Source organism: Daucus carota, chromosome 7, assembly GCF_001625215.2.
Source record: "Daucus carota subsp. sativus chromosome 7, DH1 v3.0, whole genome shotgun sequence".
NCBI lineage: Eukaryota > Viridiplantae > Streptophyta > Magnoliopsida > Apiales > Apiaceae > Daucus > Daucus carota.
Window position 1 is genome coordinate 13,815,290 of NC_030387.2, and position 144,179 is coordinate 13,959,468.

Consider the following 144,179-nt stretch of genomic DNA (forward strand, 5'->3'; position numbering starts at 1 on the left):
ATTTTTATGACTTAAAAATTCGCATTTCCTTGATCAATTCTTGTTTTTGTACCTTTTGTCTTAATAAATAAATTTATATTATCCATATATGCAAATATGTATTGTTCAATAGTAATACCAAGAAAATTTTGTAGTTCGGATGTGAGTATTAGTATGTGTTTTATTTTTACAATTTAGATAGTTCTGGATAGAATCATTGTTATATATAAGATTAGCTCTATATTAATTTATAAGTATTTTTTTCGATCATCTAATCGTACGGATGTCGAGAACTAACAATATTAGTCATGTATAAAAAAAATCAAAATTTTTTATGTTTATTTTGTATGTTTTTTTTAACAATACTAGTTAAACGTAAATTTTGTCTTATTATATAAAGATAAATTTTGTCCTCTAGTGTCTAACAGACAACGGTTTTTATACGCACATGTGTTGTATCATTAAAAATGACACAACCGTTACGAAAGGTATGAAAGTGTTTGTCCTAAATCCAATCATGTATGATGAGTTAGGAAATACTTTCTTGTATTCGTATTTGATTTCATTAATATTAATAAAAGACTTGTTTTGATTTTATTATGGGATTTATCTATTTAAAGTGTTTTAAATAAGATGTTCCATAGTTTGGAGTAAAGCTTCTAGAATTATAATGAGATTATAATAGTGAGATCTAGAAGATGATAACTCTGGACTTAAACAGTTCCTGATCATAGGATAACTAATCGGAAGTTCGTAAATCCGCAAAGATTGGTACATACTGTGCTTGCTCCCTTGAGGAGGATGTCTGTTCTCATAGGCATTTGTGTGGTGACACTATAGCCAGTATGTAGGTGCTTATTGGGGAATAAGTTCACTGAACATGACTCGATAAGTTGAATAACTAATGGAGATTACTCACGTGTCAATAGTTATTCACTGAGTGATAGTTGTACAAGTGTCCTAAGACTTGAGATCGTTAAAGTTATCTTATATATAAAGAACTGTGCTTTGGTTTAGTCCTTAGTCTCAAGGACAACCATTAGGACTATTCTGGGCATAGGGATTTATGTATAGAGATAGTTAACGTCAATAGAGGATCTACCCCTTCCAGTATAGGAAGAGAATATCCTATGTTATTCTTTCTATGCAAGTTCTGGAATCTCTGGCCAGAGTGTATGAAATTAGAAAGGAGTTTCTAATTTGCATTAATATGAACTTCGCATTAAGAACAAGAAATCATATGATTAAATTTGATAGGCTTGACACGAGATCCATGCCTTGTATTTAATCGGGATATTGTAAGGGTAGAAGGAATTAATTGTACGGTAACTAGTCACTGACAGGTTCTTGTTATTCTAAGCAGAGAATTCATATTATCCGGATAGTCGCGATATGTTGAGAAGCATCACTCACGATGTAGAATAAATATAATTAATCAGTTAATTATATTTAGTGAATTTTAGAATTCATATAAATAATTAATAAAAGGTTTATTATTATTTATTTCTACTACCGGCATAATATTGAACCTACAGGGTCACACCATAAAAAGATTAATTTATTGATGAAGGGATTTTTTGAGAGAGCAGGTTATTTTCTAAGGAGTTTAGAAAATAATAATAATTAAAATAGTTTTAATTATTATTTAAACATTTTATAAGATAAAGTGTGGGATTTATACATATTAATATATATTGATATAATAATTGTGTAAAACCTAGGAGGGCCCTATATAAAGAAAGAGATGAGAAGGCTTTAGATAACTGGGGTTTTGTGAAAACCTAGTAGCCTCCCTCACCTTCTTCATCTCTCTCTCTCTCTCAAAAGTAGAAGGGCTCCATCTTTATAAAAGCTTCATCGAAGGATTAATCTTGGTGGATACCGGTAGAGTGCTTCACGCATTGAGAAGCAACTGCTAGGACCTCTCTTTGTCTTCCTTGGATCGCTTTTAAGGGTTAGAATTCGATTCTAAAACTATTTCATAAATCGTATGTGTAATTTATGTGTCTTTCTATATGCGCGATTCATGATTTACGGATTTATAATTGTTATATCATGCTTCCGCTCTTCCGTAAATTCCTTCAATGGTATCAGAGCCAGGTTGTATGCATATAGATTCATGATAAAAATTTCAGATTTTTATTCATACGTATGGATTTTTAAATTGATTTTATGATTCGAGGGCTTTATTGATTTAATTATGAATTAAATCGTAAATCTTTTTGAAGGCTTGTTTCTTTTCAGATCTGGGTTCCTTGTATTTTTCTGAAAATGTCCATATTTTTTTCGAAATTTTCTGAGGTCAGAAAGTATTTTTCTTGAATTTTTTAAGTTTAATTCTGCCTGAAAATTACTTTTCTGATTTATGACATGGATCTGCCACGTGTCGCATTCTGATTGGCTGGGAGTGTTGACTGTGCAAACGAGTCAGCAGCTGACGTCAGTGCCACGTCAGCACTGACGTCAGCGCCACGTCATCAGTTGACGCGCGCGCTTGATTTCGTTTTTTGGCTTTTCCGGGTGCGTCCGAACTCCGATTGAGACGTGTAAGGTACCGTTGGATTCGTTTTTTCGAGACGCATCTGATGGAATAAAGAAACAGATTTTTTAAATTGTTTAAAAAATATTTACAGCCCTTGGAGTGTGTTGAATGCCTTGTTTGATGATATTTGTCTATTTGATGCATCCCATTATTTTTAATCTTGCTTATAATTGTGTTACATGCTATAATAAATCCATACATCATTATATCAATGTGTAACATGATTTTATTTGCATGCTTACTTGTTTATTTAATTTTATATATGAGATATATGCCTATGTTTACCATGCGATGATAGATTTAGGTGAACTTAAATCAATATAAGGCGTGCTCTAGAAAATCTAGAGTAGGAATCGTTTCTTGCCTTAATAAAAATATTATGATTACAATCATGAGATTCTTGTGTTTATGAAACACGTAATTAAATATGAATTTTCAATATTGAGAGAAAGGATGGTTCTGTCAAAAGCGGATTTCGATCTGTAAGAAAGGGGTATTAAGTGACGCCTCTTGACAATGCTCCCCCCGATCTGGGAATCATCCAATTATCGATTATTGATTTGAAATATTTAATTTAAAAGGAAGAATCTCTTTATAATATGATTATGATTGTAATATAATATAATCCCTCTAAAATTAAATAATATCAAGTAGTAATTGGCCAATGACACAACGGGCTTGTGTCGGTCATAGCCTTCCAACATGGTAGAAAGTAGTTCTTGTTTTTAAATCATTGTCGTTTCATGCTACAACCGAGGGCTTTGATTTCGAAATAAGAAATACTTGTCTATTACATAGAGATGTGTACATTGAATTAGAATCTACTGGTCGTTACGTGCTGCAGCCGTGGGCCGTTGGAAACTGATTTAATTGTACGAGATGTTGGGTTAGACTTGACTTAGAATATTGAGTTTGTCGTGCTACAGCCGTGACTCAATTATTCAAGAGGCTAAAGTTTTATTAGGGAATAACATAAGATGTAATTGACAAGAGTTGTCTGCCTATTGAACGTCGCATGACGTTTCGTGCTACAGCCGAGGTTGTGTGATGGAATGTAGGATCCCTATTCCCACTAGCATTATGAATGCTTAATTTTTCAATTAGGGGGTTGTATAAATTGGATAAACTAGTGGGAGCCACTTATGAATAAAGACCCAATTCATATAGTGTTTTTTAAATGAAATTGAATATTTGCTAAGTGTTGTTATGTGTTCATCATTTACAGATTTACTATATACATTATGTCTTCTGCACTATCACTCCGTAGCATTCTTGATGCTAACAAGTTGACTGGTCCCAATTTTGCTGATTGGCTTCATAACTTGAGAATTGTTCTCAAGTCTGAGAAGTTGGACCATGTGATTAACTCACCACTGCCTAAGGCCCCTGTTGATGATGCACCTTATGATGAGCATCAAGCTCATCGCTCGTGGATGGATGAGGCAAATGTTGCCCAGTGTATTATGTTGGCCTCCATGAACTCTGAGCTTCAGAAGCAACATGAGTACATGGATGCTTACACTATACTGATTCATCTACAAGAGTTGTATCATGTTGAGGGGAGGACAGCTCGATATGAGATATCGAAAGAGCTGTTCCGTTGTAAAATGGCAGAGGGGACATCTGTGAATGACCATGTGCTCAAGATGATCAATTTGATTGAACGTTTAGGACAACTTGGTTTTGTCATGGATGGGGAGCTAAGCCAAGACTTGGTCTTGCAATCGCTTCCAGATTCGTTCTCGCAGTTTGTTGTGAACTTTCACATGAATAAGATGGATGTTAGCTTGCCTGAACTCCATAACATGTTGAAAACTGCTGAGTCGAGTTTCCCTTCCAAGAAGAGTTCTGTTCTTCTTATTGGTGAGGGTTCTACTTCCAAGAAAAGGAAGAGGGCCCCTCCCAAGAAAAAGAAGAAAGGTGGTGAGAATAAGACTAATCCAGCGAAGGCCAAGGTTGACCCCAAAAGCACAGCTGTTTGCTTTCACTGTAACAAGTCGGGGCACTGGAAAAGAAATTGCAAGGTTTACCTTGCATAATTGAAGAAGAAGAAGGGTAGTGAGACTACCGCTTCTGCTTCAGGTATGTTCATGATTGAAGTGAATATGTCAATAAGTCAAATTTCTACTTGGGTATTAGATACCGCCTGTGGTTCTCACATTTGCAATTCGTTGCAGGGACTAAGGAGAAGTAGGACTCTTGGGGAAGAGGAGGTGATTCTACGAATGGGTAATGGAGCAAGAGTTGCTGCTGAAGCTGTAGGATCATTTCATTTATATATGCCTACGGGCAAGACTATTGTTTTGAATAATTGCTACTTTGTTCCCTCGATTATAAGGAATATTATTTCTATTCCCATGTTAGACTTGGATGGATTTTCGTTTGTTATTCAGAATAATAAATGTCTAATTCAAAGAGATAACATTCTTTATGGAAGTGGTAGTTTAAATAATGGTCTGTATATATGTGACGTAGAGCATAATTTACTACAAATTGAACGTACTAATAAAAGAAAAAGGGATGATGAAAATCTCACCTTTTTGTGGCACTGCAGACTTGGTCATATTAGTGAAAATAGACTACGGACATTGTAAAAGGAAGGGATACTTGAACCCTTTGATTTTGAATCATATCCTACATGCGAGTCTTGTCTATTGGGCAAAATGACCAGATCTCCATTTAGTGGACATGGAGAAAGGGCTGCGGATTTGCTAGGATTGGTACACACAGATGTATGTGGACCAATGTCTACGCAAGCCATGGGTGGATTTTCATACTTCATTACTTTCATAGATGACCGATCTAGATTCGGATATGTGTATTTGATGAAACACAAATCTGAAGCCTTTGAAAAGTTCAAAGAATATAAGACTGAAGTAGAGAAACAAACCAAACGTAGTATTAAAACTCTTCGATCAGATCGAGGTGGTGAATACTTGAATGGAGAGTTTCTAGATTATCTCAAAGAAAATGGTATAGTCTCTCAGTGGACTCCTCCATATACTCCACAGTTAAATGGGGTATCTGAAAGGAGAAATCGAACTTTGTTAGACATGGTTCGGTCCATGATGAGCTATGCGGATCTTCCAGTATTCCTATGGGGTTATGCATTGGAAACCTCAGCATATTTACTGAATAAGGTGCCTTCCAAATCTGTTCCTCAAACTCCATATGAGATATGGAAACAAAGGAAACCAAGTCTTAAGCACATTAAGATTTGGGGATGTCCAGCTCATGTCAAGAAAGTTGACCCTGATAAGCTGGAATCTCGATCCATAAAATGTAGCTTTGTGGGATATCCTAAAGAGACTTTAGGGTATTACTTTTACACCGATCATAGGGTGTTTGTCTCCAGACATGCTACCTTCTTGGAAAAGCAGTTTATCCTTGAAGGGAACAATGGGAGCAAAATTGAACTTGGTGAAGTTCAAGAAGCACAAACTACTACGATTCAAGAGGAAACACCTATTCAGACTGAACAGCCTTCTGTGGAACAGCCCCTTCGTAGGTCAGGGAGAGTGACTCGCCAACCTGAGAGGTATTATGGCCTTGTCATTGAGAATGACAATGAGTTGTCTTTCATTGATGATGACGACCCTATGACCTACAATGAGGCTATGAGTAGTGTTGACTCAGAGAAATGGCAAAGTGCCATGGAATCCGAAATGGAATCTATGTATACCAACCAAGTATGGACTTTGGTCGAAGCGCCTGAGGGCGTGAAGCCTATTGAGTGCAAATGGGTATACAAAAGAAAGATTGGAGCAGATGGCCAGGTGGAGACCTATAAGGCCAGGCTCGTGGCAAAAGGATTCAGACAAAGGCAAGGAATTGACTTTGATGAAACCTTTTCGCCTGTAGCCCTGTTAAAATCAATTCGGATTTTGCTTGCAATCGCTGCTTACTACGACTATGAGATCTGGCAAATGGACGTGAAAACGGCCTTCCTCAATGGGAAACTTGAAGAGGAAGTGTATATGACACAACCAGAGGGTTTTCTTTCCAAAGGAAATGAACACCTAGTGTGTAAGCTACTACGAACCATATATGGTTTGAGGCAAGCTTCTCGTAGATGGAACATCCGTTTTGATGAGACAATCAAAGAGTTTGATTTTATCAAAAACATAGATGAACCATGTGTCTACAAGAAGGTTAGTGGGAGCGCGGTAACATTTCTTGTATTGTATGTGGATGACATACTTCTTATAGGAAATGATATACCGATGCTGCAATCAGTCAAAGTGTGGCTATCAAAGAACTTCACTATGAAGGACTTGGGAGAAGCGTCCTACATTCTCGGTATGAAGATCTATAGGGATAGATCTAGAAGAATGATAGGTCTTACCCAGGGTACATACATCAAAAAGGTGCTTAAAAGGTTTAGCATGGAAAACTCCAAAAGAGGTCTCATACCGATGAGCCATGGAGTATCTCTTTCTGGAAAGATGTCTCCTAAGACACCTGAGGAAAGAGAGCGTATGAGTAAGATTCCTTATGCTTCAGCAATAGGATCTATCATGTACGCGATGTTGTGTACTAGGCCTGATGTTGCTTATTCAATTAGTGTGACGAGCAGATATCAGTCCGATCCAGGTGAAGACCACTGGAAAGCAGTGAAGAACATCCTTAAGTACTTGCGAAGGACTAAGGATATTTTTCTTGTTTTTGGTGGTGAATCTGAGTTGAAAATAGAGGGTTATACCGACTCTAGTTTTCAATCAGAAAGTGATGATAGTAAATCCATGTCAGGGAACGTGTTTACTCTAAATGGTGGTGCGATTAGTTGGAAGAGTTCCAAACAGTCTACTACAGTTGACACACATAACAACGTAGCAGACCCACTCACAAAGTCATTATCTCAGATTCACTTTGATCGTCATAAAGAGAAGATGGGTATTAGATATCAGGGAGATTGGCTTTAGTTCAAGTGGGAGATTGAAAGTGTTTGTCCTAAATCCAATCATGTATGATGAGTTAGGAAATACTTTCTTGTATTCGTATTTGATTTCATTAATATTAATAAAAGACTTGTTTTGATTTTATTATGGGATTTATCTATTTAAAGTGTTTTAAATAAGATGTTCCATAGTTTGGAGTAAAGCTTCTAGAATTATAATGAGATTATAATAGTGAGATCTAGAAGATGATAACTCTGGACTTAAACAGTTCCTGATCATAGGATAACTAATCGGAAGTTAGTAAATCCGCAAAGATTGGTACATACTGTGCTTGCTCCCTTGAGGAGGATGTCTGTTCTCATAGGCATTTGTGTGGTGACACTATAGCCAATATGTAGGTGCTTATTGGGGAATAAGTTCACTGAACATGACTCGATAAGTTGAATAACTAATGGAGATTACTCACGTGTCAATAGTTATTCACTGAGTGATAGTTGTACAAGTATCCTAAGACTTGAGATCGTTAAAGTTATCTTATATATAAAGAACTGTGCTTTGGTTTAGTCCTTAGTCTCAAGGACAACCATTAGGACTATTCTGGGCATAGGGATTTATGTATAGAGATAGTTAACGTCAATAGAGGATCTACCCCTTCCAGTATAGGAAGAGAATATCCTATGTTATTCTTTCTATGCAAGTTCTGGAATCTCTGGCCAGAGTGTATGAAATTAGAAAGGAGTTTCTAATTTGCATTAATATGAACTTCGCATTAAGAACAAGAAATCATATGATTAAATTTGATAGGCTTGACACGAGATCCATGCCTTGTATTTAATCGGGATATTGTAAGGGTAGAAGGAATTAATTGTACGGTAACTAGTCACTGACAGGTTCTTGTTATTCTAAGCAGAGAATTCATATTATCCGGATAGTCGCGATATGTTGAGAAGCATCACTCACGATGTAGAATAAATATAATTAATCAGTTAATTATATTTAGTGAATTTTAGAATTCATATAAATAATTAATAAAAGGTTTATTATTATTTATTTCTACTACCGGCATAATATTGAACCTACAGGGTCACACCATAAAAAGATTAATTTATTGATGAAGGGATTTTTTGAGAGAGCAGGTTATTTTCTAAGGAGTTTAGAAAATAATAATAATTAAAATAGTTTTAATTATTATTTAAACATTTTATAAGATAAAGTGTGGGATTTATACATATTAATATATATTGATATAATAATTGTGTAAAACCTAGGAGGGCCCTATATAAAGAAAGAGATGAGAAGGCTTTAGATAACTGGGGTTTTGTGAAAACCTAGTAGCCTCCCTCACCTTCTTCATCTCTCTCTCTCTCAAAAGTAGAAGGGCTCCATCTTTATAAAAGCTTCATCGAAGGATTAATCTTGGTGGATACCGGTAGAGTGCTTCACGCATTGAGAAGCAACTGCTAGGACCTCTCTTTGTCTTCCTTGGATCGCTTTTAAAGGTTAGAATTCGATTCTAAAACTATTTCATAAATCGTATGTGTAATTTATGTGTCTTTCTATATGCGCGATTCATGATTTACGGATTTATAATTGTTATATCATGCTTCCGCTCTTCCGTAAATTCCTTCAAGGTATACCGTTGTAAGATAATCCATTGTCTAACTTAGGCTCAAACAACGCATCAGGGAAAATCCGTTGTATAAAAGTAATGTAGACAACGGTTTATGAGAAGCAAACCGTTGTATAATATGTTTTCATTTTTATTAGTTAAAAATTCGCATTTCCTTGATCAATTCTTATTTTTGTACTATTTGTCTTAATAAAAATATTTATATTATGCATATATGAAAATATGTATTGTTCATTTGTAATGCCAAGACAATTTTGTAATACCAAGACAATTTGAAATATTGTCTGAAGTTTCTTCACACATCGGCTCTAAAAACAGTTGTCTAACGTGCATCATTACACAATACCACAATTACGATACCGTTGTTTGATTAAATTTACTAGACAACAGTTTTTTAACCGTTGTAGGTCGTAGGTGTTAGACAATAGTTTTTCGAGGATGAAAATAAAGTGTTGTGTCTTTGTTTCGGCCAACACTTTTTTCAGCGTCCGTTGTCTGACTAGTGTTGTCTGATACCAGTTTTGTTGTAGTGGAAGCACCACAGTCGTATGCGTCTGTAGCATTGTAAATTGAGCTCTTTAACATAATGTTATCGTCACTAAGCTCAATCTTGAGAATGATATCTTTCCCCTTCAATTGCTTGATATCAGCTGGGTATGATTTAGTTGTTTCAAACTGCAGAATATTCATACAGAATTGTTAGTAGCTCCCATGGATTTTGCAATGTTATACATACAAATATTAAAAGTATCGTTGTCATTCTATACATCTATTGTTTCTGCAATCAATTTGGTAGCAGTTTTGCCAATCATCTGTTTTGCAGCACGATCAAAAAGGACACAGTTAAAAGCTTCTGCCTCATCTTCAGCCAAGACTACAATCTTATACCTAAAATAAGCACATTCACGTCATTGCAAAATAATGTATAAGCTATATAATAATATAATAATATTGAAACATCTGTGCGTGCTTACCTTTTCTGTGCTATAGGATAATTTCGATTACACTTGAAGCACTTATATTTTCCCTCAATCTTTGAGACTTCCTCGTGACAGTTGTTTTTATTACAACAGAAATACCACCAGTTATCATTTTCCTCAACATTCTTGACTCTTACTTTACACAGGAAATTACTCTAAAGGAGAGAGAATATGGTTATTCATGGAAGTGAGATGATATAGACATATGGAGCTATCGACGGTAAAAGGTACATATACCTTAAGGTATTTAGTGTCTGTTTTCTCACTAAGTTGTTTTAGTGTCAAAGTTTCAATAACCATTTCTGCAGATGATTCCGTCTGTGTCGATGATGTCGATGGTTTTCCAGTTAGACTCTGGAGAGTTCACTATATTTTGCTCGAAATATGATCATGATATTAACAAATTAATTAGTGTAGAGAGAATATATATATAGAGTAAGTGAAGTACCTGCATCAACATTCATATTGTCATGGTTAACATCCTCCACCTCATTAAATGAATACATCAAATTTTTAGCACCAGAGGAGGAGCCTAACGTACACAACGATTACATTATCTATCAGACTAATGCAAGTGCCAAAATCAGACATTAAAAAGGTGTTACGCAAACATACCAATATCTTCACGGTACCACTCTGCAGAAAATATAATTACAAAGTAGTTATTGCATGTAGATGATGTTAGATTGGATTATAAATTTGCTGAAATATTTTGTCCAGATATCGGTGTAGTGCCTGACCTGGAATTTCAATCCCAAAGCTATGGACATTAGGCACCATGACAACTACATCATCTTCGTTAACATCATTAGAATTTGCTTTATTTTCCTTTTCAGTCCGTAAGCATGATCTCTGCAGTGCAGGTGAAGAAGGACAGGAAGCATAGCCTCTTCCACCTAGTTTAATATTTAATATGAATATAATTTATATATCAGAGATTGTAATATATGATGCATCTGCAGATCGCCAGAAATGTTAAGATAAGAATTCACCTATTTTTCCAGAAGCCTGAAAGAAATTTTCAGGGTAAGCTCTGGGTAAATTTTCACGTGCTGAAACACGGGAAGGTGGTAATTGGAATTTAGTTGCGCTAGTCTGTGGCTTGCAAGGTTTTTTCTGATTCATAACATGCATGAGAGGACTTTGATAGCTAATTCCTGAAACATGTGCATGAGGAATACACAACAGCTTGAGTCAGTAGCCATATATCAAAATGAGACGGTAATGAATGCAAACTTATGCACTGTGTATAGGTCCAACCATGATTAGACGATGACGGAGACAAAGGACCAAGCGGCGATCTCTTACGACCTGTGAATAAGTCATAAAAATTAAGTCATAAAAATGATGCATGTCTGTATTCATATCTTAGAATAATAATAAGAGTGAAGCTTACCTGTTTGACCCATATCCTACAAATACTCTTGAGGAACTTTACGATTTGTCCAAGCAGTAAAGAGACCTGAATGATTAGCTTTCAAAAGGGCCTGGCTTCATCGACGATGATGAAGACTACTTTCAGAAGGAAGAAGGAAGTTACAGGTTTTGAAAATATAAAATGGGTATTACGTGGCACGAATATCGGACATGACAAAAGGCATTAAAGATATAGTTGCATAGTTGCATGTGTAAATGGGTCGAATCCAAGTGCAACCCGGTTTCCGAAAGTGGCCGTAATGTAAGAAGCAAAGATCCAGTGGGTATTATTTGTTTGGAAAACAGGGCAAGAAGTGGAATGCTTCGTTAGCAGGCTTTTAGGATATATAGATATAGATATAGATATAGAATATAGATATAGATATAGATATAGATATAGATATAAATATAATGTATCCCGGTATTTGAACCCTACAAAATTAAATCATATTATATATTTTTTTACATTTATCCTTACTAATTTTCATCTTTTATTTGTTGTTTTTGAAACTAGTTTTGAATTCATTCAAAATATTAAAATAGAGTATAACTAGTTGAGAAGCCGTGCGTTGCGAAGGCCTATAAAATTTATATTAATGATTCAAAATCAATATTTATAAAATAAAAAAAATTGCGGCGGCTTATAAAAATTATATTAATGATTCAAAATTAATATTTGTAGAATAAAATAAATTTTATATTATAAACATCTCGATGCAATACCAATATTAATATATAAAATTTCAAAATCAGACTATAATTCATGAGTAAAAAATGAAAAAAATAAAAATAAAAATCTACATGTAATTAATGATTTAAAACAACTTTTCAATAACTTACTAATCTGTCACGATTCTCATGACTTACACCAAATGTTAGGGTTTGCTCCCTAGTGAGGATAATCCAACAAACTCCAAAACAAGGCCTTTTAGAAAATATTTTTGAGAAGATACTTCAAGCTCTCCGGTGAGAACAACCCACCAGAATACGAAGCAAGACCCTCTTCACAATATCCCAATACTCCTCAATGAGAGTGGCTCACCGGAATACAGAGAGCATGGTCTTCCAACTTTAGCGACATAACTCATCTATACTTAAAGACGTCCCCCTAAGCATGACTAGACTTCTCCCGCTCTTCAAATCTTTATACAAATCATTTCCATGTTAAATTGTTCAAATGTATCTTACTTGGAGGCACCAGATAAGTGGGCAATAAAAATCTTGGTGACATTAGAAATGTTTGCGAGATCTAAGTTCTTCTAACCAAATCCATCCTTCCCTGTTTTCATTATTGCACCTAGCTATATATATCATGAATTGTAGTCGTCCCTTAACTTGGTGCGCCCTAAGTTACTGACCGTTAGAATTCATTAATTGGCTGACAGCTATACATTAATATCTTATTTTACATTTACTTTTAAAGCTATTTTTTAGAAAGTACGAATAAGGTCGTTTATTCTTCATTTCCTCATTTTCTTTCCATCTTTAGCAAGCTCCCCCCCCCCCTTCTCTCTCTACGCTGCTGTCTCACTTCTTTGAGCTTTTCTAGCAACTTCAACACATTATTGTCAATTTTGCCACCGTAATTCGATTCCACTCATCTCCAGATACATTTTCATATCTTTTTTTTTGGATTTTCACCACGTAATCTGCTAGATTTAAGCACTTTCATCTTCATTTTCTTCATGTTCTTGACCTTTTAACTATATATATGTGTGTATCTATATGTTTGATCTGTTTTTCTTAGTTATCATATATTCAAATTAGTGTCTATAATGTGTGATGCATCCTAACTTGCCACGACTAGAATAGGGCGCACCAAGTTCTTGTAACTTACTCATTCCACACTATATTCTCTATTTGCCCACCCTTTGGTCTTTTACTTTTCTCTTTCGATCTTCTCATTATCTATTCTTTTTCTTAGGGCGTCCTTGTTATCGCTCTTGTTTATTTTTGTAGTTGTCTGATCAGGACGCGCCCAATCATCTTTCACGTACACCACTTCCCTTTGCGCCTTTTCGCCCCTTCGCTTTTAGCGAAGAAGTACTCCCTTCTCTTCTTGAAGGATACCATTTCCAAATCATAACAGAATTCATGATGGAAAGAAAAGCCACTTCTCCTGAACTCCACGAGACAAGTTGTTAGTCCCAAAATGACCTTGGGGGAGGGGTTGAATACATCACTGTCAAATTATCTGATTTAAATTGTTTGCGAATTAATTCGATCAGTTCGTTTAAATCGTAATCCAACTCCAACAAGTTCAAAGAATATATTTTGTATTATTTAAAACTCGAGGGTGCTACAAATCTAACACGTAAGTTAGTTGAAAGACAACAAATCACCAATCACAAGTTCGCTAAGCAATCCCCTCAATATATCACGACTATACTTTACAGAGTGTTTATGTGAGTAGTGTGCACAATACAATTGTGTGTTATTAATTTCAAATGAAACTTCTTAGCTCTTTTTATAAGCTTCCATTCCTCATCATGGTTACTTGTCACTTAGGTCCTTGATGTCCATTGTTTGTATATGTATGGTATGCACCTGGCTCATTTTGTCTCAGATATATTCCCGAATATCTCACCCGGCGCTAAACAATTCATCAGTTAATCATAGTAGCTTTCACATGGCGTCATAAAGAGTACACATCGATAGAGTGGCTACATGCCTTGTGACTTAGTGAAATTCTTAAGCTTGTAAACCCTTGACGCCACCCTTTTACACTAAAAGGCGCCAGGTCTCTCCCTTAGTCACGAAACATCACCTCACTTAGCCATACTTGTAGTTCTTTTATCACCTGGCGTTATAGAGTCCCTTGTAGCAAAGTGTGTAGCGCCAAGTCCTTGGACTTGGTGAGATTTCTATCACCTAGAGCAACAATCAACACTGATAGCATTGGTGCACATGTAGAAGCGCCATGTGACTTATCTTAGAATAAATTCCTTCACCTAGCGTGTGCACACACATATATAGCATTTCTTTATGACGCATTTTCGGATTCGTCTTTTAAATAACAATTGTCTATTCTTGTAAAATTTAGTAGGCTTGACTTCTTCAACTAATTGACTTTATCAATTCTTCGTTTAACAAATACGATGAACAATCTCGTGTGTGTTGACATTTAGTGCAATGGTAAGATTCACAAACGACTAAGAATAATACCGAACTTCGTACCGTTTTTAATAACTAATCTTGAACAGTCCATTCCGGGTTAGAATTGCTTCAGATACTGACTACGAATAATCAGTGTGAGGATACTGGAATCCGCGAGCACTTGATACTTAATGGGTAGACAACCTCTGCTTCCTAAAAAAATTTTATTTTATTTTTCACTGAGACCTGAACATATTAATGAAATTCTTTTCATTGAGCATGTTTGACCAATTTTGTAATAATATGGTGCGAAGTGACCCTGTACACATGTATATATACATACAAGCCGAGAAACGGAGAGTTTTAATTGCATCTCCAAAACGGGCTTCTGCTTAAAATCAAAAATCCTAAACTACAATGGGGAAGAGGCCCAAATCAAAGCCTAAATAGTCCCATGGTCCTTGGACTTGCAAATGGAAGGGAAAGTTTTAAATTCTGATCTTCTGGCCATTTAGTAGTTGTTTACTCCTTTTCCTCCGCTTTGTTTTTTCTTCTTCGCTACAAGCAATAGATGCCCATGTTCTCTGCCTAAAGGTAAAACTTATCAAATGAAATTATATGGCTTTAAATCTGTAAATGGTAGTAGAAAATTATTCTTTTTGAATAGGTGATGACCGATAATTCGGTATATTGTAATAATTGAGAATTATGATAACTAAACATGTATTATTTATAGTTTGATCTTATATCTTTTTCATTTTTTCTTTTCATTGCGGTTGTTAAAATTTTCCAACACTGAAATTCATATAAATATTAAAGATTCGATTCTTATCAATATTTAAATTTTTTAATATTGCTTTTAAGATATTAGTAAAAATTAATTAAACTACATTTTATATTCTACTAAAATATAAATAATAATCACAATTTGTAAAAATAAATAAATTATATAATATTGACTTGTGCTTTGCGGGAGCCCAAACTAACGGATAAATATCAAGTAGGTCACTCGTTTCATTCAAATGTATCAATTGAGTCATTGATTCTCAAATTGACTCAAATGAGACACTCATTAGAAAAATTTGTGTCAAAAATATCACTCTATTATTAGTCGAAAATTTAAAAGTATTATATATCGAATTTCGCACATTTTTATGAATGGTATTACATCCAAATGAAAGATTCTGAAGTCTACTATTTTCGCTAATATTTTTAGATTTTTAAAAATTTATCTCCTATTTATTTTTATTTAAATCAAATAAAATAACCAAAAAATTAGAAATAAATAGTTGATAAAATTTTTAAAATCTGAAAATATTAGCGAAAATAGTAGAACTCCGTATCTTTCATTTGGATGTAATACCTTTCATATAAAATGTATGAAACTCAATATATAATACTTTCAAATTTTCGACTAACGATAAAGTTATATTTTTGATACAAAATTTTCTAATGAATGTCTCATTTGAGTCAATTTGAGAATTAGTGACTCAATTGATACATTTGGACGAAACGAGTGACCTACTTGATCCCCAAACTAATATGCAGAATAATTGATCAAAATTTTAGAATTTGAACTTGCTGTCGGTTGGGTTATTTTTATACTACTGCCTTAGTTTTGTTGGAAACACTTTCAAGTTTCACCAAAATACATAAAAGGCATCAACTTTTATCTTCTAATAATTGTTGCACAACCGCTCATTTGCCTGATTCGTCGGAATATTAAAAAGGCATCACTTTTATTTTAAATTATTCGAAGAACGTTATTTTTGAACCAATCAAATTGGAACTAGTCTAGGCTTTATTTGCTTTTCCTCGTGATATTAACAGCTGCCTCTTCCAATGTTTTTGTGTTTTGTGAAAAGAAGAAAATCTTTAATACTCCCTTCGTCTCAATTTATAGATCTCTTTTGGGGAAAAAATTTGTCTCAAAATACTTGTCTCTCTCTTCTTTCAATACAAATTTATCTACATATTAATTGTGATTTTTTTGAAACTCAACATTATTATCATTTTTCAATGCACTAAATTCTTATATTTATTGCGATTTTTTTGAAATTCAACTATATTCTCACTTATCAATGCACTAATTAATTATACATGAGATAAAATTCTATCTAACCAACTTTTTTCTTAATATGCGTGTTTATTTATTCCAAAATAGACTTATAAATTGAGACGGATGGAGTATTTGCGAAGAAAAGAACACTAAATATAAGGAGCGAGAGCAAGTGTATAAAAAGTGCAGCAAGATAGCAATCTGCCACGCTTCAAGAAGAAGCTTGGGGAAGAAGCAGCACGATGCCTTCTGCGTTATTAGTTTTACGTTCAGCAGCTCGCATGTTGGAGATATAGGACAGACAGTTGCGGTGGCCGAAAAAAATGATGGTGATGGCCTCTCTTTCGGGATCAGTGTAGAATCCATGAGTCGGTTTCAGAATGAAAGGCGTTAATTCTATCTTAATTGAGAGCGTTAATTATCTCTTAATTGAGAGTTTAATGTTTTGTTAATTGTACTTTAATTGATGGCTTAATTGTCGTCCGACCTAATGGACTGTGCCCCCATTTGATAAACCTCATCTCTTTTGGATCAGCCGTATAGATAACATCGTTATCTTGTTTGAAGATTTCACCAGTCCAGAAGATGTTCACGTTTATGTAGGCTGTCATAATTTTTCTGGTGTGTGTGTTTTTGGGTGTTTGTGTGCTTCTGTATTTCCTGTATTTTCTGAAGAGTTTAAAATTGCCTTTGCTATGATGGTTGCTGTGTTGTTTAGCTGTGATTCAATATGCATGGAGAGCTGCAACATATAAAAAGATGGAATATTGAGCATAAACATGAGGAGTTATAATTGCTCTTTTGATAAAAGGGGCTGCAGCAAATCCTGCACACCCCTCCATTATCTCTTGCTGCAAAAAAAAAAGGCTGACTAGTTGAATAATTGATGCTTCACAAGTAAGTGCTTTACTTGTAACGTACGTATCCAATGCTACACACCCTTCAAAAAAAATCTAATCAACTTGTAATGCATGCATATAGGGATGGCAAAAAAAACCGATCTGAATGGATACCCGACCGTTTCGACCCGAATGGATCTTACCGAACCCGATATTTTGGATTTGGATTTGGATTTGGATTTGATTTTTAGACCCGAACGAGTTTGGATTTGGATTTGGATACTAGGTATTCCGTATCGAAACCCGACCCGAAATCCAAATCCAATCCAAACCCGATCCAAACCCGAAACCCGAAAAAAAATCCAAATATATATATATATATGTGTGTGTGTGTGTATGTGTATATGTATACTAATATACTTTTTTTCAATTTGAAATCTACTAAATTTTGTTTATATATAGAGTGTGAATATGTATATTCTTGGGTCATAGTGACTTTTTTTGTTTAACTAATGAGTTTTTTTAATATTTCATACTCCATATAGTGAAGATTTGTGTTTAGAAATTATTAAATACGGTTCAAGATATTATTAATGTATAATATTTTATTATTAAAGTAGTTTAGTTTTAAATATAATGAAATTTAAGGGCGAAAAAATCAAAAATAATATTTTCACAATACTTTATAAATTTCGGAATTTAGGTTTTGGATAAACCCGAACAAACCCGAACCCGATCCGAAACCCGTGGATTTGGATTTGGATTTGATATGTGAAACCCGATTGGATTTGGATTTGGATTTGGATTTTAAAAATAATTTGGATTTGGATTTGGATATCTCAAATATCCGAACCGATCCAACCCGTTGCCATCCCTACATGCATAGAAAAACAGTAGTTACAATTCATTATTAGGATGTGACCATACGTATCCAATGCTACACACTCTTACCCGAAAAAATTTGTTACATATTGCCTATCTAACATACTCAATTATTAGTTCAAATCAGGACATTTGTGATCAATAAAATAATCACAATTGAATATTTACGAAATAACACAATTAGTTTATAATGTTTATGATTTTTTACTAAATAAAATAATCACAATTTTTTAGATTTTTTTAAAAATCAAATGAACTCAATATTTTTTAAATTTAAAAAAAAAATATATGTGTTGTGTGCGCCCGACCAGGAGTGACATGTGGTTGTTCACCACACTGTGTCCGCCCAAGGAAGGGCGTACACGACATATATGAACTATGTTGTCCGCCCCTCACCAGGGGCGTTTTTTCTTTTATGTCCGTCCGAGGTTCCTTGATTTAGAGTGGTCAACCTTGCAAAATGAAAAAATAGATGATTAATTTTGTAAAAAAATTGTTCGAGATGTTAGTAATACGAAGGAGCCATGCACCTGCTTAGATTGACACGTTTTGTCAGACAGCAAAATTAGAAATGTCGCGATTTCTATCTTCCGGATTATAAACATACTATAGCATAAAATTAGAACCCTCTAAATATAATTTTTACAAACTAACAAAAAGTTTGAGTTTAAATTAAGGAATACCCTGACAAAAAAATTGAGATTGATACCAAAATTAGTTTTGGTATTTATAAAAACTATTTATCTCATGGAAAATTTGATATAATCATAACTTTTGCATAAAATGTTAGATATATTTATGGTATGATTATGATAGTAGCTAGTAATCTAGTATCATTATAGTTTGGGTAGATTTTTCTCCCCACAATAATTTTCTATCTTCTATTATCGAATTATTCAATTATCATCGTCATGTATTTTAGAAAAATGCTTATTTTTTCCCGAATATATAGTTTTATGTAGTCAAATACAAAATCACATGGTAATAGTTTTTCTTTCGAATAAAATAAGGGTAATAGTTAATCCACTGGTTAAAATTGACGCTAAAACCTTGCACTAAACTATAAACAATATTCATCAAAATTTTATATCGAAAATTGAGTTACATTAATAAATGGAAATCAAATTCCTATTTTGTTAATAAAATTCATGTCAGGGAAAATAAAATATCATTATAATAACGTTGGACTAAAACTGATAATACGCTCACGCAGCCCTTCTCAATTTTCTTTAACAAAGAAGCGATTCGCCTGGGTTCTGGTACTAGCAGAAGGAAGTGGATATAATAAACATTCGTGCACTTCATGTTTATTGTAAATAATTTTATAAATGTTAAAAAGAAAATGTGATTTCCTCATATCATTTTAATTTATTTGACAAGCAGGTTTCTTAAAAAATGAATGTTCATCTTTAATTTCAATCATAAAATTGAGATGATATTAAATAAGTGTGGCATATAAACAGTTTGATCATAGGAATCTTGTTTATTCATTTTTTTTAAATTTAGGCTTACACGCCTTATCACTGAATATTTGTTCTAGTACCAAGATGTTTCGGGAAAACAGAGCATAAACCAACCAGGGAGCGATATCTACGTCCTGTTAATGATAAAGTTGTAATATCACATGAAATATTTAGGCAGTCAATCTAATTTCAGAGCACTACTGCCAAGTGCCGAGTGCTAACTAGTGAATAGCAAGTGTCCAAATAAAATTGGGGAGAGTAAAATGCTAAAACAAGATTGTAGAACACACATGGGACATATACCTCTTACTTCATTTGTTTCTTTCTTGTCTACTTGTTAGTGGTGGTCCTTCACTTGTGTTGTGTGGATATTAATTTTTACCATGTGTTGGGATCTTGAGTAGTTTGTTTTTTTTAGATTTCTGCAACTTTGTCACATGGCACACAATCCTCCTGTCTGCTACAAATTCGTTATCCAATTATTATGGTTGCTACGTAGTGCTGTTTCTCTTTAGTTGTTGCTCTCTCTCTCTTGCCTCTAAAGTCTATATAATTGTTTACTTGTTGGGTATCTTCAAGTTTGCTGCATGAAATGAACATTGTGTTGTTGATCTTTGCTATTCATGATGTGTTCATGATATAATAAGATCTCCTCGCCGGGGATCAGGAGAATTGGTAACTTAACATAATTTATGACGTGTTGATGATATAATAAGATCTTTTCGTCGGGATTAGGAGAACTGGTCACTTGACACGATGGATACTGATGGCAAGACCATTGTTTGGTTCAGGAGGGATCTTCGGATCGATGACAATCCGGCCTTAGCTGCAGCTGCTAGAGATGGTTCTGTTCTGTCTGTTTTTATATGGTGTCCACAGGAAGAAGGGCAATTCTACCCGGGAAGGGTTTCAAGGTGGTGGCTCAACGCTCAAGCAATCTCTCATACATCTGCAGCAGTCACTGGAGTCTCTTGGGGCTAAACTTATTTTGATAAAAGCTCGGAGCACTTTAAAAGCTCTTCTGAAATGCATTAGTGCTGTTGGGGCAACAAAAATAGCCTATAACCATCTTTATGGTATGAACCTTATTCTTTTTCAGTTTTGTTTTCCTTCATATAAATGATCAGGAGCTTAATAATCTAGGTCAAGGGCTATCACAGATTAATAATGGCTGATCTGGTGATTAACTACTTTCTCAAATAGGATCCTGCGAAACATAGTAGAAGAAAAGTCATACCAAATTGTGATTCATGTTGATAATATATTTGCTCAATTTACCAAGTGATCAAAGAAGGACTTTAGAGAAAGCTTATCCTTGCTATATATCCATAAAATTTCGAAATGGTTTAGAAACAAAAAAATTTGGTATAGCCTCTAGTTACAGAAGTATATACTTCCCTTCTTACTGTGAAAAAAACATCTTACTCTAGTGCGATAAAAAGTTTCATGACATACTCTTAATTTAGGAGAGTTCATGTTAAGTATTGCTAACTTGTGATTAGTTGCTCTCACTATTCATCCTTCAAAACATAGAAGAAGTTGTTATAGCCAAATTTGGCTAGGTCCCTGTTGGGCCAAGTATGTACTTAGTTTAACTAAGTAAGACATGAATTGGGCTAAGAGTCCTATATAAAGGAAGGACGCGTCCTCCTGCTTATAAAGTGAGGACGCGACCGACCCTTGAAGAGACTAGTCTGAACGGAAGGGCGCAGCCCTCCGTGACGCGACTGATCCGCCGATGTTGCGTATCTTAATGAAGAGGACGCATCCTCCGCGTCGGAAGGAGGGATGTGTCCTCCAGGTCACACGTGTCCCATGAAGAGGAGGCGTCCTCCTGCTTATAAGGGGAGGATGCGATCGACCCTTGGTGTTGCGTGAAGAGGAGGCGTCCTCCTGCTTATAAAGGGAGGACGCGACCAACCCTTGGTGTTGCTTGAAAAGGACGCGTCCTCCGAGTCACAAGGAGGGACGCCTTACTTGAGAGTGTTGATGGAGAGACGCGACCGACCTCCGTCCACCCACGTCCTGTAATATGTGGAGGAGGGCACGCCCTCTTCGGAGGTGACCGAGGGGCACGTCCCTTGTAAGAAGTTGACAATGAGATGAAGACCAAGGGCGTGCCTTTAACGGGGTGTGCTCGCCTCCCCGGGGGCGCGACCTCATGTTAAAGGAGGACCTGTCTGATGTGTTGTAAGAAGGCTCTTCTTATGGGAGAGTGTACATTCGCTGAGACAACCCTTCCGAGGGAGACGAAGACCGTCCCTCCGGGGATAGGAAGACCTACCCCTCCGGGGGGATATGACGACCCCTCCGGGGGATACGACGACTCTTCCGAGGTGTTGTAGCCGTTTTTGTATATCATGTGGAGGGGAGGACGCGGCCTCCCCAGACATGGCCCGGGAGGTGCGGTCTCTTGTCCAGTAAGGAGGATTGAAGACAAGATAAGGGAAGGACGCGCCCTCCCCAGACATGGCCCGGGAGGTGCGGTCTCTTGTCCAGTAAATAGGGATGAAGACGGGAATTGGGAAGGACACGTCCTCCCTATCAGGGCGCGTCCTTTGACTCAGAAGAGGCATAGTTATGAAATACATGATGAAAGAAAGAGGATGAGTGAGTCTCCGTGACGACCCTTCCGAGGGATATGAAGACTAGTTACCAAGCTCATTTGGTAGTTGTCAGGCTCATCTGATAGTTCCCGGGCTCATCCGGGCATGATCTACAATCCTCAATCCTGCTATCTGCCGAGTTAACCCTCGTGTGGGGGCTTGAGGTGATCATGGCTCTTGAAGGCCCTCCGGGGTAACACGAAGGCCGATCATATGTCTGGATCCTGTATTCTGGTGAGTTAGCCCTCATCGGGGGATTGAGACGATCGTGTAATTTGGCTCCTTGTCTACCTTGTTTGAAGATGAAGACCTCACCGAGAGGTGAGGACGTGTCCCTGTACCTCGAGGGGTTAGTCATGGCTCCCCCAGATAACTTCTCCATAAGAGTCGTGGTAGATGCTATCTCTCGTAGTGGAGATATCGTTGAATCCGTGATCTATTTGGATTAGGAGTCTGAGGTAGTCATACTCAAGACTAATTCTAACAGGAGTAGGATTCTCCAAGATGGGCCTTCGGCCTATCTCCGACCTTATTGCCAAGAGGCCTAGTCCTGATCAAACTAGGACTCCTGGTTCCATAGAACTACGTATGGCTTGATCCCCTATAAATATAGGGGTACGTAGGCACATTGGGGGATCATGAGTTGAGAGCACGTGAGACCAACTCAAAACCCTAATCTCAGCCACCCCCTAAAACAAACAACCACCACTCTCCGGCGACCAAAACCACCGTCACGGATCTTGATTCCGGCCGTGAACCCCATCTTTGTTGATTACCAAATTCCTCTATCAACAAATTGGCGCTAGAAGGAGGGGCTATTCAAGATCTTCATCTTAGGAGGAAGAGATGTCACACGACGGAGATTCACACGTAGAGGAGGAGCGTTTTCCGGCAGGGCGATGGCTAGAGCACAAAAGAGGAGGAGACCTTCATCTACTTTTTCAGAAAAAGGACGATATCTCCATCGGGAGTTTGAAGGAGGACGATCATCAACGAAATTCTAGGAGGTAACCTAATTTGCGATCAGGGTTTTCTGGACCGGGGAGTCAGCGAAGGATGTGATTTTCGGAGACCTGACACCTACGAAGAGGGTACGCCTCCCCCAGAGAGAGTACACATCCCCCGGACAGAGTACACCTCCCCCGGATAGAATACACCTCCCCTGGACAGGGTACACCTCCCCCGGATAGAGTACACCTCCCCTGGACAGGGTACACCTCCCCCTGACAGGGTACGCCTCCAAGTGATGTGGTGCTCGACTACCACCGTGAGGAACGAATTCCCTAACACCTCCGAAGAAGGCGCACCTCCGGGTAAGATTCTCACAATGCTTTCGCATGTTATTGCTAACAAGTCTGTTGTGGTTTGAGTCTTTACGAGAAGGAGATCGCCTCCCTGGAAGCCTCAAAGGTTTTCTGAAGGGGCGCGCCCTCCCCAGAGCAAGTAATTTGAGGTTCGCGAGAGGCGCATGTTGAAGGCCTGACCACATGTGATGATATGAACGGGAAAGTTACGAAGGGCGAGCTATTGAGATGGAACCTAGCTCGAAAAGTCGAAAGGATGCGCGCCTTCCCCTGACCGGGCGCGCCCTCAGGTAAATACTAAACTCCCCCAGTATTTGGTTCCCTAAGACTACTACATGTGTAAATTCACAGGTAATATGGTGTTACCTTTAAGAGGAGTACACCTCTTCTCCGTGAGGAGTAGTCGCACTTTCCTCCAACAAGGCGCGCCCTCCTAAAGGGGTACGCCATATCCAACCAGTATTCTATCAGAGAACGAATTGCGCGCCTCCCACTGACAGGGCGCGCCCTCTGGTATGTCTGATGCATTAATTGCTTCATATGATATTTTGTGAAGACAAACATACTCAGGAAGGAGCTCACTAGTCTTGAAGAGGTCACGTCCCTCCCTGGGGCGCGCCCTCTCGGAAGTACTCATCACTTGAGGAAGCGCATGAGGGCGCGCCCCCAGGATAATAAGGTTGAGAAGGGAGATGCTTCAAAGACGCGCCTCCTCCTAGTTGGACGCACCCCGAGTTCCAAAGTCATGTTTCCAGGGTTGATAATTTGGGAGGACGCGTCTTCCCCTAACAGGGCGCGTCGTGAGGTAACACTGACCATCAGTATTAAGTCGTATACATGATAAAGTGCAGGTCAAGTCCAACATGCTAAAGGAGCTGTCCATCTTGATGAGGGCGTGCCCTCCGTTCTACAGGAACGTAGCATGATACCTGCAAGGTCTTTGATCAAGGTACACTTAAGGCCTTTCAAAGGTTACCAAATTATCCATGACCAGCTCTGGGTACTATGAATTTTATCCATCCATGATACGCTCTGGATGTCATCCACGATCTACTCTGGATGCTATGATTATTTACATATCCATGATACGCTCCGGATACTATATTTGCGCATCCATGATACGCTCTGGACATTATACTTGCGCATCCATGATACGCTCTGGATCTTACATATCCATGATATGCTCTGGATAACATTTTATACTATTCATTCCCCATTGAGCTATGAGCTCTGGGACCTGTGCGATGCACCGGAGTTATGTAAACCACGATAAGATTCGTGATGCCCCATATGGGAAGATGTATGGACTGGGGAGTGGTCCTCTTGATTTTCTTAAGCAAGTGATTCACGCGTGAAAAAGTAAAGCTGCGCCAAAGGCCGCGCCCTCTACTTAATCCTTGGAAAAGATCAAAAGAGCCCACATTACAAGTAAGGCTGCGCCCTCTGCTTATACAGTCCTTGAAAGAAAAGAAATATTGCAAGGCAGCGCCATCAGCCGCGCCCTCTGCTTAGGCAATTCTTTAACAAAAAGAATTAAAAGGGGTCATGTTATACCAAGGCAGCTCCACTCTGTAAGTCGCGCCTTATATTTACTATTCCCAGGTACCATGGACGCACTAAGGCTAAAAAAAAAAAAATAGAAAAAGCCACAAACCTTCGCACAGCGAAGGCGCGCCCTTTTTTTGTTGAAGTTCATTGGCGCGAATGTTATGGTTGAATGTGTCCTTTGGAAGGAATAAGCGAAGCTGCGCCACTGTCAACGACAGATAGGCCGCGCCCCCTGTTTTCTTTTGTCTACATAAAGATTGCTTATTATTTATGAACACATCAAGAAGACGCGACAGCCTCATGCTTAGCAACTTTGCTAAATGATCAAAGACACCGACATTATATACATGCAAGGCTTGTGCACAGCCTGCATCTTGGAATGTCGAGGAATAGAAGTGGCTTACGTCACGCCTCTATGCGCGGACGCGCTCTCGGAAGAGGATGTGTGGTATGGAGTAAAAATTTCCCTGATATCTCCAATATCAAGAAAATTTGGGGAGTACTTGTTATAGCCAAATTTGGCTAGGTCCCTGTTGGGCCAAGTATGTACTTAGTTTAACTAAGTAAGACATGAATTGGGCTAAGAGTCCTATATAAAGGAAGGACGCGTCCTCCTGCTTATAAAGTGAGGACGCGACCGACCCTTGAAGAGACTAGTCTGAACGGAAGGGCGCAGCCCTCCGTGACGCGACTGATCCGCCGATGTTGCGTATCTTAATGAAGAGGACGCATCCTCCGCGTCGGAAGGAGGGATGTGTCCTCCAGGTCACACGTGTCCCATGAAGAGGAGGCGTCCTCCTGCTTATAAGGGGAGGATGCGATCGACCCTTGGTGTTGCGTGAAGAGGAGGCGTCCTCCTGCTTATAAAGGGAGGACGCGACCAACCCTTGGTGTTGCTTGAAAAGGACGCGTCCTCCGAGTCACAAGGAGGGACGCCTTACTTGAGAGTGTTGATGGAGAGACGCGACCGACCTCCGTCCACCCACGTCCTGTAATATGTGGAGGAGGGCACGCCCTCTTCGGAGGTGACCGAGGGGCACGTCCCTTGTAAGAAGTTGACAATGAGATGAAGACCAAGGGCGTGCCTTTAACGGGGTGTGCTCGCCTCCCCGGGGGCGCGACCTCATGTTAAAGGAGGACCTGTCTGATGTGTTGTAAGAAGGCTCTTCTTATGGGAGAGTGTACATTCGCTGAGACAACCCTTCCGAGGGAGACGAAGACCGTCCCTCCGGGGATAGGAAGACCTACCCCTCCGGGGGGATATGACGACCCCTCCGGGGGATACGACGACTCTTCCGAGGTGTTGTAGCCGTTTTTGTATATCATGTGGAGGGGAGGACGCGGCCTCCCCAGACATGGCCCGGGAGGTGCGGTCTCTTGTCCAGTAAGGAGGATTGAAGACAAGATAAGGGAAGGACGCGCCCTCCCCAGACATGGCCCGGGAGGTGCGGTCTCTTGTCCAGTAAATAGGGATGAAGACGGGAATTGGGAAGGACACGTCCTCCCTATCAGGGCGCGTCCTTTGACTCAGAAGAGGCATAGTTATGAAATACATGATGAAAGAAAGAGGATGAGTGAGTCTCCGTGACGACCCTTCCGAGGGATATGAAGACTAGTTACCAAGCTCATTTGGTAGTTGTCAGGCTCATCTGATAGTTCCCGGGCTCATCCGGGCATGATCTACAATCCTCAATCCTGCTATCTGCCGAGTTAACCCTCGTGTGGGGGCTTGAGGTGATCATGGCTCTTGAAGGCCCTCCGGGGTAACACGAAGGCCGATCATATGTCTGGATCCTGTATTCTGGTGAGTTAGCCCTCATCGGGGGATTGAGACGATCGTGTAATTTGGCTCCTTGTCTACCTTGTTTGAAGATGAAGACCTCACCGAGAGGTGAGGACGTGTCCCTGTACCTCGAGGGGTTAGTCATGGCTCCCCCAGATAACTTCTCCATAAGAGTCGTGGTAGATGCTATCTCTCGTAGTGGAGATATCGTTGAATCCGTGATCTATTTGGATTAGGAGTCTGAGGTAGTCATACTCAAGACTAATTCTAACAGGAGTAGGATTCTCCAAGATGGGCCTTCGGCCTATCTCCGACCTTATTGCCAAGAGGCCTAGTCCTGATCAAACTAGGACTCCTGGTTCCATAGAACTACGTATGGCTTGATCCCCTATAAATATAGGGGTACGTAGGCACATTGGGGGATCATGAGTTGAGAGCACGTGAGACCAACTCAAAACCCTAATCTCAGCCACCCCCTAAAACAAACAACCACCACTCTCCGGCGACCAAAACCACCGTCACGGATCTTGATTCCGGCCGTGAACCTCATCTTTGTTGATTACCAAATTCCTCTATCAACAGAAGTCATGTTCGGTCAAATAATAATTGTTCAAGATACCTAATGATCAAAGGAGGTCTTTACAGAAAGCTTAACTTTAGCTTTATATTTAGTGAATTGCAAAATGTTATAAGAGAAAAAGCTCTTGGTTCAGCCTCTAGTTATAGAAGCATATACTTCCCTTCTTGCTATGGAACTTACTATAGAGCAATAAAAAGTGCGATAACATACTCTAATACTGAGCCTTGACAACAAATTGTAATTTGAGTCATATATGAGATCAAAGTCCTGAAATTTCTTTTGTGATGACTTTGTTGTTTTTGATTTTACCATATGTATAGAAAAGTTATCAGTTCATTTAGCATTTGTGTCTATATTTTGTGTTATACTGTGACCTCAACTAATAACTAGATTACATAAACTTTGTGAAATATAATGACTCCCTGACTCTACGAATCTCCTACAATGAGAAAAGTTTGATGATCCAACTAGCTAGGATCAAGAACAGAAATATTAATCGAGAAATAATGGCTTCAAGGGTTATATTCGATTAATATATCTCAGGTGTGTGTAGCTAGTACTTTGATTTGGAGCTAAGTAATTATATGCGTGGGCAGAGTTTGAGAGTGTTGGTAATGTGTTGAAGTAATCTAAGTAGGGTGATTGAATTTATTAAGAAGACCTGATAAATGTCCGATGCTTGGCATGAAAACATGATCACAGTAATCTCATAAATTAGAGAGCACAACATCTGATCGACTACTCAAAGGAGAGGGCAACAGTTGCAGGGAACACAACATCGCTCTTTTCACCATATCTTCATTTCGGGGAAATGAGTGTGAGGAGAATATTCCAATGTGTGCGCATGAAGCAATTATTGTGGGCAAAAGAAGGGAACTGTGTTGGACAAGAAAGTGTTTCACTGTTTCTTCTGGCTATTGGTTTTAGAGAATATTCTCGCTACATTTGTTTTAACTACCCATTTACTCATGAAAGATCATTGCTGAGCAACCTAAAGTATTTCCCCTGGCAAGCAGATCAGGCCCATTTTAAGGCTTGGAGACAGGGTTGTACTGGTTACCCATTAGTTGATGCAGGTATGAGAGAGCTTTGGGCAACTGGGTGGATGCACAATAGGATAAGAGTGATTGTTTCTGGGTTTTTCGTAAAGTTTTTGCTTCTACCATGGCAATGGGGAATGAAGTATTTCTGGGATACCCTTCTGGACTCAGATTTGGAAACTGATATTCTTGGCTGGCAGTACATATCAGGTAGCTTGCCAGATGGACATGAGCTTGAGCGTCTAGATAGCCCACAGGTACGCGTTACTTCCCTTCCTATACGGGCTATATGTTACAATGCTCTTATTGTGTATGTATGGAGAAATTAAGTATGCCTAATTACCACAAAGAAATATCTTATGTATAGTTTTAGTTTATGTCAGATTTCTGATTTTTTTGATTATTCAAGGGTTGTAGTGTGTGTAAGAGATGATTGTCACTTTGTTATAATAAATTCATTTTTGGAAGAACAGGCACTTATAATTTTGGAATGATTTGACAGTGTGTTGTTTTCTAATCTTTTATATTGAATTTGTATACAAGAAAATTGGCTGATCTTCTTTGACACTTCTGCCGATTGTATAGTTACATTTTTGCACTGAAAGCAAATCATTTCAAATTAAGTGTTTGCTTATTAGACGCATGCCTGAGGAGATAACTAAATGGGAGGGAAAATATATTTTTGAGTTACAGGAAGCTTGAAGCTACTATGGTGATTTCTTTCTCTTTTTTGTCATGGGGGACTACAAATAAGCTTATTGAAAATACTAATATCAAGTAGGATAGTTATAAAAATAAGTCCTTTTTGTTCTTGATGCTGTACTGAGCTATATGGCTAGTTTTACGCTGCTTTCTGTTGAGACCTCAGATCTTAATTGTTCTTCAATTACGGTTCAGGTTCAGGGATTAAATTTGATCCAGAGGGTGAATATGTGAGGCAATGACTGCCTGAACTAGCAAGGATGCCCTCCGAGTGGATTCATCATCCTTGGGATGCACCTCCTAGTGTACTCAGATCTGCCGGAGTGGAACTGGGATTAAATTACCCAGTGCCTAATGTTGATATCGATTTAGCAAGAGAACGCCTCACTGCTCGTTGTCAGCTGAGCAGCTTGATCTTTGTTGCATGTATGTTTAAGTGTGCAACTACTGTTCTTGCATATTTGATGTTTTTCCCAAATGGTTCATGTTTTCATGGTGTAAAATACTAGTATTTGCATCATACTTGTTGGCTAAATACTAGTTAAACCGGCTTTGACATATGGTAATCACATACTGGAGGATTTTTTTCTCTATGCAAAACAAAAGGTAAAGAGTCGTAGAGGAAGACATGCCATATATATATAGGCCCAATCCTCACCTCCATCAGAAAGATAGTAGTGCATGCATTCGCGAAACTACTAAAGAAGTTGGGCAACACAATGCTTACATAATTTGCAAATAATCTGCAATATTCCAGTTTTGGTTTGTATTTGTTATGACATTTTTTTCTTTTTCAACAAATGCTTGTTATCAGGTTTATGCTGTGGATGCCAGTTACATTGCTAGCCAGGTAATTTACATAATCTGCAAGTTGTTTCTTTATTTTTGTGGTCCTCTGCCTCAAGAAAATCATATTTGAGACAAGCACAGATGAAGGACCATAGATGAAGTGCAAATTACCATTGTCCACTACCAATGTGGCCTAGAAAAACATTTCATTTTCTGCAACACTTGTTTATATAAATTGGAATGCATTTGAATTTTATTGTATATACAGGTGAATCTCAGCGTTCTAGTTCTAGAAAAAGTAGCAGTACTAACCAAGCTTCGATTGTTCGCCGCCATCTGAAAGAAGGTTCTTTGTAAGTTCGTCTCTAGAGGGTTATTATTTCTCAGCTAAACAATCTGAGTTTGGCCTTTTCTTGTTTCTCAGGTTTTGTTCGTATACCCGCCAATAATCTGTAAGTATTTCATACATAAATAAGAAGTACGTAAATTCGACCAAAAAAAAAAAAAGAAGTACCTAATTATATACTAGTTGATTGTTATATAATAATTTTCTTTTAGTGTTTTCAGCTGTATTTATATAATTAGAAAAAAATTATGTACACAATTAAATAAATTAAACTAAAATTATGAAATTGAAGAAGGTGATTGTAGTACTCATGAAAGAAAAGAAAAGAAGAAATTTTGAGATTTAATTTTTGTTAGTAAAATAATTATTACAACAGGCTTGTATATAATTATAATATTATTAAATTTTAAAAATTAATAGTATGAAAAATTCTATAATATATTTTGAAATAAGATTCAATATATTGATAAAAAATAATATAAATTTATATATAATACACTATGCAATAGAAAATGCTATGAGTAAGTTATTTAATTAAATGTGAAAATTATAAAATAAATTTTATTTATTATATAAAAATATTTTTGTTATCAATTAATATTCAAATTTATATTATAATACTTAAATTCATTTTTTATTTAAGATATTTCATAATTTTTATATTTAGGAATTTGAAGTTCCTTTGTTCTATTTTAATTATATAACAACATTGTAACTAAGTAAGTAGAAAAGTAGGGTTTATTAACTTACGATGTATTAAACTAAACAAGGCTTTTGACAAGCTGCTTCTCTAATAACTATAAGTGATTTAACCATGAAAATTTTATAATATATGTATTATATGTATGTATAAATACGTGTATACAACAAAATTAGTTATTTAAGCATAACATAGTTATTCAAATATTTTATATATATATATATATATATATATATATATATATATATATTGATGATATATTTACAACAATCTATTTGTCTCTTTCATTTTGTTTAGACTTATTTTATTTGGTTACTGACTTTCGCACAAAAATCATTTTGCAGAAAATGTTGGCTATAATATTGGGCCTTGTCTTCCGGATTGTCCTACATTATTATTTGTTTAGGATCTTCTGATTTTATTGTCATGTTTTTCCTCGTCATGGTACAACCATAGATTTTTCTCATCCTCTTCCAACTATTGATTTTACTTCTCATACCCTTCCAACTATCAACTTTTCTCTTCCTACTATCGAACCTCCTCAATCAGAGGGCATACGCAAATTGACTATTACTGAAATAGTCGACAATACTCCCACGCTTGATCCTCGACTAGAGTATATTGAGGAATCGACTATTACAGAAATAGGCGAAATTCCTCTCGAACAAGATCAACCGATCATTCTAGTTGTTGATTCGAAGACTATCCCTGAACCGACTATTAACGAGGAAATAGTCGAGATATCTTCAATCGAACCACCACAAATCCTTCCAAATAATATTAGGCAAGATAATGATGTTCATAATAATAATAATAATTTTCGTAACATTATCGTCTATATTCTCGCACTATATCTTGATCGCTATGGTCATTTTATTAGATTATTTTATACTATATTAAATAATCGTAGGTTATTTGGAAAATCTTTGATTGTTTTATCCATTTTACTTTCTTTATCTACGACTGTTTATATTATAAATAGTCAATCAGACCATCATTCCACTTCACCCCAATTTCAAGTGGCAAGTGTTACACATAATAAATTTGAAATGCGCTTATCGAGACTTTCCTATAGTATCACCATCTTCCTGAATATCTCGAACCCTGAAAACAGAAATGAGTTAAACACAGACATTGATGTAAGTCTTTCTACTTTTAATATGACGATAGGGTCTCGTAACATGGATCATCTTCATCTAAATCCCGATGAGTCGCTTTCGGTGAAATTATCTTTATCTAAAGATAATTTGTATTTAGGAACAAAGTATCCATATTACATCAACAACAATCGTCTTGTATTCTTTCTTCTACATATTCAGTCCAATGTTATTCGCCACTTGACTGAGCAATCATGGAAAGTTAAGAATTACCAGCTTGAGATCCAGTGTACTTTCATGACCACTTTGCCCCTAAAAGAATTTCTAGTCTCATCTAGAAATCATGGCAAATCTGCAAATCAGATGAGACTAGAAATTCTTTTGGGGGCAAAGTGGTCATGAAAGTACACCGGGTCTCAAGCTGATAATTCTTAACTTTCCATGATTGCTCAGTCAAGTGGCGAATAGCATTGGACCGGATATGTAGAAGAAAGAATACAAGACGATTGTTGTTGATGTAATATGGATATTTTGTTCCCAAATACAAATTATCTTTAGATAAAGATAATTTCACCGAAAGCGACTCACCGGGATTTAGATGAAGATGATCGATGTTACGAGACCTCATCGTCATATTAAAAGTAGAAAGACTTACATCAATGTCTGTGTTTAACTCATTTCTGTTGTCAGGTTTCGAGATATCCCGGAAGATGGTGATACTATAGGAAAGTCTCGATAAGCGCATTTCAAAATTATTATGTGTAACACTTGCCACTTGAAATTGGGGTGAAGTGGAATGATGGTCTGATTGATTATTTATAATATAAACAGTCGTAGATACTGAAAATAAAATGGATAAAACAATCAAAGATTTTCAAGATAACCTACGATTATTTGATATAGTATAAAATAATCTAATAAAATGACCATAGCGATCAAGATATAGTGCGAGAATATAGACGATAATGTTACGAATGATATTATTATTATTATGAACACCATCATCTTGTCTAATATTATTTGGAAGAATTTGTGGTGATTCGATTGAAGATATCTCGACTATTTCCTCGTTAGTAGTCGGTTCAGGAATAGTCTGCGAATCAACAACTAGAATGATCCGTTGATCTTGTTCGAGAGGAAATTCGACTATTTCTGTAATAGTCGATTCCTCAATATACTCTAGTCGAGGATCAAGCGCGGGAGTATTGTCGACTATTTCAGTAATAGTCAATTCGCGTATGCCCTCTGATTGAGGAGGTTCGATAGCAGGAAGAGAAAAGTCGATAGTTGGAAGGGTATGAGAAGTAAAATCAATAGTTGGAAGAGGATTAGAAAAATCTATGGTTGGACCATGACGAGGAAGAACATGATGATACAGTAGTGTCACTGACTCTCGATCAAGAAAAACTGCAATGGAAATGCAGAGTGGGCTCTTAGGCTGAAGGGTTTTATAGATTATGAATATGTCAATGAAGATGTATTTAACAAGTGCTCTTTGCTTCTTAAGCTCAATCCGATTCACAAAAAAGTTCCGGTTCTTACCCAAATATATGTAGTTTTGGCAACCTTTAACATGATGTGTTTGTGATTAATTGTTTCAAGGAACATGGGTACATCAAGCTATTTCCTTGGTGAGCTGCCCACAATTAGTTTATAATGTGCATAGATTCCATGGAAAGGCCTGATTTTAAACAAGGGCATTTAAATTTCAGCAGCACGATACTTGGTTCATCTACTTCCCCTCTTACCTGATGGCTTCTTTTCAGGGGAATCCTGGAACAAAATGTACCTATTCTGTTAAGTGTGAGGGGTTGGTGCTACATCTATAACTTTACTTCCCTCAGATCAACATCGAAATAATGTGACCATCTCTGTCTGAGACTGAAAAAGTATGCCTGTGTAACAAATAACTGTAATAACATGCAATTGTTCTACAAGCTCTAAAAATCTAACACAACCAAACTCTAAATCTTGATTTCTTTAAATCTTTCATTGGGATGCCACTTCATATGATTCTGGTCGCCAATCAGATTTCTGGGCGCTGAGTATACCTTCATTGTTTTTGGAGTAGGATAAGCGAACCTCCCAACGTAGAGATTTTAATAACTTTTCTACTTCCCCAACAGCACTGGACTCGTCACGGACAATCAATTTACCTCCAGGCCTAACTATCCTATCAACCTCCACCATCACGGGTTCAAGCTTGCACCTGTAAATGCAAAAATAGATGTCACTTTTTAAATTTTCATTATCACGAATTGCGGAAGTGAAAATTCTTATTTAGCATTATTACCTTTTCTTTAGCCTGGAAAAGAGATGATCAGCATGTAGAAGATCATATGTTCTGGGATATGTGCTGAAAGATTCGCACCAGTCGTGGTATATCCCAAAAAGACCCCTTTCATAGATAATAGGAAGTGTATCCGGAGAATCTACGTTCACCACATTCAGAACCCATACTTTCAGGCCCTTGAGTGCCGCTGCAAACCTGAATTTAAATGTTTAATGTTCAGTCAAATGGTAAAATGGAAAAAAGACTTGGGGTGGAATTGTATAGAATATTGTGTTTACCCTCCATAAACAGCTCTCATGTCCATAATATTTCTCACATTGGACCAGCTGATGCCTAATCCACTGAGGTACGACTTGCTCACTTCTCTTTGCCAATGTTCATAATCTGATACAAAATCATCTGGAGCTGGTTTTCCATAGATTCCCATTTGGGATCGGTTTAACCAGTATGGAGCTGAGTTTAGACGACGAGGCCATTCCTGAGGCCAGTGTGAACCCCTTTCAGCCTCATCTACTGGCACTGTGTGCATGCATGACTGCAAGGGCACATACCTGGAAGATAGTTATTTAGAAAATAAACATCTGACAACTGTCAGCACTAGTTAGAAGATTTGATCTTCACCGCGTATATGAGTTAATGCAGTATGATTAACAAGATATCCCTACCAAGCAGCATTTGGATCATCGTCATCTTTACACATTGGAGGTTGCTTTCGTTTTCTTTCATCATAGCATACATTTGATACTGGTTTGTGGTAGATAGCTGCAGCAACCATATTTAATTTGTCCTTCTTGATGGTGATAAGCTTCCAACACATAGATACCGTCAAGGCAGACATTTCTGAGATAGAAAGAGCTTATATATATTAGTCTACTAGAGCTAAATACCAAATTAATTGACTGAGATTCGGCTTTTGTATGTTCATGTCCTATATTGCAAATTCATAGACTGTCAGATTTTATAGAATGTCTAGTAGTGAACCCAATTCTAACCAAACACAACATCAGATGTTAATGTTTACGGGTTGATCAACAACATTTTTGACATACCTTTCCATATCTGAGCATCTTCTGGCCCCTTTCGGTACACAGGAGTTGCTGACCAGACAAAATAACCCCCGGGTCTTAGCATTCGGTTCAATTCCAAAAGAAGAGCACCACCTTAAGAGGAATGGTTAAATATATTGTAAGACAGATGAATTTATTTTTGGAATTCATAAAGCATGTCAATGTAGATAGAGATGCACCTTCACGATGCCAAGGAACTCTACAACGCGCACAATGGATAAGATCAAAGACTCTTCCTGGAAATGGAAGTCTCTGAGAGCCCATCACGGCTGAAATTGCAGGTATGCCCCTTTCCAGTGCAAATTGAACTTGAGCTTCATGTTCATCTTTTGGTGCAAATGAAATAGTAAGAACATCTCTGTCAAAAAGAAAACCCCCAAAGCTAGCAACTCCACATCCAACGTCCAACACTGTTCTGGTGTGTTTACCCCATGCAATTTCTGGTGCTGCCTGTTTGTAGCCAAAAACTATGTGTTATGAAATTTATCAAGACTGATAATGGAATGAAAAATTGGTTCACCTTTTGCAAAAAGTCTATGTAGTGAAGAGCCCCGTGTATAAATTGTGTCCCGCCTCCAGGAAATGTCAGAACTTCCCCAGATAGTTTCACCCAATTCTGGTGACCCTTAAATTGTGCCAGCGATGTGTGAGGCACATTGTGGTACCATATCTGCATGCCACAACATTTATGTATGAAATTAAATTTGATGATTGTAGAAACCAACACATTCATTGATAAATATTGTTCATATACCTTGTCTCTGCTGTGAGGCCACTCAATAGGTGTCTTGTATCCCTGCGGGGTAGGTACCAAGCAGGTTGGAGGTTCCTCTGGACAATGCCTTTCCCGGTGTTCAAAGTGGCCTCGACTAGGTAATTGTCTTATTGCTTTCTCATTATCTAAACAAGGTATGTAGTCTGCGCCTGCTGTTACATTGCAGAGTTGCCATGAATATCCGTATAGGCTACCATCTTGATTTTCTGAGGGACTTTTCTTCCTCTCATTGTGGTTATCAGATTGGTCTGCTTGAGTAGACCATGTCTTTTTTGACTCTACAGATTCGTTTGGTATTCCGCCCTCCCCCGTTGCAAAAGACTGATCTTCAACAGTTGAGGGCTTGGGTTGTTTTTTCTTTCGCTTCCTTTGATGATGTTTATTGTCCTTACCCTTGTCTTCAGTAGTAACGGGCTGATCTTTCTGGGCATCTTGCTTTTGAGTTTGAACCTTCTCTTCTCTAACTGTATCCTGATTTCTCATACGGTCATCACTTGAATCAGTGGAATCAATAGTTGACTCATCATGTTCTATTTGATCCTTACTTGTTGCCCCTTCATGATCGGTAGCAATCCCATCTTGTTGCCAGTCCTGCCTTTGCTGTTGTTCCATTTGTTCATTTTCTTGTGATACTTTGTTTGTGGTGTCTTTCAAATTATCATGGCTCTCAGGCTGCATTTTCCTTTTGTTCTCTTCTAGGGTATTCTCATTATCCGCACTCTCACTATGACCGGCTCTATCATTCTTAGAACCACTTTGTTTTTCATCTTTAGTTTCCTCATTTTGACCTTCCATAGTTTCAAATGTATTCTGAATCGCCTTCCTATTGTCATCTGACTTTGCTGTAGAAATTTCTTGATCACTTTCTTGGTTATGAGTCATGGAACTCTCCTCACTCAACTGAACCTCTTGTTGATTAAGTCTCTGTTGCTCTTCTTCAGAAACTGTCCCTTTCAATCCCTCAGAGTTTCCTTCAGCATCAGCTTGTCGCTTCACATTTTCTCCAGTCGGGTGATCTTTAGTATCTAAATGCTCAATCTCTGCAGCAGCCGTCTTGACAAGATTTTCTGCATGCTCATCAGACAATTGATCTTTTTTGTCAGCCACAATCTGAGCCAGACCATCTTGCTTCTGATCATCAGCACTCGCAACTTCTAGTACTTGATCAGAAGACGAATTTTTAGCATTATCATCTTCATCAGTTTTAATTGCATCCTTAGGAAGATTCCCAGGATTGTCTTGAAATGTAGAAGTGTCTTGTTTGGAATCAGTTGTCTGGAAACTAGATTTGGACACCGACATTCGATTAGTAGTGTCTGTAGAAATCAGGGTACCAGGGGTTAGCATATAAACACCAAAAACACATAAGGCCACAAACACCACTGTGGTAGTAGTTGAGACCCAAGGTCCAGATGATCTCTTGCTACGTCCCTTCCCTAGTGCCATATTGCTTTTTCTGTCGAAAAAACTAGGGAGAAGAAAGGTGAATGTCAGGTGATCATGTAATATAGTATAAAACCAGATGAGGTGGCATGTACGTTTTAGTTTTGGTTGTGGTGAAGTGGTGATAAGTTGAAGGAGACATACTGAGGTATGTAAGAAAGAAATATTCTAACTTGGAATGTGTCTTGCCTTAAGATCCTGAAGAATAGCACTGTTCCCCTCAGAATAAAAGAAAAACATAAAATAAATAGAACTGTATTCAGCAATTTATACACGGTGAGCAAAACCGGATATCCGGTCCGGTTATGAATTATAAACCAGATATCCAGTTTTTCGGATCACTAAATATTTATTCCGGTTCCGGTTTAACCGGATATCCTCTTAAATCGGATCGGAAAACGGATTATCCGGATTCCGATTCTTTTAAAAGAATGTGTATTATTTTCTGAGCATAGTGCTGATAGGATCTTTAGCTGAGACTATCCTGCATATATAAATACAATGGACTTAAAATTCATTCTCCAAAAACAACCACAGCTGCTGCAAGAAAAAGCAGTATATAGTAGCAGGGAAAAAAGTAACAGATACAATATTGTTTATGTTCAAGAACATACCTGAAATAAGTATTTTATGATGACTGTGATTGCAGAGTAAAGAATTGCATCATTCTAGCTTCTTGGATATAAAATACATAAATTATGAACTTGAAGACTTAAGGGTAATTACTAAGCTGTAAAATCATACAGAAGCACATAACCCATCCACTCAGAAATTACTACACTACGTGATCAGTGACTCAGTTCCTAGTGGTTGTGATCAATTGAAAGCGAAAGACCAGAAGTTTAGGAGACGTAAACTAACACGGTAATTGTCAGTCTGGAAGAGACTAATGTATACTCCTTCCTTATCACAATACAAGTCTCTTTTGATAAAATTACGCATATTAAAAAAGTATTAATTAGATAATATTTTCTCACTTGTGCCCATAATAAATTCATGAACGTGGACTCTGATTCAACCCTCATTAATTGTTATACAGCTCTCAAGAAAGGTAATTTTGGAATAATGTCAATATATTTGTATTGGAAATTAATAGTGGACAAGTATTATGAGGAAAAAAAAAATCTCTTCCGAAAGTGACTTGTATTATGAAATAGAGGGAGTATTATAGTATTGAAGTTAAAACATTGAAAGTTTGGTAAGTCGGTGTAAGATTATTTAAAATTATAGGTATTAGTCTAATGTGTCATTTTTTTTTGGAACCCAAATATCATTATCGAAAAATATAATCTCAAATATCATTTTGCAATTCAAAACGATAGATGGTGTGGTGTTCAACCTTCATTTATGTTTCATTTTTAAAGTCATGTTGTCTAACATTTTGAAGTTCTAAACAATATTTCATGTAACCTTTCATGCCAAAACATGCGATCATAGTATGTTTTGTAGGATTTTTTAGATTAAACGTAACATGATATTACATTTTCTTTAAACTAAATTATTCGACATTAATAAGTCGTATGTCAGACCTTTTCTTAAAGGACAAAGTGTTATTATATAGATCTAGATAAAAGACAAAGCACTGGTCACGTTACAGCTACTGTGTTGACTGTAACTATAAAACGAGAATTCATTTAAATTAAGCTTCCACAATCGATTCGTGAGCACAGACGATTTGATAACAGAGAACAGTAATTCTTTCTTAAAAGGCTAAAAAAGAGATAGAACACTCTTTCCTACTCCAGGCAAATACGGTCCTCTTGAGTCGAAGTGAAGTGTGGTGAGCATCATAGCTATCAGAAGAAGTGCTATAAAGTACATTAGTAGAAGTTGTATCATGTTCTCTTTGCACACGTTATGTATCATAGTAGTCTGGGAAAAAAGGCTTGAGGTCCGGCTAAATTTGCACTTTTTTTTTCTTATCAATAAATAGATCTCTTTACTTGTATGACTTAGATGTCTTGTATTTCATTTAGAGCTTTTTCTCAAGTGTTATATTGAGGCTGTTTTAGTGAGTTTAAAATTATGATTTATGATTTAATGTGACTTTTTAATGTAATTTAGAGAGATTAAAATTTTGATTTATTAATAACTTATGGATTATTAAAAATGTAATGATAAAAGTAAAAATAATTTATAAATAATAATTTATAACTAATTTTCATAAAAGGATTTAAGTCACGGAAAAAAGTTACTCAAACTAATTTCTAATTTCAAAAAAACTTATAATTTTTTATTTAAAATAAAAAATTGACTTAAACTGGCTTTCTGTTACTAAAGAAACAAAAAACTTGACGCATGGGGGTCTGTGAGGAGTGACAGTCCAGTCAAAAAAGTCCAGCGAGTTTGGCAGCAGCACACGAGTGAGGTGTAGTTTTAACTTACAAACATCAAAGCTGTTGTTGTTGCGGCAATAATGGAGGAGTTGAGCAGAAGTGTGAGTGAATTGAAACAAACGTTCAACACTGGAAGAACAAGAGACGTTGAGTGGAGGAAAGCTCAGCTCAAGGGGATCATTAAGCTACTCGATGAAAACGAGCTTCAAATTTTTCAAGCTCTTGAGCGTGATCTTGGTAAACACCCTGTTGAAGCTTATCGCGATGAAGTATGTCCCTCTTCTATACCCTTTACTCTTTCTTCTTTTTTTTTCCTTATATATTCACCTTCGATATTTGTGTAATTCTTATTTTCTGTAGATTCCAATAATTATTCCGGGTCCCTGACATACGAATATCTGGCGCCATACTATATTACTATTAACGGAAAAAAAATAATTAATGAGTTGTTGATGTTGTTATGAACCGGAATTTCTTCTTATGCAATGAGTTGTTTATACTAGAAGTAGAACAAGTTCAGTTTGTTAATAGAGAATTAAATGAATTATGTCAGCCCGGTTCAGATACTTAGAGGGCTATAATTGTAATTCAAAATCTGGATACCAGCTTTGTAACACTTCCCCTCAAGCTGTGGAGCAGGGGTAAAAGAATATCTCAACTAGCCACCTTGTTTTTATAATACAAATGTGACTTTCTCTGGCGGATATGGTTAACATACTGACCAACTGCGTATTTGTCCCCCAAACTTTGTCCAGATGGCTCCTTTGATTAGTTTCAAGCATGATGTCGATCGAGTTTGATGTCGCTGTGACAAATGAACTTATTGAGAATTAGATTGTGAGGTTGTCCATCTATATACTTCTTTAAAAATTGGTATTATTTCAGGAGCACACTTGAGCCAATAGATCGCCGTATCTCTCAAGTTGCTTCATATCCTGTGGTTGAAGGTTATTATTGAGTTTAAAGCAGCGGGGTATACATTTTGTTCTCCACAGTGATTAAACCCTGGGTGGCTGCAATCAGAATTTCCTTTTGAACCTCTTTGTTAATCCCCTCTACCTGTACGACCACTTATATAACTGTTTGTCCTGACTTAATGAAGAAAAGAACGATTATTCAAATCAAACACCACGATTTCTTATCATAAGCTGGTTGAAGTACAAGCAAAATTCTTCTAAGCCGAGGCTGTGAAGAAAGAATAGTGTTGAATTAATTGTAACCGATGATCTACTACCAGCTGCTTGCAGATATAGTGACCAAAGAACTACAGAGTAGAAGAGACGGGATTGCCAAGGAAATCAACCGGTGGTCGAAGATCAATTGCACTTGTTGGATGGATAAACCTTAGGTTAGAGCAGGACCGTGCTCTAACCTTAGGTTAGTTTATCATACTGTACCATATTAGCATCACCTGTATTCCAACCCATATACAGAGGCTGACTTGTTTCTGTTACAACTAATAATTCGACTGACCTTACTAGTATGACTTCTAGACAAGTACTGAAATGTGGCTGTATAAAATCTGTAATATCTGGGAAAGCATGTAGCGCCCCAAATTTGTCCCCAGTTGTTTATATATTTGTGTGCCTTAGTATATATCATCCAGAGAAATTTCAAGCAGTCTAACACCTAGGCTAATCTTTTATTTGGTTTACATTGCTGCAGATTGGTGTAATAAAAAAATCTGCAAGGTTTACTCTGTCCTCTATCGACAAATGGGTTGCTCCGACGAAGGTATCTTATCTTCATAAAGCCCATATTTTACCTACCACGGTTCTTTCAAAAATTCACATACTTTCTTATTGCTTTTTCTCTGTAAAACACATTGTTAGAGGTTTGATTCATTTGCCAATAATGCATTTTGTGCAGAAACAAGTACCGTTGCTGTTTTATCCATCAAAAGGAGTAGTAATGCCAGAACCACTTGGGATTGTACTTATATTTTCATCCTGGAACTTCCCTTTCAGTAAGCCTGCTTGTAACCCGCCGGTTTGATGAACTTGCTAACCTGTCTTCTTTATTAGATGCTATATTGGACTTTATTAATACCAGTGTGTTCAGCCTTGGCAAAAGACAAAAGGTTTTACTAGCAATACAGGTAGATAGGTGTGTGTTGTCATGTAGTAGACTAGTAGTACATCTTCATAGCGACAATTTAGTGATATACAGTATGTGTGATTTGTGTTGCATATTGTATATTACATGGATACGTAACTGTCCAATGTTAGAGCTTGTTGGAAGTTGGAACTTATTCAGTGCTGAATTGCTGATCCAGCTTTATTTCATTGTGGCCCAGACTCCAACTTGTTCTGGTTCTAGTCTAAGTCAATTTCAACACACTTTTATTTGATTTCTGGTTCTGGTTTCAATCTCCAACTCTATTAAGCCATTGCCTATTTATATGCAGCATTGTCACTGGATCCATTGATTGGAGCAGTATCTGCAGGAAATACTGTTGTCTTAAAACCTTCAGAGCTTGCAGCAGAGTGTTCAGCGTTCCTTTCAAAGACAATCCCCCTCTACTTGGATTGCAAGGCCATCAAAATCATTGAAGGTGGAGTAGAAGTAGCTGAAAAGCTACTACAGCAGAAATGGGACAAAATATTCTATACTGGTATGTTTAATTCAATTTTATAATTCAGCTCAATTGGTCTAGACTTAATTAATAATCTTAAAGAGATCAAAAGTTTAAACCATTATATTTCTGATAATCTAGGCATCTATCTCAGTATTGTTTTTCATACAAAAAATGTTTGTTAATTATCTATCTTGTATGTGGACTTTGCCTGTTAGAACATATATCTTGAATTTTTAATATACTTTTTTTAAAATAAGACTGGAAGTTACACATGAATTTGCTTGATGGTCCAGATAATCAGATTCAGGCACAGTGGCGGAGCCAGGACTTTTAGCGAGTGGGGGCACCATATAAATTTCCAGCAACAAAATAAAATATATAAATATATAGCAAAAATATTTACAAGTTCATGTGATAATATTACAAGTTTCCACGACGAGTTTTCATGTTTTGGAATCGCTGCATGATCAGTTCATTGTCAACGCAATCAAAAATTTCCCTTTCGATATATATAACTAAACTATCATTTAACCACTGATGCGATTTCGCAGCTTTGTCTTAACAAGATGCATTCCTGAAAATACTCTTTCCACGCTTGCTGTTGCCACTGGCAAGATCAAAGACAATGTTAGTAACTTGTATACCAGAGGATACACTTTGTCCCTTCCTAGTTCAACCATTTTTTTGGCAAGAGCGGTAATCCCTTTCAAATCAGAAAATTCAATACTTGACAGCATATCGGTTATATAATTCTGAAGTTGGTCATCAAGGGCCAGGAGTTCAATCGGAGAAAAGTCTTCAGGATAACACCCACCAAGTTGAATTAACTTTTGTTTATCAAAAGCAACAAACAAATCCTCTGCTCCTGACTTCATCTTGTATATTAACATTATAATTTTCAATTGGAATCCTCAGCCCTGGATCAGACTCAAGTGTCGCTAAATTGATCACTCTGCTTTCATCTCTTATAATATTTTGAGAATTTTCAGCTACTACGGTTGGTGGCACTGGCACAGGCGGCACAACAGCTTCCGCTTCTGACTTCCTTTTATAAATCTCTCCATTTCTGTTTAATAGAAGCATGACCAAATAATTACAAGAGATTTTAAAATTCTAAGATATCTACTGACTATTCTTGAAAAATATCCTAGAAGCCCAGAATGAGAACTATAACTACACAGTAAATTTTAATACAAGAAGATCATCGCTAATTCACTCTTTAGTCTTACAACACTTAAAACTCAACATATATACAACTACAAGAATACAAAGAAAATTAATGATGATGCAGAGAAGAGAAATTACCTGATAAAGGAATTGTTGAAGAAATATGAAAAGGAATCACCCCCTTGCCCGGATAAGTGATGATGCAGGTGTTATCGTTTGATTTTGGCTTTTGGGTTGTGGTTTGTGTAAAAGGAGCCGAAGAAGCTCTAGGGATTATATGTGATCAGCTGTGAAAAGTATGTACAGGAGTATACAACTTGGTAAAGTAAGTGGGTCCTACAAAAAAAAAAATTTTTTTTTTTTTTTTTAGAAAACTCTACGGGGGCACGTGTCCCCCCGGGCCCCCACGTGCCACCGCCACTGTTCAGGCATATAACAAAGTAAGGTTGTTGCTGCACATCGACAATCTTTTTGGTTCAAAATGAACGTTTGAAACTTTTTCTGCACAATGATCCAAAGAGTTGAATTTAGAAAGTGTTTGGCTTATATGTCTGTCTACAATTAGTGTATGAGCCTATAGGCCTTAACTATAGTCATATGATTATAATGGTTTTAGTTACTATATTAAATTAGTGATCTAAAGCAGGCTTGATAATCATGATAATACTTTAGTTTTGGTCCAATATGCCAATTAGGGAATGCACGAGTGGCGCGGATTGTCATGTCTGCAGCTTCAAAGCATTTAACGCCTGTTACACTGGAGCTTGGTGGAAAATGTCCTGCTATCTTCGGCTCCCTCTCTGACGGAGATATGAAGGTACTAATCTCTTTTCTTGATATGCATGTACTTCCATATCTATAAAAAAGATGTACATACAGAACTGATAGCAGCAGGTGGATATTTCTGCCTTTTCTTATCTTGTACTAGACAATGCCTCTCCACAATTGGAAGAAAATTTCATGAGACTAAAAGATGAAACTGATCATCTTAACAAAATAATAATAAGATGGAAGTAAATGTATCTACTCAAAAAAAAAAAGATGACAAAAGTAATGTAGGTCAACTTCTCATCTAGCTTATGTTGGTTCATCATTTGTAGGTGGCTATCAAAAGAATAGCTAGTGGGAAGTGGGGGCCATGCAGTGGACAAGCTTGTGTAGGAATTGATTATATCCTTGTTGAACATCAACATGCATCAAAGCTAGTAAGAGAGAGATCAGATTCTATCCACTTTCTTCAATTGTAGAGTTACCTTTGCTTAATAAAGTTTTTTCTAAACTTTTCGAATTCTCAGATAGATTTACTGAAGAAGACTATCAAAAAATTCTATGGTGAAAATATGGGAAGCTTGAAGAATCTCTGCAAAATAGTGAACAAGCATCACTTTAATAGATTACATAATCTTCTAGAGGATCCTGCTGTTGCAGCTTCCATTGTTTATGGGGGTTCATTGGATGAACAGAACTTGTAAGTTGACAAGTTATTATATCCTTTCGTTGAATTAATGTAATTTTTTCCACCAATATACACAACAGTTGATTTTTGCAAGGAAGCTTCTTGATTTTGTATGATAAAAACCGGTAACAGATTTATCGAGCCTACGATCTTATTGGATCCGCCAGTTGATGCAGTGATAATGGTGGAAGAAATATTTGGCCCATTCCTACCGATCATTACAGTAAGGCACACGATAATGTTATTATTCATATTAACCAAGCTGAACTCTTACAAATTTTGTTGCATATAATTGGAACTGTAGCTAGATGATATTCACGAGAGCATTGAATTCATAAACTCGAGGGAAAAACCTTTGACTATCTATGCCTTTACCAAAGACGAGAGCTTCAAGAAGCAGATACTTGCAGAAACATCTTCAGGAAGTGTGACTTTCAATGACACCTTTGTTCTGGTACCCAGCTTCTAAACTTTCTCCAATATATCAGACATATATACACTTCGTGAAAATGTGTGAAGAATTTAGAGGGTATAAGAAATCAAGTATTTTAAAAAAAATTCTTACCCTTGCAGAATGCATGTGACAATTTACCATTTGGAGGTGTTGGTGAGAGCGGCTTTGGAAGATATCACGGGAAGTACTCTTTCGATACATTCAGCCATGAGAAAGCAGTTTTGGAGAGAACATTCTATTTTGAGTTAGAGGGAAGACATCCTCCATGGAATGATTTCAAGCTGCAGTTTATCAGATTGGCTTATAACTATGACTACTTTGGATTGGTGCTGCTTTTGTTGGGTTTAAAGAGAAAGTTTACCTAAAACAACTAGTATCCACACCACCATCCTTTATTCTGCATTTCAACTTTGTTTGTTGAATAAAGTTGCTTGGAAATGGAAATGGTAATTTTTTTTATCTAATCTAAGAAATATTTGAAGTTCTTTGCTGACAAAAGAGTGTGATCAAAATTTAATAATTGTAGGAGTGGAATTCATTCTAATATATGGTACACTAGTTGTGCCCACAGTTCAAATATAGTACTAGGAGTTTCCAACAATAATGTTCATCTACAGCTTGTCAGTATCCTTGCCAGAATTGGATATCTTGAGTTTTATTAGTACTAATATGAAACCAATTTTAAAGTTAATTCAGGACTCTAATTTATTGTGGTAAGATGGTATATTTGTGTCTATCTTGACATAAAAAATTACTAGACTAATTTGAATGAAGCAGATCCCGGTTGATTAATTTTCAAATAGGGTTAATGTGATGAGAACTATGGATACTTTTAAGTTTGCTCTTCTGGTCTTGCATTTAGCACAAATGATGTATGAGGATGGCAATGAGTAGAAATCAAAACCTAATGACGTGGTTGATATATAGAAGAACCCTAAGTGATCACGTGAAGGTTAGTTTTTATATGAAAAAAATAGTATATGACAACTATTCTTGCAATATTTTTCTGACTAGGGTAGAGTACCAGATTTAAGGAAAAACATACCCCTACTAATAGTATAGATAATGTTGTAAAACGATAAAAAAAAATATGATGCAACGGTAAAAAATGTTATCTAACGTTAAAGAATTACATAGTCTGAATATTGAATTTTTGTTTTCCGTGTTATCATTTTAAAATTCTAACATCCTAATCAAGTTGGACATGACAGATTCATATGTTCAAAAAAGATATAGTGGATATAACATTTAACGGAATCGGTCAGACTACCGTATACAAAAAAATCGAATAAATGAAAATCAAGCTTTGAAAATGAACTAATTTAAGTGAAAAAAAATTAATATATAAAATACGATTTTAGAATACATTTTAAGAGTTAACGTAAACCGATTGAGTACTGTTACAAAATATTATGTATGAGCCACTTGTTTTGGAGCTGGATCCGCCACGGTTGACAGCAGCTCCGGATTTTTCAGAAGCGTAAGAGAAATTGAGCCCCAATTTAAATTCTCATGGGTTTATCAGAAATTATCACTTCTTTCATAGATATTCTTGGTAAAAATTTCTGAAACAGACCTTCTCATTTCAATAATCCGAATTGATTCGAAAGAGCTTCCAACGAAATTGCGAATAGCTCTACTGTAGCCTCTTATTGCTCCATCATCGGGAACTTCAACGAACATCCTTATAGCAACTCGAATCAAATGAAAAAAAATATCTATTTTGTACTGAAAAATGAAAAAAATAAAATAACTTAAAACATATAATTTATCGGATGAATTTCACATAATAACATAAGAAACGAAAATTACTTTCACCAATGTCATGATAGCTAATTCTACCATCAACTTTCTTAATCTCCAATCCTTCACCGGAATCATCGGACAATTGAGCTTGAAGGGGTTGTCCTACTGATACAAGGCATCATTAGGGCATTGTTGGAGCAACTTTTTTTATTAAATGTTCTAAATTTTAAGGCTTATCTTGAACTTGCTCTTAGACACATAAAATAGGTAGAAAATAGCTCTCAGCATCATTATTGCATTAAAATTTGAATTTTTTTCTTCGTAGACCTGTAGTAGCAAAAATAGGAAATTTTTGTTCAATGTTTTTCAATTTGAAAAGATAGGAATCTGCATCAAACTGAATGAGATAAAGATCATCACGAGACATACTGAAATCAAAGTTTTCGATAACTTCGATTTTAACCATTTTTTTAAGCGGCTGTTTTTGCGATTTTCTAAGTTTGTAAAATTATACCATCTAAGTAAAATTGTAAATGAGCTTCAGTTCATAATTGACCGATCTTTGACTAAATATTATAAATCATTTATTCATTATTTTTAAATTTTGAAAATTGCATATTAAAATAAATTAAATATATACTTTCTAGTGATATAATTTTTATTGTAGTCAAATTATAGTTAATTTGGCTGGTTAAAATTTAAAACAACATATAAAAGAGACCGAAGGAGTAGCGGTTAGTGAAGACACTGAACCCTTTATTTTATTTTTAAAATTCGTCGGTTAACTAGTTTTGTAAGTTTCGTCCAAACCAAAACGGGTTGCCAAGTCAAGTTTCACCACATGAAAAATACCAGCAAAAAACAAGATACAAATCACAGGTCAGTAGGTCACGTACACAAATTGAAATCGTCCATGTATTAGGTACAGATAGTCAGGCATGCCTATTTTTAAAGGCATGTTAGTAAATATAATGCTGGACCGAACAAATCGCTTGTAATATATTTTATTATGAAAAATGCTTTGTGCACATAATTGTGTACAAAAACATGTACATAATGACATGTGGTGGATTCTAATTGGATGACCCCCCTGCATTTACACCAACCACCCCAATTAAAACCCACCACATCACCTGCCACGTCATTATGTACAAATTTTCTGTACACAATTATGTGCACCTAGCACTACTCTTTATTATTTGTATTTGGGGAATCCGGACCAATTACCCATTTATATAAAAAACACAGACTGCTCTAAACAACTCACAGTTATACTATAGTAGCACAAACAAATCCAATGGAAAAAGCAGCGGAACTGAAGCTCTTGGGATTCTGGGTGAGCCCTATGGTTCTTAGGGTAGAGTGGGCTTTTATGTTGAAGGGTATTACAGATTATGAATACCTAGACGAAGACCTTTTACATAACAAGAGTTCTTTGCTTCTTCAGCTCAATCCGGTTCACAAGAAAGTCCCGGTTCTTATTCACAAAGGGAAGGCCATAGCCGAGTCATTAGTCATCGTGGGGTACATTGAAGAAACTTGGAAAAATCATCCCTTGCTTCCTCAGGATCCCTATGAGAAAGCAAGAATCAAGTCCTTTGCTATGTTTGCAGAAAAGGTAACTCATATTATCCATCACTATAACTACTGTATGTTCCGGTTAGTTACAGAGACAAGGACGGAACTAGCAAGAGACATGTGTCTTCTTAAAAAAATTTAACATTTTTTCATCATGCTAAATTTAATAAATTTATAGAAATGATCTCAGAAAATTTGTAAATATATAAATATTGTTTGAAATTTTACTTGATACTGTCCAAGACTTAACTTCTAGATCCGTTCCGGGTTACATTGTCAAATCTCGAAGTGAAATGATTCCTAACTGTTTGTGTAACAGCTGATATTTGATTCATACACTGCTTCCTGGAGCCAAGGTGAAGCAAAGGAGAAGCTTGTGAACTCAACGATAGAGGCATTTGAGAAAATAGAGGAGGAAATTAAAGGAAAGAAATTTTTCGGAGGAGAATCGGTGGGGTATTTAGATATCGCATTGGGATGGATATGTCTTTGGCTCCCCGCTTGGGAAGAAGTCGGATCCATGACCATTCTCGACCCAAAAAAATTTCCTGGAATTTCTTCATGGGTGCAGAATTTTGTGAATCAGCCTGTGATAAAAGAGAAATGGCCGTCAAAGGAGAGGGTTGTTAAGTTTTACCAGGAGCGACGTATTGTGAGAATGGGTATGGTAAAACAGGCTTGAGTCATTTGCGAGTGTACTCGATGAATAGTTGGCAATTGTTGTGATGTTTAAGTTTATGTTCGCAGAAAAACATGTTTTCTATGCTTGTCTTTGTTTTTGGACGGTGGTCTTGCTAATAAATGTATGAACGTGACATGTTTGATTATGTTATGTTTGTTGGTACTTGCGTTGTTTTATTTGTTCGTACCACAAAGTTCATGATAAAATATTTTCATACGTGACTCTCTTCGTCTTATCCTTTGAAATTCACATTTTAGTTAATTTTATCCGAATTTGTATAAATTATACTTTGGTTCAATTAATTTTTTTAACTTATTGATATATAAAAAAATCTATGAGTATGTTCAACGGGATTTTAATGAATTATCATTTTATGATTTTTAATGAATTATATATCCGATTTTAATTTTACGCGGATTCTATATATAACGTTGCATAATTGATATAATTTTTTTAGAATTTAAACACAATACTTCAAAATCTTATGAATTTTGGTTGCATTTCAAAAAATTTAAGACTGCATTTGGGGATGTATGTTTCATTTCAAATTTTGAATTTTAAAATGACATGCAATTTTTTTTGAGTGAGTTTTGTTCCCAATTTATTTGGGTTTTGTTTATTATCTCTATGTGAGAGTTTGATGTGTTTTGGTGTGATTCAATATCCACGATTTTAGATCTGCCGGGTTTGATTAAGTGATTAAGATTTATATACACAATTACGGTCGATTATCGAAACTGGTTTTGACGAAGACACTACATGTACATATATCAATTTTAACAATTCGCTTGAATGTGTCTTCGTAAAGACTATATCGATATGATTTGTTTTATATTTGTTCGACTCGATCATTCTTGTAGATGTCATTTGACTTTTTATAATTGAATTAATTCTTTTTAAAAAAAGAGAAATGACATGATTTCACGTGTCATTTCAAATTGAAATTCAACTTTCTTTGTGTATCCAAACATGTCATTGGATCAAATTAATGATTTCAAATAAAAAATTTATGTGCCCAAACAAATCATGAAAAATATTTGAATAAGTTTACAAAATACATCATTTGTTGAAATCCAAAAAAATCCATCAACATTTGAATATCATCAGAATTTAATGAATTTTAAATAAGTCTAGTTAAATATTATCAGATTTTTAAAAATAACTTAAAATTCTGATTTAATTTCAACAGATTTTGTGATATAATTTGAAAACCTAATTAAAAATCGATACATATTATGTAATCGTATTAAAACATCTAAATTTCATAAATACTTTTCAAAAAAATCACAATTAAATATACCATAAATTAATCATTTCGCGAGTCTTGCTACCAGACATGACAGGAAAAAAAAATCTAAAGATTAATTAATAGTTTTATGAATATGATATTCGGGTATCGAACAGAGCCCATCGTTGTGTAATTGGGCTTGAAACAGCCCACGTCATCCTCCGCTTTACTTGCACCTCACTCTGATTTTCAATTCCTCATGTACACACAGTGTGCAGAGACCAAGACCTCTTTGGGCAACTGATAAGCCATATCATCATCATATTCATATAATCAAATCAATGGCTACTTGTGGGAGCTCCTTTGTAATTTCTGCTTCTTCACCCAAAAACACTCACACTACTCGCATTTCAAGTCTGCGCATCCTCACACGCCCATTGTATACTTCACAAAACAAGCTACGTCCGTACAATTTTAGAAAGAATAGTGTCCAGGTGAGTGCCAAATATGCTAGAAATGAGGCGTTGCAGTACAGAAAAGTCGGCGATTCTGACCTCGAAATCAGTGAAATCACACTCGGCACTGTAAGTACTTGACTCCGAATCTCCGTACGACTATTGATTAATCGCATAATAATAGTATATTCGTTTTCGGAACTTAAATTGTGGATAACAATGCGAGGTTCTAACTGATTGATTCTACGGTGTGCGTAAATAATGCATTACTGTATGATTTGTGATTCTCCGAGTTGTCGAATCTTGTTGTTTTTTATAATTTTGATGCTCAGGTAGTTAGCTCATTGTGTAAATTCGATGAGGAACTAGTCTGCAATTATTATTGAAAAGCTAGTGTCCGGTTTTTATTTAGTTGTGGTTGATGTTGAAAGATAAGTGAAGCATTTATGGCTATATGTTTCGGTCCTAGTGGCTTTAGCATTTTGGTTAGTAGTCTGCTAGCTGTTAATATGGATGCAACATTCAGATTGAGGCCTATGTGCAGTGGTTTGATCTTAAGCACTGATATCAAATCGATTGTTGATTTCATTGTTCATATGTTGAAGTACCTAAGTGTACATCGTCTAATTTCTGTGTTGATCTTTGTGGTGTGTAATTAGACATATGTGGCCATGAATTAATAATGTTATGCCCTGATGCATAACTGACTAGGGCATGAGTTGTCAGAACACGGCTATTTGTTTATTTGGTACCAGAATGGTGCATTGAGATCCACTTTTCTACCTATGCAGATTGAAGAACAAGTACAAAATGTAGTGACTTAGGTATTAGAGTATATTATGCTAAATCATTTATCATTTCAAATGTTAGATATGTCTGGGAGGGGGGTGGGAGAGGGGGGGGGGGGGGGGGGGGGGGGGGGGGGGGCTGGCTTGCTGGCTTGAAAAGGAGGGGGGTAATCTGCATAAAAAATATATTTGTTCAGTGGCTAATGCTCATGAAAGGGATGGGAATCTAGTAATATCACTTCGCCAACCCACAAAAGAGCTAATTATATTTGATTTGAAGATAGAATCCCAACCCTACTTTATCGATTAATCTCTTTGGATTATTGTTTTTTTTTTTTACCAAAACAATATTGTAATAAACTCAGTATTATGTAGGTATGTAATAATTATGTTGTCTAAATCAGTGGATAGCCCTTTAGAATATTTTGGATAAGCCACTGATTGTGTCCTGTCATGGGTGGTCGGGAGGCTATTGATTATACAGTGTTTTAAAATTCTAAAAGTTAAATTGTTTCTTTAATCATAATGCGTTTTCAATCCATGATCAGCCAGTAAATGCACCTAGTCATCTACAGTCATTTGTAGCTAATGCTCAGTTAAATTCACGAGAGAACATGGTAAATTGCTGATTTACATTTAAGTTACAGTGATTTGATCACTTTTTATTTGTTTGATGTTCCAGATGACATTTGGGGAGCAGAACACCGAGAAAGAGGCTCATGAAATGCTTTCTTACTCATTTGAGCAAGGAATCAATGCTTTGGATACTGCTGAGGCTGTGAGTTCTTATTTCTTACCAATAATTAGTTTCAATATAGTTGCTGCTGCTGTCGCTGCTTCTTCTGATTTCATATCTTTTTTCCTTTATTAGTTACATGCCTTACTCAAACAATTCCGCTATCTAATATTATTGCTTCTCTTCATTCGAAAAGTATCCAATCCCAATGAAGAAGGAGACGCAAGGACGGACAGATCTTTATATTGGTAACTGGCTGAAGTCTCAACCTCGTGACAAGGTCTGTTATGCTATGTTGTGTAATGTTTCTGCTTTTTTCTCCTGCTTTTGGCATCTTGCACATAGTAATCATGTTAAATATGAAGTGTCCTTGGATTTATTAATTTTCTTGAACTCCTGGATACAGATCATGGTGATATAAATAATTCTGATAACTGCGTTGATAGCCCATGCATTTACTATCTGTTGTTAAAGTATATTTAATGTGTACTGTAGTACAGTCAAGATTCATGCCTGTTTTTATAGTGGTGTTCTTGGATATATTATTTTTCTTGGAATACTGCATAGAGATATAATGCAGCTTGATGCTTTATGAATCTTGATTAGGTTATTTTGGCCACTAAAGTGTGTGGATATTCAGAGCGATCAAGTTACTTACGCGACAATGCCAAGGTTTTGAGGGTCGATGCTGAAAATATTAAAGAAAGCGTGGAGAAAAGTCTTAAACGTCTCAAAACTGATTACATTGATTTGTTGCAAATACATTGGTAAGTATCACTTGTAATAGTTGGTTCATGATACTTGAGTTATATATGTTAGTCGACCCACACATAATTTGTAGCTTCTGATATCATACTAGGACTCTATATTTTATGATTCGGACAATGGCAGACAAGTAAGTTTTTTGAAACTGAAGATTGTAGCTAGCAAGTGATTCTAATTTACCGGTTTGACATTGTGGAAGAAAGAAGCGATAGATAGAGAGGATGCGGCGTGATGAGTGTTTTTATGGCACAACACGTACGTATAACACACACACACACACACACGGAAAAAAACAAAAACAAAAATACACTTAATTGTGTCTGTAGATATCTTGGTTGAACAATTCCCCTAAATTTTGCAGTATCTTGCCTTGGGGTTCCTCTATCCCTAATTCATATGTTACATTTAAATCATCTCCAACCATAACACTAAAATAGTTTAAAATTACACTATTATAATGCAGAAGTTAAACTGTTCATAAAATTACCCCCAACCATTCACACTATATAATATAGTACACTAAAAAGAATCTTTTGTCTATAAGAAGACATATCTATCTAACCTTCATAAAATTAATTGTTTTGTTTGGATATAATAGGATATGGAAGGAATAAAATATGTCTTGTTCACAGATATGAGGGCATAGTAGGAATTTTGGAAGAGCCATATATGGTGTAAAAGTTACACCAAATTTGGTGCAAAGTTTACACCAACATAGTGTTGCATTGGAGTGGATTTTACACTAAAATAGTGCAAAACTTACACTATTTTGGTGTTTTAGTGTTGCATTGGAGATGCTCTTAGTTTCTGGAGAAATTATTTTGTGTATCACTGTTGTTTCTACTTCTGAGGGTTTTGGTCCCAAGGTGATTGCTTATTGATTTATTGTAGGCCAGACCGCTATGTGGCTCTGTTTGGTGAATTCTTTTATGACCCTTTGAAATGGAGGCCAAGTATTCCATTTGTTGAGCAGCTCTTGGCATTTAAAGAGCTGATTGATGAAGGGAAGGTAAACAATGCTTAAAATATCTGGTTATTGATTTCTGCCATAATATTTTTTGCAATTTCATTGTATAGCAACTACAGTGTATTCTCAATGAAGATTAAAGATTTGAGAAATTATTAATATTGATTCATATTATCATCTTTAAATAAATTCATTAATTTAATCAAATTACTGTAGATAACAATTATTCACCAAATATTAGGTATTGCAGATAATGAGATAACTCTCATGATTTTTCTTAGGTGTTTTAGTTTTAAGTATAAGAGCTTATATTATTCAAATAGGTTGTCGCTCTTTATAAGGAGATTTCCATTGTTACTTTTCAGTGAAGCCGTTACTAGAATTTATTCAATTATGTCTATCACTTTCTGTCCTTTCATGCGATTATACTGCTTTGTATCAATTTCTTAAATAAAAACATAGTAACACACATCGAATTAGATGGTAATCTGAATCGCGGTTTTTGCCCCTGGCGCTGAAACTTTCTGATGACTTTGACCTGATGTATTATGATCAATGCAAAATCTACTTGCACAAATTATTTGTAGAGCTTTCAATTGGAAAGGTGCGCTCTGTGTTCATTTTAAAGAAATGTGTATGGGAGGCGTACTTGGTGCCGTGAGCGTACTGTATAACGAAAGATGTTTGTTTGATATTTTTCAACACTAATAAAACTTCCATATGGACACAATAATCATGACATCAACTCTATAAGATTATATAGAACACATCACCCTTTTCTTTTGTCTGAATCACTTCAGTTGTTTATGTTTTCTAGTCAACTCAATAGTCAATACTTAAAATGAGATAAATAAAATAAAGCAACCCTATGTATGCTATTAAATTAGAAGAAACAGTTAAGATCATGGTAAGAAATATGTACTCTGTTAAATGAATTCTGACTAGTGGTTCTCTGTGTAATATCTACTGTGTTGACATAGCAAGTGCAACATGTTATGTAGGTGCGGTACATAGGTGTATCAAATGAAACTTCTTATGGAGTGATGGAGTTTGTACATGCTGCAAAAGTAGGACTACCAAAGATTGTCAGTATCCAAAATAGCTACAGCCTGCTAGTGAGATGTAAATTTGAAGGTATATAAATTTTTATTTAAATTTTGCATAAAGCTGGAAGTTTAGAGCAAGTCAATCAGACTCTTAGGGGCCGTTTGGTTGATTTCGGGGAAACAGAATGGAATGCAGAAAGGGAAACGTGGAGAAAGGAAAGGAATGATCCCGAATTGTTTTACATTTTTGGTTTTGATGCAGAAACGGAATGAAAAATTATATGAGAAATTTTTAATCTGATTTTTATGATATTATATAATATTAAAAGAGTCAAATATATTATGTTTATAACAATATAATTTATTTATATTTTTAAAAATTAATATATTTTTATCTAATAATTTTAATAATTTTTTAATAATAAAATATAAGAAATTATATTATATTTCTAACTTACAACAATTAAATTAACTTACATAATATTTCCACTTTTTTATTGATTTCATACATAAATTATAAATGAAAAGTAAAAACATAAGGAAAGGGAAAGCAAATACCTAGTGGGAGGTGAGGAATGGGTAAGGAGTAATGTTGGGTAAACCCAAAACTAAAAAGGGCGAAAGGGAATGACATTCTTAATGAAACAAACACTTGTAAAGGGAATCACATTAGTTGTTTCCCTTTCTCTTTCTCAATCACCCCAAACCAAACGACCCCTTAGTCCATTCTCAATCATCTTTGATTTTTTTTTTTTTATATATAAAAGTACTTTCTGCTACTAAAATACCATAAAATCTCATCAGAGACTGAGAGTGCTTTTAATAGTAAAGTTAAAAAGCTTAGGAGGAGAGAGATTTAAAGAATCACTAAAAGACTTTTGTAGCACCATTTTACACTCCTCAAATTAATACTTGGGAGCCAGTTGTTATGTGGAATGTATTTTAGAATTTGTCAAAGTGGAATTCTTCTGAGCTAAACACGTAGTACTCCCTCCGTCCCTTTTTAGTTGTCACATTTCTATTTTTGTTGGTCAAATTGACTAATTTTTGGCCAAACATTATACGTCACTCTTTCATTATTTTAAAAAATTGAAAATTACATCTTAAAGTAGATTAAAAGTTATTTCCGGTGAAATATTTTTTTTTTATTTTTTCACTTGATAAAATATTAATAAATTTCAGTCAAATTTTGGTCAATTTGACCGGCACAAACCCAAAGGTGACAACTGACAACTAAAAAGGGATGGAGGGAGTAATAAATTACTTTATCAGTTTATTCAAAACTCCTCAAACTTGCTTGTTGAACAAGGATTCTCACTTCTTGGCGTTGTCATATTTTAAAAAATTTCATATACCAGTACTAAATTATAGGTAAACTGTAGAATCCATGCTCTGGGCGGAGGGGGTTGGTAAGTGGGGCTTCCACCTCTGGCCTTTCTCTCACACTGGCAGTGCCGGCATGACATAGCTTGTACCGACAAATATATAAGAGAGGGTAGTGATATATGCACACGGGGAATTTATTTATGCACATTCTTACTTTATTTTGGAGTAAATTACCCTCTCCCATTTCCTTTATACATTAAAATTTTAAGTAATTTTAGTTATATGTTAATTTTATAATTGTACATTAGTATTCCCTTTTCATTTCAATGCAATTGTCCGGTTGGGTCCTAACATCAACAGAAAGTGCAAATAAAGAAATCAATCCTCTAAATACTATAGAAGAAGAACTAATAATATATTTAATCTAGATGACAATAAAGTGGCTGGATAATTTTTTTTCTTATGAATAATAACTAAAGATGTACGATGTCTCGATATATAATTAGGTAAAATATTAAGGTCTACTATGACTTGTAAATTTAATAAAATTAGATTAAAATGAAGCTAAACAAAATGATTTTAGAAATTAAACTAAATTTAATATTATAAGTTTGGGTATTAATAATTCAATTATCGACTCGATTTAGATGAATACGTGAATATCTTGTATCCACTATCCGGTCTAACCAACTGAAACGAAATGAAAAAGGTATACTAACATACGATTATAAATAATAAAATTGACTTATAACTGAAATTGATTATAAAGTTAGGTTCACAAGGGAATTTTTTTTTTGGGGGGGGGGGGGGGGGGGGGGGGGGTTATGATACGAACTGCTATATACTAATTAAATGGATGTAAGGAGTAGAAGACAATCGGACCTAAATGAGATTATTGACACTCTTGCCACACAACCTTAGGTGGTATTTGAGAGACTGCCCACTCCTTCCTCCCCTTCAACATACCAATGCCTTTCCTATTTATAACCCCCAACATCAAATCATAATCCCTAAATCAAAGCTGAAATAATAATATTCCGCCAACTCCCTTTCAAATCCTAGATGATGCACAACATGCTCTGTCGAACATGGACGTGATAAAGTTATTTCAGAAGATCACCAGGACGGAGTCCTTGTTTTTCTTTTTTGAGAAATGTGTGTGCTAGGAATAAAAGCCAACCAGTGAAGTTCACGTGCACTCGAAGGAAGAAGTAAAACAAACAGGGCAGTCAAAGGAAATACAGGGAAAATTATGTTTCAAATAAAGAGTTGTTGAGTCGTTTTATTAGTAAGGGTAATTTGCGTGTTGCACCTGGCAAAAAGAGAATATAGTAGAGTAACATTATTGGAATGTTTTGGTGTGTATCAAGCTAAATGAGAGACCTCAACCTCTCGAACGTTGAGGGTAGCCACTCTTAGGATTTAATACTCTATCAGTGCATTTATCTGTTCATTTATCTTTCAGTTCTATAGGACAGAGATATTGTAGTGTTACGAGAATCTATTTACCAAATATTATAAGTGAGATCTAGTAGTTTGACTTTGACCCATAATCTGTTCATATTAATTATTTATTCTGCTTCTCTAGGAATGAACATTTTGTGGACATCATAAGTTATTGATTCAATCCCTGCTAGCAGGTTATTTCATATAAATGCACATGAAGAACTCATTATAAACTCAATATAAATTACCTTGGAACCTAGAGGACCTAAAACTGATGGAGTAATTTGTAAAAATTTGGTATCTTTAGTTATATGCATAATGATTTTGTATATAATATCAAAATAATTGTTTCAATTTAAATATCAGTACTGGACGAGAACGAATAAATTCCATGTTCCAGAAAACTTGGATACAGTATATGTAGGAGTTCCTGGACCCTCCTAAAAGACAATGTACTACAGCATTTATATGACTACAAAAAGATTTATGATTCTTAATTATTGTTTGCAGCTGACCTTGTTGAGGTATGCCACCCTAACAATTGTAATGTTGGCTTACTCTGTTATTCCCCACTGGCTGGTGGAGCATTGTCTGGAAAGTATCTAGATTTGAATTCTGAAGCTTCAAAGAAAGGAAGGATGAACCTCTTTCCTGGTTACATGGAAAGATATAACAAATCCGCAGCCAAGGTATGATTTTGTGCAACTTTTATGATTGGAGGTCAAATTCATCGAATTGGGGTTCTATATTCATGTTACACTTTTAACCGTTTGAGATGTGAAATACAATCTTACGGAGTGGATTTTTTGGAATAAGGTTCTCATGGTGTTTCTTTTCTTTTCTTTTTTGAAATATGCGCTACAGAAATATAAGATTATGTCACATAGAGTTGATTATCTAATTTCCTATTATAGTTGTTGGACTTGACATGATTATGTTAAGAGCCAGTTGTATTTCGTTCTCAAAACTATAGGCCACGTTTCATATATATGGCTGAAGTTTCATATTTACATGTGTGGTCGTATTATCGTTTTAAATGGTGATGCAGTGGCTGTCGGTGTGTGTCTGAACTGAACCGATAGAAGTAAGGTTTTTTTAAGAATTAAAATACATCAACAGCTACAATTATTTGGAAGACCTAACTCTATTAGTTGGAAGAATAGGGTTCTGCAGATTTCGAAGAATAACTTAGAAATGAAGGCATGTCTTTGTGTAATGCGCTATACCTCTCAATCAGGAAAGTTATCCAATTGACCCTCATTGATATAATGTTATTACAATTGTACTAAACATTTTCCGTCAGCTCCGTTGGTGGAGAGGCATTGACAGCCACCATATTGTCGCTGTAAATGGAACTATGGAAGTCTGGTCACTGATATGCAAAAGTGGAAGTTTCTGCCATTTGTTTGGAACTTGGTTTAAAGTTTAGCCACCAAAATGCAACGGACTCTGTTGTTAATTGTTTCTTGATCTTCTTTATTGTCAATATTTTAACAAAGACATCACATTTTTAGTAGTACATTCAGTCTAAAAAAGTGTACACCAGAAAGAACAATAATCTCTTGTATCAATTAACATATACCTTTCAATAGCATGTATATGTAGGAGTAGCGTATTCTTTTCTTCTTCCTGTAGTTGCATAGTTAGAAAATTGTCATTTGTAGTATTTTATAATTTTACAGATCGTTTTAAGGAACCACATATATAGGTTACACCTCACCTTACAGCGTAATGCGTGATATAAATATAAGCAACTCACACTGTACTAAAAACTTAAGCTGACAGGTAGATATAAAAAATTCTTAATGCTTAATTATTATACATATTAATAGCCCACTTGGCCAATTAAGCTTTCTGTTTCTTTATCTGGATGCAACAAATTTCAAAATTCAATTTTGTTGTGTAAATTCATCATTAACATGATGTAAGATTGATTCTTATAGTGCATCATTCATATAAATTATTTATAATCTTTTATACAAGGTCAAATGAACTTGTACAGCAAATTGTCTGGAATGATAAGTTGCATATTTTAATTTTCAGGAAGCTACAATGAAATATATTGAAATGGCAAAGAAACACGGGCTTACTCCAGTTCAGTTAGCGCTTGGATTTGCACGTGACCGTCCATTTATGACGAGTTCAATCATAGGTGCAACCTCTCTCGACCAACTGAAGGAAGACATTGATGCTTTTTTGACGGTGGAACGGCCTCTGCCTGCCGAAGTGATGGCAGATATTGAGGATATCTTCAAGAGATACAAGGATCCAGCGATCCTGTAGAGAGGACCGGTTCCGGTTCACATGACTCAACTTGTAATTATATGATATATCACTTTTGGTAGCTAAACTTGTAGTTACATGATATTTAATCATCTCACCCATGCAGAAACTAAAGAAGATTTTCATTTTTTTTGTTTAACACTCCAACTTGCCTTTCGGTGGCCAACAGGCCAACTTGTATTTCGGTGGTGTATCCAGAATTTTGAATTACTGTGATCAGATACTTATGTAATGGTCAAGATGTTCAACATATTTTATATACACGTTAAAATTTTAGAATAAAATAAACTATATGCACAATTTTAAATTATGATGGAGTGAATTGCACCATATACCAATACATTGCTTCCACCCTGTTATCCTATTTCTAAGAATTTCTGAAGTACCAAGGTAGAGTCCTTTAACTTTTTGAGATATGCTCGACCTAGAATTTGTTCATATAGATCAGTTATATTCTGCTTCTCAAGGATGTTTTGCATACATCATAAGTTATTGATTCAGTCTCTGCTTGAAGGTTATTTGGTATGAATGTACATGAAGACCCGATCATAAGTTGTTTTGATAATGATTGCTTGCAGCTGACCTCGTTGAAATGTCCCACCCTAACGATTGTAATGTTGGCTTGCTCTGTTATTCCCCACTGGCTGCTGGTGCATTGTCTGACAAGTGTTTAGATTTGAATTCTGAAGCTTCAAAGAGAGGGAGGATGATCTTTCCTGGTTACATGGACAAATGTATCAAATCCTTGGCTGAGGTATGATTTTGTGCAAGTGTCATTGGTTGGAGGTCAATTCATTGAACTCCTGGGGATGTATGTTCAAGTCAAACTAGTAGAAGTTTGAGATGTCAAATGCAATTACAGAGCTAGCTTGTCAGAATATGGATTTCATGGTCCGATTATATTTGAGCTATGTGCAGGTGAAATTTCGCCTATTTGATTCACAATTATAGTTGTCGGACCTGACATAAGTATGCTAAGAACCAGTTGCATTTCTGTGTTCACAGACTATGCACCGAGTTTCATAAAAATGTCCAAAGTTACAGCATACGTTGCATTTCTGTGTTCAGACTATGCACCAAGTTTCATGAAAATGGCCGAAGTTACAGCATACGAGTGGTCCTAATATCTTTTTGAGTGGTTATCAGTGTGTGTCCGTTAAATTTACTAACAGAACTGAAGTGACGGAAGTAAGGGTTTGTTTGAGAATTGAAAAACACCAACAGCTCTCAGATTATTTATTCAAAACTGGTCCAACTTGCTCTCGGATGTGTTTGTTTCTTCAGCTGGATGCCAAAAATATTTATAATTTAATTTTGTCTGTGTAAGTTCAACATTAACATGATGCAAGATTAATCTTTATAGTGCATCATTCATATGAATCATCTATCATATTTGCACGAGGTGAGTTGAACTTGTACAGTTGCTTGGCATGATAAGTTGCAAATATGAATGGAAGCTACAGTGAAATATGTAGAAAGAAACATGGGTTTTCTTTTCTCATGTTCAGCGAGCACTTGGGATTTGCACGCGACCAATTAGGAAACCACTTGGAGTAAGGTTTTGTCAGTTTTATATGATTTTTTTTTTTTTTGACGGACTTTTATATGATTTTTTTAGTTATCAAACATCATGACATATTGACATGCAGTACGCATATGAATATCGTTTCCGTTTCGTATACGGTATACCTCATTTTTGGCATCTAACTTGTAGTTACATGATATCTTATTATCTTACACATGCGCAAACTGAAAAAGATTTCAGTAGCCCAATAGACTTATCTTTCCATGGTATTTCGAATTACTGTTATATCAAAAGAAAATTTAATTTTCTATCCTATTAAAATTTTGTTCATACATTTTTTTCTATTTTGTATTGCCATTGTCCTTAAGATGGTGGGGGTGGGGCGGAGGATTTTAGTTTCGATTACACGAATTAAGTAAGTATCCATTACGTAATGATGCGTTAGTCTCCTCCATTTTCAAAACTTGTCAAGACATCAGACAAAGTGACAATCACCCAAATGAGGTGATTCAGGCATCATTCGTATTAAATCAATTGAAATTTACAAATTATTACTAATATGTTAAAATTAGTATATTATTATGAACTCACAAGATATTGTACCTTCGCATAAAATCAATTAAAGTTTATAAATTATTACTCATCGTTGAAATCAGTAAATATTAATCTCATGAGATTATATTGTAATCAAACTTTTTATTAAATTTATAATCTCTCGTAGATATTACAATATCATAAAATAAACTAAAATTATAATTTAAATATAACAAGATTAGGGTTGTTTTGATTAGCTTAAAAGAAGTGACTTCTTGCTTAAATCAAAGAAGCGGAGTAGAAGTGAAAAGTAAATAAGTTATCAATTGTTTGGAAAAAAAGTAAAAGCTCTAAGAGAAAAGACAGTATTCTTAACTTCTTAAAATGCTTTTACTTGTTTACAAAAATAGATCAAGAAAAGCAGAATTCACAAACAACTTCTACTAACCAAACAGGGCGCTAAAACTATTTATAAGATAATAATTTGATATTATAATCACTTAAAACAAAGATGTAAGAGCATCTCCAACCATGAACATCCTTTAAATAAAATCCTAGTTGTCATACCAAAAATAATAATTATAGATAATAGCTTCAAAAATTTGCGCTCCAACCATCCCCACATGTTATCTATAATTATAGCCAACCTCCTATGGATGACTATATTTGTCGATCCGCTACAGGTCTGTAAGAAAATCTGTAGGAATATTACACATCACTTATTACTCCCTCTGTTTTTTTTATACGACGCTTTGACTTTTGACACACACTTTTAAGTGCTTTGACCGGGTAGTTAAAAATATTATTTTTTAAAATTTCTTTTTTTGAATAATAATATATAATCAAAATTTTTATTCATAAAAAGAAAATTTTAAAAATAATATTTTTAACTACCCGGTCAAAGCACTTAAAAATGTGTGCCAAAAGTCAAAGCGTCATATAAAAAAAACAGAGGGAGCACTATTTAAAATGATATATTCTATGTATAAAATCCAAATTATTAATAACACACTATTTTTAAATTATAACTAACCAATATAGTCAATACAATCGAAGTAAAATGTCTTACAGTTTGAGCAAATTTTACATAATGTCTTACAGGTCCAATTTAACCAACCATTATAGCCAACGCAGTTGGAGATGCTCTAAGAATATATTTTCAATATCAAAAAGATATCAATCATCAATATGATTTTCTTTCCCATCAAATCAAATCCAAGATTCCGATATTAAGATTTCTTTTTTGTGATCTAATATCATCAGCTTAATAGAAGTGACTTCTTACTTAAATCAAATAAGTGGAGTACAAGTGAGAAGTAAATAAATTATTAATTGTTTGAAAAAAAAAGTAGAAGCTCTGGGAGAAAAGCCAGTATTCTCAGCTTCTTAAAATGCTTTTACAAAATAGATAAAAAAAAAAAAGCAAAAATCACAAACAACTTCTACTAACCAAACAGCCATTATAACTATTCATAAGATAATAATTTGATATTATAATCACTTGAAACAAAGATGTAAGAATATATTTTCAATATCAAAAAGATATCAATCATCAATATGATTTTCTTTCCCATCAAATCAAATCCAAGATTCCGATATTAAGATTTCTTTTTTCTGATCTAAAATCGTCAGTTTATTATCTTAAAATCTTTAAAATACATCCTAAAATTCTCAAACAAATCAATCAAACGTACAATTGGAAAAAGTTACTATATCCATGCTCATAAAAGAATCCACCTCATAAATAAGCACTCTAACAGACAACAATTCATATGAACCCCTGATTTTCTTCATAAAATTGTTGATCCATTTCTATATCAACCAGCCATGAGATTATCACTTGCCCCCTTGATCCTTCTCTGGTTCCTCGCATTCACCTCAGCTTCCACAAAAATATCTGACAGCAAGGTGAAAATCTACGTGATGAATGGTCTGCCACCAAACTCTGATCCCCTCATAGTCCATTGCGAATCGATGGGAGGCGATTTTTCGCTGTCAGAAGGAAGATCATTCTCGTGGCGGTTCAGTCCAGGCTACTTTGCAACAACATTTTATTGCGAATTCTGGTGGAACTCGAAGATTCAGAATGTGAAGGTTTTCAGTTACCTGGAGCCTCATCAATGCCAGAGATTGAAACCGAACTACTCTAATATATGTTACTGGCAAGCAAGGGAAGATGGCATTTATTTTAATAAATGGAATGATACATTTTCTGCTGCTTCATGGCAGAACAAGTTTCCCTGGTGAATGAGTGCTCAGGGACTAGTCAAATTCTATTTATTCTACCGATTTTTATAAAATCTGAGATGATGGCCATGTTGGCCTTTATTGTTCGACTGAATTAAGGACGGGAAAATAAATTTCATATTTACTGCATTTTTTAGTATTTAATATGTGTTTAATGTTTATTTTTTTGAATATTTTTGTCAACGTACATTAGAATTTAGATCATACTCTATCAAATATAGTTCTTCCGTGTGACTCCAGAGATATACGAACTATTCCTGAGACTTGCCAGATATGCCAGAAAACTCAAAATATTTTTTGCATGGCCGAGAGCGACGATGGTTAAGGGAGATTGAGGGGACGTTTTACATTTACTATTCTGGAAGAAGAAGATTTTTATAATTTAGATAAAAAGAGTATATGATATTCACTGACGGATCAAGATTAACGAGAAAGATCGTAAGAGCATCTCTAATGGGGTTGGTTATAATCGTTGGCTAAAACTAAATCTTTAAGACATTATGTAAAATTTGCTCAATCTGGGAAGACATTGTGCTTTCAATGGTATTGATTATATTGATTGTCTATAATTTAAAAATAGTATATTATATATTAATATTTAGATTGTTATAAATAGAATATATCAGTTTAATATGGTAATAAATAATTTGTAATCAGCGGGAAGGAGAAAAATAAACTGCGGGAGATGACGTGAAATTCACTACAAATCTGTAGTGGTTCGACAAATATAGTCATCCATAAGGGGATGATTATAATTATAGATAAGAGCTTGCTATAGTTGGAGTGCTGTTTTTTGTGGGCATTGACTATAATTTTTAATTTTGATAACACAACTAGATTTTTAGCTAAGGGCTTCTCGTGGTTGGAGATGCTCTAATGTAAAAAGATTTTGTAATTTTATACCAAACGAAAGATATTTGTTCACCATTTATCAGAATTCAATTTCTTATTGGTACATGAGATGATATGATTATTGTTTCGACAATATACTGATCACTTTTTTATATATTGTATCTTAAAAGCATTTTTTTATTTTTGTTTGACACAAAGAAAAGCAATTTTATTAATCAAAACATAATACAGTTGGGACAAACCCCCCAACTGACCATACAACTAGGTTGGAAAACAAATATCATACTAAAATAATTAGTTGATTTGTTTCCTGATCGTTTGACACACAAAATTTAAAACTCTTAGAAATAAAAATAAAATCAAAGATCTTCTAAGCGATCCAAATTGCGCCAACATCATAGAAAACAACATCACAATTGATCTTTTCGTTAGTTATATTGATAGGAGATAGAAAATAATGACTATCTAGAATTTATTAAACATAAGATAATAATAAGCTTGTACTCGATTGCATTTCTTATATTTTAAAAACAATAAGTTATTATTATTTAGATTGATATAAATTGAATATATTATCTGAATTTGATAATAAATTTTGTTGAATCTTTTTTTATGTCTTGAGAAGTTAGACAAATATAGCAATTATAAAAAGTTGGTTATGTTCGAATTGATTTTTTTATACAATCACTATAATTTTACTTATAAATATACTAATTATTATTTATTAAGGATTGAGTTCCGTTGAAAATGTTAGTGTACATAACACACTAGCACTCGTTAGTCTCTTTCACCGTCATCTTTATATCTATCTATCTACCGTAGGTTACTAAAATCACAACATTAAAATTCTCTTCTTATATTAAAATGGTGATAGGTTATTTGTGTTTCTACGGTGCAAAGTATATTTTATAAATTATTTTATTGTTATTTAGTATTATTATAAAAAATATATTATTTTAACATTATATATATATATATAGGCAAGTGCTCAAATGAGAACCCCAACTAGTGTGAGATATGAGATCTAATCTCAGCCACACATTTTTATCCCCAAATTAAATCACAACCCCACATTTGAACCTTTATTTTTTAATCCATCTCTTTCATTCACCTCCCACCCACCCACCACCTCCCAGTCGCCCTCGCCCGCCATCTGCTCATCCATCTCTCCCTCTCCAGCCGCTGCCACCAGCGCTCTGATCTGCCTCTTTCTTTGCTGTTGCCGCCGGTGTCACGGTGGAGTGTCCACCGCCGGCGACACTACAACCACTTCCACTCCCGGACACCACCTTCGATCGCAATCATCCCCCCACCCCAGCCGCCATCATCTTCACCTGTCAGGCCCGTCTTCTTTCGGCCTCGACTTGCTGCTGTTGATTTTGTGCACTCACATCTGAAACAATCGTCAATGATGATTAATGCTAGTCACCGGAACTCTAATCTGCTGCTGATGTTTGTATGTGATGGAGGTTTTGGTCTCCGGAAGGTGGGCAGAAATAATGGTTGGATGTGGTGAATTTCATTTTTTATGGTGTTTTTGATTTTCCGATGGTAATTTTGCTTTGTAGTTGGTGGTTTTTCAGGTTTGGGGGTTGTAATGGTGGTTTGTAGATGGTGGTGGTGTAGTGATTTTAATTTTTAGACGTTGTTTTGGTTTCCTGGCGCTGATTTATTGTTTTCTGTTGGTGATTTTTTATTTTATGACGTTGATTTTTCATTTTTTGACGGTGATTTTCAGATTTGGGGGTGGTGGTGGTGGTTTGTAAATGGTGGTGGTGTGGTGATTTTAATTTTCTGGTGTTGATTTTTGGTTTTCTGGCGGTGATTTTTAGTTTTCTGGTGGTGATCTTTCGTTTTCCGATGGTGATTTTATGTTTGCCGGTGGTGATTTTCTGGTGGTCGTCGGAGGTGGTGGTGGTCGCCGGAGGAGGTGGTGGTGGTCAGCGGTGGTTGAAGGTGATAAGTAGTTGAATTAAAAGAAGGTGAAATATTAAAATATTAAATGATTGGTGAGAGATGAATATAATGTATTTAAATGAGTGGCTGAGATTAGATCTCATATCTCACCATAAGATTGGTTCTCCCTGGAGCATGACTCTCTCTCTATATATATATATATATATATATATATATATATATATAGGGTATAGTTCAATGAGTAACTCTTTTATCCGAGTAACTTAGTAACTTTGAATCTGAGCCATAGAATATATCTGCATGTGCATCCTGGAAGCCAATAACTGCAAATGTAGTGCTTTGGACGCCTGTAACTGCACATGTAATGCTGAGACACCTAGCACATGTATAAAATTTAGACACATAATTTTTTATCTTGCTTTTGTATTTCATATTATTAATATTTTTTTTAATATCATATTTTTTATCGTACATATTTTTAGTTTTTGGGTGTGAATTATGCTACCTATATTAAAAATACATCAAAATTCTAAAAATGTTTACACAAAAAATACCTAGCATGCTAAAAATAAAAAAATAAAAATATTATATGTAGATAAAATACATAAAATGTGAGAAAAAAATACAGTATTAGAAAATACAGGACATTGTATTTGTTTTTTTTATATTTTCTTATTCTTCAATTTTTTTTACAAAAGTGGTACACGTTTATTTCTATTTTCATTTTTGAAAAATTTATGTTCTGTATTTTAAATAATTTTAACTACGTGATTTTAAAAAATATGTTCTGTATTTAAGAAAACTTTGAACATACAGGACACATATTATATTTTGTTTACAGAACATAATTTATTAAATAAATAGTTGAATTTATTGATCCTAATTTATTCAAAATATAATAATATACAGAACGCAATTGTGAACAAAGCATATTTTTTTCTATAAATTTACAGAACATAAAAATATTAATCAACATTGAAAATTTATTTTTGTTAGAGTATAGTTATGTACATAAAACATACAGTACAGAACACAAGTTCTGTAGCATATTACAGAACACAATTAACTCCCGTAGCATATTACAGAACACAAATAATTCTCAGCACTATGCAGTTACGAACACAAGTAACTCTCAGCATTATGCAACCGCTATCAGGCACATGTTCTAGAAGAAGAGTTCCCAGGTTACTCATTTAACAAGTTCCTCACTGAGAAGCCCCCATATATGTATGTATGTATGTATGTATGTGTATATATATATATATATATATATATATATATATATATATATATATGGTGGTCAATATTAAGGAATGATTTTAGCCTGAGAGAATGGATTTTAAATAAATACTAAAATTTTAAAGAATTCCATGTCACCTAAATTTTTAGTTTAAAATTTAAAGATCCTCCACGGCATAAAATAATATTTATAATAATAACATATCAATTAGTTTTTTATATTTCTAACATTATTAGTTTAAAATATCGAAATTTGTTAGTTTATAATTTAAAATAATAAGATATTAGATATTCTATATTAATTCGATCATAACATATATAAAATGTTATTTAAAATTTAAAACTAAAATGATGAAATAGCATATTTCAGAAAAACTGAATCTTCTTTATTTTTTTTCCCGATTTCATTGCTACAAGTATCATAATTTAACCACTTTCAAAGATCTTCCTAAAAATATCGGGATTTCATTATAGGAAATTCTTAATGATACATTTGTGATTTTGACTTTTCTAGATGGTATACAGATAACAAATGTTAATTAAATTTAACCTCATCTCTCCTCTCTCAACACTCACCTCTCCAGCCCTACAAACTCTCGAAGAACCCAAATTAATCAAACCCATCCTCCCGCTTCTTTTTTTGGTATTTTTTTACATTGATTTTTTAACTTTTACGCCTTTACATCAAACAAATCGCTTTGGTATGATTCGATTATGTATGAAGCTCCGGTTCTGTGGAGGGTTGCCGATCATGCATTACGATAATGGAACGGGAAGAGGAGTGCTGATGATTCTTTCCCAACAAATATGATACACATGTATTCTAATCGTCGCGTTAGAGTTCATCTACGGATCTACAAGATTTCGACATTCAAAAGCAAAGGTGTACTTTTTCCGATTCTCAATTTACATGTTTATGTGACTATTTGTTTTCTTAGTATATTCAATACTTTATGTTTTTGAAAGTTTTGATGTGATATTCAGATTTTCTCTTTAAGTTTGTATTTGTGCGCGATTATCAATTGTTGTACGTGTTGTTTTATGTCATAATTTTGTCTTTTTTGATTTATCTGGTAGATGAGAATGTCGGTGAAGTGTAGTCAAACTTATGATGTATATTAAGTGGTTAATATGTTTGTTTTCTTATCAATTTTTTGAGTCACAAGTTTTATTTGCAATTGTGTTTTATGATTTTCTAAGTTAGAATTTGTTCATCCTTTTTGTTATTGACTTGATGAGATATGGTGATGGTTGGTCATGATAAGATGGTAGTATCAATCAGCGTAATTTTGAAAATATTTTCATTAATTTTATTGCATGATTAAAGGCTTTGCTTTGTAAAATTAATAAGGTTTTTGGCCTCTTTTATTAAATTAAATTGGCTTTAATAGTAGTTATTGCAGTTTAAATTTTAGTTTTTAAATGGTAAGTTGACTCACTTGATTGGTGTTAATCTTTGAATTTTATTTTTTCTTGAATAATTGCTTGTATATATATGCTCTAAATGCTTTAATTCTCATTGATTGGAGTTTAATGCATTATGTTAACTGGTGTATATTGACTTGCAGTCTTGATTTGGCTTTTATTTGTACCATTTATGGGTGGCCATGATTGATGGCGTATATTCTTGGCCTAATAAACGGCAATTCAGTGCCATTTTGTTGGCTTGTTTATTACATTTTATTTAATTTGTTACTTAAAATTTTAGATATTTTTTGAAGATTGCAATTTTATATATTAATACTTTTATCATTAATTATTCTTAGTAATTATTTATCTTGTGATATATCTAGCCAAAGGGTCCCCCTTTGGTTAGATATATATTTTTTTCTATTTTTTATATTATCTTTTTTTTGTCGAATGATTTTTATATTTATCATTTCATTCACTTTTACCATCTTTTAATTTGATAAACTATATTGATTTTATTTATTAAATTTATTATATTTTCTTGTTATTAATGAATTGTATTTGTTTCAGGTAGCGTGGTCTTACAAGTTGGGACATTTCTTTTCGGACATTAAGGTCTTATTGTCTAAACTTCCGGAGACATTTTCATGTCTTTCGGTTAGATGATAAGCTTTTTTGAATGAAAGAAACTCCTCGGAGTATTGGCGTTTTATCGATACGAGCAAGTGTATTTTCTGTCAAAAAAAAATGTTAATTAATTTTAAAATACACGCTGAGCAAGATTAGTGTTTACTAAGTTTTGGGGAAATTAACATCGATTTACTGGTGAGAGTTATATATTCACATGTATATGTATATGAATGGTTGGGTAGTGATTTTAAAGAGGTGACGTCTAGTGGAGGTGAACGTATATTCACATGTATATGTATATGAATGGTTGGGTAGTGATTTTAAAAGAGCTGACGTCTAGTGGAAGTGAACGTACGACTGTCGTCGAAGTTATCGGTTGAAGATAGAATTTAGAAAAACACGAGGTCGTACGGATGAATTTTGAAATTGTATTTGGGTGGTAATTGGACAATAGGTTGGGTTGTCACCGTAGTTTGGGTTGATGGTGATGAAGTCGGGGATGGAAAGTTTAAAAAAAGACAGGAAGACTTGACATCAAATGTGTCCTCCAGCCGCCGACGAGATGGAGTTTCGATGGAGATAATCGGAGTGTGGCTACAGCTATAGGTCTAACGATTTGGCCGAGATTTTGCTAGTATAGTGAGAGGGGGTGCATGGACGGATAAATTGGGGGCTGTAAGTAGTGGTGATGATTCTTGTTTAGATTCTTTTTGTTTTTAGATTTTATTTTAAGATTAATTTAGGATTACATGACGTTTGTTTAATAAAATTTGATGGAACAGTATAAGTGTACAAACCTGAAGTCAAAACTATTTAACGTGCCATCTAATAAAACCAATACCAAAAGTGTACCATTGATGATTTTCTTTCTTATTTTTCCTTAAAAAAAAGTTATATACTTATTAAAGATATAAAATAATATTATATAAATATAGATTTTTGCAAAATAAATTCTTGAAAAAGTTATTTTGAGAATCTTTTTAGAATTTTTGATTTGTGTCAAAGAAAAATAATCAATCTGCTATTTACAAAACAATTTTACGAAAAACTGCTAATTCAATCCGGTAGTTAAAACATCTATTTCAATCAATTAATCAAAATATATGATTCAATCCGCAAACAGCCGCTAATGCCAAGGAGAGGCAAAATAAAAATATGTAGAGACGAATAAAAAATATTGAGATCCAAAGCTATACTATCTCCCATTATTCCTCATACTGCTATCATCATGTCATTGTTTTGTTTGTTATATATACACTCATCATCACACACATTTGTAGAGCTCTCTCTCAACGTCCCTTTCTTGTTGCAAGACTTTCCCACTATATAATTCCTGAATTTGACAAACCCATCTCAGATCTGGCTCAAGCCCATCTTTCAGTAAGTGTCGGTGGATCTATTCTTGCTTTTTTGCTCATATCAATGCTGGGTTTTTTTAAGCTGATTTCAATGTTGTTTTATCGTAGATTTTAGTGTAGATTTTGTTGGGTCAGTTTGTTTACTTGTATATACATGGTATTGTTGTGCAAGTTCGAATCTTCAATGTGATTCTGTGGGTTTGGATGGTGATTTGGGGATGGATGTGAATGTTATGATGGAAAAAAACATGTTTGGACTTGATATTTTAATGGCCCATTTTGGTATATAAGGTTGTGGTATTTGTGTATGTATGTTGGGAAAATTATAGGTTTTGTGTTTTCGTCGATTTCATTACCTATAGTTTGATTAAAATGCAGCTTTTGTGTTGAAGAATTCTTGGATTTCAGTCATGTAACATTTTTGCTTTACCGGGCAGTGGCTATGTTGTGAGTGAATTTTTCTGTGTGTCTTTGAGTATAGAGCCTTTTGTTTATTTCATTGAAACTATAGGATTTATTATATAACTTTAGTTATAGTTTGTTGTTTGACGCTTTGCAGACTATGGTCTTTTGATCTTCTGAGTTGCAGAGTTGTTGGGCTAGATAAGGTCCTGTTTGTGGTTTTATATTGTTGTCAAGTGACTTGTAGCACGGTCTAAGATTTTTACTAAATTATTAAAATCGAAATGTATAAACAAGTAGAATGTTCTTGTCATTAGATCATCGTTTACTACCGGGCGGTTTAAGTTCAGGGTTACCAAGTAAATTTCCATTTTTAATTTGTATCTAGAGATATGTGCAGAAAAAGTTCATTTACTTCTTGATATGCACTTGATGGCTGATATGATATCTTAAAACTAGCTGCAAGTTCGATAACAGCTAATTTACTATGCATATGATATTGAAATGTAAGTACTATATGGCTATCTGCTTTTACTCATAATATTTTATTTCATAAAAGGTGAAGTATTGATACAATGGTCTGTCAAGTATTTTGCAACACTTGTTTGATACTTACAGTGAGTATTTGTTGCGCCTGCAAGGAGTTCTGATTTGTTTCCCTGTTTCTTTTCCAGGTTTCTGTGAAGGTTCGTGTATTTATTTTTAGAACTTTTTAAGTTGTGTATGCGCATGCCTTGGGCACAAAGATAGAACCATACTTTTTAAATTAATGTGAAAGGATCTTAATGAGATTTCTTCACTCAATGATTACCTGTTGTTAGATCCCATTGTGAATCTAAAAAATATCAGTCGAAACTATAAGCACTTTTTAGAGGGTGCTAATATTGCTTAAACTATGAGGGGAAGATCAGACGGATCAAAGAAAAAGCGGTTGACTTATGTAGGTGTAGTGGCAGTCGTTCTTCTTTTTCTTTATTTATATTTTCACTCGCGGAGCGACGGTGAATCAGCTTTGGAGTATGGAAGCCGATCTTTAAAGAAATTTGGATCATCTTACTTGGGTAGTGAGGAAGATGCTGATCTTGGCAAGGATGAAGTTTCTTTTAAGTTAGGGCTGGATGATGGAGAAGATGGCATTGTACCAAAGAGCTTCCCTGTAAGTTCTGTATATTTAGTACTTTCATTTACTACGGCTGGCACCTTTATCTGTCTTTGCAAAAAGAAACTGTCTTAATCCTACTTCCCTTTTATCCCTTGTTTGATTGTTTTATGACATTGTCATGCTTTTGTTTTTTATTTTGTAGGTTTGTGATGATCGACATTCAGAACTGATTCCCTGCCTAGACAGGAATCTTATATACCAAACAAGACTCAAGTTGGATCTTTCTCTGATGGAACACTATGAACGACATTGCCCTATGCCTGAAAGACGTTTTAATTGCTTAATTCCGCCTCCTCCAGGGTATAAGGTGAGAACTGAATAAACACGGAAATGACTAAGAAGGTATATTAAACTCGATCAGCTTTTAGTGTTATTTTGTCCTCTTCACAGATTCCAATCAAGTGGCCACTGAGTAGGGATGAGGTGTGGAAAGCAAACATACCTCACACTCACCTTGCAAAAGAGAAGTCTGATCAGAACTGGATGGTTGTCCGCGGTGAGAAGATTGTATTCCCAGGTGGAGGCACACATTTTCACTCTGGAGCTGATAAGTACATCAGATCGCTTGCTAATGTAAGTTTATTTTCTCTAAATCAGTAAACAGTGTCTCTATGGAGTGCATTTATACAACCTCTGTTTGTATTCCGGATATTCATTATGTTGTCTAACACTAGATCTTGATTCTATTTTTTCTAACCCATCCCTTTTGATACATGTGGTTTCACTTGGCAGATGCTCAAATTTCAATACAATAAAATAAACAATAAGGGAAGATTGCGAACAGTATTGGATATTGGTTGTGGTGTTGCAAGCTTTGGAGCCTATCTTTTAAAATATGATGTACTTACCATGTCTGTCGCACCTAATGATGTGCACCAGAATCAAATTCAGTTTGCTCTGGAGAGAGGAATTCCCGCATATCTTGGTGTTTTAGGAACTCAGAGGCTTCCCTATCCTAGTAGATCCTTTGAACTTGCACACTGTTCTCGTTGTAGAATAGATTGGCTGCAAAGGGATGGAATCCTTCTCCTCGAGTTAGATAGATTGTTAAGACCTGGAGGCTACTTTGCATACTCTTCGCCTGAAGCATATGCACAAGATGAAGAGGATCTTAGAATATGGAGAGAGATGAGTGCACTTGTGGAACGCATGTGTTGGAAAATAGCTGAAAAGAGGAACCAAACTGTCATATGGGTTAAGCCTTTAAATAACGACTGTTACATGGAAAGAGAGCCTGGTACCCAGCCTCCTCTTTGCAAATCTGATGAAGATCCTGATGCAACTTGGGGTGTATCAATGGAAGCATGCATCACCCCGTACTCTGATCGTAAGTCTCTTTTTCCTCCTCTTTACTTCATATTGTTATATAGTTAAAGAATATCTTTCACATATTCTTAGTTATGATTGGTTGGTCTTTCTTTTTGATTAGAGGGGGGAACTTCTATCACCCCGATTTGCATTGTTACTTGTAATTAGATGTTCAATGTGATGCCAATTGCCCAATGCTACTTGATTAGTGCCTTTATTTTTGGTTTTATAACTGGAGTGACGATCTAATGGATCTCTTAAAATTTATTTAATATTAGAAATCAACTGGTAAGTTTTAGAGCTAAAGAGGAATAGCGATTTTATGGTTACCTATTAGATTTTTTTATTACAAAGAAAGATTGTGTGACATTAACATAAGCTTTAAGGCCACTTGATAAAAAAATTTCACTTCCTCCATATCCCTAAATTTCAATGAAAGAATGAGGAAAATGGAGGAAGTTCTTGGAGTCCACTTAACTTAGTTGTCTGCCTATGGGCTGGTATTCATGACTTGTAGATGTTATATTGTTCGAGTGATGTTATACAGACTTGTTTGACCAAGAAATCCACAATAATAAGTTTAGAATTGCAATAATTTAAATTAGAATTAGAAGCCTTCTAATCTGCGTTCTGTTTATCAGATGATCATAGAGCTGGAGGAAGTGGACTGGCACCTTGGCCAGCACGTTCAACTGCTCCCCCTCCACGTCTTGCTGACTTTGGCTATTCCAAGGACATGTTTGAGAAGGACACGGTAAGTGTAAATCTAGCCTTTTCTACTTTATTTAGAACTGTAAATTTTGTTTAACTAGCCTCGTAAACCTGGCTCCACCTTTTTACATGATTAATGGAGGAACAAATTTCAACTCGTTTCTTTTTGCACAGGAAATTTGGCACCATAGGGTTGAGAATTACTGGAATCTATTAAGTCCAAAGATTTCGTCCGACACAATTCGTAATGTGATGGACATGAAGGCCAACATGGGTTCATTTGCAGCTGCATTGAAGACCAAGGATGTTTGGGTGATGAATATTGTCTCTGAAGAGGGACCGAACACACTCAAGCTGGTCTACGACAGAGGCCTGATTGGCTCGATTCATGATTGGTATGTTATGGAAGTACACTGAGTCTATTTATATATATATATATATATATATATATATATATATATATATATTTATATATGTGTATATATATACACATCCTTCAGTTCTTCTCATAAGAATCCACATTCCTTTTTAAGGGCTCTTAAAGTTTTTTTTTTGTATTATCACAATCCATTTCCCATTGGTTTAACAGGTGTGAAGCCTACTCAACATACCCTAGAACGTATGACCTTCTCCATGCCTGGACTGTGTTTTCTGACATTGAGAAGAAAGGTTGCAGTGGCGAAGATCTTTTAATTGAGATGGATCGCATCCTCAGGCCAACTGGTTTTATTATTATACGGGATAAACAACATGTTATCGATTTTGTTAAGAAGTATCTAACAGCTTTGCACTGGGAAGCAGTGACAACCGTGGATGCCTCTACAGAGTTGGACCAAGACGGAGACGAGGTTGTATTTGTTGTCCAAAAGAAGTTGTGGCTCACAGCTGAAAGCCTCAGGAATACAGAGTAAAGATAGACGTGCAGTTCAGTGGTCGTGTCTTGTTCAAAGTTATACTCATACAATTCTCATAGACCTGAGAAGCAGGCTGAAAGAGTTACATGGGGTTATGAAATTTAATTTTGTAGTATTACAAAACATATGTTGTTTCACATGTTACCTTTTTTGTTCCCTTAATTAATTACAAATTCTGAGAAAGATGATTATATATAGTCCACCAGAAGCAATATAAATAGGTAGTTCTCCATTGTTTTCATTAGATTCTTGAATATCAACCTTGGGTAATGACCTTGCAAGGAGGTCTAGTGTTAATTTGCAATATATGTATTGTGCACATGGTAGTTTTTAAGGGCTTTAATTGCACATGGTACTTTAGCAGGGGGTGTACAGGAGGCATTCTAGCATCTCAATCCATCAGATTGTTTCTAAGATTCTAACCCACTCAAATATCAATTTGTTTTGAAAATTTTAATCCAATTTATTAAAAATAAATTCTGGACCTCCCGCTATATATTTATATGTTAGTTTGGGTCGGTTTTAATGGATAATTTATTAATTTATACATATATTTATAACTAAGAAAAATCTAAATCTATTTAAATCAACTCACATAAATCTATTTAGGGACCAGGTCCCTGGCATACGGCTGCCAGGGACTGGTTAACCAACAGCCTGTTTCCTGGCCATTGGATGCATATCCAGCGGCCAGGATCTTATTAAAATTTTAATGTGTTCAGCGCTTTTTTAGCGCTGGACATGGATTCTCATGTCCAGCGTTAAAAACCATGTCCAGCGTTAAAAAAGCGCTGGACACATTAAAATTTTAATACGATCCTGGCCGCTGGATATGCATCCAACGGTCAGGAAATGGGCTGTTGGTTAAGCGCTCCACAGCAACCGGTTGCTGTGGACCGCTTCCCATCTATTTATATATATTAACTAAGTATTAGTATTAAATATTTCTTATATAAACGAAAAGTTAATAATTGTTATTTATAAATTTGGGGTCATAAATAATTGACAAGTGTAATTGATATTGATATTAATGATAATATTTTAAATTATAATAAATTAATTATATATTTTTTAATTGAATATTAAATAAAAATATAAATGATATTTTATATACATTTTTTTTTACTTATTTTACCCTTGATTGTAGTTTAATATATAAAAGTAAAAGGAGATTATAAAATGATTAATATGTAGTTATATTTTAAAATGAAAAAGACAGTTTTATAAATAATATGGACCAACATTTCATTTTCAAGAGTTAATATATATATATATATATATATATATATATATATATATATATGATAATATGAGAAAATGTGATTCATCAATTAAGATTCCTAAAAATGAACTCAGAGTTCAAGGTAATATGACGATTATTGTATGACACATTAACTAACAATTGTATTAAATAATCGAAATAATTTCGGATCGGTTAATTAATTTTTTAATTTTAGTTCGTTTTTTGATGATAAAATTTGTGAAATTCGGATTTTTGATAATTCAATCATTAACGGCGGTTAAAAAAGAATTGAACTAATAACCAAATTTTTCTAAAAATATAAATGATTATTTTTAATAATAGTAAAAATATAAAACATACTCTACTACAGAAGTGCAGATACACACGCTCAGCTTAGACATATACGCGCGGACACAAATTCATAGGTTTTTGGGTATATTGTGACGTTTTAGCCCCTGGAGAAAATCGATATAAAATCGTTTGTTAATCCTCTGCAGAGTCTCGCATTCAGTTGAAGGAAGAAGAGTCTCGCTTTGCTTTATAGAAGATGCAGGTATATTTAGTTCACATATTTCATCATTATTTTGTGCTAATTCACCGTTTTAACTTATCAATTTTCTTAGTCTGTAGTTGTATGTTACTTTAACTTTGAAACCCTAATTTTTTTTTTCAATTGCATACACCTGAATTCAATTTGTATAATTTTTTCGAGATTTTGCGTTTGGCTGCTTGTTATTACTTAACCTATGCTTTCAGCTGATTTTTCGATTTCATTTCTGCGGGTTTATGATGCCGAGGGAGAGGGTGGATTTGGATTAGATGAGATAGTTCCTCTACATGAACTAGAATTGTATAATTTGATACGAGCAAATTTTGGATGACAAATTGAATGATAATGCTCGGATGAGCGTTTTTCTGTTCATACTCATGTTCACGTCTCGGCTGTGTAAACTATAAATACAGTAATACACCCTTCCTTATTTGAATAATTGCAGAAAAGTAAGATAGTGTTGCCAGTTGGTGAGGAAAAGAAGTTAGGTCGGGAAAATGTCAGGCATTAGTCGCATATAGTGCAAAAGAAAGAATTTATGGTCATGAACAATATATTATCAGTATGTCTCGTCTATTACTAATATCCAATATCTCACTATTCATACCTCCTTACTTAATCATTTATCAAAACCCAACCATTTATTTTCTTATTACAAAACCACTTCAGGTATCTTTATAATTTAAATATTTGATAAATGATTAAGTAAAAAGGTATGAATAGTGATGTGGGTAAAATGATATATATTTGGTTTATAGTTGCTTAAATGAGTTCCCGATAAGATGGGTGGGTCAAGTGAGATATTTTGGCGCAACGAGTGGTCAGTTTGATATAAAACCTGTTTTTTATTACTTCCGTTTAAACAATATCCTCCGTCACTTTTAATATAAGGTTCTTCATAATGTTTACAGGTTCTACCTTATTTTTGCCATCTTTTACATAAATTTGTTGTTTATTTGAAGAATCAAGTGTTCATCATTTATGTTTATATTTAAAATATTCTTTTTTCTTCATACTTGATATGTGTGATGATCATTTGTTAGAATAGGGGATATTAAGTTAAACATATGGTTTAAATCTATATCCATGTTAGGCTGACATACACTCTTACTAATCTTTTCAGGCCAGCGACAGGTTTAACATTAACTCTCAGCTTGAACATCTACAAGCTAAATATGTGGGAACTGGACATGCAGACATGAATAGATTGTAAGTAGCCCTTCATTGGAAAGCCAAAAAAAAACACCATATTTATACATAAGAAGTGATACTATAACAAGCAGTATAATTTATGCTTCAATATAAAACTCTTAAATTGATACAAAACTGGTTGTGAATCTTGTAGTGAGTGGGCAGTAAATATCCAACGTGACAGCTATGCATCCTATGTCGGCCATCACCCTATCCTATCATATTTTGCAATTGCTGAAAATGAATCAATTGGAAGAGAACGCTATAACTTTATGCAGGTATGGCCAATGTTAAGCCTTCTTTCTTATCATTTTTCATGCAGTAAACTTTTAGGAAACCAATTATGATTAACAATCTGAGCTTTACTCTCATCTGTTTACTTATCTGTATCTCTCTTTACCACAAAGACAACTGAGTTATTAATAGAAACTGTCTTATCACAAGGCAGGCCCCCCCCCCCCCCCCTCCCTTGGGATATTTATTCTAAATTGAGTGTGGTCAAACTGACAAAGTAATATAATTTAATTGTTTTACTCAATCATAAGTTTAAGCTATTCTGGTTGTACTATTTCAACCATAAGCAAAAGAGAGTATAAAGAAGGTAAACAAAAGGCTTGTCAAAACTATACAATAAATTTGATATTTTCTACAGGCATTTGTTTCTGGGTTGGGACCGGTCGGCACTAAAGTCCCTGTTGCCTTAAACTGGCAGTGCTTAAAATGAAAAATCTGTGCTCTGTTTGAGACTGGATTCCAAAGCCCACAGTGCCTCAAAGTCTTCTCTGTGCCTTAAAGTTGCCGCTTGTCGGTGACCGAATAAATCGAAGCTGTGCGTTGTAAGGGCCATATATATATATAGAGTAAAGTGCACTTTGTGTACTCTTACTTTACTCAAGACACCGTTTGCAATACTGCAATTCAAAATCGATCACTTGCAATATCAACTTTCGTATTTCATTACATTTTGTTGCGTTCCGTTAATTTGGGTTAATTTAATTGATAATTTAGAAAGTAAAGTGTACTTTGTGTACTTGCACTTTACTTAAAGTGCATTTTGTGTACTCGCACTTTATCGTAAATTTTCAACTAGAGTATTCAAGTGATGTTTTTGAGTAAAGTGCGAATACATAAAGTGCACTTTACTCCTTAAATTACTAACGGAGTTAATCCAAATTAACGGAATACAACAAAGTGTAATGAAATACAAAAATTGATATTGAAAGTGCTCGATTTTGAACTACAATATTACAAATGGTGTCTTGAGTAAAGTAGGTGTACACAAAGTACACTTTACTCATATATATATATATATTGTGTAACATGGTGATACGGAAACCATCCATCTTTGGTTTTTTTACTTCATATATAGATAGTAGTGAAATGTTAAGAAAGTGAGGAAGCCTGCTCACCATCAGGGAGTTCACAGAAGTGCATATTTGATATTTACCTTGACAAATCTGTTTTAGAATATTTAATTCAAGGAAAAGATCTACATCGTTTCTCTTTTGGGATAATGTTCCCCACTTCAAGTGGGCTGACTACTGACCTCTGCAAATTTTGTTATTTTTAGAGAAGAGGAAATTAAATTATTCTGAGCCCTGTTGTGTTGAGTTATATGAGTTTTGTAAAAGGTCTATCTATGTAGATTGTAGGTAATGTACATTGACGGATTCCTATTTGCATTAACAAGCGATCCTATATTAACTCGAGGGAAGAGGAATTAGGGTGTTTGCACTAGTTTTATTATTATTTCATGAAGCCTGCTATATTTGCTGAACCATAATTCTCATTCATTAAAAGATAATCGCATACTTGTGCCCTTGTATTCTGTTTCAGAAAATGCTTTTGCCCTGTGGACTTCCTCCAGAGAGAGAGGACGACTAAGAGGTCATGCTGTCAAGACAATGATCTCTTCTTATTTCATCAGATTTATAATCTCTCATGTTCCTGTTTTCCCCAACATTTGTAATGTGATTTAGATGTTCGTGTGTTAGGACTTGAAGAACAAACATGTACAAATGATGGTACGAATCAAGATGCATGACATGTTTCGTTTGACTATTTGAGGATCTATTAAGATAGTTGTTTGTGACTTTGTGTGCTCACTCTTATGGGTGATGTATGTGCAGTATCTAGGGCTGTGCATTTGGTAAAAACCGAACTGAATTTAAATTCGGTTAACAGAACCTGAAATAGCTGAAAAATCACTACCGAAAATTGAACTGAAATTAGTCTGGTTTTAAAATCGAATGGTTATCGGATAACTACGGTTAAAAAACTGAAATTTTCAATTATTTTCCTACTGAAATACCTATTTTGGTTAACTGAACTGAATTTTTTTCGTTTATTCGGTTCGGTTGATGAACCTAATACTCAGCCTCAGCAGTATCCTTCAGTTCGTTTATTCGGTTTTCTTTTATTTGGTTCAGATAACGAACTGAATACTCAGCTCCAGCAGTATCCCTTCAGTGTGAAGTTTATTCTAAAAGATTAGAGTCCCATTATTAAGCACAGGATACAAGAGAACTCTGAGCAAACAATATACAGAAATTTTTTTGACTCTCCCCAAATTTCCTTGGTACAAGACTGACATTCAAAATCAAACAGACAAATTCCTATTAACTTGTAATTCGTTCTCCACATACGTGGTGGATAACTAGTCTCATTAACTTGACTCCCATTTCAATATCAGAATTTTGTTCTTCAGTTTCTTCATGTCATCTTTATTGCATGGTGAACCAAACGCCAATACTTTCATTTCCATTTTCATCATGCCTGTTACATGTCTGCATGTTATATACGGATCAGGATCGAGATAAATGATGGTGGGGTAACCAAACTCCATATGTCTGCATGTTATATACGGATCAGGATCGAGATAAATGATGGTGGGGTAACCACTGCATACAGTATAGTCTTCCAAAGGTTACAGGGTGATAACACATTGACATGGTTAGGCACTCTCTTATTCCAATTTGACGGGTTACAAATTTGTTTATGTTATCTTTTTTAAAGATTTGTGAGAATTTGTTTCGCCTTAACTGTTGAATTTGTTCTGACATTGTAAAAAACCCATAAGAAATAAACAATGTTGACACTCCTTTTAAAAAATATCATTTCTAGATTTGAAGACGTATCTTTCTAGAATTATTGAGAAGTGGTTAACTTTTGTAATTCTAGATGTCAACTTGACACTCCTTTTAAAGAAGATCATTTCTAAACTTGAAAACGTATTTTTCTAGAGTTATTGAGAAGTGGTTAACTTTTGTAATTCTAGATTTCAACCTGACATGATATTTTAACAATGTCATTTATTAATATATTTGGACTTGTTGACATGAGCACGTCAGGATATAGTTTTAGACTTCTTGACATAGTGAAATCACATATCTATAAATAGATAGTTACTCCTCCCATTTTGGCTGGCTTTTTATTAACACTACCCTTCGTCACTCTTTTAATTACATATCATGCCATTCAATTTTAAACTCTACTTTTTATAGCACGTTTATTCAAGTTTAAAGCACTGTGATATAGTACAATAACATTTAATATACACAAATCTGGGTTTCAACTGCCAGGTCACAGAACATACCGCTGGATAATGCTTCCGCAATTTCATGGATGAGGTCAGTTTACATAGTGTGTTTCTCTTTTAGATTAACAATCTTGATAAATGTTTATATTTGTTTCATGTCTAATATGTGTTTCATTGCTGTTGGGTTTCTTTTGTAGTGTTTTCTCGGAGAGAATTAGTTTCTGTCTCGAATCTCTTCTTGATAGGTATTTTTACATATATTCACATTGAATTTCTTAATTTTTTATTCAATAGTTATAGTGGGTGTAGTTGGCACACTGAAGGATTCAAGTATAGCACTTTCGAATTTTATTCAGACTATGTAATTCTTTACCGTTGCATAACATTTCTTTACCATTTCACAACATTATCTACTAGTAGTAGTGCTTTTTTACCATTTCAAAATATTCTCTACAATACTAATAGTATTATGAAAAGTTTTTTATTTTAATTTAATTACTTAGTCTTTCGAGCCTCCAGCAATTACAGATCCCAAACAAATTACGTGTTCGTTGCAAGACTTGTCGGATTGGGTTTATTCTTTTTTGATTTTAACAGAGACATAGATGAATATGGCACTTATGGAGTTGATGGTGAGAATGCATTTTATTACATAAAAAAAATTGGCGTTTCCCTCTTACAGAATTATCCAACTACGATGTTTGAAGAAAAAATGAAAATGATACAGTAAAAATTTTGATGACAAGAAGGTTAAAGAGATGATAGCCAATAGTGGATACCGCAATATTATTAGCAATTACAATTGCTTATACCCTTGTACTCTGGATGATACAAGTGAGGATGCTTTTAGTATAGAGTTGTGTTCATGGGTGTGAACATTATGCTGGACTTGATGAGTTTAATGGCGAAGGTATATACGATGAGCCCCTCCTCCTGAAGGTTACAAATACTAGAGCAATGCAGTAGCTGTTGTTGGAGCCGATCATCTTGATGGAAAAGATTATTTAAGTGTATGTAACACGAGATGGTTTACATTTGCAGCCATTGGATACGGAGACATGAACATAAAATTATTTAGGAACTTATTCATGTTTCAGGGACAAAGAGAAAGACGTTTATGGAAAGTGGTGGCAAGTTGATAAATTATACCGTGGCTGCCTAGTACTCTAGAAAAAAGTTTTCATGTATTTTTCATCTTTCAGACGGATTCAAAGTCTAGTTCAATCCGACTATACAGTGTCTAATTTTGTTAGATAATGAAATCTTGCTAGGATTAGGGCTGTATAAAAATCTTCTGCGGACAAGAAATTGACCTTCTTCTTCTCTTCCCTACCAACCAAGATTCTTAATCATTGTTAGGCTTCAAAATTACAGTCCACACTGGATTAATTTGTCAGACTAATTTGTCAGACGACACAAATGGTGGGAACTTAACATGATGCTCAACAAACTCTTCGGTCTTGGGGTTTTTACGCTTCAAAACGAAATGGACCTTGTTTGTAACTCGATGTTTATGAGGGCCAAACGTAATAGAGTAAGGAGATTCATTGTCAAATCCTTTGGCTACCCAACCAGCCTCCTGAGGTCCTGACCAAATAAAAATGAGCTGTATCTGAAGCTTTACTACACAGAGAACAAGAGGTCGTGGTGCAAATATAATATCTGGACACCAAAATGCTACCTAGGTGATGTTTTGGCGGTTCTCTGGTCTTATGAGGCTTGAGTAAAAAATTTATTTATTTTTCTTATGTTTTGATTAATTGTAATCATATTGCCTCGTAAGATTTGTGATGATCATGGTTAGTCCACGTCAGCTATAATTAACTCTAGTTAAATTTTTTTCAAAAATTGAGTAAAGTTTAATGGGGTTGTTAAGGAAAAAAAAAGTTTAAAGGTTTATTGGCAAAAAAATGACATGTTAGTTGGGTTTTTTGGTTAATATCTCTAATGAAATTGATGTCTCTATTTCTTTTGTAGTTACACCCATGCATTTAGATTTTATAAATATAACTTTATAATAATAAGTTGGTTGAACTAAGTGGGTGTTTGGCGTTAGAAGCACTTATTCATATCGTTTGTTTAAAAAGTCAAGAAATACTTATAAAAAGCTAAGAATACTAGTTTTTGTTTTATGGCTTCTACTTTTTTCCCAAACATATTAATCACTCATATGTCTTAACTTGCTTCTTACTACTACTTCACTTTTTTACTTTAAGCATGAGACACTTATTTTAAAGTCATTCAAATGGCCCCTAAGTTTCTTGGGAACATGAACTACTTAACAAATTCTTCAAAGATAAGAAAGCAGGTAATGCTCCAAAGTCCAACATCCTTTGAAGAAGGATTAATTTACACACACTTATAACTTGTTTTAGTTAGAGATCTATAGCACGCTACAAGCAGGCATGTCTAATGTCACATAATTTCTCGTACGTATCATCCACCATATGCGTCATTTAAAGGACAAGTTGATACTCATTGATTCGAACTTCATAACTAATATAGAACGTATTGCTTACTCTGCAAACAAGATATGATGCAAGTTTTAAAACACAAATGTTGACTCTACTTATGAAAGAACGGCACTCGACTCTATCTTGTCTAGACCCTCTTCTTCGACTCTATATCCTTGGTTCCTTGAGTTTGCTGATCTCTGCATGCTGCTCTGGTATTCCCTTCTTTTTGGGAACGCGGAACCCTGGCTCATTGGGCGTTTCATCAAATTTGAACTCTTTAAGATGTAGTTTTCAACATCAATCATCGACTCATCTCTTTGAAACTTACTGGCTTCTTGAGGCATGTTGGACTTTAAGGCACTGGTAGAATCAACCAGTGTGCTGCCTGTTTGTTAAACCCGTGCTTCCAATTTAAATTATTGCTCTTGTTGTGACTGTAATCTTTCCTCCTGTTCTGCAAATCCTACTCAAGCTCACCAATCTGGCTAGTCGGATATGATATACATGAGATGATATAATGACATAATCCAACAGCATATATAATTGAACTTTATACACATTCTCTTTGTAAGTAGAACGCTTCATGTGCTCTTGCTCTAGCTCCCTTAACTTGCTTTCTACTTCTTTGATCTTTCAGTTCCAATCTACTCCCTCCGTTTCAAAATACATGTCCACTTTAGAAAAAAATATTTGTTTCAAAATACTTGTCCACTTCAACTTTCAATGTAAATTTATATTTCCAAAATCAACTCTCCTTCTCATATTTCAAATTTATATTTCCATGATCAACCACATACCACATATTAGGTTCAATTAATGACTTAATACACCTCTTTTTTCTAAAAATCCGCTTTTCTTAAACTATGTGATTTTTTGAAAGTGGACATGTAATTTGAAACGGAGGGAGTACTAATTTAATATTAAAGTAGAAGGAAAAGCCAATTTTATTGCTACCTTTAGTCTAAGCTCCGAGCAGACATCTTCCTCCCGCTTCAATCTTTCTAAGACTTGAAATGTGTTTCTCCGACTGAGAGTATAGAGTTGTCCACATCTCTAGCCGCCCTTCAAGTTCTTTGATCTTTTCCTATTCGGTTCGATACAAGTGATCCTTTCCTGGCCTTGTTCTAAAACTTTGTAAGCTATCTTCCAGTTTCCTTGGTAATTCATCTTTCGATCTAAACTCTTGCTTTGCTTTGTCTAGCTTCAGCATATATTTAGAGAGGATATAGCCAATACATATGACATGTAATAAAACTTTGCAAGGAGTTTCTGTACGTATCACTTTAACTTTCTGAAGCTTCGGCTGTATCAATCTGCTTTCTTACAGGCCCCATCTCAACACCTCGGACCTGTTGCAAAACTAAGTGAGCTCAGTGTCTCACTTTAATCTTGATCTGAAGGACTGATTTGCACAAACATTAAAGTCTTGGAGGCTCCACCTTCAAAATTTTCAAAAATATAAATAATTCTTGAGCATATCATCTCATCGTCGAATAAAATGTTTTACCCTATATAAGCAACGACAGTGCAGTAAGTGGAATCTTTTCAAGTTTTTCACGAAACAAATGTCATTCGTAGCAGCAACTGCTCCTAGTTCTGTGTTGATCTAAACCATCCTATTCATTCTTGTTGAACCAAATAATCTCAACATCAGCAACATTGATGTTATTTGTCTGCAGCATGCGGGGAACACAATGGGAAGATTCATCCTTGGGCACACTTAAATCAAGACATTATTCTACTTCTAAACTAACTACTTTTCATGATTACACAAAGCCGTGGAGGAACTTGTGTATTGACATTAGCAAGAAAAGACACAAGCTTATGGAAATAAATTAGGAAATGGATTAAACGACAAACAGACATGATAAATAATAAGCATTCACAATCAATAATAAAGATACTAAGGATGAGATTTGAAGCACTTGAAGAGAAATTGATCCTTTTGCAGGGGTAAAATGCTAACCTGAATAACGAAATGCATGTTAAATTCCTTTATATCAAGTCCAATGTCTTCATAAAAGGCAGAGCTTTGGCTGTCATTCTGACATGCATCTGCACTTTCTTATTTAACACATGCATAAAAGGTAGAGTTTAAATATGTTTTGATATATGTGCAGTTGTTTGTGATCATCTACAACTCTTAATGATCATCTAGAATAGTTGGTAGTAGATGTTGAGTTTGTGTATAGAATTTAGGTATAATTTCAGTATACTAGGTGCAGAATAGAATAGTGAATCAAACAAAGAATTGTTTTGTGTTTCTAAATATTTTTGTATTCTTAATCTTATTCAAAACAATACAATCTTCTCCTTTATATAATAGGAGAATATAAAACATCATACATGAATCAAAATAGATACATCTTCCAAGTTCTATGAATCATAATTATTGTGTTCTCACATATTCTTAAATTCACTGAATATAACAGAGTTCCAGATTCTTCCTCTAAGTCCAAGAGTTAGTTTACTTATCCAACATATTCCTCCCTTAAACTAACTCTATCCGATCCTTCATGCCCATCAGCCTTTTGTATGTATCAAGCATAGGTTTGGTCAGTGGTTTGGTGAGCACATCTGCTATCTGGTCATGACTAACAACATGACGCAATTGGACATTCTTTTCCTTCACATGTTCCGGGATAAAATGGAATCTAACATCAATATGTTTGCTCCTTTCATGATGTACTGGATTCTTGGCAAGCTCAATTGCAGATTTGTTATCAATTCTTATTTTTGTATATCCTTGTTGTGGGATCCTTAATTCCCTGAGTAACCTTCTTAACCATATAGCATGACATACACAATAAGAAGTTGCTACATATTCCGCCTCACAAGTTGACAATAAAACTATAGGCTGCTTCTTAGAATACCACGTAAATGCTGTGTCTCCCATAAAAAATAAGTATCCAGACGTGCTTTTACGATCATCCACATCTCCACACCAATCACTATCAGAATATCCCAACAGTTTGTAGTCCATTGTTCTAGAATACCTTGAATATACCGCAGAATCCTTTTGATTGCTTTCCAATGTGATTGTTTTGGAGCCTCCATGAATCTGCTCACTACCCCAACACTATATGCGATGTCAGGTCTTGTGCATGTAAGATATCTCAAGCTCCCAACCAAACTCTGATATAAATTTGCTTCTACTAAATTTCCTCCCTCAAATTTAGAAAGCTTTGTACCCAGTTCCATTGGTGTTCCTACTGGATTGCAGTGTTCCATTCGAAATTTCTTGAGAATATTGTTTGCATATGCTTCTTGAGAAATAAAAATACCTGACTTGTCTTGCTTCACCTCAATGCCAAGAAAGAATCTCATCAATCCCAAGTCAGTCATCTCAAATTCTTGAGTCATCTCCTTTTTAAAATTTGTAATCATCTCCTCATTGTTGCCTATAAAAATAAGATCATCCACGTAAAGTGCAACAAGTAATATATTACCTTCCTTTTCTTTGACATATACAGCAGGCTCATAAGGACATTGTATGAATCCATTCTTCTTGAAATAGGTGTCTATACGGGTGTTCCATGCTCGAGGCGCCTGTTTTAAACCATATAATGCCTTATACAATTTTAACACCATTCTTTCTTTTCCAGCCTTTTCATATCCAGGAGGTTGGCTCATGTACACTTCTTCTTCGAGCATGCCATTTAAAAAGGCAGACTTTACGTCCATCTGGTAAATAGGCCACCCACATTGAGCTGTTTGAGAGATCAAAAGTCTTATTGTCTCCATTCGGGCCACGGGTGCAAAAACTTCATCATAGTCTATTCCAGCCTTTTGTCGGTAGCCCTTTGCAACTAACCGCGCTTTATATCTTTCTATTTCGCCTTGAGCATTCACCTTCTTTTTGTAAACCCATTTAACATCGATAGGCTTACAACCTTCTGGAGGTTCCACTAGCTCCCAAGTTTTGTTCTTTTCAATTGCTTTGATTTCTTCATCCATTGCATCCTTCCACTTTTTGTCTTTCACTGCTTCTTCAAAATTAACATGCTCTGCATCTACCACCAAACACACCAGATGCACCTCATCTGTTGTTTGATATAAGTCTTGAAAACTTCATATTCTAGGATTCCGGGGCTCATCCTCATTTACTTCATCATCTTCTGGTGCATCAATATTTGCAGGTGAGATTTTAGAAATTGGAAATACACCTTCTTGTGTTTCTGCTTCTGGTGCTTTACTCCAGTGCCATGCATCATCTTCTTGTATTTGAACATCCCGACTTACATCTACCTTCATAGTAACCGGGTCTAGAAGCCTGTAAGCTTTTGTTTTCTCATCATATCCGATGAAAATATACTTCTTACTCTTGTCATCTAACTTTGTTCTTCTTTGATCTGGTATATGTGAATATGCCACACTCCCGAATACCTTTAGGTGTGATACAGTGGGCTTCCTTCCACTCCATAATTCTTGAGGTGTTTTATTCCCCAAGTTCGAATGTGGACAACGATTCTGAATATAGACAGCACACTGCACAGCTTCTGCCCAGAATTCTTTTGGTAGTTCTTTGCTTTTTAACATCGCTCGAACCATGTCCAGAATAGTCCGATTTTTTCTCTCAGCCACACCATTCTGTTGTGGTGAATATGGAGCTGTTAAGAATCTTCTAATGCCATGTTCTTCACAGTATTCCGTGAAAGCATTTGATGTATATTCTCCTCCTCTATCTGAACGCAATGCCTTGATATGCATTCTAGTCTTTTTCTCCACCAACACTTTGAATTTCTTGAATACTTTTAAGGCCTCAGATTTTTCCTTCAAGAAATAAATCCATGTTCAGTATACTAGGTGCAGAACAGAATAGTCATCAATAAAGGTAATGAAATACCTTTTAGAACTGTATGACATGGTTGTGATAGGACCACAAATATCTGTATGCACTAACTCGAGAGGCTTTGCAGCACGATATATCGCCTTCTTCTGGAATGAATTTCTTGTTTGTTTTCCTAGCACACATTCTTCACAAAAGCTTCTTGTATAATCCATGCTTGGTATTCCATGAACCATTCCTTTATTTGCCAGCTCTTTTAAACCACCATAGTGTAAGTGTCCCAATCGCCTATGCCATAAAAATGCTTTGTCCTCCATCTTCACTTGCATACATGTCTCCTGTATATTTCTCAAGTTTAATTTGAACATCCGATTTTGAGACATTTCTACACGAGCTATTGTCCTCCCATTTTTGTCTTTCAAGAACATAGCTTTTTTTTTCCATAAAAATTGAGTATCCTTTTTCAACCAGTTGTCCAAGGCTAAGAATATTGTTCTTCATGTCTGGAACATAATAGACACCTTCAATTCTGCCTTGTCTGCCATCCTTGCTAGAAAAGCATACTTCACCCTTTCCTTTGACTTCAATCTTTGAGGCATCTCCAAAAGACACAAAACCAGAATCTACTTCTTTTAAATCAGTAAATAGATGTTTGAGCCCTGACATATGGTTGCTGGCACCACTGTCAAGATACCAAAGAACCTCCTCTTCTGGAATAGTATCTTTGTAGGCCATTAACAGAACACCATTATTTTGTTGCTCCTCCGTTTCGACCAAATTTCCATTCTCCTCAACCTTCTTGTTAAACTAACAATCTTTGGCAAAGTGACCAAATTTTCCACAATTATAACATTCAATGAATCTGCCACCTCTTCCAGAATTTGATCTTCCTCCTCTGTCGTGACCACGTCCTTGTCCTCGCTAGTTTGATTGATTTGTTTGCACCTTTTCTTCATATCTGTTGTTTTCAGGCCCACGTCCTCTGCCTCGGTTAAAATTTTGATTTGAACGTCCACAGCCTCTTTCTCTAGTTTGTTGTGAATATAGCAGCTTGTCTTTGTCTTCAATAGATGCATTAGTTTTTAACACTTGAGATTCCACCTCTTCCTTTTTCAACAATCTTTCTGAGTATGCTTGCAGTGATCCCATGAGTTGATCAACAGTCATGGTCTCTATATCATTTGACTCTTCAATAGAAATTCCAACAAGCTGCAACTTTGTATTCAAGGATCGTAATATTTTTTCATTCACACGAGCATCTTCAATTTTTTCTCTATAATTCTTCATTTGATTTACAACAGAGGAAACTCTCGTGAAGTAATCGGGGACTGATTCCGTATCTTTCATGTGTAAAGCTTCAAAGTCACCACGCAGGGTTTGTAATCGTACCTTTTTTACTTTGTCAACACCTTTAAAGTTGTTCTGCAGGATCTCCCAGGCCTCCTTCGCTTTTGTTGCTGATGCCACCTTTTCAAACATGGCTTCATCTAAGCCCATGTGTATAATTGACAAAGCCTGTTGATCTTGTTTCCGTGCTTTCAGTAGATTGTTTTTATGAGCCTGATTCAAGGCTCCTTCATTCTCTGGTTCCTCATATCCTTTGTCAACAATTTCCCATGCCTCCTGCGATCCCAGCAAAGCTTTCATGCGTATACACCAGTGTCCATAATTTTCTTTGCTAAGTTTTGGAACAACGAAAGAGTTGTTCATGTTTGTAGGCTCTGATACCGATTTGTTGAGTTTGTGTATAGAATTTAGGTATAATTTTAGTATACTAGGTGCAGAACAGAATAGTGAATCAAACAAAGAATTGTTTTGTGTTTCTAAATATTTCTGTATTCTTAATCTTATTCAAAACAATACAATCTTCTCCTTTATATAATAGGAGAATATAAAACATCATACATGAATCAAAATAGATACATCTTCCAAGTTCTATGAATCATAATTATTGTGTTCTCACATATTCTTAAATTCACTGAATATAACAGAGTTCCAGATTCTTCCTCTAAGTCCAAGAGTTAGTTTACTTATCCAACAGTAGAGACTCTTGGAGTTTCAGAATCTTCTTTTGAGTTGTATAGTAGTTTTGATTATTATCTTCATTCATCACATTCAGCCACAACCTTTAACTTCCTGAAATTTGTGCAGCATTCTTATGGATTTGTGGTGTCTTCCCGGTTCAATACATTTATAATTTGAAATTTATTGGCTTCTGTTTCTGTATGTTTCAGTAAGAAGGGAGATTAGAGATAAGTTTTCAGGTGCAGTACTTGAGGCATTTGCCAGAAGAAATGGTTCTCCTGCAGTCCTGCTGTTGTTCATGGAGATCACCCGAGGCACAGATCAACAGGGATGCACCTTTATCAAAGGGATCCAATAATCTATATAAATATGCCCAAAACAGATTATTAATATGTTAAATAAGCCCGAGCTTAAGGAGCAACGAATTACCAAAACTTTAAACACAACCAACATTTTACTTAGGTACATGAACGAGTTCTCGTCTATCTGGAAACAATAGATAACAGGAATATAACAAATGTCGCAGTAACTTATCATGTGTATGACTCTTAAAAGACAATAACTGATAATAGGAAAATAACAAGTGTCGCTATAACTTCTCATGTGTCTGATTCTTTAGTTACTGTTTCTCACTTGACATGAGCTCCTGATCTCCCTGTCGGTGCCTGTGAGAACCTGGATTCCACCCATCTTAACCATGGCCTCACCGAATCTGGTTTTTAAGTCCATTGAATTTGATACAGATGTTACCCTCGGTTTGGTTCATGGATCAAGTGCTAGCTGCTGATCAGTCTGAAGAATGCCTTTGTTTAGTAGTATTTGCTGGTAAAAGGACTTGTCAACAACTGTAGAGCTTAGAAGACCCTGATCCAGGTTTACAGTATTGTTAACTGAAGAATTCTGGGGACATCTGAGCCTCAGTGTGGTTAAAAGCAACGAATTCATTGTTGGATCAGGTCCTCCGGTTTGGTTAAAATTGTAAAGTCGATCCTGGAAGTTTGAGCAATGACAGTATGACCCCCTATGTCATGGAACGAAGGCAAATTAAAACGACAATTTAGACACCACCGTTTAAAGGAGAGAACTCATTGTATCCCTAGCATGCAATTACATTACTAATTTTCTATGAAATGAAAATTGATGGTTGAGATTATTAGAGTTGTAAGATGGAGTAGATTACCGAGAAGATAAACCATGTCGGTGACATTGAGTCCTTTTCCTGCAAATGCGGCTATGGATTCTGATACAGAGATGAATGGAGGTGGAAGATCAACGTTTGAGGCCAGAGATACAAGGCCATCCCGGCGCCCAGTTTGTACGTTGTATGTTCCTCCACCACTCTGTGTACAGCACAACATGATATATTAGTGGTCAGCAACTTTGTCCACTTCATAGTTATATTATTAGGCTGTGTTCACTTGGATGAAATGGAATGAGCGAAGAATGGAATGAAAAATTATATACAAGTTTTATGGTTAAAGAAGAAAGTATGAGATAATAGTGACTAAATATGAATGAATTTAAATTTTTTGTGATAAAGATCGTACGGAAAGATGATGTACAAATGAAATGAGCATTCCTTCTGAAACATATGGGGTAGAATTCTAGTTAAAATAGTAGCAATGGAATAATTGAACGTATGACAATTATAGACATTTTCTCTAACCACCGTCATATGCTAGAATACAAAATTCATTCGATTTCATCCAAGTGAACACAACCTTAATAACTTAAACTGAAAATACTCACGAAGGAAACAGCATATCTAGTAGCCATAACAATTATATCAGCGCAAGATACTACTCCAGGACACACTGCCTCGACAGCAGCCTTTGCTTCATCGATAACGTCAAAACCCCTGACACCGCTGTTTGGAAATGCAGTCCGTTCGCTGTCAGCTTCCACTTAGCAAGATTGATGCATCACAACCCTGTAGATTCATCAGAATAAATGAATAGTTTGTTCATGACAAATTCAACATTGTAATAGTTTCCAGTTTTCAATTGACTCATGAACTTTCTTACCTTGACAAAGCAATCATGGAATTGCATGCGCAGTAGAGCAGCAGACCTGGTTGCATGATCAACATTGCACCACGAGTTAACGACGCCAGTCACGATTTTCTCCACGTCAGAGGATCCGCATTTTGCGTCATAAAAGCCATACTGAAGGGCGCCAAAGCAATAGCTTTTGAAGAAGAGCTCGCCAGAGCTAATGCCAGACTGAATTTCGACATTGTTGTATGTACTAAGTAGATTGTAAGAAGATTGGAGGTTCTTAGCTTTGTTTTGTGTTCTTTTCAGGGTCTAGCACGATAAGCATTTATAGGAATTAAGGTTGACAATTGTGTAGTTATGCCAAATTGTTTATCAGCAAATTGCACTTGTTCATTGATACACTGGCTTCCAAAGTCCATGGTAATACTAATTTTGTAATGTTTTTGAGGTGTATGTGCACTAATTTATGTAATGTACTTCATTCTTTGCAATTTTTGTTGATTTTGTTCGATCTTATTCTTTTGGGCATTGTGGGTATAAAATTTTATATGAATAAAACGTGGGCAATACAAGAGTGAAATAGAATTGGGAAAGGGCAAGGCAACCCATTAACCCAGTGGTATAAATCAGGAGGCGCCTCTTGTTTGTTGCTGGCAAATTGAAGAATTGATAGGGTAGATGGAGGGTATGAAGAATAACAAGGGTGAAATCGATGAGATAAGGCGCGATTTGAAGAAAAACCTGGATCTGCAAGATCTGAATCACCGCTATTTGACACAAGAGGAAATTGATGGTACTTGCAACATATATTTTTGATCAATTATTATATAATTGATGATACATCCCTGATTGATTGTTCATATTTGCTTTTGTTTCTCCTGTATATTAGATGGTTATGAGATTTTGGTTGATGATCGTCCCCGTGTCCCTTCCCCCCCGCCTAAGGTCTCCGAATATAAAAAACCACCTAAAGAAAAAAAGGTTGATGATGATGATCATGATGATGAAGATGCTGCTCTCAAAGAATATGGTGACGTGGATGACTTGTTGAAGCTCCGCTTAAAAGGCCTAAACCGGATTAAGTCCACCGTTGATTGATTAAGTCTATCGTTGATTGTACGAATACCTGCTAAACCTCTACTTTGTCATATTTTATTAGAATTTCGATGTCATCGGTGATAACTAATTATTCTACTTTTACTATGCTTTTGTTTCGTATCATGATGGAACTATATCCGTTTATGCTTTACTTGTCACAAGTATGTTGTTGATTGTTCAAGTGCTTTTGTTTTTGAAGTCATTGTTATGCTCTTTTTATTGTCCTGGTCAATCATGGATAGAACCATCCATCCGTTTTTTTATTGGGTGGGACTGGAATCCGCTATCTTCTCAAACAAGATATGATGCAAGTTTTAAAACACAAATGTTGACTCTACTCGTGAAAGAACGACACTTGACACTATCTTGTCTAGACTCTCTTCTTCGACTCTATATCCTTGGTTCCTTGAGTCTGCTGATCTCTGCCTGCTGCTCTGGTATTCCCTTCCTTTTGGCAACGCGGAACCCTGGCTCATTGGGCGTTTCATCGAATTTGAACTCCTTAAGATGCAGTTTTCAGCATCAATCATCGACTCATCTCTTTGAAACTTATTGGCTTCTTGAGGCATGTTGGACTTTAAGGCACTGGTAGAATCAACCAGTGTGCTGCCTGTTTGTTGATCCTGTGCTTGCAGTTTAATTGTTGCTCTTGTTGTGACAGTAATCGTTCCTCCTGTTCGGCAATTCCTCCTCAAGATCACCAATCTGGCTAGTCAGATTTGCATGTTTTAGTCTCTTTTAACAAGTGTATCAGGGATGTGCAGTTGGGGCACGAGTTAAACTAATAATTGGACAAGCATTGCTCAAAACACCTAAAAGAGGACCTTTATTTTCAACTTAAAAGTTCTGTCATAATGCATATACTTAACAGAATGACAATAGATGATCACCTTTTGACGAAGCAGTAAGGAGTCTGTACTCTGTTCCTGCTCTCTCAGACTTCTTTGTAGCTGCTCAATCTGCAACAGAAGGAAATGAGTTAACTTATCAAAGTCTTAATCTCCAAAACATAAAAGATTTTAATTACCAAAAGTAGGTCACCACCTTTCGTTCGAGGGCAACAGTACTAGATAGAGTCTCTTTCCCTCTTTCTTTTAGTTTTTTCCTAAGGTCTTTGACCTGCTTGTTAAAAAATAAAGGATATCATTGTCAAAAGTGATTCCATACATGAGATGATATAATGACATAATCCAGCAGCATATATGATTAAACCTTGTACACATACTCTTTGTGAGTAGAACGCGTCATGTGCTCTTGCTCTAGCTCCCTTAACTTGCTTTCTAGTTCTTTGATCTTTCAGCAATAAGAACAACTTATCAGTTACAATCTACTAATTTAATATTACAGCAGAGGGAAAAGCCAATTTTTATTGCAACCTTTAGCCTAAACTCCGAGCAGACATCTTCCTCCCACTTCAATCTTTCGAGGACTTGAAACTTGTTTATCCGACTGAGAGTATAGAGCTGTCCTTAACTCTAGCTGCCCTTCAAGTTCTTTGATCTTTTCCTATTGGTTTCGATACAAGTGATCCTTTCCTCTGGCCTTGTTCTAAGATTTTGTAAGCTATCTTCCAGTTTCCTTGGTAATTCATCTTTCGATCTAGACTCTTGCTTTGCTTTGCCTTCAGCATATATTTAGAGAGGATATAGTCAATACATATGACATGTAATAAAACTTTGCAAGGAATTTCTGTAGTTACCATCACTTTAACTTTCTGAAGCTTCGGCTGTATCAATCTGCTTTCTTACAGGCCCCAGTTCTTCACGAAACAAATGTCATTGGTATCAGCAATTGCTAGTAGTTCTGTGTTGATCTCAACCATCCTATTCATTCTTCTTGAACCAAAGAATCTCAACATCAACAACAATAATAAAGATACTAAGGATGAGATTTGAAGCACTTGAAGAGAAATTGATCCTTTTTTGCAGGGGTAAAACGCTAACCTGAATAATGAAATGCATGTCAAATTCCTTTATATCAAGTCCAATGTCTTCATAAAAGGCAGAGCTTTGGCTGTCATTCAGACATGCATCTGCACTTTCTTGATTAACACATGTGAAATCTTTTTTTCCAACAAGTGCAGAAAAGTTGGTGTGCCATTGCCTTCACAATTTATAATTAGTTTTATTTATATACTTTGTTAGTAAGCAGAGCCATGGTGGCGAATGAATAATTAGAATAGACTTCAATCGGACAAGAATACTTTCACCCTGGTGAAAAATCAAGCCAAAACGTAGTTATTGTGAGTGTAGAGCCCTTTATATAGTAGTCTGGTAGTAGTTTCGTAAGTCTTTGAGATAGACTAGTTTTTAGGTCGTCGTAGAGTTTGAATATGCTTTGATGATTATGTGCAGTTGTTTGTGGTCATCTAGAATAGTTGGTAGTAGACTCTTGGAGTTTCAGAATCTTCTTTTGAGTTGTATAGTAGTTTTGATTGTTATTTTAATTCATCACATTCAGCCACAACCTTTAACTTCCTGAAATTTGTACAGCATTCTTATGGATTTGTGGTGTCTTCCCGGTTCAATAGATTCATAATTTGAAATTTATTGGCTTCTGTTTCTGTATGTTTCAGTAAGAAGGGAGATTAGAGATAAGTTTTCAGGTGCAGTCGAGGCATTTGCCAGAAGAAATGGTTCTCCTGCTGTTGTTCATGGAGATCACCCGAGGCACAGATCAACAGGGGATGCACCTTTATCAAAGGGGATCCAATAATCTATATAAATATGTCCAAAACAGATGATTAATATGATAAATAAGCCCGAGATTAAGGAGCAACGAATTACCAAAACTTTAAACACAACCAACATTTTACATAGGTCGCGGTAACTTATCATGTGCACGACTCTTAAAAGACAATAACCGATAATAGGAAAATAACAAGTGTCGCTATAACTTCTCCTGTGTCTGATTCTTTAGTTACTGTTTCTCACTTGACATGAGCTCCTGATCTCCCCGTCGGTGCCTGTGAGAACCTGGATTCCACCCATCTTAACCATGGCCTCACCGAATCTGGTTTGGAAGTCCATTGAAGTCGATACAGATGTTACCCTCGGTTTGGTTAATGGATCAAGTGCTAGCTGCTGATCAATCTGAAGAATGCCTTTGTTTAGTAGTATTTGCTGGTAGAAAGACTTGTCAACAACTGTAGAGCTTAGAAGACCCTGATCCAGGTTTACAGTATTGTTAACTGAAGAATTCAGGGGACATCTGAGCCTCAGTGTGGTTAAAAGCACCGAATTCATTGTTGGATCAGGTCCTCCGGTTTGGTTAAAATTGTAAAGTCGATCCTGGAAGCTTGAGCAATGTGCGACACCGACAGTGTGACCGCCTATTTCATGGAACCAAGGAAAATTAAAATGACAATTTAGACACCACTGTTTACAAAAGAGAAATCATTGTATCTGTTGAGAACCAGTCCATCTGAAACCTTAAGGTGTTATGAAAGCCCCAAATGAATCTTATGTTATATTTCAACAGTATCATTAACATTTAAATTATTAATTAGAGTTGCGAGAGGGGTAGATTACCGAGAAGATAAACCATGTCTGTGACATTGAGTCCTTTTGCTGCAAATGCCGCGATGGAATCTGATACGGAGATGAATGGAGGCGGAAGATCGACGTTTGAGGCAAGCGATACAAGGCCATCCCGGCGGCCAGTTTGTACGTTGTATGTTCCTCCACCACTCTGTGTACAGCACAACATGATATTGGTTAGTAATTTTGTCCACTTCATAATTACACCCTCTAGTGGGTTCTTTACGTCACTTTCTGGCACGTAATTCAAGAAACCTATAAAATATAGTTTCATAATATTTTTTTTTAATTTTTTTTTTTTTGAATAAAAGTTTGACGTTTAAACTTTTGTTCAAAAAATAAATAAATTAAAAAAAATATCATGAAACTATTATATACTTATATATAGAGGTGGCAAAATGTGGTTTTGGTTTGGTTTTGGTTCTTATAAAATGAATTTGGTTTGGGTAGAAGAACCAAAACCATTTCCAAACCATATTTTAATAAATGTGGTTATGGTTTTAGTTTGAATTATGGGTAACTAGTTTAGTAAGTAAAAATAAGTTTTATATAATGAACAAAAGTTAATACACTCAAATCACAATATAATGAATACTAAATATAACAAAATTATGTGTGAGTGTGTGAGTTGATGGAGTGGTTTAAGCTCTTGGCTTCTCCAAGTAAGGTCATGAGTTCGAACCATGGGATATGCATGTGTGATAATTAGCAAAAAGAAAGAAAGTAAAGAAAAGGAACATAATAGTGTTAAAAGTGAGACCAAATGTGGTTAGAACCATATTTTGTGAAAAATGTGAGACTAAAAACCAAACCAAATCCATTTTTGGTTTCAAATGGATTCAAATTCACAATTTTGGTTTGGTTTGGATTGGTTTAATGGTTTTGCATCCATATTGCCACCTCTACATATAATAAGTGTAAGGGAGATAATTTGGTCGCACGTTCCTATGGTCCAAAAACTTATCATCCGTTGGATCGTAATTGAACAAATAAGAACCGTTAGATTATAACAAAATTAAATTATGTTCTATAAGGAAACTGATATCTACTTGCATGTTTATAATTCTTTTTCTAAATCCAAAACAAATTCTGTCTTTCATGTCTTTTTGGTTTTTTTTAATCCAAAATAAATGTTTCCTACCAATTTTAATTGAAAAATCGTATAAATCGCACCGGCACAAAATTATTTTTATCTAATATATTTTAAAATTAATATGCCCGATTTATGTGAGAAACGAATACAAAAACGTTTTCTTAATCCAAAACAAATTCTACTATGTTATTGCATGTTTATGATTCATCTTCTTAATTCAAAACAAATTGTGTTTATCAATTTTTAATCTCGAACCATAAAAATATTTAGAAAAATATTTTAATCACAGTATAATAATTCTAATATAAAATATATTTATAAATATAATCTAATAGGAGTTGGCGTCACATATTCTCTTTAAAATAATTTAAAATTTCATAGAAAGAATTTAATACTTTGGCATGATACATATTATTTTAATTTATTATTTATAAATTTAATTTTTCACATCATTTAAAATATATTTAAAAAAATTATAAATAATTAAAAAGCTCTCGTGCCTTGCACGGGCTATAAGCTAGTACTTTATAAGAGTGTATACTGTTAGTCTGTTACTAACTTAAACTGAAAATACTCACAAAGGAAACAGCATCCCTAGTAGCCATAACAATTATATCAGCGCAAGATACTACTCCAGGACACACTGCTTCGACAGCAGCCTTTGCTTCATCGATCACGTCAAACCCCCGGACACCGCTGTTTGGAAACGCAGTCCGTTCGCTGTCGCTTCCACTTAGCAAGATTGATGCATCACAACCCTGTAGGTTCATCAAAAAAGTTAAAAGTTTGTTCGTGATAAATTCAACATTGTAATAGTTTCCGGTTTTGCTTGAACTCGTGAACTTTCTAATTACCTTGACAAAGCAATCATGGAATTGCATGCGTAGCAGAGCAGCAGACCTGGTTGGATCAATATTGCACCACGAGTTAACGACGCCATTCACAATGTTCTCCACGTCAGAGGATCCGCATTTCGCGTCATAAAAGCCATACTGAAGGGCGCCAAAGCAATAGCTTTTGAAGAAGAGGAGAGCCAGAGCTAATGCCAGACTGAATTTCTGACATTGTTGTATGTACTAAGTAGATTGTAAGAAGATTGGAGGTTCTTAGCTTTGTTTTGTGTTCTTTTCAGGGTCTAGCATGACAAGCATTTATAGGAATTAAGGTTGACAATTGAGTACTTATGTCAAATTGTTTATTAGCAAATTGCACTTGTTAATTGCTACATAGGCTTCCAAAGTCCATGGTAATACCAATTTTGTAATGTTTTTGAGGTGTATGTGCACTAATTTATGTAATGTACTTCATTCTTTGCAATTTTTGTTGATTTTGTTCGATCTTGTTCTTTTGGGCATTGTGGGTAGTGTTTTAGGTGTAAAATTTTACTCTGAATACATGAGTCTCTTAACGCATGTCATTTTCTAATTAAAAAAAAAAATACACCCACTTCTATGAACAAGAATTTTCCTTGTTATAAGAACAGAGGATAGCAATAATGGTATAATTCAAATGACTTTATCGTCGGTTGATCCCCTTAAGTTTTTTCAATAGAAAATGAGTAAATGATTTTCATAGTCGTTGTTAGTAAAAGCTTATGTGAAACATAATACGATCATATGACAAAGTTCTTGTTCTAACCACTCAAGATTTAATGAAAATTGATGATTTAACAACTTTGAGATATTTGAAAATTTGGTAATTTAAGAACTTAATAGTTCTTTTTTGTTGATATAGTTTAAGATTTATATAATTGTCACATGGTCTCCGGTGCAGTCTCATACACCATGCAGGCAGGCACACCGAGGTCCCGCACTCCCGCTTGGTATTAATTGATGTTACAGACATCTATCACTATATTTTATATCGAAAATAAAGTGAAAATTATCTGATAAATATACAAGTAGATTTTCTCAACAGCCAAAAGTTGTTTTTAGTCTCCCATAAATTCTAAAAAGCTTTTTAATAGTTTTTGCGGAAAATTGTCACAGATTTCATTATAAAAGATTTATATTTTTACATTATAATTCAAAATTAATTAATTACTGATAATTATCTGATCTCTGAAATAGTATTTTTAATAACAACACGGAAGTTTTGAACCATATCCGACAAAAAAAAGATATGTGACTTCTCAGGCACCCACAACAATGGCTAATAAAACTTTCGTAACAGTGAGCAGTTGTTCACTCGATAAAAGCTCGGTTTTACTCGGTTCATTAAGAACTCAAACACATTAATGTGTTCGTTAGGCAAACGAGCTCGAGCGGATCATTTAATGTGTTCGGCTCGAGTTCCGCTCGTTAAAACTCGAATATACATTTTGGGAACTCAGAATTCAACCTATAATACATCTATAAATTTCTGTGATGTTATAACCAAAGTTTCAGAAAAAAATAATTTATTTGGTTTATTATTTTATCAGTCAAGCATCAGTTTGATTAATACGACTAACTAGTGTTTAGTCCTTAATTGATGTTTGATTTTTCTTTTTAATATTTTTTATCGATCTAACCGTATGAATATCAATATTTATATATTTTAGTTATGTAGTCAAAGTTTCAGAAAATAATAATTTTATTTAGTTTGCTATTTTAACAGTCGAATAGAGTTTGATTAGTACCGCTAACTGGTGTTTAATCCTAATTTAGCCTCTTTTTTTTACCGATCCAATCGTATGGATGTTAACATACACACATTTTAGTGAAATAACCAAAGCTTCAAAAAAAATAATTATATTTGGTTTGCTATTTTAAGAGTAAAATAGCGGTTTGAGCTTTTAGTGTGTTCGACTTGTTAGTTAACAAGCTCGAGCTCAAACACAATTTTTGTTCGACAAAAAACACTCGGCTCGGCTCATCTGAAAAAAATTTAAAACTTGGTTCGACTATGTTCGTGAATAGTCCTGTGCGGATTGCAGATATAAAAAATAGCTAAACATACGGAAACCCGATAATTTTATGGTTTGATGGTTCAAATTTTAACTCCAATAGTTCGTGTAACATGAACACTTATACGCTCTTCATTATACTATGATTTAGCTTCTACTTTTGTTCTCGGAGTGAGCCAGAATCGAAACCGGGTGTCTAGAACAGAGGATAAGCCCATCTTATGTTATTGATTATCATTTATCCGTGATTAGTCGGACTCAAATAGTCCACGATTAGCGGACCGGCAGATATATATTTGATATAAATACCAGACTGTAACATGTGAATTAAGTATTGAGCTGGAAGAAGGCAGAACCTAACGAGTTGGCCAAAGGAAACATCTCCATCTCCATCTTTTTGGGTTCTATCAGACAGTGGCGGAACCAGAGGGGGGTTAGGGGATGCTAGAGTCCCCCCGAACTCGAAAAAATATTGTAAATTTTTTTCGAGCCCCTGCTGAAATTATTGATTTCAATATAATTTTTTAAGCCCCCGCTGAATTTTAAATATCATAGAGAGGAACTTACTTTCCAAATTTGAAGTTACGATATTTTGATTGATTTTTGGATAAATTGTTATTCTTTAATCATTCTTTGTATAAAATTTTGATTGGGGGTTCCGGATTTCTCAAGAATTAAAGTTTGAACTTTGAACTATTGAGTGGTATATAATTTGATGAACCACTATTTGATAAACATAATATGGGGGTTTCACTGTTTAATGAACATAATATGGGGGCTTCGCTGTTTGATGAACATAATGTGTATGAATTCTCTTTTAGCAGCTTGTATAATCTTAAGAAATGCTCGTGTACTCTAGATAAAAAGGATGAATCTGAAATGTTCCGGAACACGATTCCTCTTCGACCTGGATCACCGAGGTTCATGTTCGAGTTCGTTGATTTTGATGATCTACCTTTAACTTAAGCGATATAAGAAAGAAAGACAACTTGACACTATATATTTGTTAGGTCCGTATATAAGGATAATTAAGCTAGAAGGGGGGGTTGAATAGCTTAATCACCAGTTTAAAAACTTTATGGCGTTTTAAAAAGTTTATCCCCTTTTTAAAAGCTTGTATCTAGAGTAATGGCAGTTGTAAATGCGGAAGCAAAAAGCAAAGAAAGAAAAATACCACACGAGGGATTTTATCCTGGTTCGCGGTGGCTAACTCAACCGATGGAGTCCACTCACCCCTAGTCCAGTCCCCGAGCTCCTCCCCGGACTCGAGATTTTCTCTACTAAAAAGATACTCCTTTAAAGTAGGCGGAGAAGCCTTTACAAATATATATCTTGGAGCGTAACTTCCCGTTACCTCCTCACTATAAATGTAAAAACACCTACAAAGCTTGTCTCGGAACGTAACTCCCCGTTACTTCCTCAAAGTCGATGTAGAGCCTTGTGTAGTCTTTGTACTTCTACACCTTTTGCCGGTCTCGGGTCTTAGGTATTAGATCTCGGGTCTTTCCTCTTCTTCACGGTGCAATGACTATTAACTCCCCGTCAATACGTCAAGGACTTGGGTCTTAGAACGAAGATCACCTCACTTCACTTCACCTCACTGCAAAAGTTAGAACACAATATCTACGAAAATATATCCTTGTTTTAATTAAGATTTTAGTCCGCTAAGTCAGTCCAATAATCACGGTCAGGTATAAGGTTTGTCAATTATAACAAGTCCAACGGTGATTAGTCCAACAAGTGTCCAACAACAGTCCAACAATTTATATTGCGCGGAAAATATAAATAGTTGATTTTAAGTCGGATTGATTTTAATAACCTGAGCAAACCGCGTACGGGCAAGCTACGAGAGTTATATTAATTAGTGTGGAGTGATTTATAGATATAATACGCAGTCGATAATCACACTCACACACACGGGATCGGGAACCACGTAACTCGTAAGGTTAGTATTTCCACGAAGCACGGCACATATGGAAACGTTCACCAAACGAGAAAGGGTATGTTGGGCGTTGGGATATAATCAGTTAAGCACAGATAACACGCACAACAATAACTAACTTATTACCTTTGGCCTTATATCCGGCTTTCCGTGCCAAGGCAAAGATCCCTCCAAAGTTTGGTGAGGAAATCTCAAAGGATACGAGTTAGGTTCCGGGACAAAACACACGCACAAATATATAACGAGTGGCTAACTCGTGTGTTTTGTAAACAAAGAGAGCTTTAAAGATGAAGAGAATATTTTTGTTCAAAAGCCCTTTGTCGAAAATGGTCGGTTAAGACACGAGTAAAACGAAGCTAAAATAACCACTTACAAAAAGTTCGTCGGAAAAATTCGTCGGAGGTTCGACCGGATTTTGGCTTTGCACACGAACTTTGGAGAGCCCTTCGGGAGGACAAAAAGAGTGGTATGAAAATGAGCTAAGCGAGATTTGGCTAGGTTGGTTGGAACGAAGCCTCGGGGTTTAAAACCTTGTGTATATAACGAAGTATATGAAGAATCGAAGGTTTTAAAGATGAAGTAAATATGGTGGGTGCTTGAATAAACTTTGGGAGAGTATTTTCACTTCAAAATCTCAGCATATATTTGGCTCTTAGCTTGAAGAAAATGGGTGGGGGGAGGCTTGGTATTTATAGGCAAATGGTGGGGGATGATGTCATGCATGACATAAGCAAAGGATGAAGTCATCCATGACACAATCAACTTGGCCACCAAGTACTTCCATTATCCCATGTGCTCAATTAAGGAAGCAACCTAGCACCTTCCTTTTGAATTCTCAGCACTTTGAAAAGCTTCTAGAAGTTGCACGTAAATCGAGATAACGGTAATAAATCCGTTACACTTAAATAATGTGATTTTTCGAACGTGCGAAATAAATTCCAGAAAAATTATGATAAATCTTAGAATATTGGAAAATGGCACTCTGGAAATTTTGGTGATTTTTGGTCAACCCTAGCTTGGTCAAACGTTCAGCCGAAGTTCGGACAGACAGCCAGGAAACGCAGAAAAAAGAAAGTTCTCGAAAAATTCCGAAACTTTTACCATGCATTAAGAATAATATATAACTGGCTAATCTCAAGTTTCAAGTCAATTTGGCAAGTGGAAGTATTTTATTTGGATTTAAAACGATTAAATCAGCCTTTCGGGTTTCGAATAAAATACGACAATTCGTTTGAACTATCCGAAGAGGGATTTAGGCCAAACTTAAAACTTGAATAAATACTTAAAATATATCCCCATAAAGATAAAATATTTTGATGAGTTGGGAACTATTTTAAAGTATTTAAACCGATTTTCTAAGATTTAAACTGGTTTAAGAAAAACCGAAACAATTCGTCTTTTAAATTCTCGAGAAGACCTTGTGACGAATATTTTGATACCAAAATACTTAGAAATAAAGTGTTCATGATGAATCATGATTTTGATACATTGAAAAGCCTTTCTAAGTATTGTGAATATTTTTCTCCGAAAAATAAAGAATTTGAGAGACCGGGAGAAAATATTCCAAAGGTATATTTAAAAATGATATTAATATTTTTCAAGACCAATATTAATATGAAGAAGATAAATCCTTGATTTAGAAAAATTTGTTAGGTCCAATCAGACGTAGAAGGGGGGGGGTTGAATACGTCGTACCAATTTCTTCGATTTAATTTAATTGCGGATAATCTTGTTTCAGTCCATGTTAAATCAATCGTAAATAAATAACTCCAGCAAGTCGGGGAATATTCTTTGTATTAGAAATAATCCTCGGGTGCTACAAATTCCAACACAAGTGTCGGCTGCAGAGACTACAATCACTCTATTACAAACTCTCGATAAATACGATCTTCTAATTTAACTCTCGAGAATGTGTATAGTGTGTGCACTTACAAAGTGTGTAGTTATTTTCAAATGAAAACACAAAGCTCTATTTATAGGCTTTACAAAATCTAACCATGGTTAACGAGTTCGTCCTGGACGACTTGAGTTCGTCCTGGACGGACTCGTTTTATAAAAATAAAACTAACTCAGGTATAAACAAGGAGTGGCGCCACTTTCATATACATATATATAAGTACATATATATATATGAAAGTTGCGCCCAAATGTATGTTCTTCTCCACTGTGGTCAAAGTTGGCGCCTCGGTCAAAGTTGGCGCCATAACAGCTTCACAGGGGAGAATTGCCTTAGCCAAATTCCTGGAGATGTTGCTTGATCACAGTTGGGGTCGCAACCTTTGACTTGGTCAAAGGTTGCGCTCTACATGCCATCCACTGTCTTCACTGTGTAGAAACTTAGAAGAAATAAACCAAGGGAATAGTTGCGCCTTTTGACTCATGGTGAGAGTGAGGGTGAGTGGCGCCAACTTTGACCTAAAGTCAAACGTTGCGCCACTTGAACTTGCGCTTCACAGTACATGAGATTGTACTTAGTTTATATGATTGAGTTCTTGTACGTAGCGCAAGCTTTGACTTTAGGTCAAAGTTTGCGCCATGTACCCCTTGTGTTCCCCTGAGTAGATTTAAGCACTTAGACAAATTTACAAGTACTCTCCTTTTGTACTATTATATATATATATATATATTATTAATTGTTTATTTAATTACTTGAATTAATTATATTCAGGTAATTCACAATTAATATATATATATATATAATAATAAGTTCTTTGGCAGTAAACTCTAAAGTAGCTCGATTGACTTGATCAATTAATCCGTTGATCGAATCCACTGAATACTTTCGTACGTCCTGACGTCTCGTGCACTGGTCTGGTTCACGAACGACTCGAACTGAAATGATTCTTTGAATCCTTTGCTTGATAAAATACTTGATCAGTCATTCCGGGTTAGACATTGCTTCGATAAATTTGATTATAAATAATCAAATTAAATATACTGGAATCTTCTGGTCTTTGATACTTGATCTTCAGGCAATCTTGATAGCAGAAACATATTGAACTTTATTCTTCACTGAGGCTTGAACATGTTAATGAACTTCTTCCAGTGGACGGATGCTCGTCTCAGATACCTTGATTGTCTTTGTCTGTTCGTATCGAATCTCCAACCTGTAGATTCCTGTATTATACTTACGTATTGTTTCCTGTCTTTTGTTGTGTTGAGTTATCGTAATTACATTTACGTTACATTATGCTTTACAATCTCCCCCTATTTGATTGTTAGAGTTCGACAAGCAAATCCTTTAAGAGGATAACTCAACTGACACAATGAAAAAGCATACTAATTTAAACAGGAAATAATACTAAGTACAGTCTGGATTATATCTTACAATTTCCAGAATTCAAAAGTAAATACAAGTAGCCATTTGTTCCTCTAGCCTGAACTAATCTGTCCTTGGTTTCTTGGCTCTTGCATTCAGCAGCTTCTGCTCAGCTTTCCTTTTTGCAGCTTCCTCTACTCTCTTCTGAGTAAGCTTGTTTTCAATCTCTTCAATCCTTGCTGTAATGGTACTCAGTGCCACTTGCTCCAGTGTATTCTCAGGTGGAGGTTGCTCTAGATTTTTCTTCATCTTCTCTAAAGTCTGCAGGTGAACCATCTTCTTCAACTTCTTAAAGGTGACATTCATCTCCATTCCTTCAATTTTCATAATGATCCTTGATGGATGAGCACGAACTCTAGAAGTGTTGTGGACAGTCTCTACAGCTTTTCTTATCTCCAGAAGGTCAACCAAATCTTTGAGCACACTCTTGTCTTCTTTTACTACTGACCACTTAACAGCTGCAACTGCACGAGTGATTCTTTTGGAATTGAGTTTTCCAATCTCTGTGAGTGGTATAGCAGTGACTTCAGAGTCTTTCTTCTTCTTGAATAGTACAGATGTAGGATTGTAAGTTACAACAGGTGCATTTGGATTTTCAGGAATTTCAGGGTTGAGTGAAGGCAGTGGATATGGTGGTTGACGATTGATGGCTGATAAGTCTAAGTCTCTCAGTGCAGCAAAGTTCAGACGATAAGCATATAACAATTCAGCAGTTAGTCTTCCCTTGCTAGTCCTTGAGCACTTCTCTCTGACTTGAGCTTCCAGATATTTCAGTATACGAGGATTGTATGTTGATAATGCTTCATCAGTGAGTCCAATACTCTGAATCATACCATCCTTGAAATACTTGATAACTGAAGGCTTGTCATGAATTTCAACTCCAATATCAGATATCCAACCTTCCACCATATCTCTGAATATTTCATTATGCTTTCTGCCGGTAGAGATGATCTTGTTCCTTACCACAAACAGCTCAGTTAAAGAGAGATCTCTGAGAAACTGACTTGACACATGCTTGAGTCCATGGCCTTCTCTTTGTAGCTCAAATGATATGTTAACCATCCATCCTCTTCTGGGAAGAACAGCAACAGACACAGTAGAAATGATATCATTCAACACCTCGTGATAATCATGTAAATCTTTGTAGTTGTTCCTGAAGGAGTCAAAGATATCTTTTACTTCGTCATCATCATTATCTTGAGTGACCTCTGGAAAGTCAAACACAGATTTAGCAGCATCCCATTCAGCTCCATCTTTATGTAAGTTGGCAAGTCTCCTTTCCCTTCGAATCCGTCTTTGGTTTTCTAACTTCTCCCTTGCTCTCCTTTGCTCAGCATAATCCCTAGCAACATTAGCAATGTCTTGTGGATTTGCAATTTCAAACTCTTCAGCAGGAAAGATGTCATTGTGATATGCAAGTTCATCAGCAAAGACTTCAGCGTCTGGGATTTCTCCTTCTTCAAGATCTTCATTCTCAGCACCAACCATTCTTATCACCCTGTCATCCACAAACTCAGGGATGTATTCATCATGACTGTAACTGAATTGATGCCTAAGAGCAGAATCAATCAGTTCTTCAGACACCCCTGTTATCACCCTTTTCCCTTTTGCTTTTTCTGCTGCTCTCTCCCCCTCAGTTGAGTAATCCTCTCTGGAAGTTTGAGATGCCAGCAATTTAGCTTCAAGTGCAGCCAACCTTTGTTCCATAGTAGACTTAATCTCCACCAACTCCTCCCGTAGAACAAGATTTTCAGCTTCAAGATGTTGAACTTTGAATTTCAGAGCTTCAAATTCTGTCACAGATACAGTCGGAAGTGGTGTAGGTTGGGCAGTTGGGTTCTTACTAGTGCGTTCTGTAGGTGTTTCTCTCGATTCACTCAAAGCTAGAGCACTCAGTGGGTCAGAGGGTTTCTGTATATCAAGTTCTGTTGGTGTTTCCCTCTCACTCAAAGACATTCCAGCATCCTCAGATGTACCTGCAGAAGAAATCTTCTTAGCCTCTTCTAGAGAGGTCACAGAAGGTGCAATGAAGGTTCGTGAGCCTTCGTCCTCAGTTTCCTCGTCAGATGAATCTGAGTCATAAGAAACAAGTTGCCAACTACTCGAAGGTAGTGAGTCCTTAGTTGGATCCTGAGTTGAAATCTCAGGGTGGGTAGACACAGGGCTCGAAGGATGTGATCCTTGAATTGGCGAAGCACCCTGGTTTCCCACAACTGCCTTTGACGGCGAAAGACTTTGTGACAAGTCCTCTATAACTGGCACACTTCCTGATACGAAGGGCTCAGAAACAGATTGCCGTTCACCTTCGAGAGGTGAAGAGTCCTTTGAAGGATCTGGGAATGTTCCTCCCAGGGGGGTAGACAAGGATGTAGAAAGTGGCATGTCATCCAAGTTTCCCCCAGAGGCCTGTGAAGGCACTTGACCCTGAAAAGGATCAGAAACAACAGTGTCTATCCCTGACATGGATGACAAAGTGTTCGCAACCGTCAATTCCTCAACTGTGTGTGCAACCTCACTGTGCATTGGAATAGTATTTGGCTGAGGTGGTGAAGAAATAGACATATCTGCAGTTGTCTCAGGTTCTATTCTCCTTTCCTGACTAGGAGACAGAGCTGCAGATTCAGAAACAACCTCCTTATGTGGTGCACTAAAGGCACTTACTCCCTCGCTCTCAATTATTTGAAGTGGTTGGCTGAGGGGTTGAGATGTTTCTGCTTCAGGTGTTTGGAAAGTGGTGCCTTGGTTATGAATTTGGGGGATTTCAAATTCATTGGCACTTGTGATAGGTGGTGAAAGCTGATTGGAATCCAAAAGATTCTGAACCCAATCAGGTGCATCAAAGGACAAGTTGTCAGAGTCAGAAGGAATACCTGACTGTAGCAGTGGATTGTAAGCGTTGGTGAAAAGTTCATCAACATCCACCATTGCATCATTAGAAGGTGCAGCTACAGTGACTTGAACAGGAGTATCCACTTCATCTTCAGAATCAGTGGAGTTGTCTTGAAGTGAATCCTCTCCTTCAGATTGAGCATTGTCATCTGAGGATGTCTGTGCATCTTCCACTATCACTTCCTCTTCCATTTGAGAAGTTTGAGTCTCAGGGATACTAGCTTGATGAGATGACTCAGTGACTTCTTCAGCTTGTGTTTCAGGGGCCTCCTCTTCCTGAACCACTGGATCAGCAACATTTTGAATGTGTGGTGGAGGCAAGTTCTGGTTGTTTAAGAATTCTTGCATTGCCTCCGGAAGAACCACATCCTCATTGTTGGTGTAGTTCTGATGGTTTTCCAGCATAGAAATGACCCTGGTAGTCATGAAAGAGCATATAACATTGTCTATATTGGGATAGACAGCTCTCTCAACAGGAGTCAGCAGTTGATTCAGCACAATCTGGAAGAACCTAGGATAGAGAAGTATGTTTCTGTTTTTCCTTAGGGAGTCCTGAAAAGCTCCCATGATCATGTGTCCCAGATTAATCCTTGTATTCTGAGCTATTGCAATTCCAATCTCCTGGTTGAAGGTGGTGATGCCATGGAACCCTCCAGTCTTTGGTGCAAATACATGAGAAATGGAATTAAAGAAGAAATTCCATTCTCGAGGTAAATGCTTGACATACATTTTGCTCGGAAGATCACCATTCTCCCTCTGGCAATGAATAGCAAAGAAGAAATTTGTTCGTTCAGCCTTGTCTGGAACAGCCTCAAAGTTGTTAGTTGGCAATTGGAGTGCAGTGTTCAGGGTTTGTTCAGTAATCATCAGTGTTCGTCCCTGAATGACGCACTTGAGTCCAAATACCTGTCCTTCATTTACAACAGAAATAGAAGACAGAAAATCTCGAAGTAGAGATTTGTTAAGATAAACTGATTCTGTCATAGCAAATCTAGCAAAGGAAAATTCTGACATGTAACGAACCCAGCGTCGATAATTCGCTTGCGTAATTAAATTATTATTTTCAACAATAGTGAAATTTGTTTTCGGAATATCAAAATTTGCAGCCATTTTTAATTAGAATTAAAAATGATTATAAATTTCGTTTCACGAATAAACACGAACAAATATTCACTTTATGTCACGAAAATAATTAATTAATAACGCTCCGAAAAACCCTAAATTCAAGAATTTCAGATTTCGATGAAATTACAGTATGTTGTTCCTCTCGAAATTCTAAGAATAATGGTATCGGTTGTGCAAATTATGGACACTAAAAACTAGTACAAATCAGTCCAAGAAGCTTAAAGGTTTCGAAAAACCCTTTCGAAAACCGACGATGGATCGTAATAAATCTGGTATGACTAGAAAGCTCTGGTCTCAGGGATTACAAAACTGGTCTCACAATCAAAAATGGGCAAAGATTTGGTGTGGTTTTGTTCGTTTGAAGAAGACGAGTTCGTTGGTTTTTGAAAGTGGCAGAGTTTCTCGTCTGTGTGTATAGTCGTGTGTATAGTGTTGAAGAAGAGTGGAAACACGCCAAGTGCAGCATATATATGGACACTGTATACTGAGGCGCAAGTTGGTTAAAGACCAACGTGCCCTCCATTGTATACCCAAGACAGAGGATTAAGCGCCACTTCTGAAAAGACAATCCTGCCCTCCATAGTAAACACTGTGGAGGCGCAAGTTTGTTTTGACAGGAGATAATTCTAAGTTACACACAGCTGTATAAGAGGAACACGAGCCGTGGCGCAACTTTTGACTGATGAAAAGTCAAACGTTGCGCTGGGCGTGTACATAGTGTGACTTTACTACTTAGAAAACTAAGTCGAAAAACCAGTGTATATGTATATCAACAGGGGCGCAACTTTTGACTGAAGTCAAATGTTGCGCTTAGTTGTCACTATACAGTGACTGTATAGCACTTAGAAATATTTGGGAAACCTCACTTAAACACATTATCAATTTTGTCGAACATATTTTGATTAAATTCAAAATACTCCAACGAATTGATATCACAATTAAATTAAATAAGTTTTAACTAAATTAAAATTTAGTCAACAATATTTAATAAATTGTGCTGCATTTATTTTAACTAAATATTTAATTAATGGACAACTTAAAATAATTTGAATTGCTTCAAATCCATTAATCAAATTTAATTAAAATATGAATCAAACAAATACTAATATTCATTAACTGAATATAAGCACTTAATTAACTCAAGAAGATTAATTCTAAATATCTACCACTTAGCAATTAATCACATAATCACATAGAATCATGCAAATCATATAAATCATGGCAAATAATTAAAACTAATTATCAGAAAATTATTTAAAATACTGGATGCACTTTGTAAATTCACAAGTCCTGAAAATATGTACATTTTAAAACTTGTGAACTTACGAACAAATTGCAGTTATTTCTTGTCTAATTAATTAGACATATTTAACATCCCAAGTTCACCAACCAGTCTAGAGAAAGTGGATTCGTCTAGTGGTTTAGTGAAGATGTCTGCAATTTGTTGATCAGTAGGTACAAAGTGTAACTCTACAGTTCCATTCATGACATGCTCGCGAAGGAAATGATACCTGATATCAATATGCTTTGTCCTGGAGTGTTGAACAGGATTGTTGGCGATGGCAATGGCACTCGTGTTATCACACAGAATCGGAATTTTATCCAACATGAGTCCATAATCTTGTAGTTGATTCCTCATCCACAAGATTTGAGCACAGCAACTTCCAGCAGCTATGTATTCAGCTTCCGCTGTAGACGTAGACACGGAGTGTTGCTTCTTGCTATACCATGACACCAACCTTCGTCCAAGAAACTGACAGCTTCCTGAAGTACTTTTCCTATCAATCTTACATCCTGCAAAGTCAGAATCTGTATAGCCAACCAGATTAAAACCTGTATCTTTAGGGTACCAAATCCCTAGATTGGGGGTTCCCTTAAGATACCTAAAAATACGCTTAACAGCTATAAGATGTGACTCTTTAGGATCAGCCTGGAATCTAGCACATAAACAAGTTGCGAACATGATATCTGGTCTACTAGCAGTTAAGTATAAGAGAGAGCCAATCATACCTCGATACTTCGTGATGTCAACTGACTTACCAGATTTGTCCTGATCAAGTTTGACAGCAGTTGGCATAGGGGTTTTGGCAGGAGATGCTTCTTCCATTCCATATTTCTTCAGAAGATCCTTGATGTATTTAGATTGGCAGATAAAAATACCGTCAGGCTTCTGAATGACTTGAAGTCCTAGGAAGAAGGACAATTCTCCCATCATGCTCATCTCATACTTGCTCTGCATTAACTTAGCAAATCTCTCGCACAAAAGATCATTAGTAGAACCAAATATAATGTCATCGACATATACTTGTACAAGAATTATATCATCCTTATGCTTTTTATGGAAAAGAGTTTTATCGATGATACCTCTGGTGAAACCATTTTCAAGTAAGAACTTGGAAAGAGTGTCATACCAGGTTCGAGGGGCTTGCTTCAGGCCATAGAGTGCTTTGAAGAGAAAGTATACGAAGTCTTCAAATTCTTTGTCTTCAAACCCAGGGGGTTGTTCAACATAGACTTCCTCTTCCAGATCACCATTCAGGAATGCACTTTTCACATCCATCTGATATACTTTGAAATTGGAGTGTGCTGCAAATGCTAAGAACATCCTGATTGCTTCAAGCCTAGCAACTGGAGCATAGGTTTCATCGTAATCAATTCCTTCTTCTTGTGAATAACCCTTTGCAACCAGTCTTGCCTTATTCCTCGTAACAATACCATCTTCATCCAGTTTGTTTCTAAAAACCCATCTAGTGCCAACTATAGATTTTCCTTTAGGTCTTGGCACCAGCTTCCAAACTTTCTGCCTTTCGAATTGATTGAGTTCTTCCTGCATTGCAGATACCCAATCTGGATCATTTAGAGCCTCTTCAACTTTCTTTGGTTCTGTCTGAGACAAGAATCCAGCAAAGTTGCATTCATTCTGAGTTGCTCTTCTAGTCTGCACTCCTGTGTCTGGATCACCAATGATTTGTTCAACAGGATGGTCTCTACTCCATACCCTTTGTCTTGGCAGATTCAATCTTGATGATTCACCAAAATCATAGTTGTGTTGAGTGTGATGACTAGTAGATCCACTTTGACTTACTCCCCCTGAGCTGATGTAGATTCTATTTGATGATCCTCCACTTTGACCACTGTGACCATGATGATCATTTGTATTGTTGCCAATACTTCCTCCAGATGGTTCAGGATCAGCATTCTCTTCATTTGCATTAGGATCTCTTATATCAGCTTCAGGTTCATCTTCTCCTAAGTAGATGTCTTCTAAATTCTCAAACTCCAGAGAATCAGATTCATTTTCCTTTTGAAGACTTGGGAGTCTGGTATCATCAAATCTTACATTGATGCTTTCAATCAGCTTGTCGTCATTGATCAGATAAACCCTGTAGGCCTTAGACTCCAAAGAATAACCCAGAAAAATGCCTTCTTCAGCTTTGGCATCAAACTTTCCCAAATGCTCTTCTTTTAACACAAAGCATTTTGCACCAAACACATGAAAGTAACTCAGTGATGGTTTTCTGTTGGCCATTACTTCATAAGGGGTCTTATCCAAATCCTTGTTAATCAGGGTACGATTTTGAGTGTAGCAAGCAGTGCTTACAGCTTCAGCCCAGAAATAGATTGGAAGTCTTGATTGACTAATCATAGTCCTTGCTGCTTCAATCAAGGTTCTGTTCTTCCTTTCTACGACACCATTTTGTTGTGGAGTCCTTGGAGCTGAATACTGACGAGAGATGCCTTTATCAGTACAGAAGTCATTAAGAACAGCATTACGAAATTCTGTTCCATTATCTGATCTGATTGCCCTTACTGGCAGATCTGCTTCCTTTTCAATCTTCTTGATATGATCAATGATGACGAGTGCTGCTTCATCCTTTGAATGTAAGAATAATACCCATGTGTATTTTGAGTAGTCATCGACGATCACAAGAGCATATCTTTTCCTTGATATAGAAGGAATGTTGACTGGTCCAAACAAATCCATATGAATCAGTTGAAGGGGTGAACCAATATCATTCATGCCTTTGCTCCTGTGTGATGCTTTCTTTGACTTCCCTTTTTCACATGCATCACAGAGTCCTTCTTGACAGAATTCTTTCTGTGGCAGTCCTCTCACAAGTTCTCTTTTGACTAAAGAGTTCATAGTCTTAAAGTTCAAATGTGAGAGCTTCCGATGCCATAACCAACTATCATCAGCAGAGGCCTTGGTGTAGAAACACTTGACCTCTCCCTTACTTGCTGAGTCTATGTCGGCTATAAACAAACTTGATTTTCTTACACCACGAAGTGTAAGATCCTTGTTCTTCCGGTTCTGGATTAAGCAAACTTCCTTCTGAAAGATTACGTCGTATCCTTTGTCACAGAACTGACTGATACTCAGTAAGTTGTGCTTGAGTCCTTCCACCAGAGAGATATCTTCAATGATGACATTTCCAACTTTCAGCTTACCATATCCCGTTGTAAAACCTTTGCTGTCATCTCCAAAGATTACAATTGGGCCGGTTCTCATCACCACATCTGTGAGCAGGGACTTTTCACCAGTCATGTGTCTTGAACACCCACTATCAAGAACCCACACAACTTTTCTTTTCTTTCCTGTGCCCTGCATTCACAAATGGATTAAACTTTCTTTGGTACCCAGACGTTCTTGGGTCCAGGTGATTTAGTAGAAACAGGATTATCAACAGAAACTGATTTAACATGTGCTTGTTCAGGGGTGACTGGACTCTTCTCCTTTTTAGTCTTAGCAGAAGTGCTTTTAGACTTGGAGTTGGGAGTTTCCTTCTTCTTAGAAGGACTAGCAGTCTTTGCCACAGGGGCAACAGAAGGTGCAGGCATATTCATATTCATGGTAGATGGTGCAGAAAAAGATGCATTTAACATGGTAAAACATGCAGACATCATATTCATAGCACAGAGCATGCAACCTACTTTACCACATGGCAAATGAACAGCATTCATGTTAACAGTATTAGGCATGCTAGAAACAGAATTATCTACTTTAATCACTTTACATGCATGAGTAAGATGATTAGTAGAATTGCAATTATTACACACCTTTCTAGCATTAGAATTCCTAGAATTGGAGTTCTTAGGATCTAACTTGCCATTCCTGTTGTTCTTCTTTTTGTTGGAACTAGTACTTCCTAATCCAGTTTTATCTGAGTCATCTCTGACTTGGGAATTAGAAGGTACATCTTGTGATTCCTGTTTTACTTGAGGCTTAACAACTTCCTCATTTTTCAACTCTTCCTTGATGACAAGGTCTTCTTCTATCAGAGGTTCTGTTTGTGCCATTCTAAAGATAGGGGTCTTGGTGTTCTTCAGAATTTTAGGTATATTTGTTCCTTCAGGAGCATTCTCAGTTCCTGCTGAAACAAATATGCCTTCATTCTCTTTTCTCTTCTTTCTTTTGGCTCTTTCCAAAGAACTATAGTCAAGGCCAATAGCAACCTTCTTATCAACCCTTTGACTATCCAAGATCTCTTTCTGTAGAAAGGCAGAATTCTGATAGGCCCTAAGCTTAGTTTCTAGGTCAGCAATCTGAGACCTAAGGGACTCCTCAATTTCTGCACTACACTTCTCCTTATTCTCTAGATATTCAATTCTATCTTTAAGGTTAGTGTTTATGAGTTTCTCTAAAGCTAATTCATCTACTCTTTCTTCAAGTTTAGCTATCTTTAGAGAAAGACTACTGTTATCTGATTCTGAAGCTAATAAACTAGTGTGCAAGTTATACATCTCTTGACCTAGTTCATTTATAGTCTTTTTATAATCAGCAGTAGTCATGTCATCAACAGAAATTTCAGGAGATACCTGAGATGGAGATTCCTCGACAGTGTCAGCCATTAATGCAAAAGCATAATTGCTCTGGACAGGTTCATCATCAGAATCTGTGTCATCCCAGCTTTTTCCCTCAGCAATGTAAGCCCTTCCTTTGTGCTTGGCCACCATTGCTTCCAACTTAGCTTTTAGCTTCTCATTTTCTTTCTTCAGATCCTCATAAGAATTCTTCTTATCATATGAGTTGCTTCTGACAGGAGCTGCTTTGGGTTTCCTGCACTCTGTAGCAAAGTGCCCTAAATCATTGCAGTTGTAGCATCTGACCTTGCTCTTGTCATACATGTTTGGTTTGAAACTGCCAGTACTCTTTGACCCTGAGCCTGAGTATCCTCCTTTACCCTGAAACTTGTTCCCTGAAGCTTTCTTGTACCGGGGGTTCTTTCTGAACTTGATATGCTTAAACCTTGCAGCCATATAAGCCATTGACTTATCTTCCAGCTGCTCCAGCTCTTCTTGAGTGTAGAACTCATCCTCCGGTTCTTCAGAAACTTCATCAACTTCAGCTTCTACAATCTCAGTAATGGTAGAAGGATAGTCAGCTTTGATGGATGAACAATCACTCTGAGCAACAGTGTGATCATTGATGCCATATTCAACTAATTGTTGATAACCAAAGTATGGTTGATCAGCAATTAGTGCAGTGGTCTTCTGTAAGGCCATACTCTTGGATTCTGTTGATCCACCACCATATATAATCTTTCTCTGTTCAAGTTCCATCTCAAACGTCTTCAGTTTTCCAAACAGCTTTTCCAAAGTCATAGTCCTGAAGTCGCTTCTTTCCCGGATGGTCTCTGTCTTAACAACTAGATGGGGTGGCATCACAAATGAGAACTTTCTGTTTATCTCTTTCTGTGGATAAGTCTTTCCATGCAGGGTGAGTTCATTCAATAACAACATGAACCTCTCGTAGATTTGAGAAATGTTCTCTCCAGGTATTGCCTGAAATGCTTCATATCTGGCAATTAGCATATCGTATCTGTTTTCCCTGACTTCTTCAGATCCCTCCATCAATGCCTCAATAGTGTCCCACATCTGCTTTGAAGTTTTCAGACTTAGTATCAGATGTGTCATTGTCTTGGTCATTGATTCAACAATTATGAGTTGCAGATTATGATCCTGTGCAACATATTCCTTATCAGTGTCAGTGTATTCACTTTTCTCTTTGGGAACAGACTTCTGTGGAATACGAACACCATTTTCAACAGATTCAGGAATAATCTTCATAGGCACAAATGGACCATTTTCCAGAATCCCAATGAACATGGGATTAGCAACTCTGATGTACAGCAACATCTTCATCTTCCAGTTGTTGTAGTCATCCTTGTCAAATGGAGGTACTTTGATTCCTAACTTGTGTGTCGACATTGTTATCAGATAAAATTACGATTGTACGGACAGCTAGCTTTTCAGATTGGTTACGGATCTCAGATCTGTATATCGATCAGCTAAGCTCTGATACCAGTTGTTAGGTCCAATCAGACGTAGAAGGGGGGGGGGTTGAATACGTCGTACCAATTTCTTCGATTTAATTTAATTGCGGATAATCTTGTTTCAGTCCATGTTAAATCAATCGTAAATAAATAACTCCAGCAAGTCGGGGAATATTCTTTGTATTAGAAATAATCCTCGGGTGCTACAAATTCCAACACAAGTGTCGGCTGCAGAGACTACAATCACTCTATTACAAACTCTCGATAAATACGATCTTCTAATTTAACTCTCGAGAATGTGTATAGTGTGTGCACTTACAAAGTGTGTAGTTATTTTCAAATGAAAACACAAAGCTCTATTTATAGGCTTTACAAAATCTAACCATGGTTAACGAGTTCGTCCTGGACGACTTGAGTTCGTCCTGGACGGACTCGTTTTATAAAAATAAAACTAACTCAGGTATAAACAAGGAGTGGCGCCACTTTCATATACATATATATAAGTACATATATATATATATGAAAGTTGCGCCCAAATGTATGTTCTTCTCCACTGTGGTCAAAGTTGGCGCCTCGGTCAAAGTTGGCGCCATAACAGCTTCACAGGGGAGAATTGCCTTAGCCAAATTCCTGGAGATGTTGCTTGATCACAGTTGGGGTCGCAACCTTTGACTTGGTCAAAGGTTGCGCTCTACATGCCATCCACTGTCTTCATTGTGTAGAAACTTAGAAGAAATAAACCAAGGGAATAGTTGCGCCTTTTGACTCATGGTGAGAGTGAGGGTGAGTGGCGCCAACTTTGACCTAAAGTCAAACGTTGCGCCACTTGAACTTGCGCTTCACAGTACATGAGATTGTACTTAGTTTATATGATTGAGTTCTTGTACGTAGCGCAAGCTTTGACTTTAGGTCAAAGTTTGCGCCATGTACCCCTTGTGTTCCCCTGAGTAGATTTAAGCACTTAGACAAATTTACAAGTACTCTCCTTTTGTACTATTATATATATATATATTATTAATTGTTTATTTAATTACTTGAATTAATTATATTCAGGTAATTCACAATTAATATATATATATATAATAATAAGTTCTTTGGCAGTAAACTCTAAAGTAGCTCGATTGACTTGATCAATTAATCCGTTGATCGAATCCACTGAATACTTTCGTACGTCCTGACGTCCTGTGCACTGGTCTGGTTCACGAACGACTCGAACTGAAATGATTCTTTGAATCCTTTGCTTGATAAAATACTTGATCAGTCATTCCGGGTTAGACATTGCTTCGATAAATTTGATTATAAATAATCAAATTAAATATACTGGAATCTTCTGGTCTTTGATACTTGATCTTCAGGCAATCTTGATAGCAGAAACATATTGAACTTTATTCTTCACTGAGGCTTGAACATGTTAATGAACTTCTTCCAGTGGACGGATGCTCGTCTCAGATACCTTGATTGTCTTTGTCTGTTCGTATCGAATCTCCAACCTGTAGATTCCTGTATTATACTTACGTATTGTTTCCTGTCTTTTGTTGTGTTGAGTTATCGTAATTACATTTACGTTACATTATGCTTTACAAAATTAAATCATTGAAGATCAAAGGATTTATGAATTTTAAAAGATTTAAAATAATTTATTCCGAAAGATTATAAAACATTTAAATATGGAATAAATTACTTTAAATTAAATTTTTGTTTTAATGTCACATGAGTGGTCTAAAGAATATCACATAAAGATAATCCTTTTTCGAGCTTCATGTATTTTAATGTTGCAATAGGAAGATGAAGGACATCATATTTTACGATTCCTCAACACGCATATTGCGAAACAGAAATATTCCTTTAAAAATAAATGTATTTTTAGTACGAAGGAATAAACAAGTGTGTTTAAAATGACTTGCCAAAAATAACTCTTAACTTTTGATTAATCAATTAAATCAATGACCTATTGGGAGGATTACTAAGTGAATTTAAATTTAATGTTTATCACAAATACCAAAACAAATATAAATAAATTTATATCGAAGATATCCTTTCAATCTTCCCCTTTTTGGTACTTGTCAAATAAACATAAAATTTAAATTTTAAAAGTGTGTGCTTCCCCTACGTGTATGCATGAATAAAAACATTTTTATCTACACAAATAGGAGCAAGTAATCCTTCAAAGCTTTTAGGACAATTCCTGAAAAAAAACATTGATTAGTGCATTTAAAATAGATCGTTATTTTTGGAAGTATCAAAATTTTAAATTTTGAACGTTCAACATATCTTCTTTTTCTGTAATAATGTTGACGTTTTTCTTCCCCTTTTATTTGATAAGACTACCAAAAACATATCTGTTTCCCTTAAAAATCCGTCCCTCCTTATAAATTTCTTTCCTTTTGAAGGAGTTAGTCGAATGAATCAAATTCTGAATTTGAATTAAGACAGATTTTTCCTTTTTATTTTGCTCGAAAATTTGATAAAATTCGAATTTCTTTTCCCTTTTTCTTTTATTCGAATCAAATTTCGAATTTTCATAGACTTTGAATATTTCCTCTTCATTTTCCTTTATTCGAATATTTCTTTTTAGATTGAGATAAATTTTCTGTCAATCATTCGAATATTAAAGGTTGACTGAGAAATTATTTCTTTTGATTCGAACGAAGGTCGAATAATAAGATTGAGAGATTTGAATTTTATATAATATTTCTCTATCAATCGAATGAAAAGAATCCGTCCCTTATTTTCCCATATGCGAAATATTAAAAATGTGTGTGCATGTGTGAAGTATAAATAACGAGACAGAATATATAAAGCAGGATTTTTAATATATAGTACCAAAATTAATTCTTCTAGATCAGTGTGGTTCACTGATTTAAGAAGAATAAATAACCTGCATGGGTTATATAGATACAGTGCTCCACGAGCTGATAACATCCTGATACAAAAGTAGAAACAGAAATAAACAGAACTTTTCTTCCGAACAGTAACAACCAACAGCAAGTCAACCAACAGTGACAAACATCCAGTCACCCAACAGTCACGTGCATATTAATTTAGGGAACATCAGTAACCACTCCAAGCTCAGAGGAGAAATCATTTATCTCAGGCAGGGACCCAGTATCATCTACAACAGCAGAGGCAATTAACTCTTTTTCCTTAATCATTTTATTAATCTCAGAGTTAACTTCCTCATAAGTAATTTCTTGTGCTACTCTTTTTCCCTTAGCCTTATCTAGCTCAGTAGTTACCTCCAAATATTTAGTCTTTAAATCCTTAATCTTATCATTTGAATCTTTTAACATTATTTTAAGGATTTCATTTTCCCTCATGTAATCATGCGTGATTTCTTCCTTAGCTCTACCTACAGGAATACTCCTATACGGTTTAATTTCCTCAAGTGGGACCTTAGGAACTACTATCTTTTCAACATTACAGTAGTCAATCCTATTAGCATGGCCCCTAGGCATAGGAATACTATACAGCTCAAAGACCGCAGTTAACAGCAACCCGTAAGGCATAAAATCCAATTGATAAGCCAGAAACATATGCAAGATAAGCACATAGATAATGTTGAACTCAACTTTGTTAATAACTAACTGATACATCACTTTTAAATCAGCAAAGTCGAAATATTGATCATTATCCGGTTTCGGCAGAATATTAGCCCTAATAATCATAGCAAGTTGTTGATATTCGGGCAGAAAATGCTTAAAAGGTATCCCACAATCAGCAACACTTAATCCAGTTGGCACAACCTCCCCACAGAAAAAGCTAATAAATTTTTCAAATTCAGTTTGATTGAATTTAAATAATTCATAGATATTTGAGCATGTTTGGGGGAATAGTTCGGGACTAAGTTGTAAAGCTCTACACATAACATGAAAGTTCACGTGTATTTCCTGATTATTAACCACTGAACTTATATCAAATATCCCATTATCATCCTTTTTAGTTATCATATTAGCATAAAATTCGCCCATTAAATGTGGATGGTAACTCTGTCCCCGATAAAAAACAATATTACCCCACTTACTATTCATCAAAATGTTGAAAGCGGGACACTGCTTAGGCACGTATGCCATCATTCCGGGCTGGACAGCCTTCATCATTTTTCCTAATTTCCCAACGTTAGACAAGTTCACCAAACGCGGCACCGTCTGACTCAAGTTATTTTTCCTCCTCTGATAGGTTAAGGTAGGGGCAGGAGGGTTAGGATAGTTGTGTTTGTGAGGTTTTTGGTTGGGGTAGTAGGGAAATGCAGGGGCTGGTGGAGTCCCGACATTATATCCCGTGGGATAAAAGTTGGGGAAAGGGTGATTGTGTAGTGGATTTGGGTTAGTGATAGGGTGGTAGGGTTTGGCATTTGGGTTAAGGTGGTGGTTGGTTTTGTGTCTTTTAGGGTGTGAGGATTGGCTTTGGTGGTAGTTTCTGTTATGGTTGAGGGAATGAGGTTGAGGTTCAAGTAAATCAGGGTGGTAAACGGGATCACGGTTAGGGTTAGGGTTGGAGAGTTGTTTAAACTCCATGGTTAAGCAGTAGGGAAAGTTGGGTGTTTAGGTGTAAAGGTGTAAAGTGAAAGTGATGGGGCAGTTGCCTTAAATAGGCAATAAATAAGGTGCTGTTTGGGTAAGGGAATAAGTGGAAAAAGTGGAAAAAGACACTGCGTAGTGTCTGTGAATGTGTATGTTGGTTTAAATTTGTTCCTTTGTGTGTGTGGGGTCATGTCCAAAAGTGAAGCATTAACTCTTCTTAAATGCTCCAACTGGCAAAGGACGGCTGAGGTAAGCATGAGATGCACAAAGGACATCTCTGGCAAGGTTCAGAGGAGAAACTTCTCTAAGTCAAGGCGCCACTTAGCCATTTTTAGTATTAAAAAAAACTTCTGATTAAGTTTTGAAAATCAATTGGACTGACTGATGTGATAAGCATCAAGACTTTTGAAAAAACTCCATTTTGCACATAAGAAGTCGAAGCAAATAAGTTCCAATTTTTTTGAAGTTTCAAAAACTTGTCCATCCATTAAAATTCGTTCGCTCAACTCTTGGGAATAATCCTAAATCTATGTGACCATTACACACTCCAGTGTTCCAGATACTAGGGTTCTCATGGGACCCCCAGCCAAGTCTTAGAGTGTCTGGTAATGTGTGTGTTTGTGTATTCAATTTTAAGCAAGCATCAATTTACAAATACAGTGCACACTCGTTTTATAACATGCATAAGTCACAGGATTTGCATACAACCAGTTTGAATGTCATTTAATGCAGGTTACAGATTCTAAACAGAGCAAGGACACAGTTTTTCAAGCATACAGATATGATAGCAGACAAGTCCAGGCAATACATCAACTAAGATCTTGGATTTCCATTTTTAGGCATACACAAAAAAAATCAAATCGATGTTAAGTTACACTTGTTTTATTACAAACAGATTCGTTTTAATATGTAACACCAGATATATCAAGTTAGTGGTTCATGGCATAAGAATCGAATCAGTTTTAACATATTTCAAGCATGGCAAAATAACCTCAGATATGACAAGTCGAATGGAACACAAGTTGAAAATTTTCGTTTTAGAAAATAGTTTAAAACCAGATTATCCAATTATCGAATTAAGTCAAGATTAAAACATTCATTTAAGTCCAGTCTTGAAAACTTAATTTTAAATTTTTGAAACATGAAAAAATTTCTTAGGCTCAAGACTTAGCAAGAACCAGATCAGAGTATATATACTCTTATCAACTCTGGCCTAAACACACGTTTTATTACAGCACAATAAAATCCATCCATCCCAATTGGCAACACCTGCAAAACTCTCAACATCTCAAGTTAGAGATTTTTAAACCAATACTTTTTAACAAAATAAGGCCAGTTAAACAGAATGTGTGACAAACAATCATGCATCCAAGTCATACCAAACATCTCACATAGATTCATGCATATCCCTAAGTCTTGATAGAGGACCAGAACACAGCATACCAAATTTTGCACACATTGATCAGAGAGCAAAAAAAATGTACCCTATAGGATAAATTTACTCAGCAGCACATTTAGACATGAGTCGATTGAATATATTTTACATTTAACAATACACCATGTTTAATTTCACAAATAATCAACCAAGCATGATTTCATCAGGTTAAGACATTTATACCTGTTTATAGCACTTTACTAGATAATTATCTTAGGGTAGCATTTCATAGAGTAATTTTGTGAGCACTCCATACGTAAAAAATATATGCCTCATGGAATTTAAACCAAATTCAGCAGATAGAGCAACGTACGATTTTAGACAAGATTTCACACAAATCAATTCACAAATTCAACTTTCATGCTCGAAAAATTTTCTGACAAATACGAACTGCAAGTCAACATTCAGATTAAGTCCAAATATTGCAATCTATTTTCAACCAGGCATATTATCTCATGTAATCAGACTTATACACATCAACCACATAGAGTCACATAGTTTTCAAGATCCCAGGCATAAAAAAAACTAAAGGAGTCGACATAGGTCGAAGAGCCCCTTACCTTTGTCCAAGGCTTTGAGCCACTTGGATCCTTACCTTGAAATCGTGAATAGTTTAGATGGAGGGGTAGAAAACTTTAAGAGAGCACCGCGTATCTCCAGAGTCTCCTTGTGGGTGGATTTCATCCTCATATGCATATCGACACACTTCATAAGCTTGAGATCGGATCAGGTTTAAATAACCCCAATCCTCAGATGCGATTGAATCGCTCTCAAGGCTCATGCGAGGTCTAAATATGCCCTTCATATCATCAATCAGTAGGCTTTAGCCCACCTATGACTAGAGTTTGAAAAACTCAAGAATCCGATATTCTGCAAAACAAGAGGTTAGCTTGTGGACACAACGAGACCTATATCAGTCCATCCCTCGCTCAAAGAACTCGTAAACCATTCGAGTTCGAGTTAGGGTTTTAAAAACCCTAACTCTCACTTGCGATTGAATCGCACCCGAGAGGTGTACAAAGCTCTTTACAGCCAGGTATGAGCCGAGAAAGCTCCATTAATCGCCAGAATCGACACTCGTCGACTTAGGGTTTGAAAACCCTAAATCACAAAATCTGCAAAACAGAGAGGGATTAGCAGCGTAGTCTTCGATTCATCGTTTCTGCACAAAAACAACTCGAATTCGTGTTAGTATCATCCGAAAATCAAAACCCCAAAATCAGGGTTTCGAGAAATCAACAGAAACCAAGCGACAAAGATGTGCTGGTGTGTGTGTATCCATCAGCTGTACGATTTCGTCCTATTCTCGCCGTCGATTACGACGTCGGCGAGTATCGGAGGAGCGAAATCAGCTTACTCTTGCCCAAGCTGCTTAGCCACATAGAGGTTTAAAAGATATTAAGTGTAAAACTCTATAGGTTAAGGTGTATATGAGAGATTTTAAGAGAAAATCGCCGGAGTTTTGAAGCCTCGAGAACACTCGAGAGACTCGGAGAGAAAAACAGAGAAGGAGGCGAGGAAAGTGTGTGTACAGTGTTGCTACTGTATCAAATTTATATAAACTAATTTTAAAGGCTGAGATTGTTTAGGGTTTAAAACAACGGCTGTGATTTAAAGGTTTTCTTGGGTCGGGATAAGTTCTGGGCTGAGCTTAAGAGGGAAACCGAGCTGGGCTTGTTACAGAACTGAAGTAAATACGAACTGTTCGGACCAATTCAAACAGAATTTGGGTTTTGAAAATAATTCGGGCTGATGTTTGAATATAAAAAAATGGATTAAATTTTTGATAAAAAAATGAAGCCCGAAACAAAATTATTTTGTCCGAAGGAAATAAAATATCAATAAATAATAAATTATCCTCTTATTGTAATAAATTATCCAATTTTGAAAACTAATATCTTTTGAAGAAAATACTGGATAAAATATTATAAAGAGCAATAATCTATAGATATTAATCCTAAATATCTATAAACAGAAATTGCAGGAATAATTAATATTTTGCTTTACAGTACAAATCTATCCAATTTTTAGAAAGATAATATATTTAAAATATTATTGGATAAACTTGCTAGCAAAATAATATTGATTCTCCTTCCCAAATATTTCCATATAATAAAAATATTTATCCACTTGAAATAAATAATTTAATATTCGGATAAATATATTCATTAAATATGGTATATTTTAATATATAAAAAGCAAATACTTTGGCAAAAGATAATTCTTTTATAAATAGAACAAATGCCATATAATTAGTATCTTAAAAACATTTTTGATAAATCAAAAATATTCGCTCGCCTAAGAATGATTATCAATACTTAAAATTCTCTAGTGATAGCTCATGAACATCCGATCAATAAATTTCTTTATTGACAAATCTGAATTTTCAGAGTGCACACAAGAAAATTAATTGACAATATTTCTTACACGTAAGATGACTAAAAACATGATAAATATTCTACCAAGAATATTTAATGAATGATAGGCCAAAATATTACTTATTGTGTTCCCGCATTCCTAAATCCAATCGGAGTTTAGCGAATCTTTCGGAACCTAAAGGCTTTGTGAAAATGTCTGCGATATTATACTCAGTTTCAATATGAGTCATTTTTATGTCGCCTTTATTGACATGATCACGTAAAAAGTGATGTCTTATATCTATATGCTTAGATCTTGAATGTAACACGGGATTTTTACTTAAATCAATTGCACTCGTGTTATCGCATAATATAGATATAACATCAAATTTAACATTGTAATCCGCTAATGTTTGCTTCATCCATAATATTTGTGCACAACATTTTGCGGCGGCAATATATTCAGCTTCAGTGGTAGAAATGGATACGGAATTTTGTTTCTTTGAAAACCACGAAACTAAACATCCACCAAGAAATTGACATGTACCACTAGTACTTTTTCTATCAACCAAGTGTCCGGCATAGTCCGAATCAGAAAAACATACTAGATCAAAAGGTACTCCTTTTGGATACCAAAGGCCTAGATCGACAGTGCCTTTTAAGTATCGTAAAATTCTTTTAACAGCAGATAAATGAGATTCCTTTGGTGCAACTTGAAATCTAGCACACTTACAAACACTATATTGAATATCGGGTCTACTTGCAGTAATATACAATAAACTTCCAATCATTCCTCGATATTTCTTAGTGTCGACAGGAATCCCTTTAGGATCTTCCGTTAATTTATCGGAAGTAGACATAGGAGATGATATGGGTCTAGCATTTTCCATTTCAAATTTCTTGAGCATCTCTTTGCAATATTTAGATTGAGAAATATGAATGCCCTCATCGGATTGCCTAATTTGCAAACCCAAAAAGAAATTTAATTCACCCATCATACTCATCTCGAATTCTTTACTCATATTTTCAGAGAATTCTTTACATAGATCATTATTTGTTGATCCAAAAATAATGTCATCTACGTAAATTTGGACAAGTAGTATATCATCTTTTTCTTGTCGAGTAAATAGAGTTTTGTCGGCCGTTCCCATCTTAAAATTATTCTCTAATAGGAATTTACTAAGCCTTTCATACCAAGCTCTCGGAGCTTGTTTTAATCCATATAAAGCCTTGTATAGCTTGTATACATACTCGGGATTAGTTGCATCTTCAAAACCGGGAGGTTGCTTAACATAAACTTCTTCTTCTAATATCCCGTTTAAGAATGCAGATTTAACATCCATTTGATATACTTTGAAATCCTTATGACACGCAAAAGCTAAAAACATACGAATAGACTCGATTCTAGCTACGGGTGCATAAGTTTCATCAAAATCAATACCTTCCATTTGAGTATATCCTTGAGCCACTAAACGTGCTTTGTTTCGAACAACCGTTCCATTTTCATCTAATTTATTTCTAAATACCCATTTAGTTCCAATAATGGAAGTATTTTCGGGTAGTGGAACGAGTTCCCATACTTTGCTACGAGAGAATTGTGTTAATTCATCTTGCATTGCGGATATCCAATCCTCGTCAAGCAAAGCCTCTTTAGCAGTTTTAGGCTCAATTTGCGAAAGAAAACTAAGATGATTTACAACATTTTGAACTTGTGACCGAGTTTGAACTCCTTTAGTCAAATCCCCTAAAACATTATCCAAAGGATGACTTCTAATAACCGGGATTTCTTTAGGAAGTTCTTCATCGGTTTGTAACAATTCTAATGGATTATTAGGAGGGGAAATTCCTATATCCATATTTTCGAATTGACGGATAACATCTTCGACACCATCTTGTTCGGCATCTTCTTTATCCACAAGATCAATATACTTCGAGGGTGGTTTTGATTCATCAAAAGCAACATTCATAGATTCTTCCACCACAAGAGTCTTAAGATTAAATACACGATATGCTTTACTATTGGTAGAGTAACCAAGAAATATACCTTCATTTGATTTAGGATCAAACTTTGTAAGGTATTCTTTAGAATTTAAAATAAAGCATTTGCTCCCGAAAACTCTAAAATAACTGACTTTAGGAGTTTTACCATAATACAATTCATAGGGAGTCTTTTGAGTCATAGGACGTAATAATACTCGATTTAAGATATGACACGCGGTAGACATAGCTTCGGCCCAAAAATATTTAGGACGACGATATTCATTAAGCATAGTACTTGCCATTTCTTGTAAAGTCCTATTTTTCCTTTCTACAACTCCATTAGATTGAGGAGTATAAGGTGCAGAAAAGTTATGTGTGATTCCATTTGACTCACAAAACGTAGTAAAACTAGAATTCTCAAATTCCTTACCATGGTCAGTCCTTATATAGACAATGGTATTATTTTGTTGATTTTGAATCTTTTTGCATAAAGAAGAGAATGATTCAAAAGCATCGCTTTTAGCTTTGAGAAATTATGTCCACGTATATCGTGAAAAATCATAAACAATGACCAAGGTATATGAACAACCTCCAAGACTTTGTACCGGAACCGGTCCAATTAAATCCATATGTAATAGTTCAAGAGGTCTAGAGGTAGATACCATAAACTTAGCTTTGTGAGATGCTCGAATTTGCTTTCCTATTTCACAAGCTTCACAAATATGATCCTTTTTAAAGTTTAACTTAGGTATACCCCTAACATGATGATTTGTTGAAATACTTTTAATTAATTTCATGTTCGCATGTCCTAATCTACGATGCCACAACCATGGATCATCAAGAGTAGAAAATAGACATACATTAGAATGTTTGCTAATATCACAAGTGTACACATTTTTGCTACGAGGACAAGTAAGCATCAATTTTCCATCCTTATTTAAAATAGAACAATGAGTAGGATAGAAAATTACCTTATATCCATTATCACAAAGTTGACTAATGGAGAGAAGATTATACTTAAGTCCCGTAACTAGTTGTACATTAGCAATCTTGAAATGTTCATTACCAATATCTCCAATACCAATGATACTACCCTTGCTACTATCTCCAAACGTGACACTTCCAGCGGCAACCTTTCTAATGCCATTCAAGAGAGACTTATTACCGGTCATATGTCTCGAACAACCACTATCAAGGTACCACATATCATGCTTAGTAACAAGGCACACCTACAAAACAAATCAATTAAATTTATAGGTACCCTTTCGTCTTAAGGGTCCTAGGGTTAGCGTATCATTATAAGCATTCGAGTTCGCATGATAGAAACTAGGCATAGCATAATCATGATTAGGCACATAGGAGTTTCTAGATGCAACATTCCTAGAATAGTCATAGTATCTTGTGTTTCTTAAAGGATTGTTTCTTTGTAAGTTTACACCTTGATACATGTTATTTCTATCATTTGGATAATACATGGTATTTCGTGGATAGAAATGTTGACTAGGAATAGAACGACTTCTAGAAGTTTGTCCATTTGAGTTATACCTTGTGTTTCTATGTTGATACGAAATAGGTTGTTGAACATAACTAAACCGTGGTTGTCTTTGAGTGTTATCAACGTTTTTCTTTCTCACGTTTTGATCAACCTTATGATATGGTTTTGTTCCTTTACGAACCCATACATACTTCCCCTTAATCTCACCATTCTTGATTCTACAATATTCAACCGTATGTCCATCTTTATTGCAATATGAACATTTATATCTAGGTGAGGCGGGAACAAAGGTAGTTTGTTTCTTATCATGTACAAACTTTTTAGTTTGAGCATTTTTATCATATCCTAATCCTTCATGATTATATGATGTCTTAGAATGTACCATTCTATCTAACATCTTATTTCCCTTAGTGAACCTTTGAACTACAACTTCAAGATTTTCATTTTCCTTAATCAAGATATTTAATTTATCATTAAGAATCCTTTCTTGATCTAAAACATGAGCTAAAATCTTGGAGTGTTCATCCTTCAACTTTTGAGTTTCTAACTCAAATATCTTGTCTTTTTCTTTCAAGGTATGAACTAATTCAAGATTATCTTTTTGAGAAACCGAAGTTGATTTTTCTTGAGTTAATGACTCATTTTGGATTTTCAAATTTAACAAGTCAATATGAAGCTTAGTATTATCTCCATTTAATTGTAGCTTCTCATTTTCTAATTCCTCGGTTTGTAGAACTAAGGAAACATTTTCAACTTCCAATCTCATAATAATATCTTTACTCTTATTATGCTCATTTTTCAAGATATCATTTTGTTCACAAAGAGATGAGATTTCTTCCTCATTTTTAAGATTTAAATCCTTAATCCGAGATAACTCTTCTTCTTGAGTTTTATTCAACTTTTCAATGTTTTCCTTCTCGGACCATAGTGAGAGAGTACGTTGATTAGCACTACTACTTATTTTATTCATTTCAACCACCAAATCAATCAAATCACTTTTACTCAAATCCAATAAATGCAACGAAGATTCACTAAAGAGATGTAAGTTATGTAAAACTTTAGATCGAGAACTAACCTCATCATTTGAAGTGGAGACATCCGATGACGAAGAATCATCCTCGAGAGCCATCAAGCACAAGTTGACCACTTCTTCATTAGTTTCCGAGATCTCTTCATCTTCACTTAAATCCCAACCATTTTCGGCCACGAGAATCCTTCCTTTAGAAAGTTTAGGACATTCCCGTTTAAAGTGACCGGGTTGCTTACACTCGAAACACACATCTTGTGCTTCCTCCGGATTTTGTTCTTTTGGTTTAGGAGGAGTGTAAGTATGGTTGTTGTTGGCATGATTATAAGCATTAGGGCTTTGATTGACTTTGCCTTTGTTATAGCCCGTAGTAGGATAATTACTCTTATAATTTGGAGTATAGTTTGGAGAGTAATTAGGCCTTCCATTAGAGTTAAAAACTCTTTGTTGATTATTCGATTTAAGGAAGCCTTTTCCATACCTTTGAGCTTTACTTTGAAGTACACGACGAAGTTGTCTCGTTAAGAGAGCGATCTCGCTTTCGTCGAGATTTTGGAGTTCTTCATTCAACTCCTCGTCGTTATCATCCTCATCGATTAATATGGACTTCAAAGCCATATTTTTCTTTTTGTCTTCCACTTTAGGAACGACAATATCCGGAACATTATCTTCTTCGTAAGCACGAAGATTTCCGAATAAGTTATCGATGTGGTAATCATTGAGATTGTGCATCTCAATGATTACCACATCGATAAGTTAGCGATATAAGAAAGAAAGACAACTTGACACTATATATTTGTTAGGTCCGTATATAAGGATAATTAAGCTAGAAGGGGGGGTTGAATAGCTTAATCACCAGTTTAAAAACTTTATGGCGTTTTAAAAAGTTTATCCCCTTTTTAAAAGCTTGTATCTAGAGTAATGGCAGTTGTAAATGCGGAAGCAAAAAGCAAAGAAAGAAAAATACCACACGAGGGATTTTATCCTGGTTCGCGGTGGCTAACTCAACCGATGGAGTCCACTCACCCCTAGTCCAGTCCCCGAGCTCCTCCCCGGACTCGAGATTTTCTCTACTAAAAAGATACTCCTTTAAAGTAGGCGGAGAAGCCTTTACAAATATATATCTTGGAGCGTAACTTCCCGTTACCTCCTCACTATAAATGTAAAAACACCTACAAAGCTTGTCTCGGAACGTAACTCCCCGTTACTTCCTCAAAGTCGATGTAGAGCCTTGTGTAGTCTTTGTACTTCTACACCTTTTGCCGGTCTCGGGTCTTAGGTATTAGATCTCGGGTCTTTCCTCTTCTTCACGGTGCAATGACTATTAACTCCCCGTCAATACGTCAAGGACTTGGGTCTTAGAACGAAGATCACCTCACTTCACTTCACCTCACTGCAAAAGTTAGAACACAATATCTACGAAAATATATCCTTGTTTTAATTAAGATTTTAGTCCGCTAAGTCAGTCCAATAATCACGGTCAGGTATAAGGTTTGTCAATTATAACAAGTCCAACGGTGATTAGTCCAACAAGTGTCCAACAACAGTCCAACAATTTATATTGCGCGGAAAATATAAATAGTTGATTTTAAGTCGGATTGATTTTAATAACCTGAGCAAACCGCGCACGGGCAAGCTACGAGAGTTATATTAATTAGTGTGGAGTGATTTATAGATATAATACGCAGTCGATAATCACACTCACACACACGGGATCGGGAACCACGTAACTCGTAAGGTTAGTATTTCCACGAAGCACGGCACATATGGAAACGTTCACCAAACGAGAAAGGGTATGTTGGGCGTTGGGATATAATCAGTTAAGCACAGATAACACGCACAACAATAACTAACTTATTACCTTTGGCCTTATATCCGGCTTTCCGTGCCAAGGCAAAGATCCCTCCAAAGTTTGGTGAGGAAATCTCAAAGGATACGAGTTAGGTTCCGGGACAAAACACACGCACAAATATATAACGAGTGGCTAACTCGTGTGTTTTGTAAACAAAGAGAGCTTTAAAGATGAAGAGAATATTTTTGTTCAAAAGCCCTTTGTCGAAAATGGTCGGTTAAGACACGAGTAAAACGAAGCTAAAATAACCACTTACAAAAAGTTCGCCGGAAAAATTCGTCGGAGGTTCGACCGGATTTTGGCTTTGCACACGAACTTTGGAGAGCCCTTCGGGAGGACAAAAAGAGTGGTATGAAAATGAGCTAAGCGAGATTTGGCTAGGTTGGTTGGAACGAAGCCTCGGGGTTTAAAACCTTGTGTATATAACGAAGTATATGAAGAATCGAAGGTTTTAAAGATGAAGTAAATATGGTGGGTGCTTGAATAAACTTTGGGAGAGTATTTTCACTTCAAAATCTCAGCATATATTTGGCTCTTAGCTTGAAGAAAATGGGTGGGGGGAGGCTTGGTATTTATAGGCAAATGGTGGGGGATGATGTCATGCATGACATAAGCAAAGGATGAAGTCATCCATGACACAATCAACTTGGCCACCAAGTACTTCCATTATCCCATGTGCTCAATTAAGGAAGCAACCTAGCACCTTCCTTTTGAATTCTCAGCACTTTGAAAAGCTTCTAGAAGTTGCACGTAAATCGAGATAACGGTAATAAATCCGTTACACTTAAATAATGTGATTTTTCGAACGTGCGAAATAAATTCCAGAAAAATTATGATAAATCTTAGAATATTGGAAAATGGCACTCTGGAAATTTTGGTGATTTTTGGTCAACCCTAGCTTGGTCAAACGTTCAGCCGAAGTTCGGACAGACAGCCAGGAAACGCAGAAAAAAGAAAGTTCTCGAAAAATTCCGAAACTTTTACCATGCATTAAGAATAATATATAACTGGCTAATCTCAAGTTTCAAGTCAATTTGGCAAGTGGAAGTATTTTATTTGGATTTAAAACGATTAAATCAGCCTTTCGGGTTTCGAATAAAATACGACAATTCGTTTGAACTATCCGAAGAGGGATTTAGGCCAAACTTAAAACTTGAATAAATACTTAAAATATATCCCCATAAAGATAAAATATTTTGATGAGTTGGGAACTATTTTAAAGTATTTAAACCGATTTTCTAAGATTTAAACTGGTTTAAGAAAAACCGAAACAATTCGTCTTTTAAATTCTCGAGAAGACCTTGTGACGAATATTTTGATACCAAAATACTTAGAAATAAAGTGTTCATGATGAATCATGATTTTGATACATTGAAAAGCCTTTCTAAGTATTGTGAATATTTTTCTCCGAAAAATAAAGAATTTGAGAGACCGGGAGAAAATATTCCAAAGGTATATTTAAAAATGATATTAATATTTTTCAAGACCAATATTAATATGAAGAAGATAAATCCTTGATTTAGAAAAATTAAATCATTGAAGATCAAAGGATTTATGAATTTTAAAAGATTTAAAATAATTTATTCCGAAAGATTATAAAACATTTAAATATGGAATAAATTACTTTAAATTAAATTTTTGTTTTAATGTCACATGAGTGGTCTAAAGAATATCACATAAAGATAATCCTTTTTCGAGCTTCATGTATTTTAATGTTGCAATAGGAAGATGAAGGACATCATATTTTACGATTCCTCAACACGCATATTGCGAAACAGAAATATTCCTTTAAAAATAAATGTATTTTTAGTACGAAGGAATAAACAAGTGTGTTTAAAATGACTTGCCAAAAATAACTCTTAACTTTTGATTAATCAATTAAATCAATGACCTATTGGGAGGATTACTAAGTGAATTTAAATTTAATGTTTATCACAAATACCAAAACAAATATAAATAAATTTATATCGAAGATATCCTTTCAATATTGTTTAGTGAAAAATCACTAAAAGGGATCAAGATATCGAACCCAATTCATTCATAAGAATTAGCATTTTATGTACCCGATCTCGTATCTCGTACCCGGACGACCCGTGAACAATACTGTTTGAGCCCCCTAAATTTAAGTTCTGGTTCCGCCACTGCTACCAGAGAGTTCACTGCAGTCTGTATACATATAATAAAGTGTGTTTATATTCTCGGAGAGGATCACGAGGGTTGACATTGTATACATTAATTCAGCTTATATATATATTCGTATACAAGGTTGACACTCAAGTTCAACATTTGTCATATATATGTTTAAGTCTTTATTTCAATTATGTGAAAATTGAACTAGGGTAATAAATAAAAAGGTGTATATATTGTATATAACCAGCGTTGAAGTTCAGGGTCCAACATTGATATATATACCCGTCTGCGGTCTCCCAGATTGGTTCAAACCAGCTAGGGTTGAGACTTGAGAACGAAGTTTTAACTATAGTATAGTTAAACCCACCTTATAACTCAAAACTTATTTTATATTATTATTCACAATTTAAATTTTAAATTATTTTATTACTCTTGCCGTCCCATTGAATAGTATACGTTTGGGACGGAAGATTCGACAAGCATTTTAAAAATCTTATAAAATATGGTTTCATAAGTTATTTGAGTTTTTTTCTTGTAAATATATAATGGATAAACTTTTAATCGGGAGGAAAAAATTTAAAAATGAATTATAATATTATACTTTATAAAAATTTTTAAATACATGCCAAGAAGTAGTGTAAAACAGCTATATAGAATCGAGAGGACGGAGGAGTAGTTTGTTTTGTTAGATGTAGATCATCAAAATTTTATTAAATGAGAAATATTATGATAATATATTAAAATTTGATTAAATGTTATCAATCGATTGATTATATTTAACTATCGCATATTTAACTTTTATCACGATGCTTTTTTGTGTTGTATAGAGGTACTAGAATGTAAATACATATTTATCATTTATATTTTCATAATATTAATATGTGCGATAATGATAACTTTAATTCTTTTTTAATAACTAATTTTAAATCATACTTTTTATATTATATATATATTAAGTTCAATGGAGACCACATTTTTGCTGGAGACCTGAAGACCACATATGTTCTGCAAGTAAAATATTTCATAAAAACATTGCAAAATGTATAGTTTTACAAATTATGTTTTACGAAATCATTATTTCATTTAAAATCTTGAATATCATATAAGATTTACATGTGGAACATTACAAAATGTTTTGTTCTATGAAATATGTTTAGTTTGCAGAACATTTGTTCAACTTGCAGAACATACATTATCTACTTATTAAATAGAGATGATCTTCAATAATTTTAATGAATACATGATATTTGTAGAACATATTTTACAAAATAATGTATTTTATAGTATTTTGATTGCAGAACATACGTGGTCTCCGAGGTCTCCGATGAAACAGCGGTCTCCATAGAACTTTCCTCATATATATATATATATATATATATATTTGTTTATAAAAAATTGATATCATTTATCTTATATCGGATGATTTTCTATTTGTTTTTCAATATAACACATTAGGGTTAAGAGTAAGAAACATGTTGTTCAGTCTCAATCTTTCATTGTTTTTATAAAAAAAAATTCTATTTACTTTTTAAATTAAAAATTAAAAAAATAATTAACCTAAAAAATCTAACTAAACTACAAATTTTCCCATATATTCATTTATTATAATTGAGTTTTAATTATTTTTTTTGGCGTTATAAGAAGTATTACAAAATTAAAAAACTCCATGTAATTGACCTGTGACCCTCTAAATCCACATCTCGTCTATTCAAGTTGCCACACCATTTCTAGCACATGTGTAATTACATGCTCACTCTCGTCTCACAAGTCCATGATTGATCGTCTTATTACACACACATAAACGTAAATTATAAAGATCACAACATCCTCCTTACATTGGGAACATTTCATCTAACCCTCCTAGCTCGCCTAGTGCACCGTCTCTTTGCCCGTGTCGTCACTCGTTTCTGGGTCTTTCTTCGAATACGTGTCATGTTCACTCTTCATTGTTCAAAATTATAATAACACACAAGAATAAGTGATTGCTTAGCATGTCCACTTATGATAACGAATATATCACAATCAAGTTCATACAATAATTTCAAAAATTTAAGATAATAACGAAATTCAACAAGGAAGAATTCACTTAATAATAATCATAAAAAATAATGAAAAGATTATTGATCTTCCATACTTGTAGTACTACTACGTGACTCGATCACCACCATTTCGTGAATACCGTTCTCCTAACATCTCTATAGTCTGATCACAACCGTAAAAGACATCACCTACCACTCTTTCTTGCTAGCGTAAGGTTTATTGTTTTCAACCCTAAAACTGTCTGCTCATACATACAGTAACATTTTCATCTCTACCATGAATACACTTATGTGGGTTCTCGGGAGTTTCTCGAGTACAAGAAAATTCTCTTCTACAAATAGTTCTCTTATCTTCATCATCAGATACGAACAAATACGTCATTCGTATCTGAATCGAAGTTTATTATGTATAACATAATTCTAGTAATGATTGTTTGATAACTCAAATAATTCAAAAAAAGACATTCAACATTAAAACAGAATCAAAGTCGGAACAAATCATTTATAGACAATTTAGAATTTCCAAAGAAAGAAAAAAAGGAGTCTGGCATAAGTATATTATAATGTCTCGAAATAAAGAAAGCTCAATTGAAGAAACAAATAAGAGGTTTTCGAGTGATATTTAATTTGTTTTTAATTTTCAAATCAGAGGTTTTCGAGTGGTATTTTTTTTTAATTTTCAACAAAGTTCAGTTGTTCAAGAATAAATCCATTTTGAGGTTCAATAAGACATCAAAATATTTCAATGAAGTTCGATAATATATATGAAAGATCGTGACAAAGTTCACTTTTCTAACTATAAGTCGTAGTCATCCCAAATGATAGGTTGATTCGAAGTATGAAAAAATTACACATTTTTAATCTTCAAGAAAAGATGAACAATTTTAGATGTCAGGGTTTTCCTTAAAGGATCAATAGTAATAAAAATCACAATTAATAATTCAAATAAACACTCAATTCATTATATCATATCAAGATATAGTAAGCTTGCTGTCTTTCAATATTTTTTTTATTTGTAATGTTTAATCAAAAATTGGTTAATTTCGAAAATAAAAATGTACAAGGACAGACAGAGTATAACTCATTAAAGTTGATTAGTCATGTATAATCCATTTCGGTAGCTTAGCAACCCCCAAAACCAATTTATAGACATCAAGAAAGGCCCTAGACAGAGCCATATACCCTCCTTAAACCCTCCTCACACACTCAGCTGAGGACTGTGAAATGGGTCTCTCTCGTCTCCTTCACCCACCCATTTCCACCCGCAGCTTTGGTAATTAGGGCCTTTTTATTTTATATTATATTTAAACACAACACATTATTTATGTTTTTGAGCTTATGTGTTTGATTGCAGGTGTTGCTAGGCAAACAAGGAGGCAGCTTTCCTCATCTTCTTCTCTTGGAAACAAATCTCAAATTGCTAAAGCCCGTAAATCTGAGGCCGTGGAAACGTATGTTAGAAAGTAATTTCCCCTTTTTTAAAAACTTCTTTTTTTTTTTTTTTTTGTTTCTATAATCATTATGTTGTACTATGTGTTATGTTGGGTTGGTCTTGTGAGTGGTGATGCTGTTTAAATATTCAACTTTCAGTTTTAGTGTTGATTAATGTTGCTTGATTGGTTAACAAAGCTAAGTTGAAAGGTTGGTGTTTCGAAGGTGAAGTTTAGGTTGATTTAGTTTGTTGCTTATGATTTTGTAATGGTGTGAAATTCGGTATGAGAGCGTGCTAGTTACTTGAGTTTTCTTGGTGTCTTTGTTTTGCTATCTGGTTCCGGAAAAATTCCTTCAAGATGACTGGTTCAATATGCCCTATTTTTATGACTTATCAGCTTACATTGCTTATGTTCCATTGTGTTGGCTGATCATATGTTTTACTAAGTGATACTATCTTTTGCTTACTAGCTCGTGCTTCTCAGGTATGTAGAGACGCATCCGGGAAGCTTGCCAAAACTATCACATGTGCAAAAAGAAATTGGTGGTTCATGGTACACTTTAAAAGAACTTTTTGAGAATGCGAAAGAAAAGATATTTGGAGATTCTAAAGTCCAGCGTGAGTCAGTTAATGATGTTACATTAACGTCAGCAACTGATGCTACAGCTTCCACAAATATAACAACTCAAGACAAGGGTTCAGAAAAGTCTGAACAAAATGAAGCTACTAAAACCCTGGCAAATGCTTTTTGCCACAAGAGTAACATTCTACCAAATGCAATGCCTGGTACATCTGGGGAGAACTTGCCTGACATGATGGGTGATACAGCTTTGGATGCTAAGAGGATATGTACTGATGTGGAGAGCACTGGACCTTGCAAGCCCAGAAATCTAATTCAGTCATCAGCTGCAATGAATAGTGAGGATAATAGTGTGAGTCAGGCAATATCTTATGTGAAACCAGAGCTCTGTTCTAAAATTCAAATCAACGCTACAGCCCTGGAAGGAGAGTGTGATTCTCCATACACTAGAACCCCTGAGGCTGCCTCCAAAATTGAAGTCGATAGGGTTGCGGGAGAAGGCTTCTTATATAAACCAAATCTGTTTCAGCCGAGAAAGAAGCATGTGCAACTTAAAGAGTTCCATAATGCTTTTGACGAGCCTGAGAAGTTATCTAGCTTAATATTTGAAGCAACTAGGCCATGGCAAGGAAAAGTTGAAGATGAAAAGGCCTCAACTGGATGTAAAAACCAAGTAGAAAACAAAATGTTTACTGGTTATGATAAGAAAATAGTAGATCCACCTTCTGTTGAGGCTGATAAGAAACACCTGGAATCAGAGGACAAACCTTCCACAGAGCTTGTTAGTCCCAATGCAGAGACAACAACTGCAACACTGCAAAAAGATGTTCCAACTACATATCATTCAATAAGAAAAGAAAACCAGTTACAGAAAGAGCAAAAAGTATCTAAAATATCAGGAGATGAAGTCTCTAAAGCAAGTGGAATGCCTGGATCAGGTAGAGGGGCACAAAAGTTTACAAGATTATCTGCTCTTTTCAGTAAGGTGGATGACCAGAAAGCAGGTCAGGTTGCGGACAAGTACAATATTTGGGAGACAAATGGATATTTGGAGAATTCAGATAATAACAATATAGTTAATGTGCCAAAACCTTCTGACAGTAATGATTTAATTGCTTGCATTAAGGGTTATTCTCTAGGTCAACAGGTTACTAGTGGTCCAGGAAATGCAGTGTCCTATAGAACTGATCAAAACCATCACATAGACCATGTTAGAGTTCTGTCTCAAGTCAACATGCAAAATTTAGATGGACTGAAAACATCATCCAGTCATATTTTTAATGAAAAGATTGAGGAGCCAAGCGTTGAAGCCCCCATGAAGAAAGCTTATATAAATGGGAAGGCTAACAATCGAGAAAAAGGCAATACAGAAAGTGTATCACACAATGCCATCACCCCATCAATGAGGATGGGGCATCCAGATAATGCACAAGATCCAACATGCAGAGGATCATTGGACCAATACAAAGTTATTGTGAAGTTTGTGCATAAAGATGTTGAAGAACAAGAATTACGCAATTTTCTCAAGCGGTTTGACAATAATTTGAAGATCGAACTTTCTGGTGCTGGAAAACGCTTTTTTAAAACAGCTACTGTTTATTTTAAGGTCAGTGCTCATTGCTATATTTGAAGATTGAGTGCTAACTTTTAGGTGCTGATTATTGATTCGTGTTATTGCTAAATGATATCAATGTACTTCACAGAAATTATTGTCCACAACTCAATTTTAAAGAAATGGAGCTTGACCCATGTCTAAAGAGTAAGTGACACGAAGATAATCAAGTAAATGAATAGAAGCATAAAAAGAAGTTTTGCATAAACAATAAAGTGTCATCTCTTCACAAATATTTCAATAATGATTAATTGTTAAACTGGAAACAAAATTCTACTTGCAATATATAGGCCATTGGTTTTCTTTAATAAAGTGTTAAATTTGTTGCAGACATGGACAGGGATGCAAAATGCTCTTAAAGCTACTGACCTTTTACTGAGAAATTGGACCATTACTTTAGAAGAAGCTTCTTCCCTGAAAAGCCAGTCTAAGAGTATAACTATTCCAAGGTTGATTGGTGATCCTGATGCTCCAGCTGCTTTAGTGAAGAACCCGACGAGGACTGTTGCTATTAAACAATTGACTCATGAAATCTGCCCTAGGCATATTGAGGAAGCTCTTGCCTTTTGTGAAAGCAATATCTCTGGGTTTTATTTGGGCACCTCAGATTCTGTTGCTTATGTGGAATTTGAGGTATACTATCTTTGCATCTGCAGTACTGTGATCATATGCAACTGCATTTGCTGCTAAAAATCTCTATTACTCTAATTGTGTAGCTCCTGTATTGAAGTGTCTTTATAGATTATGCACAATTTCTTTGGCTGTTGCACATCCTACCTTCCTCATTATCAGTCAGAAAGTTGGTCTTGTTAATTTTTTAGTTTTTTGTGATCATTTACTATTCAGGTTAAATCTGAATATTAACACACACACACATACACTGTTTGAAATATATTTTTGTTTGTCACTGGCTGTGCACTCGTGAATGATGTTAGCACACACTATATAATTGATTTATGTTTGTGTATTGTGTGTGCACTCTTGAGTGATATTGGTGGATCTCTTTTCTTGAATTCAAATTGCAGCAATTAATACTTTCACCTTTTCTTATATGTATATAATATATTTATGTTTGTGTCATTGTGTGTTCAAGTGTGAGTGATGTGGGAGGATATCATCACCTTTATTGAATTCAAAACACATCAATCAGTAGTTTCACCTTTTCCCAAAATTTTGAAGAATGATACTATTTGGCATGCCACCTTTCCTTTAAAAACATGTTTCAAACATATTCCTATAGCCTTCTCCCTTCGAAACGATATCTAGGTTTTTGATATATACACTGATGGTTTCTTTTATAAAGCTGAAGTGAGGTTTTATCCGGTCTCCCTTGAGCATTACTTTTTACTATCTTGTAAATTATTAGCGGTCTATTTTAGAACCTCTATTGGTAGCATATTCTTTAATTATCAAACTGTCCTTTATTAGTTCCATTTGCACTTATTTTTTTGCTGATTATCTGTAAATTGACAGACTGAAGATGGAAAAGATAAGGCACTTGCTAAGCATTCCATAGATGTCATTGGAAAGCGCTTGTTTATCTACAGAGTTGACACACCGAGAACAACAGTTGTAAGGATTAAAACCATGTTGCCAGCCGTAGTTCCCAGACATATTCCGATTTTCAAGTCTCTTGGGAAGGTTAAGGCTTGCTACCAAAGA

At 35.5% G+C, this 144,179-nt stretch overlaps 11 protein-coding genes and 1 pseudogene across 14 annotated transcripts in view; 8 read left to right on the forward strand and 4 right to left on the reverse strand.

The window, feature by feature from the left end:
- Positions 1–28,416: 28,416 nt before the first annotated feature.
- Positions 28,417–28,974, forward strand: LOC108194630 (cryptochrome-1-like). The gene has a single exon (XM_064081953.1). The coding sequence runs from the start codon at positions 28,417–28,419 to the stop codon at positions 28,972–28,974; it is 558 nt and encodes a 185-aa protein (XP_063938023.1).
- Positions 28,975–33,965: 4,991 nt separating this feature from the next.
- Positions 33,966–38,365, reverse strand: LOC108196572 (probable methyltransferase PMT27). Its single transcript, XM_017363913.2, has 8 exons — positions 36,394–38,365; positions 36,160–36,309; positions 35,819–36,089; positions 35,622–35,732; positions 35,238–35,412; positions 34,851–35,123; positions 34,573–34,767; positions 33,966–34,488 (listed from the first exon to the last, which is right to left on the reverse strand). The coding sequence occupies exons 1-8, from the start codon at positions 37,858–37,860 to the stop codon at positions 34,269–34,271; spliced, it is 2,862 nt and encodes a 953-aa protein (XP_017219402.1). The 5' UTR covers positions 37,861–38,365; the 3' UTR covers positions 33,966–34,268.
- Positions 38,366–40,130: 1,765 nt separating this feature from the next.
- LOC108196935 (aldehyde dehydrogenase family 3 member F1) lies at positions 40,131–46,312 on the forward strand. The gene is made up of 10 exons (XM_017364439.2): positions 40,131–40,462; positions 41,859–41,927; positions 42,063–42,159; positions 42,601–42,807; positions 44,634–44,755; positions 45,039–45,143; positions 45,234–45,406; positions 45,527–45,617; positions 45,699–45,848; positions 45,968–46,312. Exons 1-10 carry the CDS (start codon positions 40,274–40,276, stop codon positions 46,211–46,213), a joined length of 1,449 nt encoding a protein of 482 aa, XP_017219928.1. The 5' UTR covers positions 40,131–40,273; the 3' UTR covers positions 46,214–46,312.
- A 2,512-nt stretch (positions 46,313–48,824) lies between these two features.
- LOC108195288 (glutathione transferase GST 23-like) lies at positions 48,825–49,999 on the forward strand. Its single transcript, XM_017362245.2, has 2 exons — positions 48,825–49,212; positions 49,492–49,999. The coding sequence occupies exons 1-2, from the start codon at positions 48,892–48,894 to the stop codon at positions 49,852–49,854; spliced, it is 684 nt and encodes a 227-aa protein (XP_017217734.1). The 5' UTR covers positions 48,825–48,891; the 3' UTR covers positions 49,855–49,999.
- A 1,284-nt stretch (positions 50,000–51,283) lies between these two features.
- LOC108193260 (uncharacterized) lies at positions 51,284–61,182 on the forward strand. The gene is made up of 8 exons (XM_017359846.2): positions 51,284–51,666; positions 53,008–53,103; positions 53,258–53,341; positions 53,668–53,828; positions 54,718–54,835; positions 55,795–55,927; positions 59,122–59,300; positions 60,655–61,182. Exons 1-8 carry the CDS (start codon positions 51,424–51,426, stop codon positions 60,892–60,894), a joined length of 1,254 nt encoding a protein of 417 aa, XP_017215335.1. The 5' UTR covers positions 51,284–51,423; the 3' UTR covers positions 60,895–61,182.
- An 11,231-nt stretch (positions 61,183–72,413) lies between these two features.
- LOC108196373 (probable methyltransferase PMT3) lies at positions 72,414–77,344 on the forward strand. Its single transcript, XM_017363630.2, has 8 exons — positions 72,414–72,628; positions 73,683–74,164; positions 74,313–74,477; positions 74,561–74,743; positions 74,903–75,497; positions 76,120–76,232; positions 76,364–76,584; positions 76,779–77,344. Exons 2-8 carry the CDS (start codon positions 73,904–73,906, stop codon positions 77,098–77,100), a joined length of 1,860 nt encoding a protein of 619 aa, XP_017219119.1. The 5' UTR covers positions 72,414–72,628; positions 73,683–73,903; the 3' UTR covers positions 77,101–77,344.
- Positions 77,345–78,726: 1,382 nt separating this feature from the next.
- LOC108193736 (uncharacterized protein At4g14342) lies at positions 78,727–82,179 on the forward strand. Of its 2 annotated transcripts, none has more exons than XM_064080776.1 (4): positions 78,727–78,899; positions 80,020–80,105; positions 80,242–80,365; positions 81,924–82,179. In XM_064080776.1, exons 1-4 carry the CDS (start codon positions 78,894–78,896, stop codon positions 81,969–81,971), a joined length of 264 nt encoding a protein of 87 aa, XP_063936846.1. In that variant the 5' UTR covers positions 78,727–78,893; the 3' UTR covers positions 81,972–82,179. The 2 variants fall into 2 exon arrangements, with proteins under 2 accessions (XP_063936846.1, XP_063936845.1); XM_064080775.1 differs by lacking the exon at positions 81,924–82,179 and adding an exon at positions 80,740–81,029 and having other exon boundaries at positions 78,746–78,899.
- An 11,228-nt stretch (positions 82,180–93,407) lies between these two features.
- LOC108194631 (peroxidase 60-like) lies at positions 93,408–95,311 on the reverse strand (annotated as a pseudogene).
- A 142-nt stretch (positions 95,312–95,453) lies between these two features.
- LOC108195346 (uncharacterized) lies at positions 95,454–96,171 on the forward strand. The gene is made up of 2 exons (XM_017362308.2): positions 95,454–95,685; positions 95,782–96,171. The coding sequence occupies exons 1-2, from the start codon at positions 95,571–95,573 to the stop codon at positions 95,988–95,990; spliced, it is 324 nt and encodes a 107-aa protein (XP_017217797.1). The 5' UTR covers positions 95,454–95,570; the 3' UTR covers positions 95,991–96,171.
- A 2,400-nt stretch (positions 96,172–98,571) lies between these two features.
- Positions 98,572–102,996, reverse strand: LOC108194632 (peroxidase 60-like). The gene is made up of 4 exons (XM_064080803.1): positions 101,477–102,996; positions 101,201–101,380; positions 99,521–99,680; positions 98,572–99,321 (listed from the first exon to the last, which is right to left on the reverse strand). The coding sequence occupies exons 1-4, from the start codon at positions 101,501–101,503 to the stop codon at positions 98,906–98,908; spliced, it is 783 nt and encodes a 260-aa protein (XP_063936873.1). The 5' UTR covers positions 101,504–102,996; the 3' UTR covers positions 98,572–98,905.
- Positions 102,997–130,518: 27,522 nt separating this feature from the next.
- Positions 130,519–135,285, reverse strand: LOC135147621 (uncharacterized). Of its 2 annotated transcripts, none has more exons than XM_064080757.1 (2): positions 134,981–135,285; positions 130,519–134,265 (listed from the first exon to the last, which is right to left on the reverse strand). In XM_064080757.1, the coding sequence occupies exon 2, from the start codon at positions 133,602–133,604 to the stop codon at positions 131,592–131,594; it is 2,013 nt and encodes a 670-aa protein (XP_063936827.1). In that variant the 5' UTR covers positions 133,605–134,265; positions 134,981–135,285; the 3' UTR covers positions 130,519–131,591. The 2 variants fall into 2 exon arrangements, with proteins under 2 accessions (XP_063936827.1, XP_063936826.1); XM_064080756.1 differs by having other exon boundaries at positions 134,734–135,283.
- Positions 135,286–140,006: 4,721 nt separating this feature from the next.
- Positions 140,007–144,179, forward strand: part of LOC108193536 (uncharacterized) — a 4,826-nt gene continuing 653 nt past the window's right edge. The window contains exons 1-5 of one of the 2 annotated variants that reach the window (XM_017360238.2): positions 140,007–140,166; positions 140,248–140,356; positions 140,810–142,511; positions 142,848–143,150; positions 143,991–144,179. The exon at positions 143,991–144,179 is cut by the window's right edge and continues 68 nt beyond it. In XM_017360238.2, the coding sequence (XP_017215727.1) occupies positions 140,118–140,166; positions 140,248–140,356; positions 140,810–142,511; positions 142,848–143,150; positions 143,991–144,179 (2,352 nt within the window). In that variant the 5' untranslated portion in view covers positions 140,007–140,117. The remainder of the gene's footprint in view (positions 140,167–140,247; positions 140,357–140,809; positions 142,512–142,847; positions 143,151–143,990) is intronic. The other variant, XM_017360239.2, reaches the window with a different exon arrangement.

Coding starts and splice junctions, on each gene's coding strand:
- LOC108194630 (XM_064081953.1), top strand. CDS start 28,417: ATGAGTGTGAGGAGAATATTCCAATGTGTGCGCATGAAGCAATTATTG.
- LOC108196572 (XM_017363913.2), bottom strand. CDS start 37,860: ATGGCACTAGGGAAGGGACGTAGCAAGAGATCATCTGGACCTTGGGTC. Junction 36,310..36,393: donor GGCCTCACAGCAGAGACAAG/GTATATGAACAA, acceptor TGTGGCATGCAG/ATATGGTACCACAATGTGCC. Junction 36,090..36,159: donor ACATAGACTTTTTGCAAAAG/GTGAACCAATTT, acceptor GGCTACAAACAG/GCAGCACCAGAAATTGCATG.
- LOC108196935 (XM_017364439.2), top strand. CDS start 40,274: ATGGAGGAGTTGAGCAGAAGTGTGAGTGAATTGAAACAAACGTTCAAC. Junction 44,756..45,038: donor TCTCTGACGGAGATATGAAG/GTACTAATCTCT, acceptor CATCATTTGTAG/GTGGCTATCAAAAGAATAGC. Junction 45,407..45,526: donor TCATTGGATGAACAGAACTT/GTAAGTTGACAA, acceptor AACCGGTAACAG/ATTTATCGAGCCTACGATCT.
- LOC108195288 (XM_017362245.2), top strand. CDS start 48,892: ATGGAAAAAGCAGCGGAACTGAAGCTCTTGGGATTCTGGGTGAGCCCT. Junction 49,213..49,491: donor TTGCTATGTTTGCAGAAAAG/GTAACTCATATT, acceptor TTTGTGTAACAG/CTGATATTTGATTCATACAC.
- LOC108193260 (XM_017359846.2), top strand. CDS start 51,424: ATGGCTACTTGTGGGAGCTCCTTTGTAATTTCTGCTTCTTCACCCAAA. Junction 53,104..53,257: donor CTTTGGATACTGCTGAGGCT/GTGAGTTCTTAT, acceptor TCATTCGAAAAG/TATCCAATCCCAATGAAGAA. Junction 53,829..54,717: donor GATTTGTTGCAAATACATTG/GTAAGTATCACT, acceptor GATTTATTGTAG/GCCAGACCGCTATGTGGCTC.
- LOC108196373 (XM_017363630.2), top strand. CDS start 73,904: ATGAGGGGAAGATCAGACGGATCAAAGAAAAAGCGGTTGACTTATGTA. Junction 75,498..76,119: donor CATCACCCCGTACTCTGATC/GTAAGTCTCTTT, acceptor TCTGTTTATCAG/ATGATCATAGAGCTGGAGGA. Junction 76,585..76,778: donor ATTGGCTCGATTCATGATTG/GTATGTTATGGA, acceptor TTGGTTTAACAG/GTGTGAAGCCTACTCAACAT.
- LOC108193736 (XM_064080775.1), top strand. Junction 80,106..80,241: donor CATGCAGACATGAATAGATT/GTAAGTAGCCCT, acceptor TGAATCTTGTAG/TGAGTGGGCAGTAAATATCC. Junction 80,366..80,739: donor AACGCTATAACTTTATGCAG/GTATGGCCAATG, acceptor TATTTTCTACAG/GCATTTGTTTCTGGGTTGGG.
- LOC108195346 (XM_017362308.2), top strand. CDS start 95,571: ATGGAGGGTATGAAGAATAACAAGGGTGAAATCGATGAGATAAGGCGC. Junction 95,686..95,781: donor GACACAAGAGGAAATTGATG/GTACTTGCAACA, acceptor CCTGTATATTAG/ATGGTTATGAGATTTTGGTT.
- LOC108194632 (XM_064080803.1), bottom strand. CDS start 101,503: ATGCAATTCCATGATTGCTTTGTCAAG. Junction 101,381..101,476: donor TCCATGATTGCTTTGTCAAG/GTAATTAGAAAG, acceptor ATGAACCTACAG/GGTTGTGATGCATCAATCTT. Junction 99,681..101,200: donor CTAGGGATGCTGTTTCCTTT/GTGAGTATTTTC, acceptor TGCTGTACACAG/AGTGGTGGAGGAACATACAA.
- LOC135147621 (XM_064080757.1), bottom strand. CDS start 133,604: ATGCACAATCTCAATGATTACCACATCGATAACTTATTCGGAAATCTT.